Source organism: Camarhynchus parvulus, chromosome 5 (genome assembly GCF_901933205.1).
Source record: "Camarhynchus parvulus chromosome 5, STF_HiC, whole genome shotgun sequence".
Classification (NCBI taxonomy): domain Eukaryota; kingdom Metazoa; phylum Chordata; class Aves; order Passeriformes; family Thraupidae; genus Camarhynchus; species Camarhynchus parvulus.
The window spans coordinates 11,136,345-11,238,815 of NC_044575.1; the positions used below are offsets into that span (position 1 = coordinate 11,136,345).

At 44.2% G+C, this 102,471-nt stretch overlaps 1 protein-coding gene across 2 annotated transcripts; it reads left to right on the top strand.

The window, feature by feature from the left end:
* The first annotated feature begins 15,236 nt into the window (after positions 1 to 15,236).
* On the top strand, positions 15,237 to 70,885 carry LMO1 (LIM domain only 1). 2 transcript variants are annotated; one of them, XM_030948864.1, is made up of 5 exons: positions 15,237 to 15,872; positions 54,153 to 54,366; positions 65,076 to 65,201; positions 66,905 to 67,003; positions 69,570 to 70,885. In XM_030948864.1, exons 1-5 carry the CDS (start codon positions 15,848 to 15,850, stop codon positions 69,673 to 69,675), a joined length of 570 nt encoding a protein of 189 aa, XP_030804724.1. In that variant the 5' UTR covers positions 15,237 to 15,847; the 3' UTR covers positions 69,676 to 70,885. The 2 variants fall into 2 exon arrangements, with proteins under 2 accessions (XP_030804724.1, XP_030804725.1); XM_030948865.1 differs by lacking the exon at positions 66,905 to 67,003 and having other exon boundaries at positions 15,254 to 15,872.
* The last annotated feature ends 31,586 nt before the right edge of the window (positions 70,886 to 102,471 follow it).

The following is a 102,471-nucleotide window of genomic DNA, read 5'->3' on the forward strand; positions in this document are numbered from 1 at the left end:
TTTCCAAAAGTTTTATTATATCCCCTTGTCCCTAATATGTGTCAAAGTCATATTTGCTCGAGAAAAGCATTCATCAAAGAAAGGGCATGTGAGTAATTATATCATGTTATTACATGTGGCAAATTAAATTGTCACATGTTGGAGGAAGAAAACCTGGGGTTTACTGCTCTTGCCTGAAATGGAACGCACTCACTCAGACTCCTTGTGCAGACTGAGTCTCTCTTGACTGAGACCTCCTCATGAGATGCCACCTGCGTTATTGTGGGCTTAATTGCAACACTTTTGTTGTTGTTAGTTGCACTTATTTGCTGTTGAGCGTGTCATATTGCCCTGGCGTGTTTTCTTTTTTTCAGACTTAACACAGTGCTCCTGAAGCCAACTTACCAGAGACTGCTCCACTGAAAGCTTTCTGAAATCATTCTTAAATTATGATGCATAATCACTTGAAATTAAGTCAATTCAAATGTAAGTTTAATTTGGCACCTTCCACTTAACTGATTCCTAGTGTACAAAAAAAAAAAGGCTTCAGTTAAGTACTTAAGATGACATTTAATTGGTCCTGAGTATCCCACTACTCTGTGTAAAACTCTGTAGTCTTTAAAAACTTTAATCACTTCCTTTCAGCCAGGGCTAGATTTCTTAGGTGTATAAAAGCTTTAAAGTGGGACCCACCAAGAAATTTGTTCCAAACTCCACAGCTGTCCTCAATGCTTCTTTGTACCTCTTGATAAGTAAAGGGTTTCTTAGTTGGAAAGAGTTTAAAAATTATCAGGGATGGTTGTTGCTGTTGTTTTTTTAGCTCTAATTAAATGAAGGCAGGGAAGCACCAGTAAATAAGCAGCTGGAGGAAATAAGGAATTCTCATTGCTTCTGAGGAAACCTTTTTAAATGGGCAAAAGGTTTAGCAGGCTCTTTTACAGCTCTCTGCTTATCCTGAACAGTTATGGCTCACTAAGCTGAAACTGGAGTACCAGAGAGAGAAGTGGAAAGTTATCCAAAACTGCTGGCTTGTTTAAAAGTAATATATACATTATTGTTAGTCATTCCATGGCATTAGGTCCTGCAGCTACATTTCAGTTAAGTGTTCTTCCACGGGCATGTTCTCTTGTTTCTTTTTTGGCAGTAATATTTCTTTCTAACAGTATTTTAGTGCTTAGATGGCAAGCTACATTTTATCCCTATAATGTTTAATTTAATAAGGCAAAATGTGATTATTTGGGTTAATTAGAGCATGTAAGAACTCTGTGTGTATGCACTTTTGATAGTCACTTTTAAACACGTGCTTGTATATATTGATTTATAAATATTTGAGGTATATTTATGCAAATTTGATATACTAGCAATGCAAGGCATTATAGATCATTTGCAAGAGTGTTGCAGTGTGAATTCACATTTAGGCAGTGAGCAGCATTCATTAAATGTCCATGCTTCAGCTGTGCGCTTGCAGGGTGGTATTTTTTCCTCTAAGGCTTAGCTATTAAATCCACTGTAAAATACTGCAGAGTTGTATCTCAGCCTTTTTAAGTGATCACTTGACTCTGGTGACTGTTTGGTATGGAAGCCATAGTCAAAATATGTCTATTTAAAACAGATGTAGTCATTAGGAGGCCCTCCAAAGCATGCTTCTCAGCTTCTTCTAAGTCAAACTTCTTCTAGGTTAAAGCATCTCCTAGGCAGGTTCAGAGAGGGATGATTATCCCCATTTCCCCACATGTCAAGTGTAACCACGCTGCTGCATTGACAAGGGGCTAGTGCCATAAAAATAGGACTCATTACTCAGTTATCAGACAAGTTTGTTGCCATCTATGCTCCTCATTCTATCTCACTCGCGCTATTTAAATGTGGGGCTAAAAATAAATATTAGTCCTTGCTCATCAACAGGCATGGTAAGGAATTTTACTGCCCCAAATGCTGCCCAGGGTTAGCTTTGGATGGCTGTTTGTTGCACCACATTGTAACAGCCTGGACAGAATGCCACAGGGAAGGTCCTTGGGGCCTCTGTGATCCCAGAGAAGCTGAATGCCAGTGCCCAGGGTGAATTTAACCATGGCAGGATGAGCAGGAGGAGTGGACTGTAATAATCTGAGAGAGAGAAAGAGCAGAGCCTGAGCAGGGCCTTGCCAGCAGCAGAAAAGATTGCTTTCCATGCTGCCCCAACCATGACCTCAGGATAGGGATTTCTGACTGACCCTGTGCCATGAAGCATTAAAAACGCAACAAAATGATCCACTGGGCTCTCACTTCTTGACCTCCCTGTGAGCACAGAAGCTTTTCCAGCTCTCACTGAGAGAATGATATCATTTCTGTAGTTATCTTTACAGCTTTCAGACTGAGTTTCTCACCTGCTTAAAGAGAGCTGTTGCAACCACTACCATTTCTTCCAGTTATTCTCTTGTTTTAGTCCTTGCACTTCTGTCATTTGCTGATGGGCCAGAATAATGTGAAATTACCCCTACAACATTCCAGTTGTCTTTTCCTAATTTGTCATTTTGTTCAGATATCCAACACATTCTTTAAGGCTAGGGGAGTTGCTGCTATTGTGTACAGAGAGTAGACAGAAAAGGGATGGCTTTTCATGGGGAAAAGACTTGGTGGTCTACAAGCACAAAATCTCCTGGTCTCTCTGACCCTGTCACAGAAATCACCCCCTTCTCTAAGTGTCTGGCATGACAAGGGAACAAAGGCAGTAACTGTGGGTTTGGATATAGGTCTGGGTAGAGTTGAGTAGTCTTCCCAAAGCACCTCTGTAGGAAAAGCTCTGCATGATGCAAACAGGTGCTGCCACCTACTAACAGGTGTGTTCCTGGTGCTACAGGGCAAGGTCTGGAGAGCATTTCCCATCACCAAGTAAAGCAAACAGTGTCTTGAAGCCAAAGCAACCACTGCAGAAGAGTTTCTTTCAGTGGTGAGGCAATTTGGGTTGCACCCCTGCATTGACTCCAGAGTTTCTCAGCATCACCCTGCTGCTTGCATGCTGCCCACATTACAGTTATTCTGTGCTGCTGTAGTGTGGAACATTGTGATCAGCCTCTGGATGCTCCTAAATTAAGGCAGATCATCTTTGCCTCCTAGGAAACCTCCAGAACCCAGCTGCAGCCATAAAGCTGCTATCAAATGCAAGCTGGCTGCAGTTCAGAACTGGGGCCAACATTTTTAACAGCATGAAATTTTGTTGTAGGCCCTCTGGAAGGATTCTGTACATGAAAAGTTGAACTGGAGCAAAATCAGGACTTGAAGTCCCCTGTGTGGAAAAACAGGTGAAAAAAAAGGTTAGCTGTGTTTGAGAAGGGGGATGCATCTCTCATCTGTATTACAGATAGAATCTGATGGCATTAATTTGGAAGAGGTGTATCTTTCTTTACTTATGTTCACAAAGGCATTCTAATGCCATGACCTCTTTTGTCTGAGTTGGCATCAGCAGAACATACCAACCACACCAATCTCATCAACATAATCAGAAAATAAGTTGATATTTTACAATAGTAATTAAATCCTAAGCTCTACCCGCTTTGTAAGGGCCTGAACTTCTACGTGTACTTTCATACTGCCACTGGTGGCTTTTTGTTTGCATTACAGCAGCCTGAGAGCAAACGAAAGGCAAGATCCAAGATAGGAAGGCAAATTGGTTTTGCAAACATGGCAAAGAAAGTGTGTGAAATCAAATGCCAATATTAATGCAAGACATCTGCTCTCTGTTCCAGTTCTGAGCGAAGTAATCCAGTCCTAATTATACACTGCTGTGTCCTCTACCAGCTAAGGAGAATGGTGCAGCCATTCTTAGTACTGGTGTATAAATTTCTTTTTGGATCTGATAGATACATTAGATGCAGGGGAGGCTTTTCATTTTTTGACTGTCAGTTGCTTTGGGTAGCACAAAGAGAGGGGAGGAGAAAGGTTGCAGCAGGAAAAGATCAAAATCTTCCAAAAAGGACTCTGCTCCTAGAATAAAAATTTTTCCTAGAGAACTTTCCCTGCAGACCTCAATCAATATTATTCTCATCTGAGTGCACATATTATTCATTAAGAAATATTGGCAAGATGTGCACTATAGTGTATGCCTTCATTAGAGCCTCCACCTGCCTGCTTTTATCAGAACATCTTTCCTAACTTTCATCTTCATGGAACTTGTTTCTGTCTTTGGATTCAGAGAGAAATCTTGTAATTTCACAGTGTGGATTTATTTTAAAACAAACAAACACCAAAATATTCATCTCTCTGGTTTGTGTATGTGTTTCCTCATCTCACACGTTAAAGAATCAAGATTATCACCATTAGATTCAGACTGAACTGGATGCTGATGAGTTCAAGTGCAAAACAGCCCAGTGCAACAGACCCTCCCTAACATGGGGATAGCTGGAATTTCTCTGTTGTGTGTTCAGCTGCCACACCATATCCTTTGTGTGCACCTACAGCTCCTGTGCCAGCAGCCATTTTCCTATGGGCTCAACATTTTTAGATGATATGTTGTTCAAATGATGTTATGAAGACCTGACAAATGTCATCCATGCAAATAGAGGCAGAGGGAGCCACAAAACATAGGGGACACTGGCAGTGTCTTAGGATATTGTTATCACAAAGCAACATGAGCCTGACATTGCATTTTGTCTTTTCAATTCATCCATCTCCAACTATTCTGTGTCAATTTTGCCTGGTCTCTTTAGTGCAAGGCAGTGAAGAAAGAAGCTATCTTATTGAAGAAGGGCACTGGGATTTTTGGACAATATGTTGTGGTCTAGCTCCATGACTGGAACCCCTGTGTGCTGCTGCAGTTTAAAGAAGAGCTGATAGTAAGAGATGATGAAAAGGCAGCTGCATGGCTCTGTCTCTGTTCACCCATCCCACATTTGATTAGTCTCTGCTTGACATCAGGCTGGGAGCAATAAGCTCTGATCATAACAGAGTATGTGGCAACAAGCCCGAGAGCTCCACGTGTCACTCCAGAACCAGACACTGCCTCACTGGATTCCTCCAGGAACAACTGAGACAGATGTAGGGATGCCAGATTTGTCTTTCAGGTCTATCTACTCCTATCTACTCTACTAAGGTGAGGATTAAAAGCAGGACTATCTGCAGGAGAACACTGCAGCAGCAATGGACTTTGAAGTAGAGAGGAATATACAGAAAAGTCAATTATTGATCCAAATGAAAGCGAGGGATGTTATGAAAACATTGTCACTAGAGTTTATTCATAAGCTTGGAGATGTCTTTTTGCTGGGGTATGTGTGTTAAGGATTAAAGAAACTGCACAGGCACTGCTGTGTGAAGTGGTGGCAGAGTCAGAGTCCATGTGTTGGTTTGCTCAGAAAGATTGGGCTAAAGGTGCATCCCTGAACTTTTGCTGAACTTCAGTTTGATATGGATTGAAATCTTACATCACTGTTGAGACCTGATGGACCATACAAATGGAAGAGCACATCTCACTTGAGCCTGGGAATGTTTTGAGAGGTGGAAGGAGAAAGGAGGCTTCTACTGGGAAAGCATCTCCTCTATTTATGCTTTTCCCAGGGAAATCCAGCCTGTCCAGCTCCAGGTCTGGGCCTCCTCTAGAGCCTTTCACTTGGGTCCTTAGACTTCTCCCTGCCTGTGTTGGTGCTGGGGAGACACTGGCAGATCTGCAGGGTGTCACACCCAACCTCGCCCCCCAGCAGTTTGTACCCACTCACAAAACCTTCCTGATACCTGTTTCTCATGTAGAAAAAACTTCATGGATTCCATTGCAGCTGAGCTGTTCTGGACACGAGAGGTGCAGAATCTGCCCATTAAGCTTCTTATGAAACAAGAAACAGTCCAAAAATTCAGGTCTTGCTACTTTTATTTTTGAAAAAAAAAATTCCTTTTAACTTTTTCCTATGGAGAGCAGCAGCACAACTTCTGAATAACTAATTTATCCACTGTAAATTTCTCTAAAAGGTCATTACAGATTGTAAAGCCTAATGGCTTAAAGTTACAGCCTTATATCACAGTGGCAAAGAACTTATTCTCTGGTGGTTTTATTTTTGAAGCTTTCCCATTTTCTTCTATCAAAGGAAATGCTGTATTTTTAATACACAGTTTTCTTTATTAAGGGAGAGCCTATATTTATGAAAATATTTAACATTCATTTCACGTAAAACATAGTAACAGAATTGAGTGATTTATTTTCACAATGCATAGGCAGAGAAGTAGAGCAAGCCAGAGTTTAGAAATAATTGAGGTCTGTAGATCTCAGGTATGTATTTAAGTGGTCTTTTGAACTGCCACCCATGTTCTGTGTGAACATAACTTTTCAGAGCACTTGTGATTTTCCTCCTTTACAGGGCTGCTGAATTGTGGTATGAGGTCAGGCCCGTGGTCACTCTCTTCTGACACCAGCAAGGTAGGTGCAAGTGATTCTGAAATGGGTAAAAATAGAGATGTTTTGTAGCTAATTTAATACAGACCTGTGCAAATTGTCTCGGTTATTTGTGTGAATTCAATAAATAAAACCCATGTGTCAAACTGGCAGATAAAAGTCTCATCTGCTGAGAAATCTGACTTTGAAAACAGCTGCTAAATTCTCCATGTGCAGGGTAGTCTTTGGTATGGCCTGGTGCTGCTTCACTGTGGGATTCTTACGGGCACACGGGACTTAATCACCTTCCTTTTTTATTTTGATTTTTTTTTTAATTCTGTCAGCTGAAAGATAAAAAAACATATTAACCTCCCTGATGAAACTTTATAATTCCCAACACTGAAACATTAACCAAGTCCTTAATTAAGGGAGACTGAAAGTAGAAGAATGCTTTTATGTCATCAGCTGGTTTTTGCTCCAGTCATCTGCCTCATTCAAGCATAGGATAATATGAAACCTCACGGGTCTGCTAAAGGCTTGACTTAAGTATACTGTGGACTTTGTAATTTAATAAGAATGGGGCGTTGTTCTTGAGAAACTTCATTTTCTCTTGCTTGTGCTCAAGCAAAAAGGAAAAAAAGTACAAGCAGCTAGTGAGCTGGAGCCTCAAGTTAGACCCAGAGGTCTGAGCCGAAGCTCTGGCTGCACAAAGGTGTGTTTATTCCTGTGTGCCGCTTCCCTCATGCACTAGGAATAGCAGGAATTAGTATGAGACCAGAAACTTCCCTAGGCAGAAAACTCCCTTTTCTCTGTAGTTTCTGCAGTATTGAGTGTGATGGCTTCTCAGAACTGCCTGGCCAGGGAGTGTGTGAGGCACCATAATTGAACGAAAACCAGTGCACATCAGTGATGAACTGGCACCTCAGCAATGGTGTTGTCTGGTCCTCCTCCAGCAGCAAGCTGTTTTAGTGCTTTGTTCCACAGAATGGAGGGTTGGGGAGCTGAGGCTTATTCCCAGACACTGATCTATGTCAAGTTTTCCCAGTAACCCATTATAGGGCCAGTTGCCTACACAAGTGCTTTTTAAAGGAGTAATCTAGCTGTTCTTTGCTAGTGTCAAGGTATTAAAAAACAAGTGTGGTGAAATTCTTCATATGAGACTTAATCTACTGGGTGAAGGAGGCTCTGAAATTACTGAAACTTTCTCAGTCCTCTGAAATAACTCTCTGAGCAGATATAATGGAAACAAACACAGGACAATGCTTCACCACACTAGAAAAAGTAATTTACGTAGAGTGAGGACCTTTACACTGGGGTTTGTCTCTTCACCTTATTAAAGCTGTAAACCTAAAAATGCCCATGACTGTAACTGCAGGATTGCAGCAGACTGTTCAAACTGCAGGATGCGTGTTTGGGAATTAAATGTTTTGGTGGTTTTGGCATTATTTTTCTCCCCTTGTGTGATGCTCTCTCATGTGCCTACACAAATGCAACATTCTCTCTTGATTTTTCCTTCCAGGTCTTTCTCATGCCCAGCGACCCCACTTTTGCTGGCTCAAGTGCAAACATCATTTCTGAAGAACAATACCAAACTCAGCCTCCGTTTCCTCAGTTTCTTCCTGTTCTACCCTTGGCATCCCAGCAGTGACCTTGAGCTTCAGTGCGTGCAAACAAACTTCTGCCACTCAGTAAGTCTGTGCTTAAATTAAACCACACCATCCCTGTGGCAAGCTCAGAATTGAGGCTCAAGAGTTGCATACCAAGATTTAGAAATTATGGCTTTGCACCCAAAAGCTCCTTGGCCACAATGAGAAAAGGAATGGGCTCAAGGACCAACAGCACGCTCAGAAATGAGTTGATGCACCATGTTCCCCATGGTCAGCATGTTTCAAGTGCTGCTGTGTTCCTTCAAAAGGCAGGAAAAAACCCAAAAAACAAAACAAACAAAAAAACCACCCCACAGATTCATGAAGTTAGAAGGACCAAGTTCCTGTGGGTGCAGTATGTGCCACAGAGTGGAAATTAAAAACCAGAGAATTAACGGGGTTTGTTGTGTTACAAAGCTTGAAAGCATTTTTATCCTTATATGTGTGTACTCACAGAAAAACATGCTGCACTAATGAAAGACAACTTTATCTTCCCAATCCTATTTATTGTTTGTTGCCAAGCAGTCTAAGCTATGGGTTTGTTTGGTTTATTGTAGGGGTGAAGAGGAGGTGCTTGTGGGGTTTTTGACCCCCTTGGCTATAGGTGATGTGTACAAGGTGTGCCTTAAAGAGAGTGGGTAGAGTTGGCAGAGAGGCAAGTTTAATAATGGATATCTTGACAGGGGTGAATGTGAAGATGGGGAACTGAGTACGTGACAGCTCCCATGAGATGATGTGCAGCACTACCCCCCTGAAATCTATCAAAAATTGTCTGTCTCCCCTCAAAGGTAACCAGCCTGAAGAAAAGTCCAAAAAAAGACAACATGGTGGGACCTAAATAAAAGCTAATAGATGAGCTGAGCTAATATTAGTTTCCTTATATATAAAGCCAAATGGATTAATGGATCAGCTCATGCATTGCCTAAGGAAACAAAAAGAAAATCTTCAATACTTCTGTGCACATTGAGGACGTGAACAATATGGGTCTTTAGAAAGTAAAAACCCAATTTGGGGGAATCAATTACTACTTCTTTTTTTCTTACCCTTTTTTTTTTGTAATTTAAAAGAAGTTCACAGAGAGGTAAAACTTGGGTAACACGCCAGCCAGAAGTCATGCGTCTCAGACACCACAATGATGGTCGATCTCGGTTTGCATCAGCCTTGCCCGGGCTCTTTTTAGCATTCCAGCTCAAGCTAATGGAAATCAAGCCCATTATGGTAAACGTAGGAAGCAAGTACATTAATAGTGGGCACTGACATTAATTCAAATGGTAAACAATTCGAAACTGTTCCCAGTACATACTAGATTATGTATCATCTTACCTGCTGCTTCAGAGGGCTGCGCCTTTCACGGGTTTTTAAAGTACAGAAGACTGTCTGCCACAGAGTTTTCTGCTTTAGTAAACTATTTCCAAATTCTGCTTTACTCCCTATCAGTCCCATATACTTTTTTCTTTATTGTTTTGGATGCGAGCACTTTCACTCCAGATCTGACACAGATTGGCAATGTCAATCTGTTCCTTACTTTAAAAACAGAGAGGCAGACGGGGCAAGTTTAGCAAACGCAAGATGTGGGGGAAAATCTAACGCGAAGGTAGAAAGAAAAATAGAGCTTATTTATACAGTAACACGTGTGTTAGAGTAATGCCTCCCTTCCTCGGCTATGCGCTCCCCCATCTTCTCTCTCACACACGTATATACACACACACTTTAACTGTGCTTTTGTGTTTTGTCAGAATTAATGAGAAAAGTTCCCTTGCCCTAGGGGTAATTAGTGTCCTTGGAGTTAAATAAGCTAATACTTAGACACCTCTGGCACAGGCAATTATGTTTGTGTATTGAATAATTGATTCAAAGAGGGGGGGAAGGGGCTGCTAATCAGATCTGAGCATAATGAATTGATTTAATTAACAGGGGAATCTGAGGGTCCCTGGGAAATGTGTGCATTTATTCAGCAGCAGGAGAGAGTGCAAAGCACATAAATTGAGAGAGAGAGAGCGAGCGAGGCAGGCGGCAAGTGCTTTTGCTTTCAGTGATAGGTTCACATCTTTCCTCCCTCCCACCCCCCCTTCCTTTGAATATAATTTTAGATTTAGAGTGAAATCAAGAGAAAAGCACTTTAGAAGCCTGGAAAGCTCTTGCAGTGGCAACAGCAAAGGGGAGAGAGGTTGTGAGCTATCACACGCGATTACATTAAGACAATTTTTGACAGCGCAGGTTGGGCAAGGACGGAGCAGGGGGAGCAGCCCCCGATATTGGTCCTCCCTTACCTTTTTCCTCTCTCCCCCCCCGCTTCCCTTCTTCTTTGATCCCTAAACTGGCACTCGAGCTGCAGCGGCGGGGCCGGGGGCGAGGCGCCTGGTGCAGGAGCCCGGCTCCAGCTCTCCGGCGCCCAGCGCGGCCGTAGCCCGCCGCAGCCCCGCTCCAAACTCGCGTCCCGGGGCAGCGCCGGGGCGGCCGCGCCGCTGCCCCCGCCTCGGCAGCGCCCCGGTGCCCGGCCCGGCGCCTCGCCCGCCCCGGAGCCCAGAGCGGCGGCTGGAGGGGGAGCGCCCCAAGGAGCCGGAGCGGCGGCGGCGGCGGCCGCCCTCGGCGCCCGGGACAATGGTGCTGGACAAGGAGGACGGTAGGTGGGATCGGGGCGCGGGGCCCGCCGCTCCCGCTCGGGCGCCCCGGCGGCGGGTGGGGAGGCGCGGACGGGGGACGGAGGGAGGCAGCGATCTCGGGGGAGCTGCCCCGCGCCGCGGCACGGCGCTGCCGCCCGGCCTGTCCCGCACCGCTCCGCTCACAAAGGGGGCCGGCACGCCCGGGACGGCGGCCCCGCCGCGGCCGCGGGTCGCTCTCCGCGGTGGCCGGACCGGGCCGGGCCGGGCGGGGGCGGCGCGGGGGTCCCCGGCCGGGGGCACGGCAGCGGCTGGCCGCGGCCCCGCTGCGTGCTGCGGCCGGCCGGGGAGGGTCTGACACTGCAGCCCCGACACCGGGCCGCCATCAGCGCCGGTGGCCGCAGCGTGGGTCCCCGCCGGGCCAGCTCCGCCGGCTCCCGAGGCCGCGGGTGCCCGAACGCCGCCCCGCGCTCCCACTGCGGGCAGGGCGGCCCTGCCTGCTTGTGTAAATGGCCACAGAACGTCCCTGTGCCGGGCTGGCGGGGGCTTCAACTCGGAAAAGTGGATGCCAGGCTCAAGAGACAAGTGGGAGATGCTCTCCGCTGTTGTCTTTTTCTTTTTTTTTTCCCCTCCCCTCTACCTCTTTTCTTTCCCCTTCCCCTTGTCTTTTGATCTGGAGTTTCTGCCTCAGAACGGGGAGAGCCTGCGCGCCGCGACACCGCCGAGTGGGACGGGGCACGAAGAGCAGTCCCGGGCTGGCTGGTGCGAGCGGCCGTGTGGGAGGGGGCCGAAGCGCTAACAGCCACCAGGGTAAATGCTCGCTGCTCCGGAGAGGTGCGTGGGGAGGGAGCTCGCTGCACGCTCGTCACATGCCTCTGGGCCCTCGGAGAATCCCTCTCCCAGCATCTTTTCTTCCTCCAGTTTCTTGAAGCCCTCTGAAGCAAACTGATGTAGTGTTATTAATGGGGTCTGTAGTGCTCCAGTGGAAAGCGCGTGTGTCAGAGATGAGGGAATGAACGTATCTAACTGGTCAGTGAGAGGTAACAGTAGAAAGACTTTTCTCATCCCTCGCCCCCTGTGCACTTAGTTAAAAAGGTTAAGTAATGACCGAGGAATTAAACATGGGTAATTTCTTATTGTGTGTGGAACAAGGTTTGTGTTTCTCTCCAGCCTCACTTTCAGGGGTAACCTGCGTTGCGAGAGTCCCCTGAATTTTGCTCAGCTGCTGGAGGAAAAGAGAGGAAGGGCTCTTAACGTCTCTATTAATACCCCTTAATAATAATAACCGGGTGATGTCTTCATGCTGGTGACTCTCTGTCAGGGGGTGCCTGCCAGCCCGTGTCTGTTCCCGTGTGATTGACAGGCTGCCAGCAGGATGCTGCCTCCATTGCAGGGGCGAGAGGCACAGGTGAGCTGCGAGGACAGACCGAGATCTGAAGAGGGTTCCCTAATAGGGGTGTTTGGGCTCTTTCAAGTGTCTCAGACGTACTCATTAAACACGAGGAGCTCGGGGCCGGCCTGACGGTGCTGTAAGGAAATGAAACTAGAACCCCTGATTATCCAGACAGTTCTCAACAGCCTCCTTCCAGGAGATTTCATGAGTGGCTGTGTATAAAAGGGAGTAATGGTGGTGGATGGGAGAGGTAAAGAGGAAATTAGTGCGGGGTGCACTTAAAAAAAGGAGCAAAGTAGGAAACAAACCCCTGATGAGAGGGATGTGAAGATCAGAGCAACAAGGTGCGGTAATGCCGAGGAATCTCCTGTGCTGTTGATGGAGTAGTTATGCTTGAGGAGAAATTATGGTCACTTTTAAAGATGCCCTGGAGAAATAGGGGACAGAAGGTGAAACTCAGAGAAAAAACTCTTTCTATGAAGAGATCATTTTACCTTTGTAAGTTTCTCTCTGCCTGATTCAATGGGCTCCACTTGCCTACTCATCTGTGAATGTTAAAAGGGGATGCTGGACCTGCATAGGTTACAAATGGACTGAAATGGAAGCTTTTGCTAACTAAACCAATGCCTTTTGAAATCAAGCTTGAATGAGCTTGTTAATAAAAATGGGTCTGTTTTACTCCCATAAATGGCCCTTTTTATTTTCCTTTTATTTTTCTTTTTCCCAGAAGCCGGTCTGATTTTTACCATCTAAAAATCCCAGTGTTGTGGCTACTGTCCAATTCTCCCCTTGATTTAAGAGGCTTTGCCATGTAGAGTTTTTCTTTGAGGGGTTTTCTTCTTTTGAGGTCTCTGGCAGTGGTGGGGGTATTCATGGTTATTACTGCATAGAGAAGGCAGGATTTCAGGATTACCCCTCCCAGAAGTCCTGGTGCATCTCAAGGAGGACACTTCCTGCCTTGTAGATATGAGCCCCTGGCTTTTGCATCCCTGAAGGCCAATGGGAAGCTGGGCCATGGCCATTGGCCTCAGGGGCAGCTGCCCACTCTTTCAGCTTGAGGCCTTAGGGCTGTGTGCCAGCCCCAGTGTGACACCAGGATTGCCCCAGTGGTGTGAGAACTGCGGATTTGGGTTCCCACTCCGGGTTTGTGAGCAAAAAGCTTCCTTGGCAAACACACTCTGTGATGCCGAGAAGGAGCAGAGACTCAGTAATACTCTTATGTGGGTCTTCACAGATATCATTGAGGATGAAGGGGCAGGCTGAAAAAATAACAACAATAATAATGTTTCTGACTTGATGTGTTGTGGCATCACGTCAAGTTATGTCGGGGAGGTAACAGCATTTTGTATGTTTGAAGTGACATAATATAACTTGACTGATGCAACATGACTTGATATTAGAAAATAATGGTTCACAGTGGAACTCTGGCAGGTATCTTCCCCGAACAAATGTTAGGAACTGAGAGAAGAGGGACGAGAGGGGTGGGGGAGAGAAAGGTTGAGAGAGAAAAACTTCAAGGCTCTCATTTTAGTCAGTTTCACTGTGTAAATCACAGCAGAATTTGCTGTGGGCAAGCCAACCTACGCACCATGCAGTGCATTTATATATTTCAAGATAATGAGAGTTAAGATATTTCTGAAATACGTAAATGTTTTGATCGCAAAGACCAGATTTCTGCTTAAAAAAGTAAACTGACATCAGGTAGCATGATTAATTCCAACAGATTGTGTTAATTGTAGTTGACTTAAATCGCTGTACAAATGTGTTGGGGGTTAGAAAACTTTTTTTTAATTGTTGGTGTGTGAAATGAGTAAGCAGATAAAGTGTTTAAAAAAAAATCTGTTTGCACAGGGAGTAATCCAGCCTCTTTGACATGATGGAGCAGTAAAGGAATAAAATGTACATTGATCCGGTACTGCATATTTTTTCATGAGTGCATTATGTCTGCTAGTTTGTTCTGCTGCAGAAGTCAGCTGTGACAGACAATGGCTAACTTCATTTTTATCAAAACCTTGCCTTTCTTGTAGTTACCAAATAGTGGAAGTTGAAATGTACCATATATTTTGGGTAAGTCTGTCCTTTTTGAAGGTGGCAGGGTTGAAAAGTACACAGAAAGAAGAATGGAACATTTTTGGAGCTCACCATTTTCTGATGGAGGCCAATAGTAAATTGGAAGTGGTAAAGTGCCTCAAATCTAAAAAAGGCTGTGGCTTTGTTAGTTTTTGCATGGATCCTTTTAACTATTAGACTTTAATCTTTGGGATAAAGTCCTCCTCCTTTCTAGCTTGTGACACTTCCTAAAAGAAAGTGATTATTTATGGTGGTTGCACTCTTGCGCTAAAATACATATTCAGCGCTTGCAAACTAGTATCACTAGGAAACAGGAGTTGTTGGAAGCACTGGATGAAAACAGCTCAGTGTAAACCGATACATTTAACATCAAATGTTCTCAAGGACTGTTAGGATTAAGTATTGTGAATGAAGGGGGAAGGAAAAGCCACTTCAGCTGGGGATAAGGAATCTAATTAAAAATCGGTATTAAGGATATATAACTTGAGCCTGCTATCATGCTCTTTAGAGTACCGTTGTATCAGTTGTAAAGGGGAGGAAGAAGTATCATTAAGGCAGAAATGAAATGTTTTCTCAGATTAAAAGACTGAGATGAGTGAAACGGTGCTGTTGATCTTGGTAGCGAAGTGTCTGATCCCGCAATCCTTGCGAGAGCCGGTGGAGACAACAGATGACTTGTCTGGAAAAGGAATGAGAATTGCAGGATGTAGGATAAAAGACGTGGACCCCCAACTTGTCACTTTATATTTGAGCATTGTTGGCATTTCTGAAAAGTGGAGCAAACCTGTTAAGTGTTTGTATCACTTTTGATTAAGTAAATTCATTTTAATATCGACCTAGTGAAAATGGAGCTGCGTTCTCCGGAGTTGTACACCCTGAAACCAATACCAACGTGTGAAAACAAACCCAAAATGTTTGCGCAGAAAATCAGTATCAAGTTTTAGGTCACCAGAGATGTGTGAAATGTAGCTGGGAGCAGCGGGGCTGGCGTAACATCATCTGCGGAGAGTTGGGAGCCTCTGACCTGCCCGAGCTGCTGCGTGGCGCCAGACACAATCCCCGCTCGCAGGCAGCAGGGCTGGATCAGGGCCGGAGCAGGGCTGGAGCGGAGCCGGAGCATCCCCGCGGAGCGCACAGCGGCGGCGGCGGCGCAGGTGGCCCCGCGGCCGGCGGCACCTGGGCGGGGGCCGGGCGGGCTGCAGGTGGTGCTGCTGAGCCGGGAAGCCGCGCTCCGCCAGGAAATCCCGGCAGGAACTCCAGAGGGGGCCCTGGGAAACGCGTGCATTTATTCATCGCAAGTGTGCAAGGCTCGCCAATTGAGAGGCAGAGGCAGCACTAGTCGGGCTTAGGTATTCTAGCCTCTGCGAATGTAATTTCGGATTTAGATTCAGCTTAAATCCAAAGGGAAAACACTTTATAAGGCTGAAAGCTGTGTAGTTGCAACAGCCAGGGTTATGAGCTATCAAAGGCAATTACATTAAAATAGATTATACTGTGTAAATTGAGCCATTTAGAAGGTGAGAACCAAAGAAACAGCTCTGATCCCCCTTCTTTCTAAATTGCAGTTTTAGTTCCTTGCAATTCTGAGGCACAAAAGTAGGTGAGACTGCTTTTGTATCCGCAAAGTGCTTTATTTCTGAGTGTAATTCTAACTGAGTGCAATCTAGGTTAAAAGCTGGACAACTGGGTAATTAGAGCTCACTTGCTGCTAAAGGACGCTCAGCTGTACCGTAGCTCATTTGTGTTCCCAGAGACTTGCTCTCCTCTCCCCTGAGCGGAGGCTGCTGGAGAAGAAGCATCTGTGCCCGGACTTTTCTTGATTGCGGAGATGATGGTGCTGGACAAGGAGGACGGTAGGTGGGCTGAGATTGTGTAAGCCTGTGCTCGGTGTCTTCTGTGTGCCGCTAATGTAGAAATAAATAGTTTTGAAACAGACGTGCGCTGTGCATTTCAGAGTGTTCTGCTCTGAGCTTCTGATGTTTTTCTCTTGTGTAGGTAAAAGCATGCTTGCTCTGTATTTTTTTTTAAATCTCGTGTCTGACATGATCGGACAGCAAAGAAGGGTTTACTCCGGGCTCTGTTTGCTGAAGGACATAGCAGAAACAGCTTGATTTTTTTTTTAATATCTATGTAGATTTTTCTTTCTGCAAGTTACTCTAATATGTCCATTTTAGCCTGTTTGTTTTAACAGCTTTTATTGTAAATCTAATGTTGAGATTTTTCTTTCCCTTTCATTTGCATGCCATTTAGGTCTCTTTAATGTACGCCTTTAATATCTATTTCTCACAGCTTTTCTTCATAGCTATAAACATAATGACAATAAGCTAATAAGCCTCTGTGGCAAAAAAAAAAAAAAAAGCATTGGTTTATTCTAAGAATTTACTCCCTTCTTTTAATAGCAGAAGTGGAGGTTCATTTTCGATGCAATTTCATGAATGAAGCTGAAGGAGAGCTTGACTGATTTTAGGACTTCACATATGCTTATTTTTTTAAGCTGACTAGTCCTTATCAAGGATGCTTAAGGGGAACAAATTGATGTGAGGAAGATCAGTGTTAGTTAGCAGCCTGAATGACCTGATGCTATCTCTTGCACATTGCCTGCCAGGGTGTGCAACTTAACTGCTCAGTCATCAGTAGTTTCTGGGATGAAGGTGGTAAGTTCAATCACAACTTTTTAATGAGCTGGTTTTTTTTTTTTGCTGAGGCTGTTTTGTGGCTTAGGTCTTCCCTCATAGCTCGTGCACTGCAAGCAAGGATCAAAACTGAGGCAGAGCAGAAGGCTTCTGCAGCCATCCACATGGACTTCCATCCATGGCGCTGCCTCTTGCCAAGGACCTCCACCTTGGTGGCACTTTGTGCGTGGAAAGTGGGAACTGCATCTTAACTTTTAACAGGCATTTCCACCTGTTATCTCCTTATTTCATTCCACCGGTATAAATGGATGAAGTGGGCCATGTAATGGACTTCCCTGATCTTTTAAAATTTATTTTGGGAACCTCTTTAAAAGTGTTAAAAAAAAAAAAGTCATAGGCTGTTGCCATTGGAAAATAAGAGAAATTACTGAATATTTGTAAGACTGTAGACAGGAAATAGCTTTTCACAGGCAGCAAAAGAGCTTGGAGAAATTGGAAGTTGGGCATTTTGGCAGTAGCATTGATTTTACTTGAATATATATATTGCTTTTTAAAATATTTATGAGAAAAATAACTTGTAATTTAAAGTCACTTACTTTCCTGTGTCGGAGTCATGCTAACTGTGTTTTGTGACTAGTACTGAAAGCTGCTCAATGCTATTAAGTTGAAATTATATTATTTTTATTCCACAACCCATATCTGTCTTCTAGTATTTTACAACTGAATTAGTACTGCACTGCAGAATCATTAGGAAGGCTTGACTATTGAAAGACCAGAAGTCTTCTAAAGTTTCTCTTCCCTCTCTCCTTTGCTTGCATCCCAAAAAAGGGAGTATTTTAGACCTAGCATTTTGAGGTCTTACGTCATTGTAAGTTTGATTTCTAAAATTCTCCCTATGGCATGTTCATGCATGTAGAATTTTAATCTAGTTTCTGAGATGGCGTGTGAGGTTTTGTTTCATGAAGCATTTGGGACTATGAAAAAAACCCTGGGCTTTTCACAAAGACTTGACGCCTTTAAAATATGAGACCAAGCAGAAATTATAATTATCAGTGCCCCTTGTATGCAGATTCAATCAGATTTGGACTAAGAGTTGACCAATGTGAGATCAATAAGTTGTCATGCCCTTCTGAATCTATTCCGTGCTAATTAAGTTGGCATCTCAAAACTGCGGAATTATCTTATTCGTGAGGAGAAAAATACCTAAATCATGGGCTTTATTTCTGTTAAGATATTGTAAGTTCCTTTGTTAACACAGTAGAACTTGAAAAAAAAAATGAGTAGATGTGGAGCATCTGTTACACATCTTCTAGATCAGCTTTGCAGTTGACTGGCCTTTGGATAAAAGACACACTAAGTGCTTGAGTATTGCTTATGCTGGGAAAACAAATGAAGCTAACAGGGTTTCAAAGGCTTTGAAGCAGTGTCACTCTCAGAGGTGTTCAGTTGTTTTCTTTGGCAATATAAGTTGAAGCAAGCTAGTTTACTTTATTAGAGGCATAAGGCTACTCTTGTAACCTTCCTCTGACTAAGACGAATTTGGCTGACTGACCTTATTTCTTGCTGGACCACACGTGTTGTGCTGGGTTTGGGTTTTTTGGGTTTTTTTTCCCCTCCTTAGGATTCATCTCTTTTAAAGAGCGGCAGCATTTTCTGTATTTTGTTAAATCTCCCTTTTCAATTTGTGCCTCCCTACAGAACTATGTTCTGCTATGATGGAGCAATGCAAATCAAGTAGAATAGCCCAAATTAATTCTTCACATTGGCGGCAGTATGATTGCCTGCATGGAATCAATAATGCATCATAGAGGGATCAAATTTTGGAGTATAATGTGTGAATAATGCTTGACACAAAACAAAAATTCAGTCATCATAATAGCAATTAGGAAAAAGCTGCAGCTTATCCCAGCTGTAATCTCTGCTAACAATGAAGCACAGCCTGGTAATCAGCATGTATGGTATGAAATGCACTAATAGAAATCACAGCTCTTTGTTATGTGTGTGGGGGGTGAAAGTTTCCTTTTCAGCTAACTTGTGCTGTGTTAACCAGACATGGCATCCTTCAACTAAATTGTGGAGTGTGTGTGCACTTGTAAAAACACTGATCAGCTGTGTGTTCATCCTGATGTTTGCATAGACAGGAGCCCCCCAAATCATGGGTCCTTTGTGTTTTTGAGCAGAACTCTGATTAAACAGATCACAAGAGTAGGCTGAGTAAAATATCAGAGGACTCCATTAAACATGTACCTTAGTTTTATATAGAAAGAAAATTTCATCGTTTCTTTAAAAATTAAAAGAAAAACATGGATACTCAGTGGTTGTGTGCATTGGGGTTGGAGAATGGGTCTAAGGTTGATGGGAGGTATTTAGGGAAATGAATATTAGGTAATTGGAAACTGGATTGGTAGCAGCAGTTGGGTTCCCTGTTGTGAAAGCCCATCTTGCCCCACGCAGAAGGTAAAAAAACCACAGCATTTGGAATTGGAAAAGCAGATAAATGGATTGTATAATGTCAGTGACAGGACTTGTGCCACAGCGCCCTGGGCAGGACAGCGGGGCTGTGGGCTGGCTTCACAAGGGACTGTGCCAGCTGCCACACGGAGGTACCTTTGGATAGGTAGATGGATATGGAAAGACACGTATCTCCAGCAACACACGTCCAGGCAATCCTGTTCTGTAGCTAAAAATCATGATACACACAAATTGTGCCACGTAGCTGTTCTGCTTGCTGCTGGTGTCTTTTGTTTTCCTTTGAGCGTACCTTTCTCAGGTGTGCCTGTTGAGGAGTCATGCAGAGAGAGAAAGGGAGATGGCACAGTAGCTTTTCCTCACAAGAATGGAATTTAACTTTTCTGTTGCCTAATGTTCTTAAAGCTCTCTCTCTTTCTCCTTTTTATCTCCTGTGCCACTCTACCTCGGACCTTCTCCGTGGTCAACCGATGTCTAGCTTACCATGTATGAAGAATCCCTACACATCTTCCCAGACATCAGCTTATTCAAAAGCTGACCTATAAAGGTTACCAAAGACCTTGTTTCTGCCTCTTTAGCTGAGTTACCTGTTGGTTTTTTGAGGGCTTGATCTTCACACGTATGGTTTTGGTGTGATTTTAGGGGTTGGTCTGGCTTTAGTTCATGACACAGTGTCCTTTTGTGACTCAGAATTACAGCAATGGATTAAAATATTCATGAAGAGGAGATAAAAAGTTGTCAAAGAAGTATTCTAAATAAAATTGGAGCATATTTGGCAGCAGAACATGACACTTGGTTTGGCCATAAAGGACTAAAAACCCATCTGGACTGTTTCTCCAAAGCTGACCAAGTGTGGAGCTAGAGGTAGTTCTTCCTGGAGATGCCCTCTGCCCCTGAAATGGCAAATAAGGAAGCATGGCAGAAACATGGGGTAGTAAAGTAATGGCCTAAACCTATTCAAGAAATGGAGGCTACTGTAGTTGGAGCACTGATAACCTAGGTATCCATTTAAAGACATCTCATCCTATGGGAAGGAGCAAAAGGAGGTAGCAGGCCTAAGAGGAGCAAACTGCTTTGTATAGGAGTATGGCAGGCGATCAAATAGTTCCTAGTGTTTGTTCAGACTAGATGGCTGAAGGACCTGAGTAGGATATCATCATACTTCGCCCCCAGATGCTGTTGACATGTGATAATTGCCTGGTTGACATAACAAGCGTTGAAACAGTGTAAGGACATTTTTCAGCTTGGGTAATAGGGTAAAGGAAGCAGCTTGTTCTTGGAAATCAGTTTGCTCTAATTTTGGTTTAATGCAGTAGAAAGTGTACTTGATACCCTGGCAGCAGAACATAATTCGTCTTCTTTGGAGTTAGTGTTAAATTTTATTATCTTTAATAAATACAATGTGAACATGTCAGCCTGTTTGTCATAGCCATTCCAAAAATGCTCTCTTATGGTAGAATCTTCAGAAAAATTCCTTTTAAGAGCAGTGCATTATTAATAAAGTAATCCATTAGGTCTGGTGATAAAGGGTCACAGCAGAGTCTGAAATACGTTTCTTAAATGGTTAAGAAATTTATCATGGTTGGAGGATTAATTGATTTCATTTGGAAGCTTTCTTAAGGTTTTCAGGCGTTGTGTTTAGAGAGGGTTTTATTCTCTTTGGAAATATGCTTGCTGCTAAAGTTTTGCTTTGCTGTCATTAGCATGAACATTTCTGCTAAAGGCAAACTGTTCTTTTAGCATTATGACTGATTGCATCTGCGAGGAGTGCTACTTAGGTAAAGAATATGAAAGTTTATGGCAAATAAGGTATTGTACTTGAAATCAATTCAGAATCAGAATAATGGCACCAAGCATTAAGTGTTGCAGTACAAGAATAAAGAAGGCACTGCAGATGCTGCTAAATGCTGAACTATAAAACTCCAATGGGTCTATATCTTTTAAAAATTGGACAGAATTGTCATCATTTAGAATACATAGACATAGTTTTAAACTGTATAGAAATCACTGCCCCCTACTTCAATAATGTGCGTAACTGTTGCCAGGGAATGATTTATTCAGTGAATGTAGCTCCTATTCACTGAAGACTTGGGGGTGGAGGGAAGGGCGTTTTGAAATGAAAGTTGTTCACTATTAGATTAACATAATTAAACCTATCTGAGAAGAATTCACCACAGCTACTGTTTTTTTTTTAGTTCTCTGTGTGTGTGTTTTCTCTGTCCTCCAGTGGAATGACTCCCAAGCCCAAGTTTCCAAGCATGATCCATGCAAACAGATGCTCAACTCTCCAGTGAATGTTCTTGCAAACTATTTTCTACTTACATTCCATATCAAAGCAGATAATGGATACTCATGCCCAAATTTAGAGGGTTTTTAAGTTTCATTGAATATTTTCAAGTTTTTTAGACCAATGTTCAGAGTTCCTTGTATACTAATCTAACTCTGAAAGGGTGATTTGGGCAGTGAAAGTATTATTTGTCTTCTTTTTAAACAATTTATATCAGCAGTTCTAGTTTCTCTTAAAGAAAAAGTGGATGATTGTTGCATATTCATGACTGAACTGCGGAGAACTTGGACCAGCATTAAACAATTAACCCTCTCGCCAACATCCATTTGAGTAGAAGCCAGGGATGTTCCTACTTGGTTTATTATGGATCTGAGATATAGAAATGTATTCCGGAGGACTGTGTTTCTAATAAATAAAAAGGCATAATGAGAATGTAACTGGGAAGGAAGACAAAAGCAGCCATGCTTTAAATTGTTAATGATGGTGCCAGTGGCTGCAGCTTTACCACAGCTGTTTAAATTGATCAGCAAGTGAAAATGTTTTGTTTTGGCATTTTCCCTGCATGTGCAACTCTTTCGAAGGGACTTCTGGAAGCTTTTCAAAGGGGAATCATGATCTTTTTTTAAACTAGGCTTAGAGCACCAGAGCTTCCAGTATTTTGGGATGCAATATTTAAGGATGCAGTTCAGTTTTTCTTTTGTAAAGTTTTTGGCTGATGAACCATTATTTCTCCTAGATTTCCTTTACCACTTTTTTTCCCCTCTACAAACACTACAAATGACTCCCTACCCATAAAAGCTGAGGGAACAGCACACTTCCTAGCTGTCCTTTTTTTTTTTCCCCATCTCTATTTTACTGATGCTACAGAGTTTGATCAGAACAGCAGAAAGGTGCTATGTCGATTTGCTATGCATCTTTTGGTCAAGCATCCAGTGTGAAATTGTTCTATAAAATGTACTTTTTCAGAGGGAACTCACTCCTAATTTCTTTCCTGGTTGGCTCTACCTTGCAGCTGAAATGGGTTAAGCAACACCTCTTTATCATTTGTATCCTTTCCTTCCGTTCCAGAGAAATGGGTATGCCTTTCAAAAAGATGCAGCCTCTTCAAGGCGGGTAGGGAGGAGAAGATTGGACTTTCTGTGTGTTCACAAGTGATGTGTAGAGATGTTTGGGCAGAGGGCTGGCTTGAGCTGGTGAGCCTTGGTATCTTTCCCAGAGCACCTCCTACCTTGAGCTCGTGAGCAGACCTGTCTGGGACCTTGTGTGAAGCCTCTTCCTGGCACTCCTGGTGCCAGGTGACTGGACAGGCCATGCTGTAGATAATGTCGAGCAGCCAGGTTTCTGCATTAATGTACTTGCAGTGAGGGTGGGTACTGAACATTATTCAGGATCCATTATATATTTATCCTTATAGTCCTTTGTGGAAAATGATTTCTGTAAGTACCCTGTTACGGTTATGAAAGCCTAAATAAGCATCAGTCTCAAACCCTTTGACCTGTCTGCACAGAATGGAGATCTGCTTTGAAAAGGACTCCTTTGTATCTGTTTTTACTCCATGCCCTTCCATTCATTTGCCTATACAAAGCAATAAAGGGTAAAACCAAAGTAACATAAATTGGTCTGTCTTCCTGAATCCATGTCTCGCTAATGTACCCAGATTAACTCAACTGTAAATTGTCTCCTTTGGATGTCGTGTCTTGCTAAAAGTTTCCTATATGATTCATGATTTGGATTGCTTTTAACAGCTATTGGCTAAGCAATATGGTAAATGTACAAGGTGATGCAATTGGCATTAGTGAGAGGATGCACAGGAGCATGTAATGCAGTCAATACTACATTAACTACTGATGCCCAATTACAGAAACTGGAAGAGTGGCTTTTAGGAGCATTAGGACTTGCAGAAGAGCTGAGATCACCTGCCGCTCCTTGCCTAAAAGCTTCACCCTTTACGCGCTGGGATCAAAGCAAACATTTAGTTGCTATTTTGTCATGTATAACAACGAAGGTATTCCCACCCCCCCCTTTTTTTTTCCAAAAAGTGTCACACTGATGCTTTTAGCACATGTAAAATCCTATCTCTGTATTTCAAGACTCTACTTCCATCTCCTGGGGCAAGACTTTATTTGAATAAAAACTCTTTAACCACCTCTGCATTTATTGTGTCTCTGAAGCTTACTATTTCAGCCAGTTTTTATTTTAAAGAAATACTAAGTGATATTTAGAGTGTCCTATTTCAGTGTGCCAGAGTGGCCTCCCCGTCGCTCCCCCCAGCTTCTTTCCCTTTTCTAATCTGTATGTGATTGTTTGTGACCTCAGCTGGCTCCAAGTCTCTGAAAAGTGTTTTAAAATACAACCAGATACCACATAAAACAGGATATTTGAGTGTGCAACCTTTCTGCAGTCCACATTCAGATTAAGCACACATTGTTTCCACCACTGCTTTTAAACCCATTTGCAGGAGATGGTGAAGGACCACATTATACTAAAAAACAGTGCATACTTTCAGACTGAGCTGTGTGATCGCAGCTTCTAAATCTATTTTAAAAATAATGAGCAATGTCGCTGTTACATGGCAAAGCTAGCAACCCACAAAGTTCCTCCGGACTTGGAGCGAGATGGGAAATTAAGCAGCTCTAAGAACACTGAAATATTTTAATATAAAAGACAGCTGGCAGGTGGCTTATTGCTCTTGTTGCAGCATTTGTCTTTACTTCCAGCTATGATACTTGGCATATCACTGCTGCTTTTAATCCTCAAAGCATTTTGCAGTACTGAGGAATTTGTGCTTCCCAAGTGATCATCCCCCGGAACTCCGGCCTGGATATCTGGGGGATGTGCCTGACCCCCATGAGGCCTGGGTGGACTTTTGTGTTTTAGCTGTCCCTGGTTTGTTCTTCTCTGCTTTCTCTGTGCTGGGCCTGGGTCCCACCTTGCCTGCTGTCCCATGCTGGGTTAGGAGGTCAGACCTCTGCAGAAGAAGGAAGAAATAACTTCTGGATCGCCAGGGAAGGACAGAATGCTATTGAAGCAATTGCTCTCCTTAACTGTTTCGGCGGCTGTTTTATTGATCCCCTCTCAATTGGCAATTTTAATTTTGGGGTTTTTTTAATCTCAGAGGTCCGGTCCAAGCAATTGCAAATTGTTGAAGAAAAGCCTTCGCTGTCTTCTTGCCATAATTATGAGCATTGGTCACGTTCCTCCTGCTCCAGCTGTGAGCATGGGTCTTGTCCCCCTCTTCCATTTTCTGGGGACAACAGAAAAAAACGGGGTAAGGCTGTGCTGTAAAACATCCTGATGGTCTACAGGCGTTTCCTCAGTGACCTTTTTTTTTTTTTGGTAGATGGTGCCTTAACTTCTCAGGCAGAGTTGTGTTGGTGGTCCATGTATTTGCTGTGAAGCCCCCCGGATCTCTGCCCCATAACAGGGCTGGTCCGGGCTGTTCGCTGTGGCCGGGGGCAGAGGAGGAGCCTGTTATTTTTAAGCCCGGCTGTTGCTTTCAGGTGCCGATCGATGCTCTTTTGAACGTCTGGGGGAGGAGAGCAGAAGGTGACCTGCTGGTTTTCCCCTTGCACTAATGTGTTTAAAAGGTGGCACCAGCAGCGGGGGCGTGCGGGAGCTCGGCTGAGCTGTGCCTTCAGCGCGCTTGAAACGCAGACGAGTATCCTGAGCTTGATGCACTTTCCAAGCTGTACAAACAATGTTTGAAAAGTCTGAAGTACCCAGCAGGGCGAGTCAAAACGTCCTTGAGCAACTTTGTATTTAGACAGTGTTTTCTCTTTGCCTTTGATCAGGAGGGAACAGATGTGCCTCCTCTCATGTGTGTGTTTGTGCACACCCCCTGATGTACGCGCATTCCTTGTCCTTGTGCAGGGCTGCAGTATTTAGGGTATGCTGCTATTCCTCTTTGTTCTTCCTTATTACTGTTGTTCTTTTTGTTGTTGTTGTTTTTCCAGGGAATCTAAGTTGGAATTTAAAGAGGTCGGACTAAACAAGGTTTTAACTTACTCTCGTTCATTTCCTTATCTCTCTTTAACTTGGATAGAGTGGAAAAAGAATATGTATATAGTAATGCTCCCTTTTAAAAAAAAGTATGCATATATATAATCGATTCCTTGACTAGTTTTTTGGGGGGGGCAGGTTTTGAGCATTTGGTCTAAGTGGGCTGCTCAGTGAAATTTGTACATTCATAAAATAGCTGATTGAAAAGCAATATTTCAGATAAATACAAGCCAGCGATCTATCAGCAGTTGTAATAAAAGCTGGGCTTCAGGCTGTGATTTTATTTTGAAATAATAAGAATTGCTTTATTCTTTTTACTTGAGTTACCATGGTAATTCTGTCGTGTAGCAGTGTTATATTGATTTAGAAAGTGGACAGTAATATTTCTTTTGTGTTATTCTGTTTCTAGGGGTTGATTTCTAATTTCCACTTGGAGATTACTTTTATAAATTTCTTAAGTCCTTCCACTTTTTTCTCTAGCAGTGTAATTTTCCTCTCACACATTGCTATTTTCTGAGCTTATTGGTTTGCTCTTATTTTAAATTAAACTTGCTGGTTTCAAATATTGAAATGACATCTTTGTCTGTGTCTGTACTTTGGTTTAGCAAAATATTACAGTCTGCTGTTTTATGCTTAATAATTTAAGGGAAGCTTTATGTCTGCCATCAGTGGTTGTTGGTAACTCATGACTAAACCAACACAGAGCTCAAACCTCTAACATTTTAATACCATGTAATGGTCCTTCCACCCTGCACACTGTTTGGGTTTTTCTTTAATCTGCCTTGTGTGTGTCCTAAAAAGAATGCCAATTAAATTCTGACGAGAGCAGGAGGAGCTTTTGGGTGGAGCTGGGTCTTGGCCACTTCTCTGTCACTCTTGAAAGAACCACTGGTTTTATCTATGGCACGGGTACCATTCCTGACTATCCATATTTCTCTTGCAATTAAGGCGTTTCAGGTTTTCAAAAGGCAGAATTTTGACTTTAAGAAGTGCTTGTACACACTCAGTGACTGGCAAAAAGTAACAATCTCCTTTAGCTCTGTTACAGGATTGTTATATAAGATTTTCCCAACCATTCTGGTTCTGTGCTACCTTAGCTATGCTTTTAGATTGCTACTGCTTTAAGAAATTACAGTCTAAACAGGATGTGGCTGTTCCTCGTGGCATCTTTCTTTTTCTGTGAATGAGTAAGAATGGTTGTATTCTGAACCTGGGGGAAAGAGGGGACATGAACCTCAAGCATCACTGTCTTGAGAAGCAGTGTTTTAGAGCCTGAAACCAAAGCCATGAATTCTGCTTTCCAACAGGAGGCATTCAGATGGGTTTTTAGTACAGAGGGTGGGATACCTGCTTTGTGAGCACTAAGGACAGATTTCCTGGTTATGTAAAACCACCACTGGTAGGTTCTGTGGTGCAGGTAACTGGTGGGAGTGGGACTGAAGCCATGTGCTGTTGCCCCTTGGTTTCATTCATGTATGAAGCTCACAACAGCAAGAAAAGGAGCCCAGGAACCCCAGCTGATCTCTTTGGGGATCACTGGAACATCTACAAGTAGGAATTACCACCAGCTGGAAAGAGCAGAAGAGGAGGAAAAGAGTGGCTTGGACAGATGGTGGTTGACCTCAAAAGGATTGAGGTGTGAAGTAGTTGGTAAAAGGCAAATGCAATCCTGGAATGAATTGAACAAGAAATTGCTCATAATGATTCCTGTTAATAATGCTGGAGAGAGGCATTGGTGCACCTTGTCTGCTATGGGTAACTTGCAGATCCCGCAAGCTAAAGGACAGTAAATCCATGTGGAAGTAGGGGCAGAAAGGATGCTCATGAGGAGCAATCTGTCCTTCAACTCATCTGCCTTTGCAAAATGAAGGCTGACTGGTCTGGACAAGTACTCTGTGAGGAGAAACACCAGGGACGAAGGAGAAGTGGACTTTTTACCCCATTAGAACAAGTAGTTGGAAATGGCTAAGAATGTTTCTAGGCTAGCAATTTAAAAGCTGCTGGGCTTCTGGTCTCTTAGATCTGCTTTTCTCAGAGGTAGTGGGGGCATGAAGCTGACTTGCTTGGGTTAGAGAAAGGGATGGTGCAATAGCCTCTGGCTGCAGGAGCTGGGACTCACTAGTCCTTCTCATCAGTCCATGTTGAGGCATTTATGTCACAGCCTGTGAAGCTCTGTCAATGTTTCCATAAAACCCCTGTATTTTCATGAACATTCATTTATGGCGAAAGTCTGCACGTAAGATCCTGCCTGAGGTTACCTTTTTCTTCCCTATTAAAATTTTATAAACCTGTCACTTGGCTGGGAATTTTAGTTTTCTGTGGAAGTGAAATAGAAGGGGGGCCCTGATGGGGAAGCATGGAGGTTATAGTGTCATTTTCTTCCTCAGTGCTTCCTTTAAAAATAAATAAATAAATAAATAAGTAAAAAGGCACGAGCTACAATCTTACGGGTGAACTCCTTGATGAGAATGGCAAAAGCCATGTCTGCAGGTTCTGAACTTCTTTTCAGTGATGTGATTTGGTTTGATCTGAGTGTGAAAACGCATAAGCAGCTGCTGCTCCCAGAAGTCTCCCCTAGCTTTTCTGTGTGCAGGTGTTGCCTGTGCTGCTCAGCTTGAGAGCAGTGATCCACAAACTTTAAACCCTTCAAATGGGTCCTGACCTGTGAGGCTGTAATGGCCCTCGGAGCCTTTATGGCCCATCAGATGATGTCTGTTACACATTAGTCTGTAATAGCTCCAGAATAAATAACTTTTTTTTTTTAAATCAGTAATTATATCTCTCCACAACGGAGTGCAGTGGCTTCTCATGCTCAAGCACAGTTTTAAAGTAACGCAACAAGAGACTGTTTAATGTCTCTGACAGTCTCGGTGCTGAGCACAGGTCCTCTGTTTTCTTTCTTCAGCATTTTCTTTCTCATTCCTTACTCGTATTGCAGCAAATCCATGCTACCAGGAGCTGGCATCTCACTCCAGATTCTCTGTGATGTGGTAAACAAATACCTCATATTATGGGTCTTCTCAAAATAATGATCTTGTCTTTCCCCATCACAGCTGCTTTTCAGGAAGAGCTGATAATTTGCAATCTTCTTAGTAGGGCTCTATGCTCAAGAGACTAATCTTGCTATGGTGGGAAAAAGGACCAGATGATTTAATGGACTTTTTTATAATCATTGCATTCTGTATCTGATCTTTTTGTGGGATACAGTGCTGCCTGCATCCTAAGTTGGGATTTGGGTTCACTACCCCCTACCTAAAATATATTTTCTTTCCCTATGGTTCATTCAATTATAACTCTAGGATATATCTTCTGGGACTGAGTAATTGGCTAGGTCAGAAGTAATCTTTATTTTCACTAGAGAGATGTTTACAAACTGATGCTGTAGTATCTCTTTAAAACCCACTGAGAATCTGATTAAAGGCCTGAGGATCTTCTGCAAAGATTGCCTGCTCCCAGTTGACTTGAAAGGGTCAGCATGCTGTCACAGTTTCGACGACTAAGAATTAACTTAAGGCTGATTCAAATGCTACTCTCTGTGTACAGCATTGATTGGACTGCTTTCAGATGGCAAGAGGTAACTTTATCCTGCAGCATGTGTGAACTCCATTTAGTTAAATAGGGAAGCTGAATGAATATGCTTGCTTGTGGCAAGGGAGCTCAAAGGTGAACACGTTCTACCCCTTCTGCCCTGAATTAAATACTTTGGGGAGGATGGGAGAGAAACATAATTCTTGTGGCAGCATGCTTGGGATACTGACTGCTGCAGCTGTTCTTCAGCAAGTGCAGCTCCTAAGTATCACAAAATCTCTCCTTCCCTTCCCCTATGCACAGTCTACCCTGTGGGCTTGACTGTAATGAGATGGGATTGCTTGTAGTGGAAATGGCAGCAGAGTGCTCTTTTGAATGGGAAAATGAACCCCAGACCAAATAAAATTAGCTTGGTGCAGCATTATCACTGCTCCTTTTTTCAAGGATTGAAGATTTTTAACCTGGTTTCTTGTGAGCATCAGTGTTCAAAGGCATCATGAATTAATGTGGGAATGACATTAATGGTGCTGACTCACACAAGGCTGTGGGGTTTGTGGTGTCACACTTGCAGTTGCTAGCACTGGAGTAGCTTTTAAAAAGGTCCTGCTGAAGCTACCTCACACAGAGATGGGCTCAGTGGGGAGCAGTGCCAGGCTGCAGACTGGGGTATTCCTGCTCCATCAGGGTCTGGACCAAAGCAGGCACTGCTGCTGCTCTTGCTGCAGCCAAGGCTGTCATGTGGAAGTTCTGCTGAGCGCCTTATGGAAAGAAAGTGGGCTGGGCTGAGGTGTGCTCCTGACCTCCTGTCAGCCTGCTCACCAAGCCAGTGGCTTCTCAAAATGATGGAGCATCCAGGGAAGGTGCCCCACCAGCATCAAAACTTCAGCCAGGACACAGGGGCCAGCTAGTGTAAGTCAGCCAGCATCCTACTGAAGATGGGCATTCCTGATTTCCTGCCTCCTGTGATGTCTGGTATGCTGAAGACCTTCCTGGTGACAGTCACAGCACTGAGACCCTTCTTGGGGTTTGATAGAGACATAAGTGCTGTTCCCAACTGAACAATCCCAAGAGTTTGGTGCATGTGTGTTAAAGAGATCACATTTCCCTGAGCAATTTCTTAGGGATTCTTCTGGGTTGTCTTGGGGTGGGTGCAATGTGGCTGTAAGCCAATATCACAGGCTAAACTAAAACCTTGGTGTTTCTTGGTTTTTTGTTGTTTTTTTTTTTTCCTTTTTTGTCTTGCAACTGTTTTAACAAATCCAGGAAGAGGAGATGCTGGAAATGCTGACAGGCTCTGAGTTAGAGCAAGCAGAGAGGCCATGCTGCAGTAATGTACTGCTCAGCTTTAATTGTGCTCAGTGCAATTTCTGTGCTCCCCATGGGCACTTGGCCACGCTCGCATCCAGAGCTGCAATTTGCCAGTGGTCACTCTCAGAAGAAAAATACGGGTTGGCAGGATCCTCAGTGAGCTTATGGCAACTGCTGCACCAGCCAAGGTGGAGGAAAAGAGAATGATTTTGATGTCTCCTGAAGGTGACCAGCTATGAAGTCAGGCAGTTTCCATCTGCAAGACTTGAAAAATGACACCAGAGATTGACAGTCATGTCCTCACTTCACACACGCTCCCAGGCTGGAGGGGCTGCTGCCTTGTGGTCACAGCTGTAGTTTAGCTGTGGCATGTTTCACTGTACACAACTGAATCCATTTTCTGTACAGTAAACAAAGTTCTGATTGCCTCTTGAGACAAATATTTTCACCATCTTTTGCACTGTAAAGTAATTACCAAATTAAACACTGCACTAAGGAGCTGTGGACATGCTGCAGTAAGCCCCCATGCTGCACTTGATGATACTCAGTGTTTGCTGCTGCTTCCTTTCATCCTGTCTTTTTTCTGCTCAGGTTGGTTGGCTCCTTCCTCACCACTGCATAAGATCCAAGTGTCACAGTCTCAGATGATGACTTGTTTCCCACCCTACTCCCACCCCAGACAGGTAGATAAAAATTTGAGCTCGCCAAATCCTGAACTGTACTTAGGGTTTCTCAGTGTGTGCTGTTCTCATTCAGCTTGTGGGCTTACAGCACTGACTCTCCATAGAATGCTCCTTCATGATTCTTAATCAAAGAAAGCAAACATTTATTTTTTGGTCTTGGCTCAAGTTTCTATCAGATCTGCAGAACAAGTCAGTTGTGAAGATGATTACTCTGTCCCTTCTACAAGGGAGGGTCATGAGAGTTGTTACAGTACCAGCTGTGAACAGTGTGACAAGTCTCATTCTGTTTCAATTAAATGAATACACTTGAAATGGTATTAACCTAGTTAAAATTTTGCTTATCAAAGCAAGATCTGTAAAGCAAGCCAGGTAAGTGCCTATTACTGTTTGAAGTTGTATGAGAATGCAGGAGGAGGAGTTGATTTTGAACTTTCCTCACGCTGCATATCATGATCAAGCGCTGGAGGCAACTTTAACATCTGAATGATTTCATCATTAAAGGAGTAGTGTTGATAGCAGGGCTGTGTTTGCTCAGCATTTCCCTGCCAGCTCTCAGAGCACTCCTTCCACTTAAGTGTTTACCCTTGAGTTCAGGAGAGATGCCTACCCAGGGAAGGAAATGTTTTGCACATCCTGTGAATGCTGAATAGCAGGATTTTCATGAAATAAATGCTGAAAATGCTTCCTATTTACTGGAAGAAATCACTAAGACGTCATGTACGAAGAAAAACCCAACAGGACTTGATCCTGCTTATGTTTTTATGGTTTTGGTACTTTGCTGTGTAGGTCAGTGTATGCCTAGAGAAGAGTAAAAAATAGCCTCTAAGTTAGAATGTTTGAATTAGGCATCAGGAAGAAGACTGAGAAGTGCAATGAGAGTACAGTAACTTTCACAAAATAGCAGCATTTTGGTAATCCTTGGTGGAATGAAATTCTGGGTTCCAGATCTCAGGTGTGAATGCTACATGTTGAATTGCAAAAAAAAAAAATTTAAAAAAAAAATGCAAGTTCATGTGATTCTTTCTGCAGTGCCAGACCCAAGGGCAGATCAGCATGGGTGGTGGCTGTCAGTCGGTTTCCAGTTTACTTTGGGAGTAAGATTTTGTGTTCTACTGCATCAAATGCTAATCTGGCTGTGCTTTTTGTATCACTTATGCAATTTAATATGACATCCTCACCTCCCCCCTTGCTTGATTTACTCTGCAATATACAATGTATTATGATAAGGTGCTTTTCCTCTAAAATAGGGAAAAACAATTTGGGAACAATGCACAAAGCAAATAAGGCACATGGTGGTATTTTAAAAATATTAGCAAAGAGATATGCAACAAAGCACATTTCCAGTATCTTTGGAAATGTGGAAGTAAACTGGATCTCTGTGTTTTGGAGGAGGTAAGTGCAGTCACTAAGGAGAAGGGCATGCATGCCTGCATGAGTTTAAACCAGGCATGCTGGGGTTTTTGTGGGTTTCTGGTATTACTGGCTCCAAGTCAGAAGAACTGATGCAGGGGGGATATGGAACCTGCCATTTTTAGAATATACACAGAAGAATATTTCTAACTACTTAAGTAAGGGTTTGTCAACATTTGGTCTTTATTTGACATGATGACTGATCAACTCGTATTAAGTCTTCTCAGGAGTCTTATGGGGTTTGGCTGGTTTTGCTCAGGGTGCCTCACAGGAACCAGATCCAGGGAGAGAACTGGCAGGTGGTGAGTGTAGCATTTCTCCTCTTTGTGCCACAGTCCATGCAGAGGGCTCAAAAGGGTGGTTTTGTGTCCAGTTTTGCTGTGAGGTAGCAGAGTTCTTGCAAGCACTCGGTGTCTCCAGCCTTGTGGCTGTCCTGTGGGAAGCAGTGCAGAGGGAGCTGGTGGTGCTGCTGGCACAGGGCTGGGAAGGAGAAGCCAGCCCCTGTTTCAAGCTGGAGACAGCTGAAGACGCTCCATGTGCAGCCCCCAGCCAGGGCCAGGGTGTCCCATACCCTCACCAGCTCTACTCCAGCTGGGGTGCCTGGCTGGAGGCTGTGTCTTGCTCCTGCCTGACAGGGCATGGCTGAAGGGGATGGTTTGGTGTTTGCAATGAAGAGAGGAAGTGCAGAGACCTTCCCAAGCGCTGTGTCTGAGCCTGTTTGTCCCTGTGCTGGCTGTGGTGCAAACCTGGAGGTGCAGCCATTTGCCTTCTGCATCTGAGGAATTCTTTCTGCTTTATACCTTCATCTTCACAGCTTTGCTCAGACATCTGAATGGCTCTGTACTCATCCTGCCTCTTCAAAAGATAGAAATCTTCATTTCTCCCTCCATTTCTGAAAAGCTGAGATTCTTGGGTCCTTGAATCATTTCAGTTGCCCTCTGCTATGCTGCCTTTGCTGCATCCCTTTTATATAATCACCGCAGCTCACAGTATTCTGTAATACAGCCCCAGTCCTCTCTCTAATAGACTGCTATGATGTCCATGACTTACATCCCTGAATTTTCATTACTGCTACAAAGACTTTTATACACTTTAAAAGGGAACAGATGGATTCTTCCCTATTTTGGAAGAGATCATTCGTGCCTGTCCACCTTCTCAAGTTCACCTATTTTCATTACTTTAACTTAAAATGATTTGTGGAGCCTTCTGAGCTCTCAAAATTAAACTGGAGCCTGAATAAAATTTGAACCTAGATTTCCCTCATCTAACCTAAAGTAGATGATAGCTTCAAGGGAGGACCTAGAGAATAGTTCATTTTGGTTATAGTTCAAAACAGTAGTCAGTCTGTTCTTTCCCACTGAGCTCTTTCAGAGTTGTTCCAAGGAAGCTCACAAAGAGCCCTTCTGAGATTGAAGTGGGAACAAAGTGCTAATTGTTAAATTATCTTTTATCCCCCCAAAACCTAAGGAAAATCATCTGAAGGATGTTAGTTGCATACAGAGTATTTCTGTCTCCATCCAGTGCTAAGTAGTCTGTTTTAGAAAACCTTTGTTTTGTTCTTTGCAGCTCTCAATAGGCTTTTGCTCTCAAACAATATGGACTCTAGCAGGTGGCATTTTTGGCAAATGACCTCTTCTCAATGCCAGGACGTTCAGATGTTGCCCTTTCTCATCTTTTTCAGAACTGTTAAAATAGGAGGTGAAGGGCAAACGCGCTGCTAATAGGGTGAAGATGCGCTAAGATCTTGGACTGGAAGAAAATCAAAATATTGGTTTCCAAGGAATTGGGTTGCTGGTGAGGAGCGTGGTGTGATAGCTGGGTGTAGGAGCTGGCAGCACTTCCCTCTCGAAACAAATGATGCAAACTTACAAGAGCAGGTCCTGTGCTGTGGCAGAGGTTAATTATACGAGTGGTTCTGCAACTCGCGGCTTTTCCTTCTGCGCTCCGCTCACATTTGCCTTCCTGACGTGAACCGCAGTAATGTGCACAATTCATGTGTCTTTGTCTGATTTTGGTTAATTGTAGTAGTAATTACTAATTTCCAACCCTTGACCTGCTTTTTTAATCGCATTTTTTAAACGATCTTTTGGAATTTGGTGTTTGGTTTTTAATTTAGATAAATTATGCTAAAATGTTCTTGAGAGAGCTGCACGCTGAGGTCAAAAGCTTTATCTGCACCATGCCCATTTTCTCTAACCTATTTTAATAATCACAGCTGCTTTCTTTAATGGGTAGCTTTTGTTGAACTATGCTAAATCTGTCCTGTTTAGACCAGGCTGCTGAGGAAGCAGTAAAACAGAGTGCTGTGGAGTGGCCCTGAGGCTTCATGGGTTGGGGGGTTCTAGGGCTGGGTTTCCCTTTTCCTCCCTCCTTCCCTCCCTCACAGCCCCCCAGCTCCTACCACCTGAAGCCTTACCTCCCCTTTTCCCCATAGCTAAGGGGAAAATGCCCTCTGCTGCCACTGTCCCTGGGCTGTGGGGCAGCTGTCTGGGATGACTGGCCACATCCACCTCCGCTCTGGACACTGCCAGGGGAGGTGGCCCTTCATCCCACAGATGAGTGATGGTCATCATGACCAGCAAGGGCTGGTTGTAAGCCACCTCGTGGGAGAGGTCTCAAAGCTTTCAGGAAGGCCATGTCTTTATCCTCTGCTCTGCCCAGGCACAGTAGTGGGGGTGTGTATTTACAGGTAGAGGCATGGTTTGCTCTGGCTGTTTGTGGTGAATTGTAGGAGGTTTCATGCAGAATGGTTGTCCTGCCTTTCTCCTGTCCCCTCCTTACGCTTTGGATGGGGAAAGTTTAACCCAGTGCAATGCTTTCAAACTTGGAAACAAGTATTAAAGAGCAATTAGCTGGCCAACATCCCTGGATAAAACAGAGAAACCTTGCCAAAGATCTTCTTGTCTTTAAACATTTGTACAAATCTCTTGTCAAATATAGAAGTAATTGCCTTCGCCCCCTTTCTTTCTGCTCTCTCCTCAACCACTTTCAGTCCTGCATCTGGTTTAATATAATGGCTGTTTGCATGAATGGCTTAGTTAGCCAGAATGGTAATAAAACACTTTAAATTTATTGTGACATTTGGATTTAATTAAAAAGTACACACTTAGAAAAGTAAAACATAATGTGTAGAAGGAGTCAGGAAGGTTTTTCTCCTTTTCTTCCAAAAAGCTAATTAGAGTTGTATTTTAAATTGTTTATGTGCTGCTAATCATTGTAATAAATCATTTATACTGAGAAAGACACACTCTAATGTGCTTGTGTAACTGTTTATGCTCTCAAGTTTCTATCATGAACAAATTGATCTGGGAGTGAATTTATTAACCACTGGGGAAGAAATCATTAGTGCCTTCTCTAAATATTCCCCAGGTACACTTTTATTATAGTAGTCTACTGTTTTAACTAAAAGTAACGTTACAGGGCCTTGGTTTAATTATGATGCAAATTGACTTTCCATCATTTAGAAGGAGGGAAAACTGCCTTTTTGCTGGTAAGATACAGCCACGTTATATCTGCCAGAGCACCTCACAGTTTACAAAGGTTTTTTTCAGAAAAAAAAGTTGTAAACTGGTGTGGGGACTTTATGGAAGTTTTAAAATACTCCAGAAAGTTTAATCTCTTTAATCTACCTGGCCTTTGATAAAGGATCCTAGGATAAGGTAAGTGTAGCCTGTTATGTTAAATCTTTTGCAGCTGGCAGCACATTTACACTTAGAAAGCAATTTGGTGCTTTTTTCTCAGTTCTGGAGCCCACTTGAAATCTTTTGGAAATAATTGGCGTTGCTGGTTCCCCGTCGCCAGCGAAGGCACCGACGGATGCAGAGATTGTCACACATAAAATAGTGGCAGAACTGTAGTTATAATCTGAGATTTTTCTGGTTCCCAGTGCTTAGTCCAAACTGGGAGCTGCTGGCATCCCAGCTCTTCCCAAGGGTTTTTAGGGTGGGCTTGTCCTGTGAGTCCGGAGGTGGTGGCGGAGCCCACAAACCCCCAGTGCCCTGGGCTGAGGGACAGCTTCCATACTTGGAGGCATTGCTGAATTCGTTTTCAACACTTGTACTTCCCCCTGGTAGTAAATTACATTTCCCACCCTGCCCAAGAAACCAAATCTGGACATTGAAAGCTCCAGTTAATGCCAGTAGGTTTTGTGGGTGCTTTTTAAATTTAGCTGCTATTACTTGAGTACTGAATTATTTATTTACAGGTCTAGCATCAGGCCGTTGGGTGGGAATACCCACAACATGTAGATTTATATAGTTGAATTGGTGGCTAGGCAGTTTTATTTGAAGTCCTGTAACTTGATGGGAAGATTTAATTTTCTATGGGGTATTCTTAATTTTAAATACAACAAAATAGCAAAGAAGGCCCGCAACAAACCTACCCAACGACAATACCAACCAGTGTTCAAGTTTTTGGTAAAGCAAACAGTCTGCAGCTCTTTCCAGCAGAGAAAGGAGAGTGAACATGAGTAAAATTGTTCTTTTAGACACATACATTATTTGGAGGTGACTGACTACATTTGATGGTAGATGTATGTGTGCTCACACATCACAAAGATGACCTGTTGCCTCAGGGAGTTGGGCAGTGTAATGCCTTTGGGCCTTAAGTACCTGCACTTTTATTTGTACTGTTTTGGCTTTTATAAAATATGACCCTTACCTTCTCGTGGTTGAGTTAATGTTGTCTTTTTCTCCTTAGCCCTAGGGAGGCTCACAAGTGACAAACGTTTGTGTGTCAGTCCTGGCCATGTGTGTGCTGTGCCACCAGCAACCTGTGGGGGTGTCTGTGTATGTGGGAAGACTTTCTTGGTGCTTCAGTTACAACATGTAACTGAAGTGGCTTTTTATTTCTAGATTTTCCCCAAGACAAGTTATTTTTTCTTACAAGATGAAGGTGTTCATTGTCTATCTCCTTTTATTTTGGATGTTTGAAATCTGGTAGCATTATATGCACTTTACTGGCAAAGTGGAAATTTTTTTGAGACTTCTAGCTATTCATTTTTCCAGAAACCTACCATGCAGTGTTCTGCCACATTAGGTTTCTCTAATAATCCATGGGAGGATGTGATCAAGATCTATTACTGCTTCTCAGTGTGGTCGCCACCTAATTTCATGAGGAGCTGTAGTGGCATTTAGCTTTGCTGTTTGCAGGTTTAAATCTGTATTTCAAAAGCCTTGCTGTGCTAACCAGGCTTCAGAACTATAAGGAACCAAAGGATATCATATGTCTTCTAGAAAATGTGGATTTTTTTTTTCTTTTTTTTTTTCTTTTTTGTCACCTTTGGATCCTTTTATGGCCATTTTCAGAGCAAAATACGAGTCCTTTAGTGATTTTGTGTTCTCTGAATCTGACACCTAGAAATGCAAACGTGTCTAACAGAATTCCATTAATTGAGAATAATAAATGTCCCTTTATAAGTGAAGTCTTTATATAGAGGTGACTCCTGCTGGGATCCCTGAAGGCATTTTTCTTTCAAAGCACAAATATTTCAGCACTTAAAGCAACATTTGATATCCTCTTACCATTTCTGTGGCCTGAGCCTCTGCATTGCTGTGGCTTCTTTTTCTTCTCTTGACACTTTACAAGGTGCACTGCATCCAAACGTGGACTTTTTCTGCAGAATTGTCCCTGAATTAATGGAACTCAAAAATTGCCAGTGGCAGTTTTATAAAAAAGTCACAGAGTTCAGAGATGGCTTGTCCTTTGACAGAAGGGAGAGGGAAAGGAACCAGTGCAGCCATGTAGGAAATGCAGTTAATGGAACAAATCTGGTGCCCGTTTGCCCCAGTGGAGCCGACAAGGACAAGTTGTTCTCCACCACCACGTGCTGTGCAAGAACAGCTTGTGTGGGCAGGCTGCTCATGCAGCTTTGGGCTCGTGTAAAAGTGTAAAAAGCATCTTGAATGACACAAGCGTGTGTCTGCAAACTACTTAAATGGGTAGCCTTGGAGAACCAGGTCTGTAGGTTTTGAAGCAGAGCTCTGTTGTAATTCCAAACTTTCTTAATAGCATTGGCACACAGTGGACTGATGAGATTTAATACTTGCCCTTTAAGCTTCATTTTGTCTCCTTCCCTGTTAAAAATTCCTTGCAGCTGGGCATGAAATTACTCAGGTTGTCCCTTCTACTTGGAAGGCTTTTAAGATATTGGCATCCCAAACAAAGGGACAGTGGCTCTTGTGTGACATGGCAGGAGCCTTTCATGGGTGGGTGAGGGTGGACCTGGATTGCAGAAGTACTGGCAGAAATTGCCACTTCACAGTTTAGGATAAAAATGAGGCAATCTATGTTCATGATGAGTAAAAGTGAGTAATAGTTTTAATATATTAAGGCGGTGGAAGAGGCAAGGACATAGGTTTGCTCTGATATTGTAATGCAGAATGGGAAGAAGTGGTGCCATGGTTTAACTCTTCAGTGGCCTCTGAGGAGAGGAACGTGCAGGTCCCTCTGCTTGTTCAAATCTTACCAGGGTGATATGTAGTGCTGCAGTGGATTGGCTCAAGGAAAGCCACCAAACAGAGCTGTGATTAAGCCATCCATGGACTGCATATCAAAGACTGATCATTCTCTGGTGTTCATAATGCAGAGCATCTGTCTTACATGCCAACTTCCAAAATATTTCTGTGTCTGCTGATAACGTGATGGTAACTGTGGAATGCAGCTTTACCATTTTTGATGCTGTATAACAAAAAAATTATCTCAGGGGTTTATGAGTATGATAATACATTAACATAAAAGTACAACTATTTCCTGAAAAAATGGGCATTCCTCCCACCACAACAGAAGAGAGAGGAAGTATACTGCCAGTGGAGGTTTGCATATTGTACTGCAAGTGTACTTTGACACTAGAAACTGAAGAAATGGGAAATTAGATATGTCTGGGGAGTAACTGCTAATCTAAGTGTCAGGTTTGATACTGGCAGACTCTGTGGAACCAGTAGCTCAAATCTCCGGAGGGCTGGCGGAGCCCTTGACCTTCGCAGCAGCAATGAACTGTTGTTACTGCTGAGGGCTGGTCCTGGAGAGAGGGATGGGCAGATTCAGGCATGGAAGTGGTGCCTATTTTGCATAGATAGAGGGTGTCTCAGAGCACTCATGCATTGGAAGGGTTTCCCCTGGTTTTCTTGGCTGTTTAAATCGTGCTGCCTGTTGGCTTTACTCCTCTCTGGAGATGGACATGTTTCACCCTCCAGTTCTGTGGTTGTAGTATAGAAGTCTCTAGAGAAAAAGCATGCAGTGTCAGTGCTGGAATCATGGGGTTTTTAAAAATCAAGCTTTCTGCTTGCTCAGGCTGTTGAAATAGTTTGTCATGGAGCTCATTAAAATAAAAGTAAATATTTTGGAGTACCTGATTCATATCATTGGCGATGTCATAGAACCGTGACAAGTTTATGCTTCCCAGACATCAGAGATCAGCTGTAGGCTTTTGAGCACAAGATACATGTCCATCAAAGCTGGCCAGCAGTCCTACTGACAGACTAGAGAGTGCTTAGCAAGCTCATTTCAGAGCCATCTTATTGGCGCTACCCACTGAGAGGGGCTGAGGGAACTGGAAGATAGAGGAGAAAACAATAGGGAGATGTCACTACTGGGGATTTTTGAGACAACTGAGCCAAACTCTTCTCAGAGGGAAGCAGAGGCTCTCGGCAGGGAGAGGAATTCCTGCCAGGAACTTCCAGGGGAAAATACCTGTGCCCAGGCAGCTGTCATAGAGGCAGACAGAGGCACAGTGGGACGGGCAGTGGAGGGTACAGTGATGGTCCCACTACAGCGCTGGGAGGAGGGGTCTGCCCTCCTCCGGTGTGCCTGATGGACCTGCTTGGGAGTGGAGATGGATTTCAGCTGCCCTAGGTTTGGGAAAGAAGTGAAAATAAGGCTGAACCCACATAAGAAGTGAGAAGTCTCTAGAGAAGTCTTCTGCTGTTTAATTCTCTGAAAGCAGAGTGGCAATTGCACACCCGGCAGTTGCTGTGAAATTGCTGCTACAGATAAGCAAAACTGAATAGATATTTTTACTTGGACTTTAGGGTACCTGAAATGCAGATATCTATTCTTTTTCACCCAAGTCCTGTTTGTAAGCAGTTCAGTTTAGGACCCAAATGGATCCTGAGCTTTGGAAATCCTCATTCACACACTTCCATTAGGTATTAGATCTGGAGCAGGTGTTGTTTTTCCTTATCAGATTTTTGGTTCAGTGTGAATTAGGAATAAGTACACTGGTGGGCTATGAAGATGAAGCAAAGTAAATTGAGATTTCTGTATGCACATTACCACTTCAAATACTGTTGGCACTCAGAAAAAAAAAAAGACCTCCTAGCACTTGAAGTAACAAATTACTCATCTCACGCTTTGCTGTGGCAGATCATGGTTTGCTTTAAAGTAACATTCTTTTTTCCTGTGCTTAGATAATTTAGAGGCTCCTCTGAAAAGAGGTGCTGCATGGAGTGCAGCACAGGTGAGGTAGATTGGAGAAAAGGATTACAGTTTGCATGTGGAGGCAGTGAATGTAGGCTGCAGATAAACGACGTGGGTTTAGAGCGATCATTGCTGCTGCAGCTTGATTATTTTTCTCAGGGACAGGCACTGGCCCTCTCCTTCCTTTGAAGAACTACACTACTCCTGTCTGCACCATATTTTGTATCACATTTGTGCTGTCTTCTGTTCCTCCGCTACCTATCCACCTTCCTCTCTCACCCAAGATGCTGCGATCGTGGAACTTCTGAGTCTTCAACGTGCACAAGGGCACCCTGTGGCCTATCCAAATAGCCATATCATGCACTTCATGCATGTAAAACATCTGCTCCAGAGCTTTAAAAACAAAGATTGAGAGAAGCTGATGTGGCTTTGGGAGCAATAAGAGCTAGGAATAATGTAGAGTTGTTCCTTAGGTTAACAGGTTAGTGTAGGAGCTTCTTTAGGTTAATAAGCAAATGTTTGATGGTGTTTCCTTACTGAAAGGTGTGCTGAGAGCCAGCTGGGATTGCTTGCTTGGCCTGGGCAGTAGAGGAGGGCATGGCAGGGCTGGATGTGTGTGCTGGGAAACCAAGCCTTGGGTCTCGTGTCTCAGCTAGATGTCCAGCCATATTGCTCCAGGACTGCATCTGTTTTATGAACAAACAAGGAAGGTAAGAAAGAATATAATATGATTTGGAAGTAATAAGATGGACTTTGCAGCACCTTTGCCCTTAATGACTTTTATTTTCACAAACCTGATTAATAGATACTTATAGTCTGTGAACTTTTTCAACTTTTTCTTGAAACATCAGTGTATATGTAGCTTTTTTCTTTCGAGGGGGAATAAATTACCTGGTGTCATTTGGCACTGGTGGATATGTTCCTTTCTTTGATACAGAGCAAATTTTCTTTAGAGTCAGTTTCTTGAACTTGTAGAAAAATTGTATAGCACTGAAACACTGGGAATTAATCTAAATAGCCAGTGTGGGGTGAAAATGCTCCCTATGCTTTAATTGGAATGGCCTGGTGAAAGCCAGTTCCCAGGCTGCCTCCCTCACTAACTGCCCACCTTGTGGCAGATTGACATAATTCCCCCATCCCTGGGGAACCATAATAGAGCACTCCCTGAAGTGCTCAAAATCCCAAAGGGAAATAAGGATCTCTTTTTTTCCTCTCTCTCTCGCCTTTTTTTTTTTTTTTTACTTTTTTAATGGGGTTTCTGGGGTGCTTATGTTCATCCAGAGGATTGTGGCTATTAAATAGAGGGGGTTTTAAAGGTTTTTCTAATTGCCACACTTCCTCTCACTCCCCCCTGTTAAGTGGCTTTGGACAGTTGCAGAACTTTGATTTCAAATTTGTCTAATCTCTTGAAATATCTAGGTAGGGAAAACTATTGTAACTGAAAATGGCTCTGATTTTTTTCTTCCTTTCTTCCATTTTAATAGATATGTTTAGTCTACTTTAAAAGCTTTCTGGAGAACCTTTTCTAAATGGCTAATTTAAGCTTGTCAGGTTTTAATTATAATCTCTCTATACACAAGTTAAGATGCTTAATGCTAGTGAAAAGTTCTGAATACAAAGCAAACCTGTGTCAAGTTGCAGAGCACTCTTACCCGTCTTAATTGCTTCTGGTCTGAACTTTAACCTTAACTCTCCCATCTGTCTTACAAATTCTCTTCTCTCATCACAACCACTTTCTTTTCTGTGGAGTGCTGACGATCTGTCTTAATTCGGCAGGAGTTTCAGTCTGGAAAAAAACTGCCATCAGGCTGTGGATGTTCAGCTCTTCCCTTATACCACTGCAGTATGATGCCCGTTCCTGGAGTGCAGCCCTGCTCTCCTGAACATCCCAGAGCATTCCCATACCCCTGCTGGAATGGGACTGCTTATGGGAGATGGGGTACCTCAGCAGCAGGAGAAGTGCCCTGATTCCAAATACCCTGACAACTTCTGGCCTCAGTTAAAATCAGTCCCAACAGAATCAGTATGGCTTTTTTTGTTGCTGTTGTTTTTGTTTTTGTTAGCAGTTTTATGGATGTGTAGTTAGGCAGTTTATTCCTTTACAGGACTGTTGTCTGCCTCGTTTTCTAGCTGTGACCCAGCCCTTGTGGCAAAGGTTAGTTGCATCTTTTTCTTAGATAAGAATGAGTTTCATTCAAGCTTAGAAAATTAGCCTTGGAAATACTCAGTCAGTGCAGATTCCTTCTGGAGAGTGCATTTAAAAGTTTAAATCCAAAATTGATTTGGAAGTGCTCTAATCTAAAATAACCCTGATGTTAGCATTGTTGTCTGCAACTCCTGCTAGCCCTGGCGTTCCGGTTCAGCGCGTTGGCACACGGTTCCCTGATGCTGTGAAATTGAGACTCATCTGGAGATACAGCCTTTTCTAAAAAGGATTGCAGGGCACTTAAGACTCCTTATTTCATTAGTTCAGTGAAGGAGTTCTTTTCAGCAGTCAGGAGTCTCATGATGAGGTGGGCAAAAACTGAGCAAATCACGTGGCGGACGCTCGCGTGGAAATGGAGCGCAGGAAAAGCTGCTCAGTAAGTTTTTTGGCCCGGAAATGTGGCATTTTTTGGAGCTGAAGGTTAGTGGTTTAGAATTTCTTTTTAGTCTGAGGTTTCAGGCAAAGCATTAGTAGCTACATATCCGGGCCAGACTTCAGGAGGTACATTTCAGGAGGCTTTCACTCCTGCACATTGGGTTGGGTCATATGATTATTATGTTTTTTTCATTGTTTCTGGCCAAGTGTAACCATCACCATCTTCACGTATGTTGGTGAGAATTAAATGGAGCATGAAGATCTGAATTGAAGAGCAGGCTTCCACTTTAAGGGGATGGGTTGCTGCATGAAGCAGTGGTAATGATCCAGAGGAGCAGGATGCATTGAGGAAAAGAGTGAAGTGTGAGCACCATCCAAAGTGCGGGCAGCAGGTCATAAATTCTTTTAGTGGTGGTGGTCTGAAATTCAAGGAATAGGATTAGAGAGCTACAGTAGGTTAATGAAAATGGCTCCCTCAGGATCAGCTTGAATTCAACTCAGTGGTCAGTCGTAAGAAGAGGAATGTCTTGTGCAATTCCAAATTCTCATCCATATTCTGAATACTGTGATGCTCCTGAATGCTTAATGGAGTAGAATATGTTCTGTTATGATATACTTCATATGACTTCTAGGATGCTTTTAATGCAAACTAAATGTCATGCTAACTTGCCCCAAACCCGTAGTGCTCAGTTTATTCTGGAATATATGAATTGCACCAGGTTTTTCAAAGCCTTCCTTGGACATGGAAAAAAAAAAATAGAGGAACAAGGGAAAAAAGTCTTGCAATTCTAATTGTGTCTTTGCTGTTGTCCAGGGTAATAATGCTCAAATCCTGTCTCTATACGTCACCTCAAAGGAACTCATTATAGAATGAGTATGCAACAGCCAAGAAACCACTTTTCATTCTTATCAGCATATTTTCTTGTAAAGAGAGGTAGCATTAATGGCCAGCTGTGGCTTGTGAGCCCTGACTTAATCAGAAGTGAATAATAAAAATTAATTTGAGGCATATAGTTACCAGCCAACTGCAGCTATAACAAATGTTTAATGATCAGCCTTGCACTGGGGGCTGCATACCTTTTCCTGGGAATGAAAGGGGAAATGTCCAGGGGTGGGACTTTCTCTGTCCTAATTGCAGTAGCAAAATGAGGTAGAGTAAAATCTGATTGTGGAAGCAAACTGTGGCTCAGTAAGGCTTAAGTTAGACTTTGGTAAACAGAAGAACAGAGGTAATGAAGTATTTAGCCTCTGCTTTCTCTGCCTTCTCTATCTTCATGGCATTAAGAGAACAATTTTGGTTGATATTCTTTGCAAGGTACAGCAAATTCTTTCTGACAAACATCACCCTGCCCTTTATCTAGTCGTGAAATATTAAACTGCTTTGCCAGAGTCATCATGAAGGGCATTGTGCTCTCTGGGGTCTGCACTGGGAGATGAAGAATTGGTTGTTGGTGGGCTACACTCTGTTTAAACATCTTGGGTCTTTGTCAAACTGCTTGCAATGTTATCCAGGGACCTCCTGTGGTCAAGTGACTGCACCATAGAGGTCATGGGCTTTTGTCTGGTCCTTCTCAGACAGCAGCTATACCTGAGCAAAATGCACTCTGCTCCTCTCTCTGGCTTCTGCTGCAGAGGACAAGACAGCTCTGGGTCTCCTTTTTCACTCACACTCTTCTCTGCCTCCCAACCACCTCTGGGTGTGACGAGGAGTTTGGAAAGGAGCAAGGCAAATCCTTTGGGAGATGATAGTAGGACTTTCAAGGTAGTTTCAAGCCCCTGGAGTCTGACTGAGCATTTTTGAGTGCAGCTGTGGATAAAATCCAGTAAAGCTGCACTAGATGTGAACCATTTTTGACACCTCTTCTGAGACTTGTTCTTGTGCCCCTGAAGCTTATCAAAGCAAATCCACAAATTCCACAGTCTTTTGGAAGTTTGTGTAGCATCACTCAAAACTTCAGGGCTTGCAGAAGGTTGGGGTATTATTTGTATCTAAAATACAAATTCCACTTCCTAAATCAGTATTTATTTGTTGGTTAACCTGAACAGTGCTCCCCAATGCTCACCAGTGCTCACAGATTGAGACTGAGAGTCTCCACACAGGCACTTGAAACTGTGACCACCTCAGCCTGTCTCATCCAACGGGAAAAACACACCACTTAGATATAACTGGGGGGGGGGAAGAGATGGGATGCTCTCTTAACCTTGGTTTTCCTTTGCTACTTTCATGAGACAAAATTCCAGTCTGCTTTATTTTTGAAGTCAGCAAACCGATTATATATTGTAAAAGATCAGTGTTTTCATGGGTGAGTAATAATTACTGAGTAATGGCTTAAAACATTTCCTGAAGGAACATAAAGCTGTTTTTAAAAGTCAAGAGTACATTAAAAGGATTACCATGTAGATTTGATTTTTAGATAACACTAAAATGGATCCCAAATGGACTTATGAAAAGGGATGCTATCTCTTTAATGGAAAGTGCATGGTCTGACAGCTCAGCATGCAAATGGTCCTGCAAAGGACTGGCTGTTGTGTTTTTTCCTTTCAACAAGAAGACAAGGAAATAGCTTGCCCTTCTCCTTTCCACTTTTAATAGCAGATGGGTTGCTCTGGTTTTGCTAGGAAAGGAAGAAGAGGACAGGTTTGGCGAATAACTGCATCTTTCTAAATCACTGGGGAAGTGTATTTCACAACTCCTGGAAGGTCAGTCAGCAGCAATTGTATCTCTTACACAGTTTGCATTAAGTAGATAGATTCCTTCTCCATTCCCCATAGGCAAATCTCTCCTTGCCTCTTACATGCAAGTAAATTTTAGTCCTAGTATATTTATTGCAGTAATCTTGTGCAGGGCATGAACATCAGTGCTTGCCTTGGCAGTAAGTTTGGACAGGGCAGGAGGGGCTGTTATATTCATACTACAGTAACTTGCAATCACCACAGTATTTTCTATTTCAGAGTTGCCAACACGACTTTCTGGTGATTGATGGTACAAAATGGGCTTTTGGCCTGAGTAGGATTTCTTCTAGAAACATTTAAAGGAGTATATTCATATTTCATTAAATACAGAGCGCACCAGGATTCCAAATCCTTTTGTGGTATTGAGCAAATTATTGTAGGCTCCAAAAGTCTTGAGAAATTTCTATAAGCCTGTGAAAGCTTTAGATTGGATAGTCATCATTGCCTGCATTAAGGGCTGTGACAGATTGCTTCATCAGTGTACACAGAGCAGAACATCAAATGGCCATTTGGCAGTGGGCACTGAAATTCTATTAAGGTTGCCGAAAGCTTAGGTTGACATTGTGTATGTCTGCAAAGAGGCAGAAGAAAAGATGATGGTGATTGAGCAATGATATAGTTCTATTCTCCTTAAAATATTCACATATATAGCATGCCAGATCTGTCAGGGTGATGTTAATGTTTCACTGCTAAACCTGAGCACTGCTGCACTGCACGGCTTTGCTCGTGTCTCAAAACCTCGGTATGTTAAACAGGCCATTTCAGCTGGGAGGGGAGCACTGGGTAGCATCACACATCAGCATGAAATAACTGAGGAGTTTTTACTTCTTGAACACTCTTTGGGATATTTAACTTGATAGAAGGTTTTTCCATTTGATTTTCTTGCCTGTTGAAAAAGGGAAGGGAAAAAAACCCTGCCTTGTATTTAATTTTGGTACACAGGTTATTCTTACAGGAGCTGAGAAGTGAGGGATGAGTTCTTAACCTTTGTGACCATTTGGCTCAGAGACTCTTCTTCCACTACTTGGCTCTGACACGCAAACCCACTAAATAGACAGTGCTTGAGGTTGGTGTCTTTTCTGTGGTCACCTGCAAATTGATGGAATATTGAGGAATACGGGATGAATTTCAGGCCAGTCATCCCTAATAATAGTTTTTTTCTCATTCTTATACTGCTGGAAGGGTGGTTTGAGGGTAGTCACTCCATTGCCAGACTTTTTTCTACTACAGACACTGAAGGAGGGAGCTGGCCACCTGAAATCAGGACCTTTGCCAGACTGCAGTATGCTAAATTGTGACTAATGGAAAAAACTTCATCAGAATGTTCTCAGATTAGGTTGAAAGTAGGAGAAATCTGCATGTCTTTGTACTGCTTCCAGGGCTTCAAACAGTAAAAATGGATTTTACTGAAACAGTGGATGTGCTAAGAATAAACTTTGGACATATGCCAATTACAAAAAATTAAAGCTCAAACAAACACATTTTATGAGCACAGGGAAAACATTGCTTCCTGAAATGATTTATAGAAACTGTCTTGCAGCAACAATAATTATGGTTTGTGTTTAGTCCTCCTGCCATGTGTTTCTTTATAGCTACAGGTTGGCCTCTGGTAGGAGAAGCTCTGTAATTGAGAGAGGCTAAAAACAGGTACTGGAAGATGCAAAACTTGTGGGGAAAATGAAAGTCTGGATTCTAACCCTAAACCTTTTGTCCTGAATCAGGACCTATGTTGGTACAGATCCAAATGATGCCAAATAATTACTTTGGATATGTTGGTCTATCTGAGCAAATGGCTTGAAAACAGGGTCCCTACATGTGAGATTGAAGGGGGGTTAAAGCCATTCATGAAGCTTTGGGTCACTTTCAGGCAGCTGAAACTGCCAGGAGACACTAGACTAAAAAATATTTCTCTACAACTTGTCATGAAATGTATGGACAAAAAAAAAGCTGCTGTGTTATTGGGCAGAGGATTTAGTATAGTCAAAATAGAAGTGGTGATCAAAATGTTGTTTCTCACATTAACTGCCCTCTCCAACTACTTTTTTGCCATGCTTGGGAAATTTGTTCAGTAATGATTCAGAAGAAAGAATACCCCAAATGAATTGCTAAAGCCTCTGTAAAAATCACCAGCTGCATATTGCTGCTTGAAACTGGCAACGGAAAAAGATTGTGGTTTCTCATTGAATAATTTTGATGAATGGTCTAAGTCTTACTCATAAGCATTTAGTTGCAAGTACGTGGTGTTCCAAATGTAAGGTTTTAATTGGATATACAGATGACACGATGAGTTTCACCTTGCTGGCTGTAATTTTTCTGATGAAATTCTTGGTGAGGATGCCCGAGACAACGCACTCTCCATTCAGTGGGAGGGCAAGGTCTGACTTGATTCACAGGGTGCAGTATTCATAGAAGGTGAGTAATACAATACTGGGAACACAAAGTGAGTTTCTTTTTAGGGGAATGAAATTCACTGCATCTTTTTGGCAATGACTGTCTGCATTTACTTAAATGAGTGATGCAGGGCTCTAATGCTTTTAAATGATATCAGATCCTCTGATAAAAGACATAAGACTGCAGCCTATTTATTGTGATGAGACAGGAGTTAATAAGATTACTCCTACTCTTCAGTTACTTTTTCATCTTTTGCAGCCAAATGCTGGGGGTTTTGTTAGCAGGCAAAAGGAGGTCAGTTCATTTAAAGGGTGTTGATGCTAGAAATAAACATTTTTTTCCCTCAAGTGGAACTCTGAAACTTAGGCTCAGTTGCCTGACTGCCAAACCCCTGGTCTTTAAACCAGAATTACTTTTAGCACTGGAATGCTGCATCCTTATAATAACCACTTATATAATTTTTTTAAAACCTTAAAAATATTACAAATAATAATAAAAAAAAAGAATAAGGGTCATGTAAACCTGCAATAACTGTGGAGTTTGGCAGAAGAAGGTACAGAAATGTGGTAGCAGTGTCTGAAGGCACTGCTCAAGGGAGAATTTGTGCTGGAGAATAAAAACAATTCCAGTGCTGTGTTGTTCAAGGTGCTGTACAACAGGGAGTGATTGTCACAAGCCTTTTGCAGAGTAGAAGTATTGTGTGAGTGTGTGTGCATAGTTATTTGCTTTGTTGTTGAACAAGCTTTTACTCTTAAAGTAGGTACTCTGAGGAAAGGTGTTGGGGTTTTAAAAAAAGAAAAACAAAATAACAGCAACAAGGAAAATACCCAAACAAACACAAACAAACAAACAAAAGCCCCAGCAACAACAAAAAAGCCAACACCAAAAAACTTGTCGAGGGAAAGAGTTAAAGCCATCTGCCTGAAAGCATTGTGTAAAACATACACACAATGTTGGGGAAATAAGCCAATTATGTGTGCTTCACAGGAGGTGGGGGACTGACCTTTGTGTATAATTAGTTCTTTTATTTAAAGCAAAGATTTTGAATAGAATAACTAATTAGCTGTCATAAATGGCAAATTGAAGATTTTGGCCGGGTTCCTTGGGGAGAGTGGGAGGAGGTCCCTCCTCCCAGCCCGTACTGTACGCTCCGGCTCTCCTCATTAGGGTTGTTTTTAGTTCTCCGCAGAGGTAATGAGGAGTGCAGCCACACACTTCTCTGAGCCCCCTCTAATAAGCCATGAAATGCAGGTGGAACAGAGCTGCCTCCAGCTCCTGCTGCCTTCTCCCCACACATGTGGGTGTAGCTGAGGGGGGCAACTCGGAGTGGAGGGGGTCTGAAAAGTCCTGGTGATATCACCTGTGTTTTATGCTCTGGACTCGACTGTATAAAATACAGGCAAGCTGCAAAGCCTTGAGGCATATATCATTAGCTAGCAGTCCCCCATTACTCTTTCAGACCAATTAACCTTTAGAGTTGCATTAGAGAAATTAGGTGGTGAACTTCCCTGCTTTCAGAGGGGACCTCTAGCTCTGCTGCAGACCAGAGCACTGTGGAGCCGTGCGCCGTAGGACCAGTGCAGATAACTGTTATTTAAAAGGTCTGCCATTTATGAAAAGTTCCCAGGCTCTCTTGGAAAGGAGGCTTTATGAACAGTGCCCTTAGAGGAACCGCAGCTGATTGCCATGTGAATAGAAATATTAGTAAAATGGCTTAGAAAAATTTAGAGGTGTACTTAGTGGACACTTGTGTTATAAAGCCAGCTGAATCATTTTACAGAAAGACTCCGACTGAGCAGATACGGGCTGATTAAAGCTTGTTTGTCCGGCTGTGAATAGTGGTAAAGTTTGGATTACTCACTACAATAACAGCCTCTTTAGACACAGACATAAATTTCAGTAAGTCCAGAGGTGGTGTCTATAATTTTTTAATGTGTATTGGAGCTCAGAGCACTCAGAGCGGGTTTAGTTTTGTATTTACCAGCAGCAAGTCTATTAAGCTGTAAAGGGCAAAGAAGGGAGTGTAGGTAGCCAGAAATAGAAAGGATTCATCTACTGTTTCTAAGAAAAGAGAGCACTGGATGTCTAGCAACAGGAGAGAAGAGAGCTACTTGATGGTACTTTCAGAATCTGGCAATAATCAGTGTTCTCTTGTGATCGCGTATTTAAATGTGTGAGCGTCCAGCTGTTAATTTTTCTAGTTCTACAACACTCCTTCTCATTTTCTTATCCTCGTCCACAGAGCACGCGTGGAATTTGTCAAAGGTGACCCCTTTGTTTCTTGACAGCCCCAGTTAGACACCACATGTCCCTTATCAAATTGAACTGGATATCTTGGCATTTCTAGGCAAGTACTGGGAGGAAATGGACATAGAGAAATGAAGCAACATCCCAGTCTTGCAGTGGGTAAGTTACTAAAAAGAAAGAGCAGTTCTCCAGGTGGTTTCTGCCTGCAGAGCCCAGGCTGCTTCAGGTCTGCTGGAAGGGGGAGGCAGGAGGAGGAAAGCAGGGTTTGGTGTTGACTGTGTCCTCTCTGTGCAAGCCTCTAACTGTGAAAAGGGTTAAGCTTCTGAGATGCTTCTCTCTCATTGCTTGGAAATGACATGGCAAGTGTTCAAGGAACCCTTGCTGATCAAGTTTGGCAGTTTTTGAAATTTTGTTTCACGCCTTGCCTGCTGTGTCAACTCGCCAGCTAATTGCAGCTGCAACTTTCTGTAGTAGCTTGTGCGCTCAGTGCAGACCGGTTGGTTGGGATGTCGGAGGGAAACCTCACAGCCCAAAATGTAATTTCAAAACACTGAACCTGACCAGCAGAGGCTGACCTTGCTCGTTATTATCTGAGTGGGAATAGCAGCTTTGAACATCATATGATCTCTGAAATGGTACCTTTTTTCATTAGAAAGCCCCCTGCTGAACGCTGACCAGATACATAGCTTTTTTCCTTGCTTAAGGTACTGCTTAAAAATATATCTCTATCTGTTCCTTTGCTAGTTATTAGAAGCATATCAAAGTGTTACATTCCCCTTACTTGCAGAAGGCTCTCATAAGACAGTGATGCTGTTGCAATAGCGAGGAGCTCAGATGGCTGCGGAGAATGAGGGCTGCCAGGGCCACAGCTGGAGCAAGAACTGCCCCTGCAGTCAGCCCTCAGCCATCATCCAGGCCTGCTTACCACAGGAGACCCTCCTAACCTGCCCTAAATTTTCAAACCAGCCTCTCCTAATGGTCCAGCCAAGATTTCATCCCTGCACAACTGCCCTTGTGCTTGATGATGCTGCTGCATTGGCACCCTCTGGGTGAGGGCAGCTGGACCTCTGAAAGGGCACTGCTTTCAAAAGTGAGGCCTTGGGAAGTCCCATCTGGCTGAGGATCTTGTGTTTCTGAACTACAGAGCTGATGTCAAACCCCATCCATACAGCAGCTCTCTTGAGTTTAAGGTGTGCTGGTTATGTGGAATCTGTGTCTTTCCAGATGCAGGATCCTCGTGTTACCTACACAAACCTTGCAAAAGGATTTTATGGTGACCCCCCTTCTTGTGAGAAATCCTCCTCTGCCTCTAAAGGTACACATTTAGAGAGCCTGTTTGGGGGTGAATAATGACTTGCTGGTGTCTGGGGCTCCTATCTAAAAACATAATTCTCACATCTAGGTCCTGGTTTTCATAGGTGCGAACTATTTTCTTTCATCGCTGGTACTGATCTTACACAGCTTGCAAATGCAAATTCGCATGCTCACCCTTCTCTGCCTCACAACAAGGCAGACTCTTCTCACAATGTGCAGTTTTCCTGGAGTGGAGTCGGGAAGAACATGGAAATTACTCGAAAATGGAAGCTTATTTTTGCTATTGAAAAGTGTTTTGGATTAAAAAAACCCAAACAAACAGAGGTGTGCCTAGAACCACAGGGCCACTTCCCTCATTCTCATAAGAAACTCTCACCAGGCACATGGCATTTCTGCAGTCTGATCTGCAGCATAATTCACTTCTGATGCTTCCCTGTCTTGTCCCTCTTTCCAAATGTGGGTATGTTTATCTATGGCTTTGTAGAATTTCTCTCGGGAGCGTTACAGGTTGCATATGTGGCCAGACTAATACAGATACAGATTTTCACTTAATTACTGCAGATTTGTCACTGGTGTCAAAAGTTTACTTGTAGAGACTTGGGTTTTGAGTGTGCTGCAGCAGAGGGCAGGAGAGTTCTTTAAGGGTTTTTGAATGTTAGTTGGCCTGTCTCTGTGCTGCTGAGACCACTTTGATTACAGATGGATCAATACCTCACTGTTTGTGTGGAGGTGTCTTAAGTGCTATTGCCCTCTGCTCAGGCTCTGACAAAGCAATTATTACTGTGGGAGTGGTGGGTTTACATGTGCTGACCATTAGCCACTCTCAGGTCACCCTGGCTTTTAAGGAGAGCAGCAAATGTCACTTACTGCAGTGGCACTGGCTGGGTTCTCTCTGCTTAAGGGACTGTTAATAATTCTATTATCAAGCTGCTGCTTTCTGGGACATCCAGCGCTTCCTGCAGAAAGGGTGGATTAACTTTGTGTAAGAGTATATAACCAGTGACACCTGCTGCTGTGCCACAGTGTCCCTTCTCATCATCTCTGCATTGGTTAAGCCCACAGTGTGCTTGTTACAGGCCCAGCATTGTCATTTTTAGTGACTGACACCAGTAAAAATAAAAATCATAACGAATTCTGGTGTCTCAGTGAGTTAATTTCTTCTTTCATCATTTCTTGTCCTGTCCCTCACCCACAGTACAATCCTTGTTTATTTTTCCACCTTGCCTATTGATTCCATACAGTCCATTCCTGCCTGGCTCTTAAACTGAGAAGGGTGATGAGCATCACAGTGCTCACCATGGCAGGCACTGGCTGCTTGGAGAAAAGGAAAAAGCTGGACACAGCACTGAGGGGAAGGGGCCACAGCAAGTCCCCCCAAGCCTCCTGAGCCGAGTGTGCTGTCACCACCTCATACCCAGCTATCTCATGGCTGTTTTGCAGCTCCAGCAGGGGTTTCCAGGAAGGATTAAACTCCTTACTTTTTGCTACCTTCTCCTGTGATACAAGAGGAGGAGGAAAGCTCTGCTTTGCTTAAGGAATGTGGCTTCATTTGTGGCAGAGGGGTGCTGGTGGGGTTATTTTCAGCAGTTCTCAAGGGCTTTTGAATCAAATTTATTTTGGAGCAGCCCCTGGCCTGCTCTGGCTTTCAGTCAGGCCTCTGTCACCCACAGGATTCACAAGAGAGGAAAAACAGTGGCATGCCACATCTTTTTATACCCACTCCTCTCCCCTCCCCATCAAACTTGACGCAGATGCTGAATCAGGGGGATACATACCGTGATGGCCCTTCTGCTCTTTTTAATTGCCTGTGGCAGGTAATTAACAACACAAGGGTCTGGGTAATGAGGTGAAAAAATAAATGTTGAAATTTCAGCCATTTTATTCTGCTGCAAGATGTTGGTTAGAAAGAGTCTGGTGCGTTGTGTCAATCCTGCCCTTAGAAAAAAAGGGCTGCAAGTGTCGCACTCCCTCTTAGCCTACGACAGCAGATGAAGTTGGGATTCCTTTGACTGTCAGCTCCATGCAACATGAGCTTCCTTTGCCTGTGAGCTCCTTGTGATGGCGCAGCAGCAGCAGCAGCAGCAGTGTTTGCCCCCAGACTGTGCTCTGAAGGAAGTGCTGTGTTTGCCTTGCAGGCGTGCCGATGCTCTCCGTACAGCCCAAGGGGAAGCAGAAGGGCTGCGCCGGCTGCAACCGAAAGATCAAGGACCGGTACCTGCTGAAGGCTCTGGATAAGTATTGGCATGAAGACTGCCTAAAGTGTGCCTGCTGTGACTGTCGTCTTGGAGAGGTTGGATCAACTCTTTACACAAAAGCAAATCTCATTCTCTGCCGCAGAGATTACCTGAGGTAAATAGAGGGACGTACTGTGGGCTCTTCCCCAAGCCTCTCGGCGTGCTGCCGGCTCTCTGGCTTCCTAAAAATGTAAAAACCTGTGCTTGTGCATGGCCAGAGGAGACTGGAGTTCCTTCCACTGTCTAGTCAGGGCTTTTTATTTGCACTTAGCATATTTTGTAGTGTGGGAGGTGAAATCCTGCTTTTAGGTGAAGACACAAGGCGGAGGCCATGAGTTTTTATAATTATTATTATGGACCAACAAGAACAAACTCTGCTTGCTGAGTAAGTTAGGAAAAACTCTTAATTCTCCTTGCATATCTCTGATGCAATACTCCTGCATATTGACTGAGACCTGACCAAACCTTTTCCTTTTCCTTTTTAGTCATAGCTTTTGGACAGACTTCTAGGCTTGAGTAAGGTTGCTCCCAAGGGGCTCTTGTCTCTTTCCTAACTAAACAGAACAGAGCTCCAAAATTACAGATCAACTTCAAAAAATGTTTTTTTCTGAGGAAATCAGCAGAGACCATCACTAGCTTTGAGTTAGAACCATTCTGTCAGTGTGTGTCTGCAATACGTAACAACACATGGGATTTTTTGCCTGATGTGTATGGGGGTTTTGTGCAAAATACTTTATGCAAACATAAATGAATATTAATAAGACAGCAGGCCTAATGCAAACATTATTATGAGGGTCACACTGCAAAACACTCAGACTTTAGCTTTGTTTTTCCTTTGGAAGAATGTACTTGATCTCCTGCTAATGTATGTGTTCTCTTTTATTTTTCCTCCAAGCACTGATAGCATTTCCCAGGCAAGCTCAACCAGTAAAACATCTGAAGCAAAGCAAGCCCAACACACTGTTGTAAGATAGGGAGGTAAAATGCCTTCTAACCTTTCAGTGTTCAGAGGCTGCCCAGATTAGTGTCAGTGCTCAGATGCTTCATGTGTTTCAATGTAAAATGTATTTCTGAAAATCTTCAGTAAATATTTCCTTAGTAAACTTGAACAAACAAGTTTCTCCTTCTAAAGATGAGAGATTAAGTGCTGAGCCAAACAGAAGGACTGAGTCTATCAGCTGCCATGTGGGAGCTGTCACCTTGCCCTCCCGCCCAGCAGTGCACAAGAGCATCCTGCCCACAGGAGGGTTTTAGAGCTGAAAGTCTTTGGGCACATATGAAATATCTCAGCTGAAATTCTGCCACACAGGCAGCACTTGCAGCTCCACCTCTGGTTAGGTGGATTGTGTCCCCACATCTAAGTGAGGAAGGAGGTGTTTGGGTGAGGGTGAACACATTGAGGTGGAAAAGACAAGATAAGCAGCCTTTGGAAAAATGGAAAGGGTGTGAAAGGAAAGAGTTAACTATCTTCACTATAATGAAATAATTTTTGTACCTTCCTTAAAACTGAGTATTTACTAATGTCACAAGTCACTTGTTCTGGAAGCATCCTTAACCCTGTCTATGCTAAGCTAAAAAATTAGCTCCAGTATGTTCAAATTTAACACAGAGATTTCCACCCCCAAATTAGCATTTTGATTGTTCTTCTTCAGCTCAGCTATCCTCTTTCTGTGTTGTGGACATTATTCTGATGTGCCAGTGAAGAAAATTTCAGTTCTTGATCTTCCCTTTTTGAGGAAGCCTTTCATCACAGTATCACAATCAGGTCATGCTAGATACTATCACAGGGACCCCTAAAATCTCTCAGGAGAGCTACTTCCAGGAATAGGTTTCTTTCCAGGAAGAACAACTACATTCTTTTCGGAAGTATTTGTTTGTACTTTATCTTCTATACATTATCTTTTCTTTATCTTGTTTGCACCCAGCTTGCCAAGTGATCTAGGTCTCTCCATCTGTCATCCTCCACTTCATTATTTATCACTTGACTTTGTCATTTCTGGTGTTGAAAAAGTGTTGGGTTTGTGTTTGTTTTTTTTTTTAATTTGACCCTGAAGATAGATATTCAGCTTTATTCTATATGTTGCAGAACCCTGCTAGAAATACTGAGCTGCACAGTGTTTCCAATTTACATTTGCTTTTTGAGACCTATGAGCTACCCCATGTTTTGTCCATTTAATAAGCACCATATTGATTTTGGTTTAGTCTAGTTTCATAACAAAAATAATGTGTGGCATCAAATCAGACATGTTAAAGTGCCAAAGGACAGCAGTATTGATGCTGTTAGGTTTAGAAGGACCTTTTTACCACTGGAGTTGTAGAGCACTTTCTTTCTTTCTTTGGTTTATCCCGAGAATGCTGCTTTGAGGTGGAAAAGCTTAACCTGTGATTTTCCCACTGGCCCCTAGATGATGGGAATTTTCTGGGGCACACCAGAAGCCTGTGCTGGAGAGGGAAAAGAAGCCAGGCATTGCAGACTCCAAGAAGTGGCCCATGTCCCAGCTTTGTGAAGAGAGGGCAATCCACGGCATGAACCATGGAAGGCAACAGCTGGGACTTGTGTTTGACCATGGCCATGCAGCCTCTGTCCCAGCACCAGTTAAATGTGTTTAAAAATTTGTTCCAGTCTCTGGAACAAATTTCTCTGCCTAGAAGGTGCCTTGTAACGCCTCTGTCTCTTTTTAAGGTTGGAATAGTTCCTGGCCTGACAGGGGAGAAGTCTGTTGCTATTTGTGCTACATGGTTAAACTGTGAAGAATTATGTGGCCTGTACATTAAGAATTTTACCTTTATCTGAATTTAGAGTGTTGGAGTTTTGACTGGTTTTTTGTTGGGAAGAACAGTAGAATTGTCATATCCTGGGAAATTTGTCAAAGACTCAGCTAGGAAGGAATAACATCAGTTCTGTAACAGCATTGTTAATTAGCCTTCAGCTATTTAGGCAGCTTTACAGCTATCATGATTTGTATTCTTACAAATAAGTAAATTTAGTTTATACTGGGGTTTTTTGAGGGATTCTGCTGCACTCCTGGGGTCTGTTCCCCTGATGCTAAGGAACAGACCCCAGGAGTGCAACAGGCTCTGAGGATAGGAATAAGGGCATTGCCACGCAGTCCCATATTTATAGAAGTATAAAGCAATTTTTTTTTTACTTTAAAACATCTTGTATTGGCTTCTACACATAATATTTCTTTCTCCATTTTAACTATTAATTCTATTAATAGAAGGAGTTAAAGTTGCCATCACGATCTTCTCTACTGTCTGTTCCTTCCTGGTAATTTGAATTTTTCTTCTTGATGAATTAACCATTCCTATCATTATATAATTCCTTCACATTAGTAGTTTTTAGAGTCTCTACCCACATTTTTTCCTCCTTGTTAAACAGCTCCCAGTGTTTGGTCTCCTAGTCAAATTTTAGCAGAATTCATCCCTAAAAATAACTTTTCACACTTCACACTGTGGTTGCACCATAAAGGGAGCACTTTACCTGGAGAACAGTCAGAGGAATTCAGTCAGAGGGCTCCTGGAATGTTTTGTTGTCAGTTTGCAGCTCTGGGACCTTCCTGAGGGCAGGTGTCCACGAGCCACAGCCACGGCAGGGATTGGGGCTGGGGATGGGCTTGTGGCAGAGGGTCAGGACAGTGGCACTGCCAGCGCCTTCCCTGCTGTGGCAGCGTCCCTGTGGAGCTGGCTTTGTCCCAGGCCCTGGGAGCAGGGTGGGCTGCCGGCCCTGTGTGCTGTTCCCCAGTGGGTTTTCAGCAGAAATCCTTCCAGCGTGTTCCAGGAGCTGCGAGCAGACCACAGCCTGATCATTTGTTTCAAAAGATAAACTGTCGTCATTGCTTGTGAAGGAACATTTGTTAACCTTCACTTTTCATAAAACACTTTCTTGCTCATTTTTTAATCATGAAAGATGAAATTGGATCTCGAGTTGTTATCCTTGTGGTATCACCTCAGTCTCCAGCTGTGTCTCGATGTATCTTTCAATACATTTCATCTCAGCAAATAGATTTACCATTTGTTTCATAATCGCAGTTCCAGCATTCCTACCTCTAATTATTTTTGATAAGCAAATGCTATTGAAGGAGCTGCTTCTGGGACAGAGCAGCTTAGCATGCAGGCTCAGATGGCTCCTCGCAGCCCCCACGCAGCGCTGTGTGTTTGTTCCAAGGCATAATTAAACATTCACCAAGCTCCGCTTCACAGGGACGGGCTGGGTGTTGCATCAGGATTTCCCGTGAGGAGCTGACAACTTAAATTTCACTGTGAAGTGCTGATGAAGAACATGATTTTTCCTTTTTACTCAGCATGGTGCCCTCACACGAGCAAAGGCGAGTCGGGCTCGCTTTGAGAGGAGCAGAACTGTTGCTTCTGCATGTTTGATATGCTGGTGTTGGGAAAGTTTTTCATCATGTAAACTGATTGGGGCCTTAATTAGACTCCAAAGAAAGCTCAAAACCTGCATTTAAAAATGGTGGTGAATTAGTAAAAGAGAAGGGCTTTCTGGGAAATCCTGATGCTGTTCTCAGGGGCTTTCATGGCAGTTCTTTTCACCCACTTTCCCACATGTTTGGATCAGGGCTGCAAACCCAGCATGGCATCACTCTGCACATGGTGTTGGTGCCTCCAGGGAGCAGAGCAGCCCTCTGCATCCCACCTGAGGGACAGGGACCTCCTGGCAGGACTGCCCTCCCCTGTCACCCCTCAGCACTGTCTGTATCACAGAGGCCTGAACTCCAGCCTCGGCAGCTCCTACTTCCAGTGACTCAGATGCCAAGTCCTGGGGTTTTTGCTCTACTCCAAATGTCCCAGGACATTAATTCTGTCAGTGAATTGCTTCAGGAGCCCTTTAGGTGAGGTGTTCTGTATCTGGCAAATATGCAGGGTTGAATTTTCTTGTGTGATAAGAGCACAAATGTGGGTGCCCTACTCTGTTGGCACAGGAGGATGTGGACAAATTCCCTCCTTCTGGTGGCCTTCCCCAAGTCAGGGAAGAGAGCCCTGAGCCAAACCACTAAACCATGGCTGGCTGTGTGAGAACGAGCCTTTGGGAACTGAGATGTGTGTGCCTCAACAGGCAGATTTTATGTTAATCTCCCCACAACATCACTAATGCTCAGAATGTGGCTTTAACCTGCAGAAGCTGCAGCACCTTTGAAGCAGGAAGGAGAGAATTTGGGATTTTTTTCCCCTCTGGAGAAGCACAGTGTGCGTATATGCACCGAGAGCGTGTCCTGCTGGATTTTCAAGGGCCATGTTTAGTGTGGGAAGGAGAGGTATAAATGCAGTGTGGCTGAACAAATGGTGTCTGCTCAGTGCCTAAAAATGTCACTAAGCTGAAGGGCTGCTTTTGCCTCGCAATAAGGAGCATCTTGCATGCTGCATAGGACACCCTCACTTCTACACTTGGTGTCTGTACAGATTAAGGAGGATTAATTAAGCTCAAAACACAATGTGTCTTGGCAACATTGCTGTGCTTTGTGATGTTAAAATACAGATATTTTTTTTTCCCCTGCAGTACCTGGTCCAGGACTTTCTCACAGCCTGTGCCTGTACTTGGTTTGTTTGTTTGCTTTTTGCCCTCTTTTTTTCACCTCCACAACTTCTCACTGAGGAGGAAAGCTAATGGGGAGCAATTCTGCCTGGCTGTGGTACACTAGCATGCCTCTGGCACTTTCGGCTTTGCAGTTTTCTGGCTGCTGTGTTTAAACTCTCCTAAGAGGACGTTGTTGCACTTGTGTTGAGCAGTGCCAGAGCAAGGATGGGTTTAAGGTCAGCAGTTTCAGTTACACCCTGGGAAAGGGCAGGAGGACTTGGACTTCTCCTACCTGCTCATGGTCCCAACCCCTCTGTAAACGCCCACTGAAAATATGGAGGGAGAGGCCAAAGGAGGGAAAATAAGTGAACATTCAGATGTGTCCTTCAAGTGAAAACAGACTCCCTTGAGCAACCTTGAAGTTCAGGCCCAGCAGTCTCTGAACCAGTGCGGTCACTTGGCCAGGGGCTGTTTTGTACTGGTTCAACTCCCCCTGCTCTGCTGTCCTTGAATGCCAAACCCTTTGGCATGTGAGATGTAAATTCTTTGGGATTGAACTTGAAGGCTTCATGAGAGGACAGCTTGACCAACTTCATTAGTATCAAAATGCATTTCCTTTCCTTCAGCTGACATGACTTCCCACTGCAGCACTGACAACGGTGTCCTGGATAGGAGGCTGCACCAGCTAATAATCTATTTACCATGCTGAAGGATCTCCTACCACTGAAGCTTCCTCTAATATTACACAAAGGCTGATTACAACAAAGTTGTCTGAAGTTGCTTTTAAGATTATCCTTTTTGTCTTTTTAAGTGATGTTCAGGCTTTCCCTGCATTTATTGGTATATTCAATACTCCAGTCAAATCACACTTGTAGCTCAGCATATTTCTAATATCCACAGATGGGAAAGATATTGATTGCAGTATTTAAGAGCCACCCTCACTGAAAAATCAGTTGTTGGTTTGTCTCAAAAGGTAGGGGCAAAACAGTTCTTTTCATGAGGATGGGTTTCAGTTAACATAAAGCAAGTCTTTTTCTACAGCAGGCCCTGATAAAACTAAGAAATAAAGAGCAGCAAGCAAATAGGGGAGGTATGTGGGAAAACCTATTTTACCTTCTGGTTGGGGAGGATATGAGCATGGAAATCCATAGTTCTTCTAAAACTTGTATATCCAGATAGTCTGGATATATAAATATGTAGAAAAATAAGCAGTTGTACATAATATCTACAAATGCAGATATTTATCTGTAGGTTAGTGTTTAGTCCTCCTTCCATTCATAATTCTTATCTTTCAGTGTTGACAAAAACTTTTTTTGGGGGGGAATTATCAGTCTCCACTCAGCTGTTTGAATTTTGAGCTTGTTTTGTTCTTGTGTTTAAAATAATCCAGTTGGCACTGCCAACCTTTCCTTTCTGTACCATTCGTTATTTTTATGTGCTTGTCCTGCTTCCTCTTTTTTTGTCTCCTATGAAGTCAACAGCTCCGAAACTTTTTCTGCAGAGGGGAGATTTTCTCCTTCTTTTTTGATTGCAAGCTGCTATCTAGTCAGACACCAGGCTAGAGGGGGCGAGAAGAAATGGGGACTCTCTCCTTCTAGGCAATGACTAAACCAGATTGTTGTTCCTAGTGGAGACAGAAATAGGCAAACAGGTTCTCAGTTTAGGCCCCCTGAACATCTTGGTTGAACAAAAAAATCTGTTAAAAGGTGCTAAACTTAACATTTTTCTATCAGAAGTTTCTTACTGTTTTCCCTACCATAAGAACCCTTTAACATTCTTTTTCCCCTCAAAAAAAAAAAAAAAAAAGACCCTGCAGGGTGCTGTGCCATTACTGTGGTTTGAATGAATTTGAGGTGTACTCACAGAGTTGCTGAGGTCTGGATCACCAAGCACAAGACTGATCTTTAGCCCAGACAAGACTACATAAAACCCATCCTTTGACAGCTGCCTACTGCTTCCAGGAGCGCTCCCTTCTTTTCCCATAAATTCATTTGCATTCAGGGCTGCTCCTGTATGCCAATTAGCTTTAATTTTTACTATACACACTGACATCAATGGCCAATGAGAACAGGGCATAGCGGGGTTTTTAGTGTGCCCATAAACTACAGAAAATTGTCCTTGGACAAACTCCTGCTTTTAGACTGGCTGACAACAATAGACATGGTTAAGTTCAGGCTAAGAGCCATTAAACATAATTACTACCACAGGGTAAAAGTTTAATTGTGCTAAATTTTAAATCTGCATAGTCTGTGCTTATTTACAAGCTGGCTGGATCTTCCTGTTATATAAAGGGGAATAAATCTGTACTTAAAAATTGTTGCCTTTTAACTTCAAAGGGAAGTGAATAAATAGGTTTTTTTTAGAAGAAGCAAAACAACCCCAAACTGAAAACTTTCTGTATTTCCAGCTTGTTTTATGCCAATGGCTCTGAGCTGGTAAGTAGAGGCTAAACATCTTCTGATAGATTTTTCTAATGTGCTTCAACTTTGTGTGTGTGAATGTGTGAGAGAGTGTTGCATCTGTTATGAAGGTGTCTGGGGGACAGAATGCAGATCAGTTTGTTCATGTGGGGTTATTTTAAATTTAACCACAGATGGGGCTTGGGGCGGAAGGCTTTTCCTCCTGCTCCTTATCTTCTCTCCCTCCTTCCAATAACGTTAAGCTCCCCACTGCAGGAAGTTTCAGTAGTCTCAAGTAGCTTCTGGATCAGGAGATATCAGAGGTGGCAGGTTTTCTGCAAGCAAACAAAAAAAAGGGCAAAAGATTCTGTTCATTTTGCATTTTCTTTCAACAGATTAAAAAAATGTCATGTTCACTGAGCTACAAGTTACGGCATATTTTTAGAAGCACGGTGAATACATGGGGCTCTAAATCACTCCCTGAAAAGCAGATTAAAATTAGGAGGTGCTAGAATAAGTGTGAAATGTTCATCTGTTGGGAAAGGGAGGGTATGGAGGACTGTGAAACTTGATAGAAGAGACAAAGATTAGCACTCTGACTCGCTGAAAGCCACGTTATGTAGACATTAGAAGGCAACATGATTTCAGCTGGACAGAACATAAGCTTCAGATCTTATGCAAACAGTCAAAGCTGTTTAACAATTGGTTTACCCCCAAAACCCCTGAAAGGAGACAGGTGAATACGATGCCAAATACATTTTTCATGTTTCTTAAGCTAACTGTTTAAATAGTTAAGTGAACATCTGTCCAAATTTCCCCATCATTTCCATTTAGAAAAGTCTCCTATTTGAAGGCTGAAGAAAAGCACCTGCTTAACAATGCAAATGGTGCTGTCTGGGGCCCCTTTATTTTGTTTAATCTAGATTGAGCTCCACACAACTGTGATGCTAATGAATAATGGATATTTTATACTTGTGCATGTAGCAGTGCTGGGCACAGAGCAAATCTAGGATTAACCTCCCAGTTTCCCTGCCTAATGCATTTGACTCATTTTTTTGAGTTTGCTGTGACTTGGGTACTCTAAAAACGGATGCCTGGCTTTATGGGAAATGGGAAAACCCTGGCAAAAGCTGTCAGGCTTTGCTGTGCCCAAGTGGAAAGGGGCAGCTAGGCTGAGGAGGGGAGGGATGTCTGCAGTAGTGGCTTGATTTGTGAGAGGGTGCTGAATGAGAGCCAGGGTGTTCCAGGGTGGAGACCTGGATGCTTTTCAGAGCTGCATTTTTCCAGTCCTGTCTGCTGGCGTTAGGCAGCCGAGGCCCGTGCCCAGCTGCCTCCCCTGCCTGTGGGGGCAGGAGCAAGAGGGGTCAGCTTGCAGGGAGAAAGGGACTGCCTTTTGCTGGTGCAAATTACACAGCTGGGATTTCCCTCTGCCTTTCAGCCTTCAGATGATGGAATCATGGGGGAAGAAATTTTGGTACTCCCTTTGTGGATTTTCCGTCCTGCATGAGTGTTTTGGTTTGTGTGATTTAGCTCTGAGGGAAAAAATGTAGTGCTGTTTCTTCATAGGAAGGCCTGGGATTTTCCAGCCAGGCTAATGGAAGACCCCTGATACCACTTCTAAAGAAAAATAAAGGTGGGCTTTCTTACAGCTGGAGAGCGAGCTGACTTTGGGAGCACTGTAGGAGGGTGGGAGAGTTGTGTGGAGGTTTCTATAACACTGCTGGGTGTTTTAATTCACAATTACTGGCCAGTAATAATTAGTATTGATTTGCCTGGCAAATTGCAGGTTTAGAAATTGGTTATAGATTTTCCTGATGCTTCTCATCTGCGTGTTGTGGAATCAGCCAGAACCGATGGCTTGAAACAAACCGCGAGCCCAGCTCTGTCGGCGGGCAGCGGCGTGTTGCATGCACAGAGCTATGGCCTGCAGGGATTGCATGTCTTGAGGCCCATCACCCCCAAAACACCATTTCTGTCATCCCCTAGGCCAAGTGACTAACCACATGTGACCAGAGGCTGGGGTGAACCTCGGTTCTGTCAGCCCATGGCACCGTGCCCCTGGCACACACGGGGTCTGCAGGGACACCTCGGGCAAGGGGCTGCGGGAAGGATGCCGCAGTCGTGCTCGAGTCCCCCGGCAGGAGCTGCAACAGCATCAGACATCTGGGGAGACAGATAGTGAAAGCCAAGATGAAAATGGCAAAGCTTCCAGTGCTGAAGGGCTGTCCTGGAGGGCGGGGAGCTGAAGTGGAACGGCTGAGCGTGCTGCTCAGGCCGCCGTGGAAGGGCTTAGCTGGCTCCCGGGAGGGCTGGGGAGGCACAGCCAGGGAGGAGGACTTGCTCTCTGAGATGCCTGGTGAAATGCTGTGCACTCATTGCAAGAGAAGTCGTGCTTTTTCTTTTTAAGCAGCAGGTAAGTGAGGTTCTTCCTGAGCTCTGTTACAGAGCTGTCTGCCAGGATTGGCAAAGTTTGCAGGACTTGTGTGTCCTGCTGCCAGCCTGTCCCTCCGCCAGGCTGCGGCCAAGCGCAGCAAGCCCTCGCAGAGCAGGACGGGCAGCTCCCAGCATCTACCCCACTGCTGCAGAGAGGCAGATAGTTTTTGACTGAAATTTTGTGAGCCCCAAAATAGTGCTCTAAGTGTTTAATGCTTTTCTCCATTAGACAGCAAATTAGCCCTAGGCTCACAAACCAAATGAAATTTCATCTCGATGATCAGAGCCTGCTCACCAGGCATTTCTATCCCAAGTTCCTGCATGCTGGTTGGTCAGTGAAATGGAGACTGCAACCTCTATTTATTGGTGCAATACAGTATTTGATACTGCTAATTACACTTAATTAGTCCTTCCACCATTTAATTAAAATGGCTTCTAATGATTGTGCTTCTTTGGCAGGCTCTTTGGTACCACCGGGAATTGTGCTGCCTGCAGTAAACTGATCCCTGCCTTTGAGATGGTGATGAGGGCCAGAGATAATGTTTACCATTTGGACTGCTTTGCCTGTCAGCTCTGCAACCAGCGGTGAGGACACAGTTATTGTACACACAAACTAATTTATACCTTTGCCTGTGAAACGGGGGAGATGTTTGATGCACACTGCCCAGCTTGGGCTCACAGCCTGGGGGCAGGGCTGGGGCTGGGCTGCCAGGCTGACCTGGGGGATCCGTGTGAGTACCTGTAGCCCTTTTACTGCAAATCCCCTTGGAGCTGCTGGGAATTGGAGGGGCAAGGGGGAGGACACAGACACAGACTGTCCAGCTGCTGCTGAATAAAACAAACTGCTCCAGCGTCCTTTCAGGAGCTGCCCTCTTTGCAGAAGGCAGATGATGGAGAATGGACTTCCTCTGGCAAACTGACTTTATCTCACTTTAATCATGTTTCTGACATGCTCAGAACTGGGGGTGGAAAAGAAGAAGTATAAAGAGAAGGGACAGGAAGGAGAAAAATACTCTGGCAAAGCCCTTTCCAACACTAGGAACAAATCCATTTAGGTGCTGTGTAATTAATAGGGGATCTTGGTGGCATAATTTTGAGTGGGGCTTATTTATTTCTGCTGGGTGGAAGATGGAGATCAGGGAGTATAATAAAGGGCCATGTACAGTGTTTTCACTTGAACTACCTGTAGCCAGCTGAGTTTGGGAGGGCTGTGAAAACTCTTCCCAGCACCATGTTTGTTGATCATCATGGGCAGAATGGAAGCCCACAGAACCAGATGTGATACTTTATCACCTTCTGATGCATCCAGCTGTCTGTCCTTGTCTAAGATAGACCTGGAACTGCTTGCAGGTCTTACTGCTTGTTTAGTCAGGCTGTAGTGACTGCCCAAGGTTAAGGGCTGTGCTGGTGTTCCTGTTCTGGATCTGTGGTTGTGTTTCCCAAAGATGAAACTAGGATACAATGCCTCATCCCATGGGAAAGTGTGAGAGAGATGACAAAACTTGTGGGAAGATGGAGAACCCAATTCTGTAAAAGTCAAGCTAAAATCCTGACTTAAACAGTCTGGACAAGAGTCACAGTGGGATCTCTCATGAAGCAGCCATACACGTGTGAATGCAAGCCGCTGCCGGCTCCCCCCGAACTTGGGAGATCCTGTCCGACTCTGCTCGCGCAGCCCCGCCACTGGCTCAGCCTGCAGGTGAATTTGGTGTCGGCGGGGTGGGCGGAGCACGGTGGAGGTGGATGAGGTGCTGCTCTCGCTGGCAGTGCCTGTTCCAGGTACAAAGCGCCATCAGCGCTGTCCCCGCACGGCCGCGGTGGCAGTGCCGGGGCGGCAGTGACATCTAGTGGCTCCCGGCCCTGGGCTCGCTGCGGGATCTGCCGGCTGCCCCGGCTTGTTCCGAGACTCTCAGCTCAGAGCTGATCCCACCTCATCCCCCGAGATGCCCATCCCGCCAGTCCGTTCTGGGATTTGTCTCCAGACTCGGGAGTGTGGCGGGTGCTGCCAGGCTCGGCCCTCAGGATCAGCTCTTTTCAGCCTCCTGGTGATTCCTGGGCAGGAGAGGGGTGCCCCCAAACTCCACACCAAACCTGGGGCTGTAAATGTCCTTTCAGGCAGAGGCTCTGGGCTAGCAGCACAGTCAGGAGTGCTGCTTGGCCTTGGAGTCTGCAGGCTGAGTGTCTCTCATCAAACCCCTACTTCACCCTTCTTCTCTCCCAGAAAATCCTAGTGCTGCCTAGTTTTCATTTTCAGTAACTTCTTCTAAATTTCACCCTTTATTTCAAAGGCTCCAAAGCACCTCCCTTCCCTCTTCAATCGCCAGCATGGTCCCACTCGGTCCTTCAGACAACCTCCAGGGCTGTCACTGCCCAGCAGGAGAGTGCAGGTAATCCCCCAGCTCTGGCAGAGTTGTGCTGTGATGCACGAGGGATTTGCTCAGTTTGTGAGGGGCTGAGTTGTTGTGGAAGATGGGCTGTGTGTAGATTCTTGCTTTTGGCTGAGGTCAGAGGGCTGCCAATTTTTATGACTTATTTTGTGGAGATTTGGGCTTGAAAGGGCAGAATGGAAGTGATCCTGTAACAGACAGCACTGGATGCTGAACTGAGAACATGAGATTAAGTAACCCTAAAGTCAAAATTGCAGAGGTGGATGCCAGTTCTGGTTCTGAATTGGAAACCTCACTGGAAACCCCATCTTGTTCTTCAGCTCTGAAAAGATTTGGTGATGAAGACCTTTCCTCAGTTCTCTTCCAGCTTGCTTGCCCTTCTATAGCTGGGCTCTGTATAGAGTGCTAAATCCATCACAGCAAAATCTCTAATATTTTTACCAAGTGTGCAAAGTTTTCATCACTTTTATTCCCTAAAACATCAGTTTGGCATCAAGTCCTGCATTACCACTCCTCCTGCCATGCTGTAAACTGTTCTAAAGTTGTCATGGTCATCATAGTGCTGGATAAAACCTGGTCACTGCTATGACTATCTGACAGGCCAGTGTTACAGGGTTGCAGGAAATCCAGCTCCTTCTCTTGCCATTATCTGAAGTGTGGGTTTGCTGGGAAGAAAATCACTCTTAAGGAATGGCAGAGTAGGTTCAGCACCTGTTTCTCACTGCTGCTGGCTGGAATTTGATTGCCCAGACAGGCTCTGCAACATCCCTGCTCTGAGCATGGGGGCTGGCAGTGTGAAACTGGGCCTGAGGTTTCCAGTTGTGATGCATCAGCTGAAGAGATCCCAGTTTACTGGTGGGATTGCAGGACTGGCAGGTAGAAATAGTTGCCTTTCCTGTGAATCAAACCCTTCTCCCAAAACTTCACATCACATTAAGGTACCCCTGTAGAGCATTTCAGTTGCCATGGGCTTGTACACACCCCCACACCTTCCAACTCCCAGATTCTCCAGCTCCTCCTTTGGTTCCTCTACATCCAGAACCAGGTTTGGCAAGAGACAGCTGTTGATGGTGCTGGTGGCAAGAGTGATTTTTGCATTTCTCTTCCTGGAGATTTATATGGCACTTAAGGTGGGAATAAGTAGTGAAAAGCAAGCAGCTCTGTCTGTTACTTATTGTGAGTAAACCTGCTCCTGGGGCAGGTGGTGTTAAGGAGAGTGTGTGCAGTACAGTTTTTACCATAAAAGCTGTTAGTTGAAATTAGGAATAATCTTTATCTTTTTAATATGCAGAAAAGGTTGAATTTCAGAACTACTAGAGCATGTGCCACAGAGGGAAGAAGATGGAAGGTCTTCAGTGAAATCCTATAAAGTGTGAAACAATGGCCAGTTCTCTCTGTACCAACTTGGCAAATTAATCAGCTTATTTGCAGGTGTCCAATTGGAGAAAACTTGTGCCTGTGCTGGGCCTCTAAAGAAGCTCTAAAGTTATCAGTCCTGTTCTTTTGGCAGAAAATATTCACTTTTATGGAGATGCTCTGCCTGAAGGTGCCTGAGTTACAGATGATGAAAGCACTTTAGACAAGGGGTAGGCAGTGCCAAAGCTCTGCCTGGGAGCAGGGGAAATGGGCATTTGAGGTCTGCTAAGTCTCCTGGGGATGGGGTCACCTCCAGTGATCTTCCTGTAGATATTTGGCCTTGCCAGAGGCTGGTACCTACCCCTTCCTCTCAGTGCAGAGCTGCCTTGAGGCATAGTGCCTGACCCAGGGTGTCTCTCTGCTTTAGGGGCCTGAGGCTGATTTCAGACTCAGCCCTTGGGGCAGCCTGTGCTCTGGTCTGTCATTGCCCTGCCAGTGTTGTGGACAAAAACCAGCCCCTGAATTGGGTGCAGAGAACATTATTTGTTATCTTAAGAAGTAAAGATTAGCTTCTGATTCCTGGGCAAGCAGGCAGGGCGGAAAAAGCTATTGGCTGCCAATTCACACCTCTCCGATCTTATATGTGGAACTTTTTTGACCTTAATGGTCAAATAAAATTGTTAAATATCACAAGCTTCTCTGTCAACTTCAAGACAAACAGAACAATTTACATGGTATATAGAGAGCAGTGCCCTTCGCTCAATGAAGATAAAGGTTAGGAGTCCAGCCACCGAGAAATTTCTATTTATTGTTCAGCACTGTACACAAGGGGGTGAGGGAGGACTTAATAGCCAGTCCTTGCCTGGAAATTAGTGTAAATACTGCTTCACCCGAGGGAGCTGTGGAAATGTGGATACCAGCAAAAACTTCAAATAGGCTCTGTGTAATATCACCCGCTTGGCTTCCTGGTTGGAGAGCCCACATCTCCTCTCTGCAGGGACAAATCCCTAAACTGCTCCCAACCTCCTCCTGGAGCCAAGCACGGATGTGCCAGGGAAAGGGACAGCAAAACCCTGGGATGGCAAGGGGGGCAGTGCTGGAAATCAAACTCTGCTCACCAGAGTCGCCTTTGGACCCAAACCGCCTCAAACTCTCCCCGTTCTCACGTCTGTTCATACTCACATCGTCCAATCCTTTTTTTATCTTCCAGATTCTGCGTGGGAGACAAATTTTTCCTGAAGAACAACATGATCTTGTGTCAGATGGACTATGAGGAAGGGCAGCTGAACGGGAGCTTCGAGTCCCAGGTTCAATAACAGCCCCTGCTTGGCTGGAGCACTGTGGGATGGGCGCTTGGCCGCACGAGCAGCGAGGGCGTCTGTCAGCTTGCCTGCAATATTTTTTTAATTCTTGGTCCAGAGAGGACTATATACATTGTAGTACTTTTCCCCCCCAACACAAAGCAGTTACAATTTTAGATGTACAGTTGTGCCTGCTTAGCTGAGCACTGCATTGCCTGTATGTTTGTGAGTTTTTGGGGTCTGGGGGAGGGCTCTGTACAGTCTGTTTTCTGTATATAAACTGGAACATTTATTTTATGAAAAATGTAATGCAATTTTATTACTGGTGTGAATTAAAAATTATGAATGTTTCCTGGTCATCTTTGCCGTGGTTTCTTCCCCGTGTGGCAAAAGCCATTCCTGTATTTCCTGTGCTTTAGCTGAACAGACTGCTGGAAACGTGTACATAGCTCCCTGGAAACTGCATGGATCACAGCAGAGGCAGGTTCTCTCGTAATAACTGGGGGAAATGCTGCTGCAGGGTTGTGGAGCCTTCCATCCAACCACCTGCTTCCCTGGATAATGGGGGGGAATGAGCTGGGGGCAGGTGGTGGCTGGGAACCATGGGCATTGCTGGCGGGGCTGCTGTGCCATGCTGGGCTGCTGGCTGAGAGGCTCCTTGTGGATTCAGACACAGCACTGCCATGGAATTCCTGCTGGCAGCCTGATCCTGTGTCTCCAGTCTGGGCTGTGAGGAACAGGCTCCCTGCAGCCCTGCCAACAGGTGCCTGGGCATTGATCAGAATATTAATTTCAAGGCTTTGCTAGGCAGTGGGATTTTCCCATGGGGCATCACTTGTCCAGGTCAGAGCTGCTGCGGGAGCTGATGTCAGGGCTGGGACGTGACCGGGCGCTGATGCAGCAGATCCCTGCTCCCAGCCCTTTTTGTTCACTCTGTGCCAGGTGCTTTGACCTCCCACGAAATAAAAGCGATCAGATTTGAAGCATCTCCCGGAGAAAAAATTCTGAACTGTGTTCCTGCTACGATGCTTTGTGCAATGATTTTCAAGGTTATGCAATTCATGTGCAACCCACTGGACTGTATCAAACACATTTCTTTGTATAGTGAGTGTCACTTTAATATAGTGCACCAGTAGCTGTAAAGGATGGCTGCAATTCTATTTATTTTGTCTTCTTTCCTTTCCTAGATTTACCCCCCTTTCCTTTAATAAATAGACACCGAGTACTTTTTTCCTGATGTGACTTAATTGGTTGCTGGTCCTGGGTCACTTGTGTGTGTTCTCTGAATTGCAAATGCCAGATGCAGTGCAGCTTGCTGCTGCTCTGCCTGTTGCATGAAATGCTTTTATGTACACCTGTGCTGAATAATGGCTAAGCAGAAGCAAAACACCACCAGACACTTAGCATGCTTCAAAATATCACCTGTCATCTAGAGCTACCTCAGACACGTGGATTGATTTGGTGATTTTTCCTCACAAACAGATGTTTTGGGTTGGGAGACCCAGTATAAAATGTGTGGCCTCATCCCTTTTTATTCCCATAAACATGGAATAGCAATTAAAGAGTCACTTAGAGCTGCCTATGAATATGTGGTGTTTAAACTGCTTTAGTGCTTTTTGGGGTGGGGGGAGGTTGTCTTTTGAGAAACTGTAGGGTTGATGCTCTTTTTGTAGGGGCTAGTGGAGGCAGCCACCCCGGGGCTACGGAAAGGAGCAGCTTGTTGCCCAAGTGTTTCCATTCCTTGCTGAAATGGGCTGCCACACAGCCCCTGCCCTTCCCGTGCTCTGGATTGATGGATCCCTGCCTGTCTGCCCATGGGATTTGCTGCAATTCAGCACACAATGGCAGGGCAAGGCTGCTGTCCTGTGGTGAGGGGGGGAGCAGTAAAACCAAACCAAAACCACTCACCAAACAAGCTGGAGGGGCTGTTCAGTTTCAGTTCAGATTCTTAGGGAGGGTTTTGGTACCAGTTTGGAAATTCACTCCTTCAGAGAAAGGTACCTTAGTTACACTGTGGGCCATGACTCAGGAGCAGTGGCTTCCCATTGCCTCCCTGCACTTGCCCTTGCTGTGAAATGCAGGCACTGCTCCCCTGCTGGGGTGCAGGGGCTTCATTTCTGATGGGCAGCCCTCTTGATTTGTCACCATTGCTGTAGAGCTGATTTCTGATACCTAAGGAGGAATTTCATGATGTTGGCTCATGCAAAAGCCCCAGCTGGAGACTGGGTGCATGGGAGGAAAGCCTGGGGCAGGACACAACTTCCCAGGGCTGAATAGGGTGGGGCAAATCCAATTGTCTTATATTTTAAAATTAAAAAATACAAGGGAGAAACTGTGCAGCATCTGTGTCCCTCCTTTCTGTGTCTGCACAACCGACAAGGCTTACCTGCCACAGTCCATGCCCCAAAGAGCATAGGAGGTGGGACACCTTTAAAAATAAAAATCCCAGGAGGACAAAGCAATCATGAATTCTTGTCTGAATGCTGCAAATTTGCTTAATAGAAACAAGGGCTGGAGTGCAGGCCTGCTCTTGAATAATCGCTTCCACTCTACGGAGCAGAGCACGGAAACCTTTTGATGGTGTTATAGTCATCACTTGGCATAAATATTCATTCAAGGAATCAGAGCAGAGTAAATGGCATTTTGAGCTGCTAATAATTTAGTATTAGCAGATAGCCTTTTTACTGCTAAAGATAACCACTGCTTAATCAGTTTAGTGACCACTGGCATATAGTATGACATTTAAGCCTGTGCCTCAGTCCCCGTGTTGAGGACACGGCTGCCGCTGACCCCTCTGCCCAAGCCTCCATCGTTCCCAAAGTCAGCCCCAGCTGCCAACTGCACTCACCTGGCTTTAACTTCTGCATTATCTGCTATTTGCCTCCTTATCTTAGATCAAAGAGGAATTTTAAGTTCATACTTAAAATCTAGGATCTTCTGTCTCTTTCTCTTTATGTGGTCGGGGCTAATGGCTGATCACAGCGCAGTCTGATTTTGAGATTAGAAAACAAGCCAGTGTTTAAAGGCAATCAAAATCTTAGGCTTCGTCTCCATTCATCTTTAATGCTGGTGTAATTGCTGCACAGATTCTGGCTCTTCCTGCAGACTTAATTTATTTTATTTTTGGAGCATGCCCCTGTCTGTCAGAGGGATGTTATACTTCCCTGAGCAGCATTAGCGCTATTGAGCACTCCGCCACCGGCAATCCAGCTCACCCCATTTCATATCCTGCCAAACAAGTTAATCTAATATTAACAGCGGTTTGTTACCTCGTTGTTAGCTTAATTTACTTTACAAGAAATGCTATATTTGCATTTCATCCCTCTGTCAGTGGCTTGTGAACCGCGCTTCCCAAGGCCAAGAAGGGATGGCTCAGTCCCTCAGCACAGCCCTGCCACACAGGGGGGGGGGGCATCACCCCCACCAGGCATCTTCCCTAATTGGCCAGGGGGGATGTGGGGAGCTGGGAGGAGGATTTCCAAAGCCACAGAGCAGGTCCTGGAAATGCAATATTGGGAGTAGCACAAAAGCCGCTGCTGCTCTTCCAGTAATAGAGCTGAGTCCTAGACAGCAGCTTTCCCTGGCGGCACACACATACAGGAAATGTCTTTAGTATGGAAATCAGCAGGCCCATGGGCACAGGGCAGACGTCTGCAACACCAACAGCTCCCTCAGGCTTTCAGGGAGTGCTCCCCCACCAGCCCCTCCACACCCTAGGGACTCACCCAGGTCTGTCTGTCTGTCCGCCAGCACCGTGAGGGCCCCGCGCCTCACTCCCAAATTGCTGGGGTGAGGGAGCTGTGAGCAAAGTCGTGCAAGCAATCACTCAAAAGCCAAATGATCCACAGCCCCACGGAGCGGTGCCAGCTGATGTGCTTGATGGGCAGGGGGATGGAGCTGGGGATGCTCCATGGGGTGATGTCAATGATCTGGTACCTGGGGCTGTCCCAGCTAGGTCAGGGAATGTGGAGTTGTTGGAGGTGGAAATGGCTTTCCAGTGAAAACAATTAATGAACTTAATTGTTCAATAGCTCACTCTGTGTCCCATTGCTAAACCCTGTCCTTGTTTATGGAGGCCTGGCCTCCCACCTCTTCCAGCAGCTGCTGCCTTCCACTGCTTAAAGGAAGGGAATGACCCTGCCTGGGTGTCCTGCTCTGGTTTTAATAGCAAAATGCTGAAGGATGCCAAGGGCAACTCTGGCCAGGCTGAGACATCTGGCAGGGCAGTTTTGTGGTGCTGAAGGTTTTTTGTGAAGGTCTGAGAGAAAGCAGGGCTGGAAGGACCAAACCCAGAGAAACAGCAGGAAAGAGAAAGGTGGAATGAAGCAGGGGATCAGCTGCAGATGAAAGCATCAAGTATTGGGTGGTTTTTTTGTGAGCAATTGGAGGGCAAGTGTCCAAAGCAGATAGCAGTTTTGCCACAGAAGCTCTATGAAGCGCCTCATAAGTGATGTAAACAGTGGAAGTGTAAATACAAATGCACATCCAGTCTCTACTGCTGACTGGCCACATGAACCTGAAGCTGCAAGAGCTTCCTGGAAGGAATGTTTCACTGCTAACTTAAATTATTTGAGGAGAAGAAGAAGGTGCTGCCTGCTGTCTGCCTGAAGGGGAGCAGAGGGCCCAGCTGCCTTTTTTAGTCCTTGATAATAACACTGCTGGAAAGAAACGTTGCTAATGCAACCTGGGCTTTTATGGGTGATTTTACTTAGAAAATTACCTTGAGAATAGCTTTATTGTTATTGAACAGAATCAGGCATTTTCTTAAAGGTCTTGACATCCCTGCAGAAACTAGAAAATTGTGATTTTATTTAATGAAAATATTGTTGTTCAAAACCCGTTTCACTCTGGGGCTTACCCACAGCCCCATGTGCCTCCCAGCAGTGGAAAAGCATTGATTTCCTCCAGTCTGCCTCTCCCTCTGCAGCTCACATGGGGATTTTTCACCCCCAAATGCTTCCCTATGCACTTTGCCATCCATGTCTATGCCAGTGGGGTTACATATAAGCCTTTTAGTGGTAATAGAGTGGCCATCAGTGCTGCTCAGAAATGCTGCTACCCTCCAAGGACAAACCCTGGTGACAGCCACCCTGGAAGCTGCTGGATCACTCTTCTCCCCTTGGCTTCAGGTCCTGTCACAGTGGTGCCTCCTCAAGCCACGGCCTCCAGCTGGTGCCTCAAGGGCAGGGGATGTTCAGAACACTGCCCAAGGTGTCCCTGTCCCCATCCTCCAGCAGCAGCTAGAGGAAGGGCCCCAGTCCTCAAGAATGGCTTTTCAGAAAGTCTGGTTTTTAACCTAAGTAACCCTTTAATGGTCAGTGCTTGGGTTCAGAAGGAGGAACTTGGGTTTGCAGTTTGGTTTTCTGAGAAGAGAGTATCTTTGTCATCATTTAGGGGTTTTTTAATTATTATTTCTTAAAATTCTTGCTGAACAGAACTCAGAGATGCAGTGAAGCATCTTGCCTTGGCAGCACACACAGTGTAGTCACAGCAGCCCTGGGGGGCTGAGGCAATGACCTCTGCCAGAGGAGGAGGAAGGGAGGACAGGTGCCCCAAAGTCTCAGCTGGAATGCAAAGGTTCAGGACACAACATCTTCCAGAGCAGGATGCCTTGCCTTTGCACCTCAGAGGAAGCTCTAGGAAATGCCATCCTTTGGCAAGGTACAAACATCAACTCTGTGGCTCAGTCATGGCCGCAGTGACAGCCCAGGGGCTGCTCCTGGCTGCCCTGAACCAGGTCCCCTCACCCCACTGGGGAGCAGCAGCCTCATAAATAATTCCTCAGTGCAATGGCAATGTTGTAAAACATGAATATTTAGTGCATGCATAATAGTTGTTTATTCATACTTAAATGTCAGCTGATGAAAACATATCTAAAAGGCTCCATTCCCGGGGAAGCACAGGCAGCTGGAGGAGATGGGATGCAAAGTCAATCTGCTTTTTGCCACACTGAAACCCAGGGTAGCAGTGATGGACCCCTGCACTCTCCAGCTGCAACATATTCCTGCTCCCTGGTGCCAGCCCTGGGGGAGCCAGCCCTGTCACACTCTTAGCACGTCCATCTCCCACAAAGGGAGGGTTTCACCTCTGTGCCAGAGCTGAATTTGGCTAAAACTCTGCCAGTTTGGGGTGTGCACTCCCAGCACGGGCGATGGCGTGGCCAAAACTTTGCAGGACCAGGATGCTGTGGATGCAGGGATGTGGCCAAAGGTGCAGGCAGGCGTTCCCCCCTCCTCCTGCCTGTCTCCTGCCCACTCCCCTCACTAGCACGAACGTTCCACACTTGGGAAGGGGAGAAAAAAACAAAAAGCGAAAGAAATGAATTATCAGTAAAGTAAAGAAACACAAACTTATGAAGGACAATTTTTTTGCTGTCAATACACACAAAGAGACAAAAATTGGAAGCTTTTGAGGAAAAGAAATGCGTCTGAACTTCTGAGAGAGCGGGAAAGTACTGAAAAGCCCTGCCATGCCGAGCTCCTCTGAGGTAACTTCTGTGCTTGGAAAGAATATTTCAGAAGACATTTCATTCTTTAGAAGATGCCAAAAATGCAAGACTTGGCACTTTAACAAAACAGAAAAAGGAAAACACATAATCTTCTTAACTAGTAAGTCTTTGAGCCCAGGATCACATTGTTGCCATATAATAAAAAGGGATGTTATGCAGTAAATTGGGCAGTTAAGAATTCTGTGCATACTCAAAATCGTGACATTTCAAGGACAATAAAGTTGGCTGGCTCGTGGCCATTGGCCATACGAACAGAAAACAAAAAAATGGATTGTCAGCTGGTTATTCATACCGCATTACAAAACAAGCCTCCCAACAGGCAAACACTCTTTATTGCTTGTGTTTTTGCTCCAGAAATATATTTTTTATTTAAAAAAAAAAAAAGAGTTCTCGCAGCATTCATCTTACAAATGTTAACCCCTTAAAAGACAATTCTGACATGCTTTGCCGCTGGCTTTTCCACTTTATAAATGTTCTACAGACAAGGAGAAAATCAGAAGGAAAAATTTATTTCTCACATGGCATAAGTGTCTGTTTCTTTATGGGGAGAAAAAAAAAGAATCAAGGCATTTGAGACAGCTTTCATGCTATTAATCACATGGGATGCAATTAATCATGTGGAATTAATCTGTTGTGATTTTTGGGGTGTCTGACTTGAAATCATCCCTGGAGAGTTGTTTTCCGGAGCAAACACAGAATCTGTGAGTGTGCCAGGTGATGTCCCCAGAGCTGGTCCCAGTGTGGTGATGGGCTGCGGAGTGGGGCTGGTGGCACGGGTGGTGGCTCAGGGAAGGGGACCTGCTGTGGGCAGGGCATTGTTTTGGCTGTGGCTGTGTAACTTCAGCACGCGTGTCACTTCACCCTGACCTGCAGGGCTGTCCAGGCTCCCCGAGGGCTCTGCTGTTACTGCAGCTGTTACACACTGTGCACAGACAACGATTCCTGCCTCCTCTGTGGCTGCATTGCACACAGGCAGTGATGCTGGTCCTCCCGGGCATCCTGCAGGCCCTGCTCGTCCAGGTTCAGCCAGGAATGCTGAGGCACAGCCTGCAGCTTTCTGACATGCTGCTGTGTCCTTCCTCTGTCTCTTTAATTGTCCCAGGGGGTTGTGCTGGAGCAGCTGCAGGTGGTTTGCAGCATGATCAGGGCTACACCTCCTGCAGGTGGTGGTGGAAGCTGGTCTGGGGTGAGATGCTGTGAGTCTCTGCTTGGAACAGGTCAGTGGGCTTTTTCTGAGCTTTTGTTTGGGCTGGAGAAAGTGCAGGATGCGTCTGCACATCTTGGGCAAGGGAGTGAGCCTTGTGGTGGACACAGGGTATGTGCTGGTGCTGTGTTGTTCTGGCTAAGAGCTGCAATAGTATGTAAGGAAAGGAGTGTCAAATCACTGGTTAGATCACGTCCCCTTGGCTGGAGGACAGGTCTGCTGTGGGAGGGAATGATGCCCCTGTTTGGTCACAAAGCTCTCACCCCCTCCTGCTGGGTTTTGGGAGAGGGACTGAGTTAGGCTGTTGTGGTGAGAGTTTTTCCCCTCTGTCATTTAAGTAAATCTGTCCTGACCACAGCTTAGGGGAGAGGCTTGGTCAAAAAAAAAAAATCTATGTTTTTTGGAAAATGCTGGTTGGTTGTCTGCAGAAATGGCACTGGGCTAGATCCTGAACTAATGCAAATAAACTTGCTGCCTGTCAAGCTACTGTATTTCCCTCATCTCCTGAGTCCTACTCTTCTATAGTAGCTTCCACTTTCTATGCCCCTGGTTTCCAAACAGTTCCCCTGCTTCTCTCTCTCCTCCCAACTTTTTCAGCATCTTTTTCACAGTGTGATTTTCTCAGCCTTCCTTTCATATTTTAGTATACTCTTGTCTCTCCCCTGGCTCTGCCTATATGTGTTGTTTCCCGTATTTACCTTGTTTTGATTGCACATTCTGTGGGACAAAGCACAATGCTGCCATTTTGTGGATAATTAAATCCTCCTGGTTGTGGTCCAGCCAGTGGGACAACTCATGCAGGAGGGTATAAACTGCCTGGGTTTGCATGCAGAGCCTGTCATCTGCTGTGAATCACTTTGGGATGCTTTTGCATGAGCGAAGCTGTTTAAAAATAAATTGTATTGTATTAGACTAATGGAAGATAATAAATTCAGTTGGTCTTTTAGCTTAAAATTCATCAATGTCTGGAGCTGGAAGGGGGGAAGGAGCTGGAGGACATTGAGCCATCCAGCAATTAATGGCCAGGAGCTCAGCTCTTGCCAGGCTGCCGTAATGCCCAGCAGTGCCACACTGCTCTGGCAGCTTGAGGGTAGCACAAGCACTAAACCCCTCTAAAAAAGGCAAAAAACTACCCCAAAACGCCTCCCTTCTTTTAACCATCAATTAACAATATACCCTTTAATCAAAGCCTGCTCCAAGTGGCACTAGGCAAAGGGCTTATTCCCAGATCGAAAACCTTTAATTATTGAAGCCTTTCAACCCTGATGGCATTTGATGTCCCCATGCTACAGCAGGGAGAGCCCTTTTTTTAGGGGGGTGCAATTTCCCCAAGATCAGAATGTGTCAGCTCTGCTCTGATTTCGGCCAGCAAATCCACCAGTGTGGGACAGGGGTTGCAGACTCCTGTGCAGGTCGTGACTGGGCAGTTTTGGGGAGAACAGCTCACAGAGTGCACGACCTGTCTGTGTGCTGCCTCGCTGCTGTGTCACAGCGCTCCTGGGACAGTGTCCCTTGCAGGGACAGGTGCCCTGCAGCCCCATCCTGCCCTGGGGGTACTGCAGGCAATGGATTTGTGGTTATTTCTGTGCATCACCGCCTGCTCCAAGCGCTGCTGCCCCTCCCATGTCCCCATGTCCATCTGTCCCAGCTGATGCTCCTGCTGGTTCCCTGCTCTGCTGCAGACAGACTGCGGCACCAGGTGGCTCTGGACAGTGTCCCTGTGCTGTGACAGCCCCTGGTGCCCAGCCCTGGCTCTGGCAGAGGGGCCTCTCTCCCATAAAGATCCTGTTGCTTTTTCCCTCTGTGTGGAAGATGCCTTCCCGTGCCAGTGCTGTTGGGAATTTGGGGTGATTCTGGGGTCTTTGCAGAAAAAGGAGGCTCTCACCCCTACAAGCACATGGAGGGAAAGGAACTTGCTAGTAGAGCAAATAACTCACAGTGAATAATTCCTTCGACAAGCACAACTCCTATTTTTCAATATCTGCAAAGGGGCTGTGCTCTTCCTGAAACTGTTTGTACTCAGAATTAATGGAGTTTGGGGTTTTTTTCCTTTTGGTTTGGGGTGTGTGAGTGTTCCCTGTCTGTGCTCAGGCTGTGCTGGCCAGCTGCAGTGGCTCACACCAATTGCCTCGCTGGTACTGCCAGAGTAGCCCAGCACTATCCCTCTGCACAGCCAGGACAAATTTCCTAGAAATGTCCTAATTCCCTGAAAATATGGCAAAAGCCAAGGCTGGTGTGGACAGGCTTAATATTCACCTAACAAAAAAAGGCTCTGTGGGCAAAGCTTGTGCACTGATGGAAGGTGAAGACAAAAGCCCTGTAAGCAAGGCTGCTCCTGTTTAAACTCACCTGAGTGTTTGAGAAAGTGCCCTGAATACGTTTTTTCCTAGTAATTTTCATTTTCTTATGTTTGACCCAATACAACTGTTAGTTTTCTTTCACGTTTCCAGTGGTGCTTCACTGAGGAAACCAAGAGTTTAATTTATGGAAGGAAAAGGTGCAGCAAATAGATGCTTTGGCCTCTATAAAGTACTCCTGCCACTTAAGAAGCCACTTGATGAATGGACCCTTTGGTTGATGTCATTTGCTGGCTTTGTGAGCAGCTTCTCCTAAAGTCTTGCTTTGAGGAAAAGCATATTTTAAACAGTGTGTGTGTGACCTGGACTCTGCTGTCACAAGTGGTGAGGCTCAGGGCCCTGGAAACTCAGCTTAGGGCTGATAACGGGATCAAGCAGCACTGTGGTAGCCTTCCTCCTTCAGCTGCCCCCAAACATTGCATTTACAGCAGGAGATAAAGGCTGTGAGAAGGCTGCAGGTACAAACACGCCTTGCTTTGAACCACCGTTGTCTTTCCTTGCACACAGACCACTGGCAGGGCTCAACTGGCCAAAGTTAACCCTGCCCATCAGGGTCCCAAGGGGAGAACTTGGCAGGGGCTTTTTCAGCAGCAAGGTGTGATGGGCAGCACCTGCTTGGCTATGTGGTTATGGCTGGCCACCCCACAAAAATAAAATAAGCTCAGGTTTTATCCCCATTAGCAAAAGCTCAAACCAGTGCCCCTTCCCCGTGGCTGGAGATGGTCTGACACAGGAGGAGGCTCCAGGGCTGCCTGCCTGCCTGCTGCAGCTATGAGAGGAGGAATATGTGATTAGGGGTCTGGTCCTACAGTGTTCTGCTCCTGCTCCTCTCGCATTGTTGGCTCTGCCCTGAGTTTTTCAGGGATTTCTTGCAGAGCATTCCACTGCTGTGGTGCAGACCACCTCCAGTGCCACAGGAGCATCCCCAGTGTGTGCGTGGGGCACAGGAGCCACAGCTGGGGCTGTGCAGCAGGTGAAGCTGTACCTGCAGTGGGATCACTGCCCTGGTAAATTACACTGCTCAGGAGTTCACTAGATCAACTTTCTAGTCAGCCCAGGTCTTTTTTTTTTATTATCCAATTAACTGTACATGTTAATAAGAAATTTTTTTTTTATATAAAACCGAGCAATTTTTTTTCTCTGCCTGGAGTAACATAAATTGACCTTTTCATATACAGCTTCAGTGTCCTGGGACTGATTTGTGGATATATATTGCTGCTTAGAAAGGCTGTAATTTACAGGTGATTGTTTGGAGGGCTTCAATATATATGGATATATAAACAAAAATTGAAGCTTCTTGGGACATTCTACATAAACAATTTTCTTGGGAAGAAAAAGGATTCTCAATAAAAATAATGATAATAATAATAAAGCCCAGGGTTTTTTTATATCTATGCCACTACATAAAGTAGGGGTAGATTACTTCAGTCCTTCATTTATATTTCAGCATTTCTGGACCATCTCCTCTAACATTTTATCTTTTTTTTGTTTCTTCCATCATATATAAGTAAAATCCTCCTATATTCCATTCCTGCTGGTTTTGGGGTGTGGAGGTAGCAGAAACCTTGCTGCCCAGCCCTGCCTGCCTGTGCTCTGAGAAGAATAGGGATGGGAAGGATTAGCTCCAGCTCCCTTAATGAAATATCACTTCAGCTTCTAAGTCCCTCTCACTGGAAAGTGCATGCATGCACCAAGAGAAACACTTTGGGAAGCTGCTCGTGTTTTTCATGGCCCTGCTGCTGGGAGCTGCTGACAGTGTCTGCTCTCAGCAGTCAGGCTGTTAAAGCCAGGTACCCTAAAGTCCCTGTTTTACTTTGGAAGCAATTTCTATAACGTTTTTTGGCTTTCCTGGTCCAAGACAGAAGAAAAACCCAAGCAAAAAGCAGGGTCAGCAGGAGCAGCCAAGGGAGGGCACAGTTGCAAGAGGAGCCCTGCAGCAGCACCACTGAACACCCAGGGCTGTGCATCTGCCCACAGCATTTGTCCAGCATCCAGAGTCTGTGCTTTGGGGGCAGCTGCAAGGAGGTGTCTCATTGTAAGGTAAAGGGGCCTTTCAAGCCATTAATTTGTCAAGTTGCTGTTTATATTATGGGGTTTTTTAGCTCCTGTGAACTTTGAGGCATTTACAACACATGTGCCATAGTTTTGTGATTTTTTTTTTCTCAAAGTTATAAGCAGGTTGATGGAAGTTTAGATGACTTTATGTGACATGAAAGTAGATGTTTTAGTGGTAGTTAATGTTCCTTGCCCATCAGCAACCAAGTAATTTTTATTCCCTTTATTAAAGCAAGCAACACAATCTGCCTTCAGCTGCCAGAATGTGTTTCCAATGAAATGTAAGGGTTTAAAAATGAGCACAACTTGAGTAGAGGAAAAGGGATCTCTGTGCAACAAGAACATGCTGTTAATTGAGATTAGTTGGTCCATATTCCATTAGCAAATCCCATCCCATGGCCACTGTTCCTGCAGAGGCAGGCAGGATTTATCAGCCTCCGTGCTCCCTGGTGCTGCTGCTCTCCCAGGGAGCCGCGCGGTGCGAGGCGGGACAGGCTGCTGTATATCACCCATCTCCTGCTCACCAAATGATGATTCAGATCCACACTGAGATCTATAAAAGTCAGTGGTTTATTGCTGTCTTGTATTTCTGTATTAACCACCTCATTATCATCCCAAATGGAGTATAAATCTGAGGGTATCCAGTTGCTCCAGCCCATGTGCTTGCACTCCCCCCGTCTCCTGCCATATAAATCTCAGCTCTGGGTAACTGGAAGGACCCAGCTCCAGAGCAGGCAGGGTTTGTAAAGGAGCAGCTTCCTCTCCTTGGGGCAGGCTGGGCAATGCTCCATGTTCTCCTGACTTCTCTGCTGCTCTGGGGGAGCAGTGGCACTGATGCTTGCCAGGAATGCTGAGGACACAGAGCTGTGCCTGCTGCCCAGCCACGCATCCCACCCCTACATTTAGGAGATGTGCTGGTCCCTCAGAGAGGGGTCTGTCTTTGGGGTCTGGGCCTTTTTGTGGGTAGGGTGCTGGCTTTGTTCAGCCATGGGGTGGCTGATATGAAGCCAGTTGCCATGTGGGAACCATTGGGGAGAAACCACAAATGGCTGGGAACCATCTGGGGAGAGCCCCAGACTCCCTGACCTCGGCCACACACCGCCTGCTTTGGGCACTCGGTGTCTTGGTCTTGTGTTAGACAAAGCCCCAAACGAACAATGAGGCTGGAGCAGGCTGGTCAGATCATGCCACAAGCAGCCATGGCTAGGAACAGGATGGATCTTGAGGGGTGTGGGGGATTCACTGCTCTGGAAAGCCCTGAGGGCTGCCAGTGAAGCCCCTCCAATGCACTGACATGAGATTTGATGGCACATCTACAGCTCACTGCGTGTCACAGTCAGAAATAATAGCAGGATTTGTCACTTGATCTTTTGATCAGGATTTGTCACTTGATCTTTTGATCAGGATTTCTCATCCCTGAGAACACGTGCCATTAGCAGCAGACAACTTTTCCTGAAGTTCAAGGCTAACCATGTGTGCTTCTAACTGTTGATGAAGAATGCTATTCTTTGCAATGAAGTGTAGCTTTCCTAAAATAAGCTGGGGGGGAAAAAGGGCAACCTTTGGACCAAGATGTCTCAAAGGCAGCAGCTCTGTCCCCCTCAGCAGGGACACGTGTTGCTTTTCTCAGAGAGCTTTTCTTCTTTATCTCGTTCAATTGGTGAGAGGAAACCACCAAATGAACCATAGGGAAGGCAAAATAACTTTAAAATTATAATTTTCTGTTTCTGCATAATACAAAGCACTTTTGGAGCAGGTGCCTCTTAAAACCTGTTAATCACTACCAGCTATTTTTGCCACTAGTTCCCATCCAAAGCAAAGTGATGAGTTTCCCAGAATTTGATAAATTACACCCCTCCCTTGCAAATTATTCTCCTTCAATCTTCCACCACCACCTCTGGTCTTGACACATGGGCTGGAGAGGGCAGCAAGCTTTTAAACCTCATTTAATACTCGTACCCAAGAGGTGCAGAGTTTTCTGGGTTTCTCAGAGGTCATGCTTACTTCTCCCACTCTGTATTAAGGCTTTTTAAAATTATTATTATTAGAATCACAATGCTGCTGATTTTGAGCTGATTCAGGCACCCAGGTCATGTCTACTCTAGAGCAAATCTTTGGAGGAGGGAAAAAATGTCAGAGACAGATACATTAGGGACACAATGAAGAGCCTGTTTGATGTTATGCTCAATGCTGAGACTGCCATGAGGACTTGTGGCTCTTCTTCTCTTCCTACTCCTTGTCCGTGAGCTGCTGAACTCCCCTCATTGTCTCCCCTTTGGCACCAGGTTCCCCTCCCTTTGCTCTTTAGTGTTGGCCACTGAAATATCATGTAGTTGCACAAGGTGGTTTGTTCTGTGCCTCTGATTTCCCTCTGTTGGGTCTCTTCTCCTCCCAGAAAGGACCTGTTGCCATTTGGCAGGTCCTGGGCTGTCGGCTCCAGGCAGGTTTTCCCTCATTAACCCCTGAAGATGCATTGGTAACGTGTCAGTGTCATACACTCCATCATGCAGTGAGAATTATTCAGTGCACATTGTTATTCCTGGATTCAGACCTCTACCGCCTCTTTGCCTCCCTGGGAGCCTCATGTAAAGATCAAATATGATGTTATAGATGATGAGTAGAGTGAGCAATCTTCCTTCCCCTCCTGCTCCTTATTTTTTCCATTTTTTTTCCCCCACTCTAGCTGATCTTTCCCACACTGCACCAAGCAAAAGCAACTGGGGCTGGCAGCACAGTCTTTTGTGGTGTTTTTGGGGTATACTAGGAGAAGCAGCTGCCAGCTGCTGGGGGGACAAGATAATCCTGGTTTTGAGACTCCTGAAGGTGCCCAACACTCAAAACTTCTGCTTTGTCCTTCTGCAGAACACAACATTTAATTGGGAATTTTTTTCTACAGAAAACTGTATCTTCTGCAGCACTGTGTTGCCTTTCCAGAAGGCATTGCCTTTAGGACTCTAAAAAACATTCATGTCAGGAAGCCTACAGGCTCTCCAGTGAGGAATCTGAGTTAGCAGTAAACAGGAGCGTGGACTCAAGCACTTCCTAGTGTGCACACTCCTCGTGCACCCAGGTGTTAAGAGGCAGGCTCCCTAGAAAAAGGCAGAGTATTGCAGGCAGGTTCCCTAGAAAATGCAGAGTATTGCAGCCTCTCTGGTGATGGAATCAGCTGCCTGCTGGCCCCTGATCAAAACTTGGAGACACTGGTTTGCTCAGTGGGGAGAAATTTATTCTTATGGGTACAGTCTTCTCTTTTAAGCCCCGGTCAAATTGCTCCAACATAATTTTGGGCTCTTGAGGCAAGTCAGCACCAGGGGAGGGTGAGAAGAAAGGAATTTAATCAGAAAGGAAGACATTTCCCCAAACCTTCATTCATTTTTTTGTGTGTGCATTTGCTGGAGTGTCCCCACAATCTCTGGTCACTGCAGGCTCCTCCAGGCAAAGATGATTTACCCTGACTTTGGAGCTGCTACGAATGAAAGGCACTTAACAAATGCTTCTGAAAGAAGAAAACCTCTGTACTCCTCTCCTCGTCATTCACTTTCAAATTGATAAGTTAAATACTGTACTCCAGCATAAACATTTCTCAGGGACAAAGTATAAACATTTCTAGTGGAGTGCACTTAATACAATTTTGTTTGCCAAGTGGCGCTGCCTCCTCCCAAGCTGCGTCTACAAGAGGGTTTTATTTAAATGGAGATATAAATTAATTGCACTCAGCACAGCCTCTCATCCCAGCTCTCTCCTGTATCCGTACCCTTGGACTCTGTGAAGGGAAGGGCAGGTGGGAGCTGTGGCAGCTGGAGTACTGGCAGGACACCACTGCAGCCCTCCCCCTGCCTGCTGCCTTCCTGCTCTCCCTTGACTGCTTTTTTCCACTGCAAGACATATGACTGGATTTGCTTTAGTTAGATGGATGCAGATGCAGCTCCATGAAAGATCTCCTTCCCGAGGCAGGGGTTAATGCAATGTTTTGTGACCTGGCTCTACACTGAAGGGTGACATCAACTCCCAGACAGCTGGATTAGATTAATATATGTCAGATATTTTAAGGTTTCATTCAGGAGAAAGCCTAATTTTAGACTTTGATTGAATGACCATCATGGTAATAGCATGGATAATTTCCTTTCAAAACTGGTAAAATTTCAGTTTCAATGATGTCTTAAACTGGACCCAGTTACTAACAAACCTGAGCTTCCTGACATCTGTCTGTCCCTTCTCTACCTGAATTCCTGTTTAGGTACAAATTATGCAGAGGCTGGTTAAACCTGACGTTCCTCCAATCCCTCCTCATCATGCATTTTGTTCATCCCTGAAGTACTTTGGAGCAAAGTAAGGAAAAGTGCCGTCCTTGTGAATGGAAATCAATTTTACCATCTAGACCAAAATTTCCATGTTTTGCAAAGGAAAACCACAGCAGGTACCAGAGCCAGGTGTTTTGAGTGCTGTGGAGCCTACCTGCCCCTGTCACCTTCAGAGGAAGGTGGGCAGTCACACACATAGCATCATAGAATAGGGGATCTCAAGCATTATCTGGTCCAATCTTTCTTGGCAAAAGCATGACCTGGAAAAAAAGGCCCAGCTGAGTCTTAGAAGTGTCTGAGAATCTTCCATTTCCCTGTGGAGATTATTCCAAAGGTTGATTGTGCTCATTGTGAAAAAATTTCCTCTTGTGTCCATCTGGAACATCCCCAGGAGTAACTCCATTACCATGTCTTTTCCATGTGAAAAAGGGAGTTTTGATCTTTGCAGTCAGGATCTTATGAACTGTTTTGAGGGTTGTTTCCTCTTCTGTGAGATGTCAGAACAGCTATGTGGAGAATTTTGCCTGAGAGGTTCCTTCCACAGCAGTCTGACCTGCTCATTACGAAAGCCAAGGGGAGGCTCGGGGCAGGGGGTGAAGGCTGGGGATGGAAACTTCAGCTCAAGTGCTAGGAAATCCCATGGATCCCAACCTGCTTGAGGCTCCTCCAAAACTCTGCCCAGCTCCTCCCTACCAGGAGTGGCAATCTGTCAAGCCTGTAGAAACAAACTTGTTCTCATAAAACAGCAGTAATTTTATGGTGCTAGAGGAGAAATGTACAGCCAGCGTCTTGCTGCTCATCAGAAAAACAGCAGCTACCTTTTGCACAGCTCTTGGGTTTTTTTACCTTTTTTTTTTTTTTAGATTAAAAACCTCCCAAGGAAGGCTTACAAAGTTTATGGCAGAGGTATACAAGAAGCGAATTAAAATTCCATAAATATATTTGCTGCCTAAAATTTATATATCCTGTATTCCTCGGGTATCTAATTAGATCCAAGAAGAAAATAGCCCTGCAAAGGATAGGCATTTTGTTCAAATAATTTTTAAAAATTGAGCTAAATAATGGCCATTTTATACTGCACACAATATAATTGTTCTTCTTGTGTTGGGGAGCAGTTATAAATTATCTGGTGTCCCATTCAGCCTCGTTGCCAGGCCGAGCAGCAAACAATTGTGAATATAGTTACTGGGCATGTAAATTCACGGTTTTCTGACAACTACACCGTTACTGCTGCTGCTAACTAACATTCTGCATAAAAAATGCAATCCCTGGGAAAGAAGGAGCATTTATCTAAGTGCTGACATTGAAACATTCTGAATAACTCCTTGAATCATTTGTACTATTATGGGGAGAAAATGTAATTATTGTAATCAGCCTTGAGTCTGAGGCCATGTTGTTTTAAAAAAAAAAAGAAGGGAGAGGGGAGGGGGAAACCAGATCTGAACAACGAAAATGAACCTTGATAATGGAGCAGCCTTGAATTCCACTTCATTTATCACACTAATGGATGTCAAGATGACCTCAATCAAACATTTTGTTTTCCAGTTTTAAGCAATGGAAAATGTTTTTTTTTTTCCTCTGGGAACAAAAAAAAAGGAAAGTTATTTAAATTGTTCCTAGTAATTACATTAGAGTAGAAGGTCAAAGTCAATATGAAATAGTATCAACCAACCTTTTGATGAGTCTTGTCCAGGCTCATTGCTGGCACAGTTCACACATTTCCATAAGCCTAGTGCAAGCTTTATGTTTCTCTTTCCCTATTCCTTGTGTTCTTATGCTTACCTAGAAATTCCATTTTGTGTTGTGTTTATTTGCAGCCCCAGTAGTATTTCATCTCATATTTTTAAGTAAATGATTGTGTGGTTTAAACCACCTCCCTCATTAGCATGCTTCAGGATTGGGTATAGCTGTGAAAAAGGCAGAGAAATCTGAAAAAAGAAGTTTATGTCAACTGCACTTCATGAAAATGTCATGATTCACCTAGGCCAGAGGGAAGCCTGATGAGGTTCAACAGGGTCCTGACCTGGGCAGGAACGACCCCATGGGCTGGGGGTGACCTGCTGGAGGGCAGCCCTGCGGAGAAGGACCTGGGAATCTTGGGGGATGATGAGCTGACTGTGAGCCAGCAATGCCCTTATGGCCAGGAGGGCCAATGGGACCCTGGGAAGAGCTGGCCAGCAGGTTGAGGGAGCTGATCCTGCCCTTCCAGTCAGCCCCACTGGAGTGCTGTGTCCTGTTGTGGGCTCCTCTGTACATGAGAGACAAGGAGCCACTGGAGAGGGTCCAGCAGAGGCCACAAAGATGATGAGGGGTCTGGAGCATCTTTTGAGCGAGGAGAGTGTGGGCCTGTTTAGTTTGGAGGAGAGGAGGCTGAGAGGGGATCTTGTGAGTGTGTAAAATATCTCAAAGGTGGGCTAAGAGGATGGTGCCAGACACTCTTCAGTGCCCAGGGACAGGATGAGGAGCAATGGCCATAAACTGAAACACAGGAAGCTCCATCTCAACATGAGGAACAACTTCTTTACCCTGAGGGTGTCAGAGCACTGGAAGGGCTGCCCAGGGAGGCCATGGGGTCTCCCTCTCTGGAGACATTCAAACCCACCTGAGTGTGTTCCTGTGTCACTGCTCCTGTGACCCTGCCTTGGCAGGGGGGTGGGACTGGGTGATCTCCAGGGATCTCTCGCAACCTAATAATTCCATGATTCTGTGATTTGATATTTCAGTTCTGTTATCTCAGCAATGGACAAGAGCATCCCAACACCTGCCCTTCTCCCCATGACTGGGTGAACTGGATCCAAATTTAGGCAGGGCCGAGCTGCCTCTGCTGGCTTGTTGTCTTCTGGGCATACAACTTAGTTCTGGACACTGAGTGAAAGTGTCAATCCCCCCTTCAGAAACAACAAGCTGGGTTTTATGCTGCTGTGCAAGTACAGTCCATAATCTGCACTGCTGTCACCTGCAGCAGTCAAGATACTGGGTGTATTTTAACTCATTTAAATCTGGCAGCATTTCTGTGGATACAAAAAGTGTCTTGAGTTATCAAGGACTTGTTCCACAGGTTTCCAAACATGACTGTGAGCTGTAGAAACATGAACTGCTTAAAAGCTACGAATCAATTATTTCATTGAACACTGGCAGCTTTATTTAAAAGAAAGAAAAATCATCAGTCTGAGAAAGAAACCAAGGAGGAACTATCTGTGAGCTTTCACCATCCTTGCATCCCCCTGTAGCTGTGGCAGGTATAAACTTGTCTCTCGTATTGTCTTCTGTCTGTGGGGCATGAGGCAAATGGAGTTTAATTTCTGTAAGTGCCTGAGAGTCTTTTACATGTCCCATCAGGGTGGCACTTGTTACAGTTTTTAACCATAACATATAGTTGTCTCGGTGGTCTTACACAATGGTCATAGAAGGCCCTGAAAGAAAACACTGTTAGAAGATCCAGGTCCAGGTTTTGAACCACGTTTGCTACAGCAGATTATGCAAATCCTGTGTTTGGGCATCAGAAGTAGCCCAAAGTCCAGGCATGTGGACTCCAGAGATCTGTACAGCCTCTTGCGCCATATAAATTGAGTTCTCTATTCTCTAATGCAAGATTATTCCTGTCTTTTGTACTTTTAACAGGATAATGCTGTACTCTGTTGACATTTTCTACTACAGCTTGTAACATTATAAGAATATCTGGATTTTTAATGCTGAAACTTTAAAAAGTGCTTGTGTTAGTGTCTTTGAACAGCAAAAATACCATGGATTTATTTAAAAGACATCTTTCTCCTTTAGAAAAAGATATGATGCAGTAAATGATTTTAAAGAAATTTGCAACACCCCAACAAACAGCTTCACGTGACAGATCATTGTGGGCCCCTGCTCACTTCCACGTGAAGTTCTTGGAGCAGTCTGTGCCAAATAAACTTCTTTGAAATGGTCAGAAATCATCCATATGGTAAAACACCACCTCTCCTCTCTTCACCAATAATTCACTATTTAGGAAAATACTTTGCAAAAAAAGTGGAACCATGTGGTCCGTGGAAGGGGCCCTCCTGTAGGAAGGGCAGAGCCAGGCTGGCCCAAGTCCCCTGCCCTCCCCAGCTGGGCAGAAAGTATCTGCATGGCAGAAAGGAGCAGGAGCAAACAGGTAAGAGCAGAGGAAAGATGTTTAATGCCTAAAAGGATGTGTATGAAAGGCAGGGTATAGACCTCAGTGTCTTCCTTGGGAATAACAGTGCACTGTGTGCTAACCTCAGGCTAAAAGACAGACCAGTGAATCATAATAGAAAAAAAAAAGTGTGGACATTTTTAAGTTAAGCTTTTAAGAATAAATAAATCTGTAGAATGTAACATAAATCAGCTGTGTCTTTCCCCCTCCCTCCCTCCCTCCCCCACCCCCAAACACTCGCTAAAGCGATTGGAAACATTTGGGTCTCACAAAAAAAAGGGAAAGCTATAAGTGCTTTTTCTTTCTTTTTTTTGCCAAATCATGCAGAAGATGCTGGCAGCTGCAAAGATTCAATTATACACAATGCAAAAAATAATTTAAAAAAATAATGGCACTTGAAAAAAAATCGCCTCTCCAGAAATTGCGTGGAACAATAAATCTGTTAATTAGCTAATTAATATTCAATTGGGGTCAGTGGGCTTAATAGAACCTTTTTCTGAGACCCAAGAAATTTTCCAATCACAATGTTAAGCCTGCCCACTTTCATTATCATCTAAGCACAGGCAGCCCTTATCAGGCCGCCAGACGCCCGGGAACAATGCGGCACCATTATCATCCCGGCGCAGCGGGCGCGGGTACCACAGTCGGATGTTGCAGGCTGTGAAGTAAAAATGCTTGAGCATTTAGGGTAATTGATATATGGGTTCTGCTGTATTGTTTAGGGCTGTTTGTTTGCTCTAGTGGTATTTAAGGCAGCGGAGCATCAGAAGATTGATTTTCATTGGTTGCCATTTTTTATTTTTTTTTTTCCGGCGGAATCGATGACAAGTTGTCAGTGTGGGACCCTGACCAATAGCATCTGGCAAGTGCTCCCCATGGCACAGGGGGTGCTGCTGGCCAGGCACACATGGAAGTGCTGGGGCAGTGTGCTCCCCGTGCCTTCTGCCAAATCTTGTCCAGCAGAGACGCTGTGGGAATGCTCCCCTTGGTGGGGCGGGCATTAAAACCCACATGGCCATAAAAAAGGACACATTTAAACCTGCCTCACTATAAAAAATGACAAAATGCAAGATCTATGTTATGAGTGGTGGTGGTGGTGGCGGCTGCTTTTATTTATTTTTCCAAGGGACTGCAGTTTTATGCTGTAAGGCCTGCTGTCCTTTCCCCCTCTTAATATCGAAATATGGAAGTGGGTCCGGTGGCTTTGGGTGTCCTCACTGCCCCCCAGGTTATGAGAGTGCTGCAGATTACAGCTTTTGGAGTTCACTGGACTGAATACGGTTGTTTATGGTATTCCACAACATTTCATGGAACAGTTTGCGAGTGAAATTACATTTGTTGTTTAGCTGGCAGTAAATCCTCCAGGTTAGCATGGAAAGGCCATCTAGGTCCAAGCAGTTTGACACAGGCTCCTTAAATCACCATCCCAGGGCCCTGGCATGTACCACACTACTCTGATGATTAGGTTGTAAATGGAAAATACAGCTGGAGTTCCCTCTGCAGAATGGGGACTTGATCTACAGGACCTACCTGCCCCTCCACTTCTTCACCAAGCTGCATTTCCACACACTGCTGCAAGTGACCAAAGAGAGTAAATGTAGCCTGGATACTTTGCAGTTCAAGGTTTCTCAAAAAACTTGTCCACCAAGGAGCAATGCTGCTTTCCCCCCTTGCCACGGGTCCCTCACCAGCCCTATGTCTGTCTTATAGAGCAGAAAAAGTGGGAAAGAGATTTTTCACTGGAAATGTGGAGACTGGGAAATCCTGTTTCTTCCTTTCTTTCTGTTTCTGACAAAGGGTTCCTGTAACCAATATTCAAGGCAGAACAGTATTACTTCACAGAAAAAAATTGAGAGTTTTGCAAGTATTTCCCAGGGGATGTGGCTGTTGGTTATTTGTGTACTTAACCTGAAACTAGAAACTCCTGGTTATGGATGGCTTAGCCCTGAACCTACTGGAAAAGAACATTTCAGGTGATTTCTTGCCAGTGAATCTACAGCTTAAATGGTTTACAGGTATGCGCCTCATGGTGGCAGTTCTTATGCCTGGTGCAGCGCAAGGAAGTTTTCTCTTCCAGGAAAATGCAGGTGTGTTTTGAACAGGGAGATTCTGGGAGGAGATGGGAAGGTGCTGTAGCTGGGGGCACACCAAAATCTGTTCCCAGCTATTGGTAAATGCTTGTAATTTCCCTTCAGTCCTGCTCTGGTTTTTCCACTTAGCTTTTTGAGACCCACATCACAGTGCTCACAGACTTTATTTCAGGGGTATGGGCTGGGGAGGAGGAAATCAAATTTTTCCTTTCTCCTTCAACTTTCTTGCAAGTCACAGGACTTTCATATTTATTTCCTGGGTAGCCTATGTGCAATTATTCTGATTAGATCCCTCTTGCCACTTCTCTGCTATAGCACACATACCCTAAACCTTAAAGAGAAAATAAAAGCTGTTATTTCCTATTTTCATAAATGAAAAGATGTTTCAAGTATTGGGAGACACTGAAAGAAATTCTGCAGTTTGAAGATACTTCAACTTCACTACTAATTGCAGGGGACCAGTGGGCGTAATTTTGGCACTATATTAGCTTTGCCACTCCATGAATAATTTGCATACAAAATGCTTTATTTTGGCAATCTATTAAAGAGCTATACAGTATTTGTGGCTTATCGCATTCACGCAGGAAGCAGGATCCTTGGCCATCTCGTTAAATTCTGTTGATGCATAACAATTTAAAGCATGGCACAAGCTGGTATGACATTTAAAGATGCCTTCACTTAATTATATTACACAAATATTGGGTTGTTTATCCTTGGGAATAAAGTCTTTTTGAAGTCAAAGTTGGCATGCGTATAAAGGAGTAAATTTTAACTGATCCCTCAAGTGGGCCTCCTAGCTGCAAATTGGGGTTCTTGCATTTTTTAAATTATTTGTGATAAGAAGCATTACACTTTGAATGCAGCCACTGGAGTTTGTTTGGTTCTCCCTCCCTTCTTCTCCCCTAATGGAAAATACAGTCTTTAGCAATAAATCAGCACATGAAACCAGAGGGGTAACTGCAGGCTGGGGTGAGAAATGGGACAAACGAGGCACTCGTAAAGAGCCCGTGGCTGCAAAAAGCAAAAAGTCCTCAATTTGGTCTTCAACAGGAGGGGAAAAATCATGTAAGGGGGTGTACAGACTGTGTGTACAGAAGCAATGTGGAAATTAGGGTAAAAGAAAAATCAACTGTTTTTTTTTTTGTAATCCCCAGAAGGATAATCAGCATGAAGCAAACACTGGAGTCTGAGTTTCTCTGTAAATAATAAATTGAAAGGCTGCAAATCTAAAATTCATATTGTTCACTTTAGTTGGCTGTTCACACTTTCTTTATACACATATATATCACATGCAGAAGCTGAAGGGAAGGAGAGTGAGAGTAGGTTGGGCAGAGGGGTCTCCAGCACCACAAAAGGGAGAGATCCTAGATGAGGAAATTGAAACCATTCATTCGCCAGTGTTGGGAAGAGAGTGTGATCATTTTGCTCTGTCAATGATGTTTAAAATAGAGAATTAGTCAAATTTTGACTTACTGGACAATAAAAGAGAAGATTGCTGTGTGATAAAAACTCTTTATTGGAGCAGGAGCCTTCCTCCATTTCCTGCTCCACTTTGACCAGGAAAGAAAAAGGCAAACCCCCACAAATCCTACCTGTCCTAATTCATAAAGGAGTGGGATGACCTCCAGGTTGTGGACAGACCATCACTTAGAGGGTTGTTGCCCATCAGTTTAATGGCTGCCTGTCCCTTTCTAGACTTATTTTAGAAGTAGAAAGTGGTGGCTTGAAATGGCTTTGTTTGTTGGGCTGGGTAATCAGAAACATTTAAGTTCACCCAATTCTTGTGTAATCTAGGTAAAATGTACAGTATTTCACTCTCACCAAAACCAGCCATAGAGAAGGCAGTCATTGAACACAGTTTAGAGTGCTTGTCTAATTATAACTACTATTTTCTCTGTTGGTTTAGTGAGATACTCTAATAGAAAAATTAACTTTATATCCTGTTTCTTAGCATACTCATTCAGCTATTTGGAGGAGGTTCAAAAATGGTACATATATATATATAAATTTTAATTCTGTACTTTCTTGTAGCCATTGATCTGCTGGCTGCAGCTCTGAGCTGTGCTTCACCCAGGAGCTTCTTTGTCCTTGAAGGTAAAGTCTCAAAAAGCTGAGGTGACAGGCTGGTCCTGGCGTGGTGGCCACATCTTCTCCTTACCTGTCCTTTGCAAAACTGCATTGCTGTGAATAAGTATCTGGAAAAAACACACAGACCAGAGGGAATTGGCACCGCTGCACCAGAGCTGCTCCTTGTGCTCAAGGAGAAGTTTGGGTCCTCAGTCTACATTTGGCTTTGATGTGTGTGTCCTTCCTATAATTAATTAACTAATGAGCTGATATGAAGTAATTTTATATATCATGGACTATTGATAAAATCAGTGTTAAGTATATTAGCAATTAGGAAACTAAGAGGATGGTAGGAATCCTTACGTGCAATTAACTACTCTGACTTAAATTACCGTCCTCCCATTATCCTCTGTTCGATCTATAAACTGTCCCTGACTGAAGATGGATGTGTATGGATGCACTCCTGGAGAAGCTGCACCACATCTTGGCCTGTGTGCCAGTGCAGCAGGATGGATCTGTGCCTGGCACTGCATCCCACACCCCAGACAGACAGACTGAGGTGCCTGAATGTCCTCAAACACACAGGACTCCTTAGCCTGAATCCCTCTGGGTTTTGGTAAGATTTAAGAGACCTAGCTTTGCATTTCCAATGACTGAAGCATAGGTGAGCAACTCCCACAGAAATATTCTTGTGGATCAGAGAGGAAAGGTCTGCTCAAAGCAGTGCCTTGTAGCTGTGCAACCACTTAAACAGCACTGAGACCTACCCTGGTAAACAGCATATTCTTTACTGTTTTACCAAGTGCTGACCTAATATTTCTCTTATGCTTTCTATTTGTTGTGGGATTTGGTTGAATAAATTCTTGCTTCATAATAAACATCTCCTGGAGTTAATGGACCAGCAGAGAGGCTGCTGAGCTCCAAGCTGTACCAGTAGCCAGTGATTCCCAGAGAATTATTTGCAGGTGCAGGTACTTGGCAATGCCAGGGTTTGCCAAATGCAAGCAGTAATGGCTGGCATAAAAATTTTGGCCAGTGTGTTAGATGAGCTGGGCACACTGCAAAGCTGTGGCTCACAGATCTGCTGCCCCCCACTCAGCAGCAGTTTCACCACAGATCTGTCTGCCATCAGGAGAAGAGCCTTGTTGCTAGAGTTGTATCACAGGCTGTGGCACAATGTCATTGTCTGCTGCACAGCCTAAGGATGGAATGGGGAAAAGTAAGGCAAGCCTGCACCATCAGCTCACACCCATTAATAACTCTGGGATTTTTTCACTTTATTTGATTTATTTTCCCTATACTTTTTCATGCTGTCATCATTTGTCACTGCTGTGTGAGCCAGCAGTACCAGCCAAACAGCCCCTCACAGCCATCCCTACCCCAAAGGCAGGTGCCCAGCCCTCCAGGTTTTCAGTGGCAGTGGTATCAGGCACATCCAGCCTTGGTCCTTGTGGGATCAACCAACTGCCCTTTCTCCAGGCACTTTTCAATGTGTAACTGTGTGTGTCAGCAGAGCCATGAGCTTCAGAGTGGGCTGGCAGCAGAGCTGGGGGGAGCAGGGAGGACAGGCAAGAGGTGCTAGTGTGGGGCCAGGCAGGGAGACACCCCTGGGGTAAGTGCCAGCCCACATGGCTGGGCTGGCCTTGTGTACTTCAGGGGCTCTTTCATTTCAGTGCATGATGCCTGATTTGCACACAGAACTTGGGCCTTTGGGCTAATTTTATTTAATCTTGCAAGATCTCTTGAGAGATTTTTAATGGGAACTCTGTATTAGCTGTCCCTACAGCTGCACATCCAGAGATTATTTAAACTTGAATGTTTTCTCAGCCAATCACTGAAATATCATAACTTATCACTTCTACCCTCTTTGCCAAGCCCAAAAATCTTCCTTCATCCTGGTGTGTTTGTAGCCCCAGTGCCTCTCTTTGAGGGTGTTTCTTCAGTTTCTGAGAATGGGACTTTCTAAAACAAGCCATACTCATGGCATTCTTCTTTTCCTCACTGATGGGAACCATCTGTCAGTAGTAGCAATAGTGATGTGCCCAGAGGCTTTAACTGAGCTTTAAACATAAAATGGGGACTACAGCTGAAGTCCTGGTAGCAATTGGAAGATTCCAACCAAGCAGAAATTAAAGACAAGAGAGGTTGAATGACTTCAGTAAAGACGCATGGAGAGTAACTGTCCCAGAAATAACAAGTCCCCTGAGAGCTCTTTGGTAAATGTTCTGCTCTTTGATCTGCCTGTCCTTTGGTGACTAACCCTACCTGGGGCTGCAGAGGGATGGATGTGCTGCATGGAGTCAGGCTGCACATGTATTTCTGGCATGAGAAGGATGGCATTGAATCACATCCCAGACTAAGTTGCACTTAAGCTTGTGTGGGAGGTGCATGTGCCTTCAAAGGCATAGGGTTTTACTTCTGAAAATTACCTTGGTGACAACAGATGACTATGAACATGCTCTCAGTCTTATTCATCTAGTTTGCTTCCAGCTCCATCAGGCTTTTTGGGTGGGTGTGTTCTTCCAGGGTCTGGTTGGAGTTTTACAGACATTTGCATGCTATCAGGTGTGTGCATGAGAAATGTTCTACCCCTGACACACTTGGCTGTTTCTCATACATGACAGCAACCTGCTGTGCTCCTTCTGCTGGTTTTGGTGCCCCACGCTCCACAATGACCTGGCCTGTTTGGTGCTCACTGTTGTTCACATGTACAGAGTAACGCCTCTGAATAACATGGTCTGTGTTGGCATTGCTTGTGCTAAGTGCTGAATTGAAAGAGCTGAATTAAATCCTGTGTGGATATAAATCAAGGTGGCTCTAGCAAAGGGCAGTTTTCAAGCCCTGCCCAACCATCCTTTTGCCCACCAGTGCAGAGTCATGCCATGATCTTCATGAAGCTGGTTAGGCAGAAATCAGGATGAGTGATAATTTCCCTAACATGAGAGTTATCAGCCATAGGACTTGAGCTCCTGTTTGATTAGCTGTTAGTGTCACCCTGTCCTACTCATCCGATGCAGAGTTTAATAAGTGGAATGTTATATTTGAAAAATCATCCTTTAAATACCTTATTTATGTGGGGTTTATTTTTGTAAAGACTAAGCAGTAAATTAAAAGAGATAAATAATGGAGAGATTAGCTGCCATGTACATTAATTTCCTGATGATTTTGTCATGTATGTAATGCAAAGTACCACTACCATCATTATTTCACCATCATCACTAACAATGAGATCTAAAATTTACACCTATGTTACTATGCCATGCCTCAATTTCCTTCTTGTATCTTAGTTATGCCCATTATCACAAATTTTCAGTCCTTCCTACCAGCACCCACCAGTGAAGTGGTGTTCCCACACAGGCTGGGACCTAGTTCAGCACCACCTAGGAGGGGTGCAAATGATAGAACATTCGTGCCTGTCAGGCTGTAAAAAGCTTGCATGTGCTGCTGCTCTAACAAATGAGACTGCTGTTGACATGGCTTTCCACGAATTCCTATGATTTGCAAAATATGATGCTGAGCAGCCAATTATGTTATATTACTGCTGACTATGAAACAGGGATCTAATCTGAATCTCATTGATGCTAATGAACATTTTTACACCGACTTCAAAAGGTGCTGTTGGATCAAGCAGCAAATTATTTTCCTCCAGGGTATTTAAGTTTTGATGTGTCCCACAGAACCGGAATCTCTGGGGTCTAATGAGCAGTGTGCAACTCTTGCCCTGCTACAAGGGAAACGTCAGGGCTGACATGGATGAAACAAGGAGGATCTTTCCTTCTGCCAGCTATCTGACAGTTGTGACAAATTTCTTCTGCCGTGAAGTCCTACTGGAGACTCGGTCGTTGGTACGGGGGACAGGGTCAGCAGCATAAACTTTCAGAGCTTCAAAAAAGGCCCCAACCACAAGGTGCTTCTATAAAGCACATATTTCTGGCCTACTTGAATCCAGCTGTGTGACTTTCAGGTCAGGAAAGAGGAATTACAATAAAATCTTAGCTAACTTTTGATTCTCCACAAAAGGTCTTAACAAAATTGGATGAGTTTTATATGAATATGTTAGCAGGGTGTAGAATAACTCTTTGCTTGCCTTCTTCTCACTGAACTGGTAGGTAGCCTTTCTAGTGTGAATAGAGGCCTTTTTTTTGCAATGAAAGACTTATGAAAAATATAATAAGTGAATGGAAAGAGAAGCACAGTAAGTTCTGCATCTTTTCATTGATCTGTTATTTTTAGTAAATCACATGTAATCATAATACAAAATCCTTGAAATATGATGTGACAAAAAATAATCAGAAATCAAGCTCAACCTGAAAATTAAAGGCATCAGCTCACAGAGTTCATGAAAGCAAGAATATATTTTAGACAGTTAAGTTAGCATATTGCAATCTATTTAGCAATGTACTTAGCATACCACTGCATCTGGTGCAGTGCTCTGTTCCTTATTAATTTTCAATACATTTATTCACCTGCTTTATACTTCAGATTTGCCAGGTGCTGCCAGATGTGCTATCGCATTTCCTCAGATTGAATCCAGAGTTTGCTGCCTACGTGCCTGATGCTGCAACTCCTGCAACACCTGCACTTGCCCCAGCCAGACGGGATGGGTGTAAGGAGTCCAGCTCAACATCCAGTGTGAAAACGTGAGGTGAAAATTAATTATAGCAAATACTATACGTGATAGAAATGAGTTACTGCCCAATTATGTCTCCTGTTTCCATTCAGATGAATTAATGCTTGTTGTGAGCCCTTGGGAATTCAGACACACTTTAAACTTGTAATGAGTGCTATCATTATTGCTTTTGACAGTCATTGAAGTATAATTATCTGATCATCTATTTTTTAAAAAAAATCAAAACTTGTTATATATGAGTTTTAAACTGGCAAATTACAGAACAGTCACCTTAGCAGCTCAACCACTCAGCTATTTTCTGTAGTGGCACTGCCATCTCCTGGAAAAACTGAAATGGTTCTCCCAAATTTTTCACCTTGAAAGAAACTTTTCAAGAGCAAGAGAGAGGTTAAGTACAAAAGCCAGCAAGCTCTTAAATTTGAAGCTTCAGGTGTTGCTGGGATGCCTGGTTTTGGTGCAGAAATGGTTGCGTGGGTCTTTGTTATCAGAGGATTTTGCTGAGAAACAAGAATGGATGTGGTGTGTGGAGTGTTGTGGGCTACTCCTATCAAAAGGAGATGGTGGGAATGACCAAGTGCTCCAGCAGTTTGGTGTTTCTTTACAAAGCATAACCCTAAACACAAAATGGGTTGCCCATCAAGGAATTTTGCAGGATCCTTTATTAATGCCTCCAGCGTTCAGTTACCGGAGAACAGCTGCTTTCTGACCAGAGGATTTTAGCAGTAAAGAGGTTTCTATTGCAGCTTTCATCTGAAAGGAGATGGCATTGTAGATTTTTGTCTGCTTTCTTGGCCTTTTCTCAGTCACCCTGTGATAATAAGCATTGAACCAACTTACTAAGCAGTGGTTCTGGCTGTGCTGAAAGATTTCCCCACCTCCAAGCACACTTTCCATGTTTCTAGTGCTGGGTTAGTTTTCATATTCAAATTTTATTGTTTTCCATGCCTTGTTTTCAGGAAATTTTCATATTTTCAATCAAAACCAAGTGGATTTTTTTACTCAGATTTCACTTCCAATTGCTGTCTCTCTGCTGGGCAGAAGTTATGTGTGAATTATTAATGTTTTATTACCCACACCCAGCTGGGCCCATTTCCATCTCCACAGTGCTGGAGCACAGGTACATAGGCTGCTCTGTCAGCCAGCCACACACAGCTCCAGCTGCACCACTTCTGCTCCCACCACACTCTGTATGCTGCAGGGATGCTGACCTCAGAGACATCCAAAAATTGCACAGCCTTTCACTAATCCTGTGGGTTCAGAATTTTTTTTTCTGCCTGTGATGCATGTAGGCTATCAAAGCTGCTGCAAAGGAAGTTGCTAGCACTCAATTGCCCAGCCTGCTCATTTCTCACCGTGCATAGTGTTGAATTGGCTCTGAAATAATCCTGTGGATAGCAGGATTTTGGAAAGTGGCAACCACTTTTTTGACTATGGTCAAAGCAAAAGTCATGTCATGTCTGGCCTTCCTTTTATTAGAAACACCTGATCTACTCTGTAAGATTTTTACATCACACTTTGTCATCGACCTTTCTCTTAGACAAGAGCAGTTTTCTTTTAGGCAAGAAAACTTTTCCTGTGGTTTTGTAGGATAAATGGATGTCAAGCTGGTTACTTGGCAGTCTCTTCCTGCAACTACGCCACTGATAGATGAGGAACATTTGCATGTCTGCAAAGAGAAGAGAGACAACAGACTATTTTCCCTCCCTGGCTACATCTATTCCCTTCAGCCAGCAATAATTTTCTCTCATGCTTAGAGCAATATTTGATATTAGTTTCACAATAAGCCTATCTGGAGACCACATCAGCAGTGCAGAGATTTTACCCAAGACAGACTGTGAATCCACATCACTTCTGTTTTTCTAAGTATTCAGATGGGCATCTGCCAAGATTCCTCAGCCACAAGCTACTGCAAGTGTAGCTTGAACTGGCCTTGTAAGTAGGGACAGTAATTCCTATAGCACTCCAAAAAATTATTTCTGAAGAACTCAGATTTTTCTAGTGAGTTGTTGTGCTTTCAGCTCTTTTGTACTGAGTAGCTAATAATGGCCTCAAAACAAAATCAACAACCAGAAGGCTCTTCAGGTCTGGAAAAATGGCAGTTCACACTGCTGGCCACCACAATTCTCCCTTTCCTCCCCTCCCACAGCATTTCTGCAGTACTGCCAGGCCTAAAAATGCACTTTCTGTAATAGCAGCAGAACCTCCCCACACTGCCTCGTCTGTGTGTCTCAGGTACAGGACCACTTACCTGCCAGGGCACTGGGGTTTTGCCACTAAAGGTACACTGAAAAGTTCAATACTGCCTCCATGTTCAACTTCAACCTGGAATCTTCAAGCTTAGTGAAGGCTAGCAGATCCTTATTTCTTTATCCGATGGCCAGCTTGCACAAAGATATCACTGGTAAAACAAACTGATGGGAAATGACATGCTTTTCAATATTTTCAGCATCAACATTTTTTCATATGGCAAATGTTTTTCATAAGCTGAAAGCTAAAGTTTGAGCCCACTTGCAGTTCTTAGATAAATCTTGAGGCTTCCTTGGTACTTCTGGTGCTGTTTTGAACTTATGCACTCATTTTATGATCAGCTTTTCCTGGTACCTGTTTTTTAATTGAAATGCTTCTTTTAATCAGTGCTAATTTCACTCCAAAATTTATTATTCTTTCACAGTACATAAATGGTTCTCAGAAGTCTCCTTGCTATCATGTGTTCCATGTACAGGTTGTTGCTGATAAGCAGTGTTTCAATCATAGCATCACCTGCACACTCTTTTCCTTCAGCAGCTCTGCAGTCACTGCTACCTCACATGCTCAGCAGAAGCAGACACATATTTTTTCACCCTGACCCAAAAAGTAGCACAGTATTACAACCTGCTCTCTTTGCTCATTAGCTGATTGCCTGCCTGAGGGGGCTGCAAGAGGGCTGAGCTCAGCACGAGCTCTCTGGGCACACGGAACAGCTTCCTAAGGAAAATGTCTGGGCACACAAACAGCTTCCTGTGGAAATGTGGTGCTGGTGCTTCTGGTCTGTCAGCTCCAGGTGACTCCCCAGGCACAGCAGCCGGGCCCATGGGAGAGGCACAGAGAGCATTTACAGAGACACGGGCACAGATTTCCTATCAGAACTGTCACAGCCATCCTGCAGGGGTTCTGGTCTCACTTTGGCACAGACCAGGCTGCAGGGACAAAACCCAAAAGGCTCTTCTGGCAATCAGATCATCCCCCAGCAGACACTGAGGACAGTCAAATACAGATATATCAAAATCAGTGGTGTCTCCTTGCACTAGGTCATGATTTGGCCCATTCTATCTTTTTTTCCTAATCTTTCTTTAGAAAATACTTTGTAGATGTAGACGATTATGATTTATTCCTCTATGAAATGTATGTCTGTCTTTAGTTATATGAACACACCACTGGCAAGCTGAGCCTACAAAACAGTTGATTGA

Coding starts and splice junctions, on each gene's coding strand:
- LMO1 (XM_030948864.1), top strand. CDS start 15,848: ATGATGGTGCTGGACAAGGAGGACG. Junction 15,873..54,152: donor GGTGCTGGACAAGGAGGACG/GTAGGTGGGCTG, acceptor TTTGCCTTGCAG/GCGTGCCGATGCTCTCCGTA. Junction 65,202..66,904: donor TGTCAGCTCTGCAACCAGCG/GTGAGGACACAG, acceptor TTTATTTCAAAG/GCTCCAAAGCACCTCCCTTC.